At 36.4% G+C, this 144179-nt stretch overlaps 1 long non-coding RNA gene across 1 annotated transcript; it reads left to right on the forward strand.

Annotated features, from left to right (window-relative positions):
- The first annotated feature begins 397 nt into the window (after positions 1-397).
- Positions 398-2014, forward strand: LOC140693940 (uncharacterized). Its single transcript, XR_012069659.1, has 2 exons — positions 398-665; positions 1736-2014. It is a non-coding gene; the product is annotated as an uncharacterized lncRNA (long non-coding RNA).
- Positions 2015-144179: the final 142165 nt, after the last annotated feature.

Here is a 144179-nt window from a genome sequence, read left to right on the forward strand (position 1 = left end):
TTTGTGGGGACAATATTTACTGAACACTATAAAAGTAACCATCATATATGTTTCATTTTAAGTAAATGAATGAGAAGTAAACAGTGGCTGAATGTTTCACTTGATTTGCTAGGAGACCAGTCGTTTTGTGATGTCACATCTACTCAGGGTGAGAACCATTATGATGGCCTAGCAGTTTATCTGTGCAGGCCTGCTGCAGCATCATTTGAATCTGCAGTGCTCAAAATCCCACAGATTAGAAATGTAGCTGTAGAAAAAGTTATTTAAGATGGCAAAAGTTTCATCAGAATTTGAAGATGTGTCCCATAAATATGGACCAACTGGTTCAGTAAACTCCGGTAGATCTCTATTGTGTGAACAAATATTCTCTGATGACTTGGACTTGAAGTCTATGACTGAAGAAAATGCTTTTCAGACTTTGTCTGAAGAATTCTTGATATAAAGAACATTTTACAAATATTGTGTCTCTAAACCAGATGAAGATAATGATTTTTGTTTTCTGGCATTTCCAAGAAAACTCTGGAAAATGCCTGGGAGTGACCAATTTAAATCCATCTTGTGGGATGATAATGGAACTTCCATAGTGATTGATGAAGATGTCTTTAAGAAGGAAGTTTTGGAAAGAAACGCCTCTTTCAGAATATTTGAAACTGGAAGTATGAAAAGTTAAGTTACACAGCTTAAACTTTATGGGTTTAGTAAAGAGTGGCAGAATTTTCAAAGATCTGCTTGTCTAGATGTCTTTCTGGCAGAAGAAAAAGTAGTTTCTGTTTTAAGCAAGGTACACCGATATTTTAGTTACCGCTTGGTAACTTATATATAAAATTTTATTTTGTACATCAATCTATGGTAATGTAAATGTAAAGCTAGATTTTGAAAATTTTATAAAACTACTAAGGCTAAAATACTTTATTTTTTCTAAAAAATAGGTCAGTGTCTTAAGTAGTCAAGATTATGAGAAACTTTTCTTGCAACCATGAATCATATCAGAAATCTAAATAAAGTTATTAAAGCTGCTTTTTAAAGGTGGCATTCACAGTTACTGCAAATGCTAACCCTTAAATTTGAAGACTATACTATTTAAATGTGTATTTTCCAAATAAGGAACTTCAAAATATTGTCAGCAATGTTCATATTTTGATAATATTATCTTTGCATTGTAAACTTGAAATCTGAGATTTTATAGGTTAGGCTTATTGTAGTCTTGTATTTTGGTTTAAATTTTACTAAAATCTTTCTCCTTTGGTTCTAGCTGCAGTTCTATCATTATCCAAATTTTAAACTAGTTTGTCCCAAGCTTTTAGTGAGAATTAAAAGAAGAGTTGGGATTAAAAATGCCCCTCTGATATCTTCATTGGCTGAAGAATTCAAGAAGAAGCACATTTAAGCAGGGGATAATGTGGATAATCATAACTCTGGTTTTGTGACTGACACTAGTGCAGAAAATGCATTTTTGCCTTCTGAAAATTTAAACATGCCTCTAATAAGAAAGCCCTCTACTAGCCACATAATTGGTGATACAACTACCCGGATCAGAGGTAATTTTTCTCCTCCATCATCAATGTCAGTTAGACCACCAGAACAAATTGCTGTGGATCAACGTGCTATTTTAAATCAGTTGACCACTGTCCACGGGCACTCCCAAAGCAGCTACACTGAAGCAAATGGCCATGTTGTGAACTTCATTACAGCTACAACTTCTACTTCTCAGTACAGCATCTTGTCTCCCACACAGAGCAATTATTTTGGACAGATGTTGGAGCCTTCTACTTTTCCAAATAGATATCACAACATATCTGCCAATGAAGGTCGATTTTCTCAGCTTCAACCAGGGAGCAACACACGGTTTCCAGTGCCAGTGATAGCTGATATATCAGCTAACTCTCCTTCAAGGCCAACTCATCAGCCATCTTCAGCTTATGGACGTCAATCAAATTACAACTGATCTACCAGAGGACTACCAGATTATGCAGGATAACAAAGATTAAAATTGATGTTGGCAAATGTCGACAAATATCTGCAATTTTCTTATTTGAACAATAAACATAGATGTGTATCTGTATTTTCCTTATTTATTTTAAATAGAGTTAAGAGTTAAATGGGAGACTAAGTTACCATTTAAACACAAAAATAGATATTTGATATGATCGTTTGATGGAAAAATATGGGAGTAAATTTAAATAATTTCTTGTAAGGAAGAAGAAGAAATGGAAGAATTTGGAAAAAGACTAAAACATGGAGAGAGGGAAAATAACTAAGTGGTTTCTGGTTCATCCTGGAAAGAATTAAAAGTGTTAAGTTAGGATAGGTTGGAACTGGAAATAAATGCAGGAACCGGCCCAGGGATCATGGTCTCTCTTATGTCATCCCTGGAATCATAAAGCTCACATGATGTAGTCTCAGATGGCACATTCAGCATGTGGTACAATTTAAGAAGTAATTTTATCTATGGTCTTCTTTGTGCTGTTCTCAAAGCATTCCAGTTGGTGCTTTAATTTCCTGCCCTCAAGATTCTACACTATATTTTCTAGTCAATACTTTATTTTGCTTTTATGTTCCAGCCAAATACATTCTTACGTCCTCAGGGTGGCACTCAATTCCTTAAAAACTCTTAGCCCACAAACTTAACTCTGTTTAGTCACTTATTTATAAATCTGGCAACTGACTACCTTGGCATATCCTTACATTTCACTGTATCTAGAGATACATCCAGGCAAATGCTTGTCAAAAATTTAAGTTGCAAACTCAACACTTTGGCTCCAGCTCATCCTTGGAATTTCGGTGTCCTCCATTTACCTACTTACACTTTAACAGTGTCAGCACAGAAACCACCTCCTCCAGATATTTTCTGTCTATTCCCCATTCCTTGTCTAACTTGGATACCAGCACAGTAAGCAAAGCACATGCCACCTGATGCATTTTAGTATTTAGTGAATGAAAAATACATGTTGACTTTAAGCAAAATCTACTTTCCTGAAACAACAAAACTCTCATGGTTTTCAAAATAATTCGTTATGGTCTTTACTCTTCACCACAAAGTAGCTCGTTTCATAGCCCAAGTACTAGTCATTCAAGACAGTAATTGGAGGCAGGTCCAGGAGACAAAGTATGAGTTTCTTCTTAATTCATGCCTCCAGAGGACTAAAGCATTCCTTTCTCATTTGTTGGGTATTTTCCTGTCTCTTCATCACCCACCCACCCCAAAATAGCTGAATTTCTTCCCCATACCAATTACTATCCTGACTTCTATTTAATTTACTTCTTAGAATCAGAGCTTTGTACAGAAGAGACAGTGCCATTGCAAACCTTTAATGAACGTTTGTACAACCCACAAAACCTTCCCCCTTCTAACCTTTACCAAGGGAGTATCTAATAGGTACTAGACCCTTGTATGTGGTGGTCATATTCAGTAACAAAATTGCAATCTTATATGTGAGGACTAGAAGGAGGTGAGGGTTGTGGAATTAAAAATTTGTTCAACTGCAAGAATACCAAATTTCTGCAGATATTAGGAAATATGAAATATTCATGGAAGATTTGACAATTTCCCATTAATTTAAAATAAAATGTGAAGCATTTTCAGAATGTGAAATGCACTGAAATGCTGGAAAAATTGTAGGCAATGTCAGGGAGCCTTAGGCTTCTGCTCACAATCATGCTGCCAGTGCCAGCTGATAATAATTGAATGGCACTTTGAGTCCTGAAAAATGTGTCATCAGTTGTGAAGAAAGCCTTTGATAATATGGAGAATGGGCAAATGGGCCAGGGTAATCTCTAGCAATATCCCAGCAATATGACCTTTACCAAGAGAAGAAAAGAGCCCACTTGCAGCAGGAGAACTGTGTCTGGACAGCAGTGGTTGTTCCTACAACAGAAACATCAAACTTTTATATTTGTCAGCTCAAATCTGATGGTGGCTATGTTGTTGCTTACATTAGCATTCTGGGGCTCAGATGGATTGGTTCAATAGTTAGTTTCCAGCTCTCTTATCAGTCAATGGGTCTTACCATGATCATCTTAACAGGGTTCTATACTGATAAGTCAAAAGCTACAGTTTACTTTCAAAATTAGAAATTCTAAAGAAGAATTTTGTTTGTTTGTCCATCTGTGGTTTTCTACCAGGGAAATCTAGACTATTGGCAAAATTACAAAAGTGGGGTTGTGCTTTGAAAATTATTATGAGCTCTGCCGACTGAACTCTTCCCACTAAATACTACAAATCTGTCTACCACTGTGTGTGTGTGAAGATGGATTGTTAAGCAGTAACTTTTTCTTAGCTGAGTAATCAGTGAATTATTCCTCTGCATCTGGCAGAATCTCTGTGAATTAAGAGTTCAATTGAGCCACCAGAATTTCTTCTGATCAGGGAGAGGTAGATTATATTTCTCCCAGTATACAATTTGTTACCTGTTCGTTGAATCCCGAGCTGATGCTAGGGCCAGGCCACTGAACCCTTGAATTGGACGGAAGCATATACATAATCCAGTCCCCAGAGCCCAGCACAGGACTGTGTCTCTTATTAATTTAAGTATATATCCAAGTTTTTTCTTTTAATTCTCATTGTTGGCACAACTTATTTTGTCTTTGAACACCCGTTGACTAATTTATAGAGACTGAACCACTGACTTATTCCTGTTCAACTACAAATTGCAATAACCTTTCTTTCCTTGGACTACCTGGAATAGAGTGAGTGTAGTCATCATTTTGAAAGCAGTCCTCAGTCCTAATAATGCAGAATCTTTACACATCTTTGCCCAGCACTTGAGCAAGAATGTTTGTTTTGGATCTCTGGCATTATTCACACATCCCCTAATTAAACCATGAGAAAACACCACATTTTTATCCAAAATCAAGTCTTTGTCAATATTGCATTCCCATTGCAAAACAGTTAAGAATTGTAGGATTTCTGAGATTTTACCTTGCTGAGATTTTTAGCAACCTAGCATGATCATTTTTTACAGATGCTGTCAGGGAGATGAGACCATCATTCAGAGACAGTGAACTTTATCACTCACAGCAAGAGCAGCCATTATTAAATTTGTATCTATTCCCTAATCTCAGATGAATACACAGAGTGAAATTTTGATGCCTTCAGAAACAGTGGGCTGTTAACATGAAGAAAATTTAAGGCATGGTAAAACACTAATTTTAATATTATCTTTATGAATAATTTATTAGAATCACTTATTTTTTAGTATCTTTACCTAGGATAAGTAGATCATGACTCAAGTTTACTTGCTGCATAAACAATCATGAGAAATGACATGGGAAATAATTACCATTGACTTTCCATTTTTCCTTCCGCTTTTATTGATATATAACTGGCATAAAACATTGTGAAAGTTTAGGTGCACAGGATAGTGATTTGATTTACAAGTATCATGAAATAAATATCATAGCAATTTTAGGGAGTATTCATTATCTCATTTAGATACAATTTTAAAGAAATACAATTTGTCTTTTGGTTGTGATGAGAAAACATATGGTCTAATCTCTTAGCAACATTCATATAGAACATAAAGCAGTATTAATTTTAATTTTCATGTTACTATGGGGCATCCCCATAACAGGTTTATTTTACTACTGGATGTTTTTAGTTTTTGAGTGTATTAATTAAATTCTCCTTTCCCAACCCCTGCCTCTGTTAACTACAAATGTAATCTTTTTTCTATAAGTATGTTTCTTTGTTTTTGAACTGTACATTAATGTGTAACACTGTGTTAGTTTCTCTTACACAACATACTCTTTTCTATATTTAATATGTTTCAAACTGATCAGAAGAATAAATCTAGTTATGATATGTTGCTATCTAAAGATATTTCATAGTTATTGACTATTCCTCATAGAGTACATTTTTTTCACTGACTCATTTAGTTTGCAAATTGAAAATTTTCTCTCTTAATTTTCCTCAACTATTTCTTTTTCTTCACCACATTTCCTTCCTTTTTTTGAACGAACTCTTTTTTTCTTTATGTGTAACTCCTTTTCTGTTTCGTTGTGTTCATTTGTTTTAAATTCCAATTATGAGTAAAACAATTCAGCATTTGTCATTCTCTACCTGAATTATTTCACTTTGCATATAACCCTCTTAGTCTACCAATTTGTTGCAAATGACAAGAAATTATTCATTTTAGAGCTGAGTGATACCCCATTGTATTTTTATGTGTGTTTGTACATAATAATAAATATACATATATATATATTTAGTGTGTGTGTATATATATATAGATAAATCTTTAGTTAATAGATGGGTCGATATATATACTATAAACACATTTCTTCTTTATCCATCATCTATTGATGAGCAATTAATTTGCTTCCATATCCTGGCTATTTTAAATAATGCCACAGTGAATATAGGACTGACTATATCTTCTCTGATTAGTGTTTTTATTTTCTTGGAATAAGTATCCAAATATAGAAATGTTGGATCATATTTCATTTTTAATTTTTAGATAAAACTCCATACTTTTTTCCACAGTGGCAGCACGAATTTACATTCATTCAATCAGTGCATCAGGGTTCTTTTTCTTACATTCTCACCAACACATATTTGTTATCTTTTTGATAATAATCATTATGACAGGACTGACATAAAATCTCATTGTGTTTTGGAGTTGCATTTTTCTGATGGTTAGTGATGTTGACCGATTTCATGTGACTGTTGGTTCCCATTCCCCCACTGTATATTCATTTCAGTAATGGGCTAAATGACCATAACTGTCTGATTTCATTTTTTGGCATTCCGTTGTGTTCCATTATTCTATTTGTTCTGTGCCACTACCATATACATTACTGTAGCTTTGTATTATAGTTTAAAATCAGGGACAGTGATGCATCCTCTTTGTTTTTGTCAAAGTTGTTTGGGTTTATAGTTTGTTTTCTTTTCTTTTATTTTTTTTAGTGATTTCAACTCTTTTGTGTTTACATGTAAATTTAATAATTATTTTTTGTAAGTGTCTGAAAATACACTAGGTATTTTAATAGGGACTGAATTTAATTTGTGTATTTTGTTGTCTACTACTGTCATTTAAACAATATTGTTTTCCTACTCTATGAACAGAGTATATCCATTCATCTGTTTTCATTATCTTCAATATCTGTTATAAATATTTTATAGTGTTCTGAGTACAGGTCTTTTACCTCCTCGGTTGGATATATTTTTGATTTTATTTTTTTTTTGGAATGCAACAGTAAATGAGACAGTTCCCTCAATTTTTCTATCTGTTAACTTGTTGTTAGTAAGTAGGAATGCAAGATTTCTGTATGTTAATTTTACATTCTGAAATTTTGCCAAATGCATTGATAATCCCTAGTAGTTCTGTGGCATCATTTTTAGGATTTCAATTTAAATTATTTCATTTGCATACAGATACGTCTACTCCTTTTCTTAATTCACTGTATTATATTTATATTTATTTTGGATAGCTATGGCTAGAATTTCCAATACAATACTGAATAAAAGTAGTAAGAGAGAACATTCTTGCCTTCTTCCTGCTCCAAAAGGAGATTCTTTCAGCTTTTAATCAGTGAGAGTCATGTTAGATGAACTCTTGTCATATATGACCTTAAGTGTGTTGAGGTATGTTTCCTTATGCCCACTTTGAGGAGAAATATAATCATAAATAGATACTGAATTGGCCTAAATATAATATGATTCTTTGAGGTGACCATATAATTTTTATTCTTCAATTTGTTAGGTGTATATCATATTAATTAATTTGTTCATAATGAATCACATTTACATCCCTGGAATAAATGGAATTATTCATAATTTATAATTCTTTTTATGTATTGTTTGCTTTGCTAACATTTTAGTGATGATTTTTGTATCTGTGCTTATCAATAGTATTTAACCTGCATTTTTATGAGGTATTTGTTCCAGTTTTAGTAGTAGTGTGATACAGAATATTGGGGTAGGAAGCCTTCCTTCCTCTGCAAATTTTTGGAATTCTCTGAGAAGTATAGGTGATAGCTCTTCTCTAAATGTTTGGCAGAAGTCACCTGTGAAGCTGTCTAGGCCTGGAATTTTGTTTCTTGGGAGATTTTATTTAATTACATGTTCAATTTCATTAGTGATAATCTGTTCATATTTTCTGTTTCTCATTCCATCCGGGAGATTATGTCTTTCTAACAAATAGTCCATTTCTTCTAGGGTTTGCATATTAATTGCCATGTATTTTTTTATCTCATTATGATGCTTTGTGTTACTTTGATATAAGCTGTAACTTCTTATTCATTTTTTTAGCTTATTAATCTGTACTGTTTATTTTGCTGATGAGTCTGGTAAAAGTTTATCAATTTTATTTTTCTTTCAAAAGCCATTATTTAGTTTGATTAGATGTTTCTAATTTAATGTTTATTTTATTTATTTATGTTCTGACCTTTCAGATGTCTTTCCGTCTACTAATAAGTTTGTTTATTATTTTGCTACATCTTTTGTTTGTAAGATTATGTTAAAAGAGAGAGATGTTTCTTATTTGTATAAGTGGGATTATTTTGCTATAAGCATCCCTATTAATACTGCTTTTGCTATACCCCATGGAATTTTTTTGTAGTTATATTTTCATATATAATTTTTGATTTATACAGCAATCCATTTGTTGTTTAATATTGTATAATTTATCCTCCACACTTTATTATTTTTCCCAGGTTTTATCTTTAAGTAAATTTCTATTCTCACAGAAGCCATAAGTTACTTCACAAAACAAGGAGAAATATGCTAAAACCTATTCAAAAATATGAAAGAGCCAAATTTTCTAAAATTTTCTTTGAAAAATGAACAAAGCTGTGGTTATTATCCTCCCTGACTTTAGAACATACAACAAAACTATACTAATGAAAACATCAAAATATGGCACTAAAAGACACACAGATCAATGGAACAAATAAAGAGTCCTAAAATAAACCCACACACATATGGTCAATTAGTCTACAATGAAGGGGGCAAGAGTATACAATGGAAAAAAGGCAGTCTCTTCAACAAGTAGTTCTGGGAAAACTGGACAGTACATGTAAATGGAAGATGTAAGAGCACTTCCTTCCATAATATAAAAATAAGATAAAAATTGATTAATTTCCTAAATGTAAAACCTGGAACTATATAATTTCTGACCAAGAACAGGAGCAGAACTGACTTTGAGATAAATAATAGCAATATTTATTTTTCTTCTAACTCCTAAGTGAAAAAAAAGGAAAACTGACAATAACAGTTTTTAGATTACTGTGGAAAAAATAGATATAGTATGTGATACAGGGATTCCACTTCTTGTAAAAGGGTGAAGTGCAAAATCTTTTGCAGAGCAAAGGAAACCTTCAGCAAGACTTATTACAAAACACAGAATACCAAGAAGAATTTCAGACAATGAAACCAACATTTTGTTAATATCAATAATATATATATAGTATATAAGGCACATTATTTAAAAATCAAAGACCCCAACTTAAAAACAGTTGAAGGATCTTCTTGGAAACTTTCAAAAACAGACATGTAGATGATTTTCATGCACATAAAAAGAAACATAACGTTGCTATTCATTAGGAAGATGTAAATAAAAACCAGAATGAAATATAATCTCACAGCAACCAAAATGGCTAATAAAAAGTCTTCAAATGACAAACATTTATAAGAATGTTGATAAAAGGGAACTCAGGTACACATTTGGTGGAAATATAAATTGATGCTTCCACTATTATAAAAGTGTGGACAGTGCCCATAAAAGGTAGAAATAGAAGCATTATATGTTGCAGCAATTCCAGGTTTTGGTATAAATCTGAAAAAAATGAAAACATTAATTTTAAAGTATATATTACCCCAAATGTTCTTAACATCATCATTTATAATAGTCAAGGATAGATGCACAACTCAACTGCCCATCAACAGATGATTGTCTGAAGTAGACATGAGATATAGACAACATAATAAATACTTAGTCATTTTCGTATCAAAAAATAAAATTCTGCCATTCTGAGTAATGTGACTGGACCCAGAGTGTGTTGCACATAGGAAAATAAGTCATACAGAGAAAAACACTCTATGTTATCACTTACATGAGGAAACTAAAGATATAAGAGAAATAATCATCAAAAACAGAGACAGAATCACATATATATGTGTAGTGTACCAAGTAGTGGTTTCCTCTGGGAACAGGGAATTTGGATATAGAAGACAGAAATGTGCAAGCTACTAGATATAAATTAGAGAAGCAACAGGTCTATATTTACAGCAGAGAGAAATATTTTAATAATTTAAATGATTTTAAGGAGATTATAGGCATATATTATAATAAAATGTGCATGTATGTGGGAAAAACATTGAAGAAAAGAACCCAGGAAAAACAAAATATTTTGTAGTACTCTGAAATTAAGGGAGGTGATATGTTCAATTTCTTTACTGTTCTTATAATGTCCTTAGTAGAATTTAAGCTTTTTAATGAAAATGCATACAGTTTTAAAAAAGTGACATAAGTTTAAGCTATTTCTGCCTCTCCACTTAAATCTACAGTCAGTGAAATGATCACATTTCAACAAAAATAAGTACAACACAAAACAATACTCCAGAACGCATGTGTACAGCTGAAGTTTGATGGGGTAAAATAAATAAAGGAGGCTGAACTGAGGGAAGAGCAGTGTTGGTGCCTGCATCCAAGGCCCACTGACTAGGGTATCTGAGCCCACAGGTTCAGAGTACCCAGTAGAAACAGGGTCTCAGTGGCTCACACAACTTCAGTCTCCAACTGCACCAGTACTCATGGTCACAGGTAACTAAGAGGGAGCCACAATGGAGACAGAAATTCCATCCTTCAAACACTCAGACATTCATGACACTTTCCCTACTCCCCATTCACAGTGGTGGAGACAAGGTACCTTGCAACACTGGACATGGCTAAGACACTTGTTTGATTCCAACTACCCACCTGTCTTTACACCTTTCCTCAATGTGTACACTGAGTCTCAAGGAATAACAGATAAAAGGAATGGTTCACCTTCCCAGTGACTACAGTGGTATTAGCTACCAGAGATGTCCAAGAATTGACAATATAAGCAATCATTTATCCAGACAGTAACGACTGGAAAGTGCCATTTTCAATTATTATCAGAGGTAGCTCAGGTAAATAAAACCAAATATTGTGCAGTATTTTAAACTACCAGATCAAAAAAGCAAGGACTCCAACTCCCTATATGTTATTTAGTGTCATCAGAGCAATAATTTACCAAGACCATGACCAATCACAGTAACATTCTAGGGCACACACTCACACAGATACAAACACATGGACACCAACACAGATGCAGACACACACGCACACACACACTCACACAATGTCAACCTTGCAGTAAACAAAGATAAAGTCATGGAATGTTGCCATATAACTAATAGAGAATCCAAATAGGTGTCATACAGAAACTCAATATAAAAACAAAACTCAGAAAGCAGTTTAGTGAGCTCAGAATTAAAATAAATGATGGTAAGTAAAACATTACCTAATAGACTGAAACTGTAAAATAACCAAACATTGTTTGAGGACCAGATGAACTTAGTAAATGAGATGAAGAATGCAACAGAAAGCATTGGAAGAAGACTGTCTTTGTGGAAGAGAGATTAGCAAAGTCACCAAAACAAAACTAGAAATGATAGGAGAGGGCAAAGATACAAGATAGTAAAAAGTGAGGAAATTCTACAATAGCCATCAGACTTCTTCAGGAAGTGTACAATTGAGTGAAATCCTGGATGGAGAAGAAAATTAGATGGCAGCTGATGGTTTATTTAAAGAAGTAATAGTTGATTACTTCCCGAGCCTGGGTAAGGAACTGATATACAAGTCTGTGAGCCGACAAAACACCAATAACTTTAAGACAAAGAGACCTCCTTCAAGATATGTCATATGCTAATTGGCAAGTGAATGACAGAGTAAAATTTTAAAGGCAGTGAAAGAAAGTTATGATAATCTAGAAAGGAACCCCGATTAGGCTATCAGCAGATTTCTGAGCAGAAAACATATGCCAAGGGTAAATAAAATGACATTTTCAAACTACTGATATAAAAAATCTCTCAACTAAGAATACTCTACCTTGCTCAGTTATCGCTTAGATATAAAGTGAAAATAAAGACTTTAGCAGACAAACAAAACCTGAAAGGTTTAAAAAAGCAAAACAGACACATCTTACAAAAGGTGCAGAAAAGAGCTATTCTAAGAAAAATAAAGTGGCAAAAATACACAAAACATTGAACAAAATGCTAAGCAGAGACCACAAGAAATTTGCAACTGTTTCTTTGGGTATGTTTTTAAATGCTACTATTCTATATGGATTAAAGAGAGAAAAATAGGAAATCAGTTGCAAAAAATATAGATACATCAATCTGGTAAGTTGTTCACAACAGTATAAGAAACAATTTTAATCTGTAGTCATAAAATGTAAAGAGTAAAAATAAAACAATATTAAAGGAAGATGCTATCAGCACAAAAATGACTAAATTATACATGAGATGTTTTAATTTTAATTGAAGTACAGTAGATGTACTATATTGTGTAGTTTCAGATGTACAGCTTAGTGATTCCAACATCTTTGTAGATTATATTGCATTATAAATGATTACAATAATTGTAACATGCAATTATTTTATGTTATTGTGAATAACTCAGTGATCTATACAGATTATCCTTGTTGTTTATCTCCTTTATGTATATTACATTGTATTTGTCAATGTCCTACCATTAAATTGCCTTTCCCTTCATCTTTGGTAAACATAAATGTTTACTGGTTTCTTTCAGTCTGCTTCAGTCTTGTCTATCAAATCTCTCTATCCTTCTACCATGTTTCTATCAATCTATCTATTTATCTATCTATCTACCTATCTATCTATCATGTGCCTATGTATATATACTTCTATCTAATTATTTATCTATCATCTATCAATAGATAGCTTCAGATAGATGTAAACAGATAAGTGTTATTCTTTAGATTCCACATATAAATTAAATTATATACTTTTGTCTTTGTCTAAATTACCTCACTAAACAAAGTATTTACTAGGTCCATTCATGATGCTGAAATAGCAATGTGTTATAATTTTTCATGGCTGAGTATTATTCCATTGCATATTTATAGAACCATCATATATTCTTAAGTCCATAGTCTACTGTGGACTCTTAGATTGCTTCCCTGTCTTGCATATTATAAACTGTGCTGTTGTGAACATTAGTTCCTCTCAATTTAGTGTTTCTCCCCAGATTTATCCTTGGAGAGTTATTACTGTGTAATATTGTAGTTCTCTTTTCTCTTTTTAAAGAAATCTGAATAGTGTTTTAAATAGAATTTGTACCAATTTACATTCCTACCAAAGTATACAAGTGATTTGTTTCCTCCATATTGTCTCCAACACTTACTATTAGTAGACTTTTTGATGATAGCCATTTGACCAGTGTGAAGTGATAACACATTGTGGTTTTGATTTGCAATTACCTAGTAATTAGTAATGTTGAGCATTTTTATCACCTGCCTGTTACTCATCTATATGTTTTCTTTGGAAAAATATTAACTCAGGTACTCTGCTCTTGTTTTTGATTGGACTTTTGTTTTTCACCTTGAGTTGGGTAACCTAAATCCATGTTACATCTATTAACCTACATCTATTAACCCCTGGTCACTTGCATTGTTTGCATATATGTTCTCCAATTACACAGGCAATGTTTTCATTTCATTGATAGTGTACTTATCTGTGCAGAAGTTTTTAAGTTTGTTTAGGTCCCACTTGCTTAGTTTTGCTTTTATTTCTTTTACCATAAGAGACTGATATAAGAAAATATTCCTATGATATATATCCAATAGGGTATCACCTATATTCCTTTCTAGCAGAATTAAGGTATCAGGTCTTACATTTAGGTCCTTAATGCACTTGGAGTTTATTTTTGTATATGATGTCAGGGAATGCTCTAATTTCACTGTTTTACATGAAGATGTCCAGCTTTCCCAACACCATCCTTTGACGAGACTGTCTTTTCTCCATTGTGTACTCTTGCCTCATTTATCATTCATCCATTACTCATAGGTGTGTGGAAATATTTCTAGGCTCTCTATATGTTTTTATGGATTATATCTCTGTGCCAATGCCATGCTGTTTTTATTACTGTAGGTTTGTATTATAGTAAGGTAACTGGGAGATTTATACCTCCAGATTTGTTGTTTTACCTGAAGATTATTTTGGCAATTTTTAATAGTTTCATGTAAAACTTAGAGTTATATTTTTCTGGTTCTGTGGGAAATACTAAAGCTTCATAACACGAGTTGCACTAAATCTATAGGTTTCTTTGTTTAGTAAGGCCATGTTAACAATGTTAACTCCTTCAATCCAGAGCACATCTTTCCAACTCTTTGAATCTTTTTTAATTTCTTTGTCAATGCTTTTTAATTTTCCGTGTGTAGATATTTCATATATGTGGTTACATTTATTCCAAGATATTCGGTGGGATGGGATTTTAAATAGTATTGCATTCAACGTACATGTTAGGGTATCTCATGATTAATGTGTAGCAATGCAAGAGAATTCTTTACATTAATTTTATACCCTGCTCCCTTGCTGAAATTTTTTATTGTTCATAATAGTCTGTGTAGAGCCCTTAGGACTCTATGTAGATTGTTATGTCATTATTAATGGTGTCCATTTTGTCTCTTTCTTTCCATTTTGCCTTTCTTTACTTCTTCTTCTTTCCTTTTCCTTTCTTCTTTTACCACGGAACAGAAGTGTTGAGAGTAGGAATCCTTCTGTTTTTCCCGAAATTACCCAGAAGTCTTTAGTCTTTCCCCTGAGTATTAAAATTTATTATATATGGCCTTTAGTAAGTTGAGAGATTTTCCTAATTTAATCACTTTCATGAGACTTCTGATCATGAATGTATGTTGAATTTTGTCTAATGGTTTTTCTGTGTGTATTGACATGGCCCTGTGAATTTTGTCCTTCCTTTATTAAAAATGAGTCATGCTGATTGACTCGTGTATTTTGAACCATCCTTGTGACTCTGGAAGGAATCCAACTGATCATCGTGTATAATACTTTCTATGAACTGCTGGATTAATTTGTTGATGATTTTTGAGGAATTTTGAGAGTATATTCATCAAGGATATTGACTTTACATTTTCGTTACTTTTTTTTTGTAGTGTCTGTGACTGGTTTTGTTATCATGGAATTGGTGGCCTCAAAGGATAACTTTGGGAATTTTCCTTCCTCCTTCATTTTTTGAAATAGTTGGGAGGAAAGAGATTTTAGTGAGGGCATCCAGGCATTTTGTTCAAGGGGTGTTTTTAAAGTTATAGATTTTATTTAACTTATACTGATTGCTCTTTTCAAGTTTTCTGTTTTCTCTTTATTCAGTTTTGGCAGGTTGTATGATTCAAGAAATTTTCTATTTCTTTAAGGTCATCGAGTTGTTTGTCACGTAACTGCTCAGAGTGCTTACATAATCTGTGTTTGTATTTCTGTAATATCAGATGTTATTTCTACTGTTTCATTTATTATTTTGTATAGGTCCACTCTCTGTATTTCTTGATAAGCCTGATTAAGTGCTTATCAATTTGTTAATATATTTAAGAAAAAATAAAGCTGTTGATTTTATGATTTTTAATTTATTTTTTTAATTTTTATTATATTTATTTTCAACCTAATCATTAAAGATTACTCATTCTACTGCCTTTTGGTTTTGTTGGTTCTTATTTCTAGTTATTTTGGGTGGTATGCTTGGTCCTATGTGTGAGGTTTTTCTTTCTCCTTGTAGAACTCTTGTGTTGTTCTAAACGTCCCTCTTAGATTTGCCTTTACTACATCTCATACATTTACTGAAACTGTGTTTTCATTGTACTTTGTTTCGAGGTATGATTTTATTACCACTTTGAATTCATCTTTGACATTGTTTTATTTTATTTTTTTAAATGATGTGGTTAAATCTCATGTTGGTGCTTTTCTTGTTCTTCTTTCTAGAGTTGATGCATAGTTTCATAATTTTGTGTATGGAAAAATACTTGCTGTAAACTGTATTTGCTTAAAGATCCTGAGGCTCATTTCATGACATAATTTGTGGTTAATTCCTTAGAAAACATTCTGTGCACACTTGAGAAGCTTATGAGTTCTCCTTTTCTGATACAGTTTCCAATAGCTCATTAAGGTTCAAACGATCTAATATGACATTAAGATCTCTGTTTCCTTACAGATATTCTTTCTGAATGATATGGTCATCAGAATATTGAGGTGTTAAACTCATCTAATAATATTGTTTTATAATGAATTAATTCCTTCATGTCTACTAATATTTCTTTATATACTTAGGATCTACAGTGTTGGTTCAATATATAATTTAATGAGTGTAATACTCTATTTTTATATTGATCTCTTTAACTTTATGTAATCTCATATTTCTCTTTCATTCTGACCCTTATTTTAAAATGTATTTTGCATAATTTGAGCATTGAAATCTGCACTTTCTTGTCATTTCCATGAAATATCTTTCCCATCTATTTCCAGGCTGTGTTTATCTTCCACCATATAGTGAAAGTTTTTGGGGGTGGAGGGCAAGATGGTGTAGTAGAAGGATGCTTGTAGCTCACCCTTTCCCACAAATGAAACAAGACTCATCCACAGAACCACTCAGCTAACCAGAGAACCTGCAGAACTCTGATAGAACATTGTCCCCTTCAAAAGATAAAGATGCAAAAAATCTGGTATGAGAAAAGGAAGAAAGAAAGAAGAAAAGGCAAAGCAGATTGGGACAGGTCCCACAGGGAGGAAGCAGCTAAGAAGGACTGGTTCTCATTCACTGGTTCACCCCTCTCCAACTGAGAGTTCGGCATGATGGAAGGGGAGCCTCCAAGGATTGGATCTCTACAGAGTATAAGTTGACTGACAGAACTAAGATAAAAAGGTACAGAGGTTCCGTGTGAAATCCAGCCCAAGATGCATCCAGGCAGCTGAGGGCAGTGCCATGCTGCACAAGCTGGGTTGAAAATGGGGATGGATGCACTGAGACAGCTCGGGGAATGGAGGGGGCTGTGTGCCATTGTTGTGGGTGCACAGGGCAGAACAACCTGGGCCCTCCACAAAACAAGAGGGCAGAAGTGCTCTGGGAGGGTAAAGGTGTATTCCCCATCTCTGAAAATCCACAAAACTTTCTAGGTTTAGAGAGCTGGGGCTCAGACACAGCCACTGTAGTCTCTGGTGCTTTGCATCCAGGTGGCAGTGGGGGCAAAACCTGCATCCACTCCTAAGGACTTAGCAGCCTCAAGCGCAAGATGGGGACTTGTCTACAGCCTGAGGCATGTAGGATAATTCCGTCTTATTTCCTCAGAGAACTTGCTCTGCCAAGACAAACAAGAATCTGAGTTTTGTCACAAAACAGGGACAAGGATGTTCCTCAGTCTACCCTGAGCCCAATTCCTGTTTGCCAACCTGAGGCAGACAGTACAGTGGCACAGAGCAGAGGAGAGATTGGCACTCTGAGGGGACTGATGACCCCCACATTTTGGGCTGGAGTGGAGCCACTGACCATGTGGATGGGAGAGGGCATAATGCCCACTCCTGCCTGGTCAGTCTGAAACATCTGACTGCAGCATCGGGCAGGGCAGTGACAAGCCAGCCCACAGTAAAGAGAGCTGCTCCGGAACATGTGTTGGAAGTAGGAGCAATCTGCTTGCTGACAGGCCCTGGGAGCAGCACAAATAAGGGCATCAATGGAGGGCCTCTGGAAAAAGGAGGCTCAGCTTCCAAACAGGATGAATACAGCAAGAGTTCACATTATAAGTACACAGTCTCCAGGAGGACACAGACCACCCCCTTGTTTTAATCTGTTTTTACCTCTTCCATTTTCTATTACACTCTTAATTTTTACTTCTTAGGCAATTATACATACCCCCATTTTAATCCCGTTTACATTTTAAAAAATATTTTTATTATTATTATCTTTCAAAACTCTGCTTCAACTTGCTTTTCTATTATTCATTATACATTGTCTTCAAACCTTTATTTCTCCCTTCTGTAAAATTTATTATCTCTCTCTCTCTTTTTTCTTTTTTCTCAGTTGTATTACTATATAGGCATTAGGTAGATAAACTCCTTTAGGACCAAAGTAGATAACTGATGCTCCATAAACCACAGTGCCAGAGAGGTAGGAGCAAGATGAAGCAGAGAAACCATTCCCAATTAAAAGAATAAGAGAAATCCCCTGAAAGAACAATCAGTGAAATAGATATCGATTGCCTGTTAGATCAAGATTTCAAAAAAGTAGTGATCTACTTATTGATGGAAATAAAAGATAGTGTTTAGAGATATAAAATATTTTAAAAATGAAATGGAAGGTATAAAGAAGAGCCGAGTAGAATAGGTAAACACGTTCACCGAGATGAGAAATGATCAAATGGTTTCGCAAAGCTGACTGGACAACACAGAGTTATGAATTAGTGACTTAGAATACAGGAAAAGAGAAAGCTTTCAATCAGAAGAGCTACAAGAGAAACAATGAGAAACAAATGAAAAAAGCATAAGAGACCTATGGGCTAATATAAAGCATGCCAATCTGGCATGTTACAAGTCCCAGAAGAGGAGGAAAGATCAAAGGGGATAGCAAAGGTGTTTGAAGAAATCATGACTGAGAACTTCCCAAACTTAAAGAAGGAATCGGATATCCACGTACAGTAAGCTCAGAGTGTCCCTAACAGGAAGAAAACAAATAGGCCCACACCAAGACATATAATTAATATGGCCAGAGTCAAGGATAAAGAAATGATCCTAAAGGCAGCAAAAGAATAACAAAGTGTGAGTTACAAATTAATTCCCATAAGGCTCCCAGCTGATTTCACTGAACTAATACTAAAGGCCAGAATGGAGTGGAAAGATATTCAAATTCCTGAATGAAAAAGTGATATACCCTAGAATACTTTAAACAGCAAGCCTATCCTTTATAGTAGAAGGAGACATAAAGTATTTCACAGACAAGAAAACGCTATAAGAGTTTAGCAACAATAGACCCATGCTAGAAGTAATATTGAAAAGTCTACTCTAAATAGAAAAGCAGCAGGATCCTTCAGAAATGTGAAACTCACAGCTGGAAACGTGATAACTCATGAATAACAAATAAAATACACACAATATTTTAAAACAACATATACAAATCATTGAGAGTGGGAGAGGGAGGAAGGAAATAGAGAATTTATTTTTTTGGTCATTCCTTTTAAAATTTTTATTCTCGGTATGATGGGTTTGAGATCATGTTACTATGTGTTTAATAAAAACAGTTTCAATAATGGTCTAAAAGACATAAAAAAGGGTAACAACAAGACAAATACTTATCAGGTAGTCACTGAAACAAAATAAAATTCATGATAATACAGAGGAAAATGACCAAACCATAAAAGGAAGATGAAAGGAACAAAGAGGAAATATCAAATCAACTGCAAATAAAAGGTCAAAATGGCAATAAACACAAACATATCATCGATTATTGTAAATGTTAATGGACTAAATGCTCCAGTCGAAAGTCATAGAGTGGCATGCTGGATAATAAAGCAAGAACATTCAATATGATGCATACAAGAGACAAATTTTAAGGGGAAGGACACATAAAGATTGAGAGTGAAAGGAAGGAAAAGGGTTTTCAATTCAAATGGAAAAGCCAAAAAAGCAGGTGTTGCGGTACAGATTTCAGACAAAATGGTCTTAAAAACAAAGTACATAAAGAAAGATAAAGAAGGACATTCTATAATGATTGAAGGAGTGATACAAGATGAGGATAGCACATTCGTTAATACATATGCAACAAATAGAGGGGCAGCTAAATACATAAAATAATTATTAACAGATATAAAGGGGGATAGTGACAGAAATCTAATCATAGTTGGAGATTTCAACACTATATTAACATCACTGGACAGATCACTGAGACAGAAAATAAATTAGGCAACAGTGAATTTAAATAATACAATAGAAGTATTACACTTGGTGGATATTTCCAGAGCATTGTACCCCCCACAAAATAGTATATACATTCTTTTCAAGTGCACATGGGACATTTTCCAGGTTTCAGGATATACTTGGGCACAAAAGAATCCTCAGCAATTTTAAGAAGATAGAAATAAACTCAAGCACCTTTACTGACCACAATGCCATGAAGCTAGAAATGAACAACAGAGAAACAAGAAAACAAAGGAAAACATGGAGATTAAGTAATATGTTATTAAAAAAAACCAATGGGTCAATGACGAAATCAAAGCTGCAATGAAAAAGTACCTTGAAAAGAAAATGAAAGCAAAACAATACAAAATTTATGGGACACAGCAAAAGCAGTGCTGAGAGGGGAGTTTATAGCAATGCAGGCCTTCCTCATAAATGAAGAACAATCACAAATAAACAATTTAGCCCACTAGCAGAATGAACTAGAAAAAGAAGAAGAAAAAACCCCAAATGCAGCAGAAGGAAGGAAATCATAAATATTGGGGAGGAAATAAATAAAATAGAGATTAAAAAGACCATGGGAAAAAATTCCACCAATCCAAAATCTGGTTTTTGGAAAAACTATCTAAAATCGAAAAACCTCTTCCCAAACTCAAATAGTAGAATAGACAGAGAGCACAAATAAGCAAAATAAGAGAGGAGAATGGAGAAATTACAACAAATAAAAAAGAAATACAGAATAACATATGAAAATATTATAAAAATTATATGGAAACAAACTGGATAACCTAGAGGCGACGGACAATATTCTGGAAACATACTGTCCACCAAGAATGAATCTAGAAGAAACTGACCCCTTGAACAAGCAGAGCACTAGAAATGAAATCAAAATAGCAATATAAAACCTCCCTACAAATGAAAGTCCAGGACCGGACGGCTTCACTGCGGAATTCTACCAAACATACAAAGAAAAGCTCATACCAGTACTTCTCAAAATCCTCCAGAAGAGTAAATAGGAAGGAATACTCCCAAAGTGATTCTATGAAACCAAAATCACCCTCATACCACAACCAGGCAAAGACACTACCAAACAAGAGAATTATAGGCCACTATCTCTGATGAACACAGACATCAAATCCTTAACAACATAGTAGCAAATAGAATCCAACAACACAGAAAAAAGATTATACATCATGGAAAATTGGGGATCATGGGACACAGGGGTGGTTCAACATATGCAAATCAATAATTGTAATACAGCATATAAACAAGGGAAAGGACCAAAGCCACATGATTATCTCAATAAATGCAGGAAAAGCATTTGATAAAATTCAACACCCACCGATGATGAAAACTATCACCAAAGTGGGCATAGAAGGAACATATCTAGCATCATGAAAGCTATAGAAAACAAACATACAGCCAGCAAAGTAATCAATTGTGAGAAAGTTAATATCTTCCCACTAAAATCTGGGACAAGACAAGGATACACAAAATCACTACTCCAACTCAATCTAATCTTGGAAATCCTATCCACAGCAATCAAACAAGAGAGAGAAGTAAATGGATGCAAATTGGAAAGGAAGAGGTAAAAGTCACCACATACAGATAATATGTTAATATACATAGAAAACCCTTCAAGATCCAGACAAAAATTACTAGAGTTGATAGAAGAATTCAGCAATGCAGCACGTTACAAGATTAAGGTTCAAAAATCAGTGGCATTTCTTTGCGCTAACGAAACAGATAATAGTAAAGAGCTGCAGTCAACATGACAGCACTATATTTGTAGGAAAACAGACATATAGGCCAATGGAACAGAATAGACAGCCCAGAAATGAACCCGCAAACATTTAGTCAATTAAACTTAGACAAAGTAGTCAAGAAAATACAATGGAATTGAGACAGTCCATTCAGCAAATGGTGTTGGTAAAACTGGACAGCAGCACGTAAATGAAACTAGAACACTCCCAATGAAGCTAGAACACCATAAACAAAAATAAACTCAGAATGGATCAAAGGCTTAAACATAAGACAATATAAAATAAAGTTCTTAGAGGAAAATATAGGCAAAATATTATGTGACATACGTCTCTAAAATTTTCTCATAGAAGAAATAAAAGCAAGAGTAAATAAATGAGACAAAATGAAACTTGCAAGGTTCTGCAAAATAAGAAACAGGAAGTGAAATAAAAAGACAACCTACGGAATGGGAAATAAATTTGCATATGAAAAAGACAAAGGCTTGATCTCCAGAGTATATAAGCAGCTCATTCACCTGAATAAGAAAAAATAAACAATGCAATTCAAAAATGGGCAGAAAACCTAAACAAGCAATTCTCCAAGGAAGACATACACATGATCAAAATGCACATAAGAAAATGCTCAATATCACTGATTATCAGAGAAATGCAAATCAAAACTGCAATGATGTATCATCTCACACCAGTCACAACGGCCATTACTCAAAAATCCACAAATGACAAATGCTGGAGAGGCTGTGGGAAACAGGGAACCGCCCTTAACTGCTAGTGGCAATAGAGTTTGGTGCAGCCACTGTGGAAAACAGGATGGGATTTCTCAAAAGCCTAGGAATAGACTTACAATATGACCCAGAAATAACGCTCCTGGGAATAAATCCAGAAGGAACCCCACTTCAGGATTACACCTGCCCCCCAATTTTCATATCCAGCACTATTTACAATAGCCAAGATATGGAAACAGCCTAAATGTCCATCGACAGTTGACTGGATAAAGAACAGGTGGTATATTTATACAATAGAATACTAGTCAGCCATATAAATTGACAACATATCACCATTTTCAGCAACATGGATGCCCCTGAAGAAAATCAGTCTAAGTGAAGTAAGCCAGAAAGAGAAAGAAAAATACCATATGAGATGGATTATCAGTGGAATCTAAAAACAAACAAAACAAAACAAAAAAAGCACAAATACAAAAGAGAAAAAGACTCGCAGAAATAGAAAACAAAATTTTGGTTGCCAACGTGGTGAGGGGCGCGAAGAGATAGACTGGGAGGTCAAAATTATAGAATAGATAAACAGGTTTGAACTATATAGCACAGGAAAATATATAAAAGATCTAACAGCAGCTCACAGAAGAAAAAAATGGGATAACAAATGTATATATGTTCATTGGAACTGCAAAATTGTGCTCTATGCTGGAATTTGAGACAACTTTGTAAAATGACTCTAAACAAATAAAAAAAGTTAAAAAAAGAAAAAAACATGATCCTAAATATTACAGATGTAAATATAAATTAGAGAGAAAAAATATGCAAAAGTGTAGTAAAACCAAAGATTTTGTTTTATGTTTTCTTTTAAGATAAGCAAAATCAAATAACCTATATCCAGGTGCATCATGAAGAAAGAGAGATGCTCCAAAGAAATAAAGTAAGAAATAAAAAAAGAGAAATAACAATTATTACCTCAGATATACAAAAAAAGGATCATTTTGTCAACACTTACATGCCAATAAACTGGACAACTTAGAAGAAATAGACAAATGTCTAGAAAAACTAAGAGATAAGGAGAAAAAATAATTTGAACAAACTGATTACTAGAAGACAGATAGAATCTGCATTTAAAAAAATTTTTAAACATTAGTGCAGATTTAAACAGCTCCATTGGATAACTGTTCAAAAATACAAAGCAGGACTTATACTCTCCACACTATTCAAAAATAGTGAAGATGTGGGAAACCCCCAAATTAATACTATGAAAATTTCATCACCCTAATAGCAAAACCAATATTGTACGGGTAAAGAGAACTTCAAGCCAATATATTTGATTAATTTAGATTCAAATATTCTACAAAATATTATTAGCAAACTAAATCCAGCAATACCTAAAATGTATCATACACCATAATCAAATTGGATTCATTGCAGGGTCACAAGAGAAGTTCAACATACACAAATCAATCAGTTTGATACAACACATTATAAAAGAAAAAGAGAAAACTGGTGGTCATCCCAAAAAACCCATAAAAACAATTTCACAATATTCAGCATTTATTCATTACAAAAGCACAACAGCAACAACAACAACAACAGGAACAACAACAACAACAACAGAAAGCTCTTACCAAAGTAGGATTCAGGAAATATATCTCAACATAACTAAAGTCATTAATTACAGAACCACAGACAACATAATATGCAAAAGTGAATAACTGAAAGCCAAATTAAGGAATAAGACAAGGATGCCCACACTCACCATTTCTATTAAACACACTATGGGATGTCCCAACAACAGCAATCGTACTAGAAAAAAACATATTCAAGTTGTATTGAATGAAGTAAAACTGTTTTTAATTTAGATGACATAATAATCTATATAGAGAACCCTAAATATTCTCCACACCACAACAACTAAAACTAATAAAGACATTTAGCAAAGTACCATGATTCATGATTAATATACAATAACTGTCACATTTATTTACACTAACAATGAAATATAACATAATTTTAAAACATACATTTGAAATCAGATCAAAAAATGAAAAACCTATGAAAAATCCAAGATAATAAAATCAATAGGACACTGAAAAAGAAATTTGAAGATGATGCAAAGAAATGGAATGAAATCTCAAGGTCTTACTTTAGAGGAATTAATATTGTTAAAATATACATACTACAAATAATGTCTACAGATATAAAGTGATTCAGATCGAACTACATGATATTTTCCACAGAAATAAAAACAGTCCTAAGATTTGTAAGGAACTGCAAAAGAAACAGAACTGTAAAAGAAACAATGAGCAAAAAGAACAAAGTTGGAGGCATAAACCATAACCCTCCCAGAAACCAGACTTTATTACAAAAATACAGTAATCAAAACAGCACAATATTGGAAAATGAACAAACAGAGATATAAATGGAACAGAACACAGAGGCAGAAATATAACATCACACTTATGGTCAACTAAACTATGACAAAGTAAACAAAAATATACAATGCCTAAAACACAGTCTTCAGCAAGTGATGTTGAGAAAACTAGACAGCAACATGTAAATCAATGAAATAAGAACACTCCCTCGCACTTTTTACAAAAATAAACTCAAAATGTATTAAATATCTGAATCAAATAAATGACACAAGATAACTCCTGGAAACTAACATCGGCAAAACAAGAGATAAATTTTAGTAAAGTTTTCTTATGTCACTCTCCAAATCTGAAAACATTAAAAGCAAGAAAATCAAATAGATCCTAATTAAACTTAAAAGCTTCAACATATCAAAATAAACACAATGAAAATATGAACTTCCAAATGGGAGAAAACATTAGGAAACAATGCAATCAACAAGAGGCTAATTTCTAAAATACACAAATCGTTCATATAACTCCAATTCAAATATCTACAAACAACTCAGCCAGAAAATGAGCAGAAGACAATTCTCCAAAGAAGACACACAGATGACAAACAGGAACATAAAGATATGCTCACATTGCTAATCAATATACAAAGGCAAGACAAAAATTAAACAATGTTTTACATCACACTATTGAGAAGGGCTGTCATCCAAATATCTACAAATATTAAAGACTTTGGAGGTTGTAGAGAAAAAGGGATTCTCCAACGCTGTTGTTGGGAATGAAAATTGGTGCAACCACTTTGGAAACAGTATGGAAGTGCCTTTAAATAATAAATATAGGCCTATCATATCACCCAGCAATTCCACTCCTGGATATATAAAACTTAAAACCTGAGAACAAAGAATCCTAGGGTAAAATATAAGAAGTACACTTGACTTAATTTGATTTTTCATATGTCTCCTCTGCCAAGGGAAGCAGAAGCAAAACTAAGAAATGATTATTGTATCAGTCTAAACACATCTACACTGCAGAAGAAATGATCAATAAAATTAAAATTCAACCAGCAAAATGGGAGAATATATTTGAAAGAGATATTTTCCATTCATGTTAATATCCAAAATAAATGGCAAACTCATACACCACAACAACAAAAAAGACCAACAATCCAATTAAAAAAAATGTCCATAGAAACTGAATAGATAGATCTGAATCAATTTTCTGTAGAAAACATAAAGTTGGCTAAATGACACATGAAAATATGTTTACAGATTTAATTACTAGGAAAGTCATAAGCCAAAACTGAGACAAGACCTCACACTTGTCAGAAGGCTCTCTTCAAAAAGAGAAGTTATCGATGTTGGTGAGATTGTGGAGAAAAAGGAACACCGTGGACACTGTTGATAGGAATGCAAAGTATTGATTCCATTGCATATATACATCAAATTTTCTTCATCCATTTTTCTGTCAAGGGATGTTGTGTTTGTAGGCCCATGTCAGAAGGCTCTAGAGAATAAGCCCATGGGCTGAACTGGTAAACAAGCTGTGAGGAATGTCACATATCCAGGCTGGAGAAGAAATGGCCTACTAAATGTATCCAGTATGGATGGCTGGATAGCCTATGCTGGGTAAGATCCTCAGAGGAAGACAACCTAAGACAGGCACAGCCTGCTGGATAAGAGATGGCCTACTTAATGAAATTCCGTGATGAACTTTAAAAGAATCCTTTATCATATAACATCCTGTGCTTACTGCAGGAGCATGGGGACATAAATAGTTTAATTTTATTAACATTGTTATAACTTAGATGATATGTGAGTTATTGTGCATGTCCTGTATAAATGCTTCTTCTAAGAATAAATAAACAGGGAACTTCTTCGCTTCTCTCCACACAGTGTTTGTGTGTATATGATATCTTGCCACTGACAGGGTTAGTTTAATTTGTTGGGAGTATCTTAAAAGGGTGTTGTATTATATACAATGCTCTTTTTGCACCTATTGAGATGATTATGTGAGTTTTACTTCTCATTCTATTAGTGTGGCATGTCACCTTTATTGATTTGAATATTTTGAAGTATCCTTAAACCCAGGGATAAATCTCTTTTCTCATGTATGTGTATGATATATTGAATGTGTTGTTGAATTCATTTTGCTTGTGTTTTGTTGAGAATTTTGGCACAAACGTACATCAGGGCTAATATTCTATATTTTGCGTATAGTGTCCTTTCTAAAATTGTTATGCAAATAAAGCTGGCATCATAAAACAAGTTTGGAAACTTTCACCCCGTTCAAATTCTTGGAAGATTTGGGGAAGAATTGGTGAAAAATTGTCTTCAAATGTATGACAAAATACACCAGTAAAGTCTTCTTGTAAATAATTTTTGGTTTGTGAGGTTTGGATTACTGATTTACTCATACACACTTTTGCACAATTTTACTTGCTAATTTCTTCTTGATTTAGTATTGGAAGACATATGTTTCTGGGAATTTGTCTTCTGTTCTAGGTCATTCAATTTGTTGGCTAGTGGTAATTTCTTATGATGCTCTGCATCTCTACAACATCATTGGTAATATGCTTCCTTTTATTTCTAATTTTATTTCAGTCTTTATTTTCTTAGTGAACCTAAACATTTGTCCACTTTATGTTTAAAAGAAACAGACTTAGGTATTTTTTTTATTTTTTCAATTGTTTCTCTTGTTATTTGCCTTACTCTCATTCATTCAATTTTCTTCTTTATTTTTTGTTTACTCTTAGATTCTTGAAGTGAATGTTAAGTAGTGTGAATCTTTGTATTTCTTTTATTATTAAATGTTGTCTATCTATTTATTTATTTACTTATTTATTTATTTACTTATTTATTCATTTATTTATCATTGAAATACTGCCATTTACAATGTGTCAATCTGTGGTGTATAGCACAGTGTTCCACTTCATGTATATATTTGTGTTCCTATTAAATTTATCTTCACGATATTTAACATACTACCTTGTGTCATACAAATGACGTCTTGAAACAATCTAGTTTTATATATAATGGATAACATTTATAAATCTTCAGCTCCCAAATATATTCTGTCCTATCCCCTTTCTGTAGAAACCATAAGATTATTAAGTAGATCTGCAAGGGTGTTTCCGTTTTGTAGATCAAATCATAGTGTTCTCATCCAAATTTATTTTTAAGGTTCTACATATATCATGTCATGTGTTATTTTTCTTTCTCTTTCTGGCATAATTCAATCAGAATGGCACTTTTTAGGGACATCCATTTTGCTGCAAATGTGATTCCTGTATCATTTTTTATGCCAGAATATTATTCCATTGTGTAAATATGGCATGAATTCTGCATACTGCCATCTGTTGATGGACAATTAGGGTGCTTCCATTTCGTGGCTGTTGTATATATCACTGTTAAGAACACTGGGGTGCAGGTGACTTTTGAATTAGTGTTCTCTTTGATATATACCCAGAAGTGAGATTTCTGGATTTTATGTTAAGTCTATTTTTATTCTTTGGAAGAATCCCCATCCTGTTTTCCACAATGACAGCACCAAACTACACTTGTACCAACAGTGTAGGAGGGTTCACTTTCTCCACAGCTTCCCCAGAATTTATTGTCTGTGGACTTTGAATGATGGCCATTGTGACTATCGTGAGGTGATACTTCATTATAGGTTTAAATTGCACTTCTCTGATAATGACAGTGAGCAATTTTTTTTCATATTTCTATGTGACATTTATATGTCTCTAATGGAGAATTGCTTGTTTAGGGCTTCTGCCCATTTTCAGATAGGGTTTCTTGATTTTTATTATTATTATTAGGTTGTATGAAGTCTTTATATTTTGGAAATTAAGACTTTGTCAGTTTCATCACTTCTAAATATTTTTTTAATCCTGTAGGTTGTCATTTTCGTTTGTTTATGGTTCCCTTTGCTGTGCAAAAGCTTATAAGTTTAATTAGGTCCCATTTATTAATTTTGCTGTTACATCCATTACCTGGATACTCTGTTCTACGAGATCATTGCTGAGATTTATCTCAGAGTGTTTTGTGTATGTTTTCTTCTAGGAGATTTACAGTGTCTTGCCTTATATTTAACTCTTCAGGCCATTTTGTGTTTATTCTTGTGTATGGAGTGATGGAGTGTTCTAACTCCATTGCTCTGATGCCTCTATCCAGTTTTCCCAACAACAGTTGGTGAAGAGATGGTCTTTTCTCTGTCATATTCTTGATTACTCTGTAAAATATTAATTGTACATTGGACTGTAGATCTATTCCTAGGCTCTTTATTCTGTTCCATTGGTAAATATGCCTGTTTCTGTACCAATAACATGTCATTTTGATTATTGTAGCTCTGCAATAGTGTATGGAGACCAGGTGGGTTATTGCTGCAGCCTCTTTATTTGTCTTCAGTATTGTTTTGGAAATTATGGATCTTTTTTGTTTCTATATAAATCTTAGGATCATTTGTTTCAGTCCTAAAAAGAAATGTTTTGCATAATTTGATAGGAAATCACATTAAGTCTGTGGAATGCCTTGGGCAGTATTGCCATTTTAACAATATTATTTCTTCCATTATGAGACCATTGGGTATCTTTTCAATTCTTCAAATGTTTTTTGATTTCCTCAATCAATGTTTTCTTGTTCTCCATGTATAAGTCATTCACCTACTTGGTCAGAGGTATTCTTAATATTTTATAGTTTTTGGTGCAGTTATAAAAGTGGTTGTTTCTATAATTTGTTTTCCTGTTGATTCAACGTTAGTGTAAAGAAATACAATTGGTTTTTATACATTACTCTGGGTACCTTGCCCAGTTCCTTTTTTACCCTAAGTAATTTTTTTGTGAAGCTTTTACACTTTTCTGTATATAGTGTCATGTCTGCATATCGTGACAATTTTACCTCTTCTTTTCCAGTCTGAAACTTTTATTTCTTTTTCTTGCCTGAACGTTGTGGCTAGGACTTCCAAGACTATATTGAATTGAAATTGTGAGAATGGGCACCCTGTCTTGTCTCAGGTTTTTTGGGAAGGGATTCAGATTTTCACCATTGAGTATTTTGCTAGCTATATTTTTTTCATAAATAGCTTTCATTATGTTGAGATATGGTCCTTCTATGCCCACTGTGATAAGAAATTTTATTGCAAATAGGTGTTAAATTTTATCAAATCCTTTTTCTACATCTAATGAGATGATCATATCATTTTTGTCTTCTCTTTTGTTGATATGGTGTATCACAATTGATTGATTGATTTGCATATGTTAAACCATCCTTGTGTTCATGGGATGAACCAAACTTGACCATGGTTCATGATTTTTTTTACGTGATGTTGGATTCTGTTTGTTAATAATTTCTTAAGCACATTTACATCTATGTTTATCAATGATATTGGCCTATAGTTTTCTTTTTGGGGTAGTGTCTTTGTCTGGTTTCATTATCAGGTTAATTTTGGCCTTATGGTGTGAGTCTGGGAGTACTCTCTCCATATAAATCTTTTGGAAGAGTTTGAGGAGGACTGGTATGGATTTTTCTTTGCATGTTTGGTCAAATTCCCCAGTGAATCTATTTGGGTCTGAATTTTGTTTACAGAGATTTTTTATTTTATTGATAATTCTATTCCATTTCTGGTGATCTGTCTTTTCAAATGGTTACTTTTTCCTAGATGCAATATTGGTGGGCTGAATATTTCCAAAAACTTATCCATTACTTCCTGGTTATCCAGTTTGTTTCCATGCAGTTGCTCATGTAATTCCCCTATGATATTTTGTAAATTTGTTGTACACTTTGTAGTTTCTCCATTTTCATTTCTTATATTATTTGTGTTCTCTCTCTTTTCTTGTTGGTGAGTCTGTCCAGAGATTTGTCAATTTTGTTTACTATTTCAAAAATAGTTTGATTGATTTTTTTCTATTTTTTAATCTCTATTTCAATTCTTTCTTCTTTCTTCTTTAAATTTTCCCTCTATCTTCTGACTTTTGGTTCTGTTTGCTCTTCTTTTCTTGATTAGTTTACATAGAACATTAGATTATTTACTTGCAATTGTTCTTCTACTTTGAGGAGGGCCTTGTCACTATGAACTTCCCTCTAAAGTCTGCTTTAACTGTATTCCTTAGACTTTGTGTAGTGTTTTGTCATATTTCTTAAGATATTTTATATTTTCTTCTTTTACTTGATCACCCCCCCACTTGTTTTAGTACCATGTTTTTTAATCTGGATGCTGACATTTTTCTCCCTGTTTTTCTGTGATTGATTTCTTTTTTCATGGTATTATACACAGAAAAGTTGCTTGAAATAATTTTTTTCTTCTTAAATTTGTTGAGACTTCTTCAGTGCCTGAGCTCATAATCTTTCCTAGAAAATGCACCATACGCACTGGAAAAGAATGTATATTCTGTTTTGGGTAGAAGTAATGCTTTGAATATATCAACCAACTCCAATTATTTAATCATGTCTATTAGTATCTTTGTTCCCTTATTAATTTTCTGTGTGAAAGACCATTCCAGTGATGGTAATGTGGTGTTATAGTCTCCTACTGTGATTGTGTTCCCAGTGATTTCTCTCTTATTATCTATTAGTATTTCCTTTATGTATTTAGGTGCTCCTATATTGAGTGCATATATCTTAATGAGTATAATACCCTCATTTAGTATTGCTCCTTTAATCATTATATCATGTCCTTGTTTATCTTTGTCTATGTCCTTTCTTGTAAAGTCTCTTTTGTGTGAAGTCAGTACTACTAGTCCTGCTTTCTTGCTATGTGCATTTGCATGGAATATATTCTTCCATCTTCTGACTTTCAATTGATATCTGTTCCTCTTTCTAAAGTAGGTCTCTTGTATGCTTCATAATGTAGGGTCTTGTTATATTATCCCACCTGACAATATATATCTTTTGATTGAACCACAATGTCCATTAACCATTGTGATAATTATTGATAGACTGGTGTTTATTTCCATTTTGAACTTCATTTTCCAGTTGATTTGGTATTTCCTTTTTGTTCATTTCTTTTTCTTTTTGTGGCTTGATAAGTTTTCTTTTATCTTGATTTCCTTTTGGCTTTGTGACTTCATTGTAAGATTTTGACTTATGGTTACATTGTTTTGTATTTATATTGACCCGTACAATATCTGTTTAATTTAACTGATAAGAATACAAACTCTTACCCATTTTACAGAAAACAGAAAGAAGGAGAAAATACTCTGTATTGTCCTGTTTCACTCTCTGGCCCTTAAAAATTTTGATGTCCTGTTTTACAGCATCATATTTATTCTGTTGTAAGTCATTTTAGTTATTGCCTTTCTAATTATACTTTTCTCTTTTCTATGGCATCCTGCTTCCTTTTAAATTAGAGTAGATCTTTCATTATTTCTTTTTCTCCTTCTAAATTCTTTTAGTATTTCCTTTTGTGGAAGTTATTTATCTCTCCTTCTATTCTAAAAGATCGCCTTGCTTGATAAAGTATCTTAGATTACAATTTTCTTTCATTCAGGACTTTGAATATGTCTTGCCACTGCATTCTGCCTGCTGTATTTGTGTAGGAAACGAGTTTAAAAATATTATGTATATAATTATATATATATGTTAAGAACATCTAGAAATGAAGGTAACAAGTAAGGTGAAAACCTATACGTTAAAAAACAGAAAATATTGGTGAAGGAAATTAAAACTGATCCAAAGGAATGAAAAGATCTCTTATGTTAATGTTGTGAAACAATGTGGTTGAAACAAACATACTAACCAAAGGAATCTATATTTAGTGTAATTCATGTCAAAATACCTATCAGATTTTTCCATTAAGTAGAATAAATAATTTCAAAATTTATATGTAACCACTAAGAACATGAGTTGCCAAAATAATCTTGAAAAAGAGTATTAAAACTAATGGTGTAAAGATCTCTGATGTTAAACAGTCCTACAAAGCTTTAGTAATTAAAACAACATGATACAGCTCAGAAACAGACACCAATCTATAGAAGAGTATAGAGCAACCAGATATAATCCTTCACACCTATGATCAATTAACCCATGAAAATGGAAGCAAGAGTATAAAATGAAGTAAAGACATTGTCCTCAATAATAGGTGCTGGGGAGATTGAACATGTAAAAACTTGATTAGAATATTTCCTCACATTGTACACAGTCCATGAGCACAGAATATCTTTCTATTTAGTTTGTTTACATATATTTCTTGCCCCTGTAATTTATAGATCTATGTTTAGTTCTTTTATTTCACTTAACAAATTTATTCCTATTTTATTCTTGTTGGTATAAATTCACACACAATTGTTTTCCTAATTTATCTTTCTGATAATTTGTTGTTACTATATAAAAATGCAACATATATATGTATATTGATTTTGTATTCTGCAAGTTTACTATGTTTGTTCATTGGTTCTAACAGTCACTGGAGGAGCCTATGGAGTTTTCTATCTATGCAGAATTATGTCATCTGTAAAAACTTTACTGCTTTTTTACAAGTTGGATGCCTTTTATATTTTTCTTGACTAGTTTTTCTGACTAAGACTTCTAGTAGTGTAATTTAGGACTTGTCAAAATGAGCTACTTTTTCTTATCACTAGACCAGAGGAAAAGTTTCCTGTATGTTAACATTGAACTTGAAGTTAGTCATGGGTTTTTCCTATAAGGCTTTTATTATGTTTAGTTACATTCTATCTAGAGCAAATTTGTAAAGAATATTTTTATAAAAAATTAAGATCTGATCTGTCAATAATTCTCCTACATTTATTGAGATTGTTATTTTTTAATTCTTTCTTTTTTAATGGTGGTGTAACATATATTCATTTTTGTATGTTAAATAATATTTATGAATGAGCACTAAGTCCAACTTAACTATACTTAATAATACTTATAATATGCCATGAAGTCTGGTTGCTATTATTTATTTAGAATGGAATTTACAGATAGTGAAAGAAAATTTTACACTGTAGTTTGAGTGTACATTTATTTATTTAAAATTTTATCACTCATTTGAATTTGGCTTATAATTAATGGAATTTATTTCTAAATAAAGAATATAAATTTTGGAAGAACTGGATTTACTACAGTTTACTGATACAGAACATAGCTGTTATTTACAATTAGTACACAAAGCACTTCCCTTAAATTGCTGTATTATACTTACAATGCCAACTGTTTAAGGACTGGGAAACATATTGCTTCCTAAAATGCATTACCTGATCTTTCCACGTCAACCAACATATACTGTTATTTCTTTGTTTTTTGATTCTTTGCCCTTTAATGGATTCACTGCTGATAGAACACAGGACCTTGTCCATAACTGTATTTATCAACATCATTTTGAAACACTTAACAGAATCCACAAGAAAATGGATTATAAAGATGACAAGAAAATTTTTTCCTTCTAGGGACTGAGAAACCTCTGAGTGAAAGAATGGCAAAAAATAAACATTTGTAAATATACAATAAGGTTGGCTCTTCTGTAATTTAGAGTAGAATATTAAATTACATTTATTACTAATAGCACTGAATTACAATTTAAAACAAAAATTGACCCGTTTGGTATTTCTTACATTTGATTTATTATTTTAATCTAATTTTATTTCATAAATATTTAACATTTATTTATAAACATACCAAATAAACTGATATTTATTCTTCTCATGTTTTGAATATAGTTACTTATTGTAATCAACACAGATAAATACCTACTTCCATTTCCAAATCAAATTATATTTCAGTTTAATTACAAATGATGATGAAATAGTTTTACATTTTCTGTACAGGTTTTGCACAAATTTCACTTTAAATTCCATAACTTTAAAATTATTTTATATATTTTGTGCATTATTTATACTCTGTTCACGGATCTGATATAAATTTGTGTACAAAAGTATGGAGATTGGATTTATTTCATAGACCCCAAAATTAAATTATTTAAAAAGATATTGTGTGGATAATATTTGCATATCACACTATAAAAATAAGCATCCTATATGTTTCATATTAACTGGATGAATGAGAAGTAAACACTAGCTGAATGTTACACTTGAGTTGCTAGGAGACAACTCGTTTTGAGATGTCACATCTACTAAGGTTGAGAACCATTGTTATAGACTAGCAGTTTATCTGTGCAGGCCTGCCAAAGCAGCATTTGAAGCTGCAGTGCTCAAAATCATGCAGATTAGGAAAGAAGCTGTAGAAAAAGTTATTTGAGATGGCACATATTTCTTCAGAAATTCAGGATGTGTCTAGTAAATTTAGACCAACAGGTTCAGAAAACTCTGGTAAATCTCTATTGTGTGATCAATCATTCTCTGGGGACTTGGACTTGAGATCTATGTTTGAAGAAAATGCTTTTCAGACTTTGTCTGAAGAATCCTTGATAAAAACACCATGTTAGGCACTTTGTGTCTCTGAACCAGATGAAGATAATGATTTTCGTTCACTGAGATTTACAAAAAAACACTGGAAAATGGCTGGGAATGACCAATTTAAATCCATCTGGTGGGATGATAATGGAACTTCCATAGTGATTGATGAAGATGTCTTTAAGAAGGAAGTTTTGGAAATAAAGCCCCCTTTCAGAATATTTGGAACTGGAAGTATGAAAAGTTTAGTTAGACAGCTTAATCTTTATGGGTTTAGTAAAGTGCAGCAGAATTTTCAAAGGTCTGCTTGTCTAGCTGACTTTCTGGCAGAAGCAAAAGAAGTCTCTGTTTTAAGCAAAGTATTTGGAAATTTTTGTTACCAATTGGTAACATATATAAAATTTTATTTTATACATCAATCTTCGGTAATATGAATGTAAAGCTGGATTTTGAAAATTGTATAAAACTTAGTGTTTAAATCCATTATTTTTTCTGAAAAATGAGGACAGTGCCTTAAGTAGTCAAGATTATGAGAAACTTTGCTTGCAACTATGAATCTTACCAGAAATCTAAATATAGGTAGAAAAGCTGCTTTTAAAAAGTGGCATTCACCATTACTGCAAATGCTAACTCCTAAAATTTCATGAGTATAATATTTAAATATGCATTTTCCAAACAAGGAACTTCAAAATATCGTCAGCAATGTTCATATTCTGATGATATTATCTTTGCATAGTAAACGTGAAATCTGAGGTTTTATAGGTTAGGCTTATTGTAGCCTTCTATTTTGGATAAAAATTGCTAAAATCTTTCTCCTTTGGTTGTAGCTGCACTTCTATCATAATCCAAATTTTAAACGAGCCTGTCCCCAGCTTTTAGTGAGAATAAAAAGAAGAGTTGAGATTAAAAATGCCTCTCTGTTATCTTCATTGGCTGTAGTTTCCAAAAAGAAGCACTTTAAAGCAGGGTGTAATGTGGATAATAATAATTCTATTTTTCTGGCTGACACTAGTGGAGAATGTGCATTTTTACTTTCTACAAATTTAAACATGCCTCTAATAAGAAAGCCCTAACTAGCCACATAATATGCGATATAAATAACCCAATCAGAGGTGATTTTTCTCCTCCATCATCAATGTCAGTAAGACCACCAGAACAAATTGTAGAGGATCAACGTGCTACTTTAAATCAGTTGACCACTGTCAACGGTCACTCTCAAAGCAGCTACACGGAAGCAAATGGCCGTGTTTTGAACTTCATTACAACTACAACTTCTACTTCTCAGTACAGGATCTTGTCTCCCATACTGAGCAATTATAATGGACTGATGGTGGAGCCTTCAAATTTTCCAAATAGATATCACAACATATCTGCAGATGAAGGTCATTTTTCGAAAGTTCACCAAGGGAGCAACCCACGGTTTACAGTGCCAGTGATATCTGATACATCAGCTACCTTTCTTTCAACGACAATTCATCAGCCATCTTCAGTTTATGAACGTCATCCCAATTACAACTGATCTACCAGATGACTACCAGTTTATGCAGGATAACAAAGATTAAAACTGATGTTGGCAAATATCAACAAATATCTGCAAATTTCTTATTTGAACAATAAACATAGTTGTGTACCACTATTTTCTTTACTTTATTTTTAAATAGAATTAAGAGTTAAAAGGGAGACTAAGTTACCATTTAAAGAAAAAAGAGATATTTTATTGATATGATCATTTGATGGAAAAATATAGTAAATTTAAATAATTTCTTGTAAGGAAGATGAGAAAATGGAAGAATTTGTAAAAAGACTGAAACATGGAGAGAGGGAAAAGTACTAAGTGGTTCTGGTTCATCCGGGAAAGTGTTAAAAGTGTTAAGTTAGGATAGGTTGGAACAGGAGATAAATGCAGGAACCTGCCCAGGGATCATGGTCTCTATAATGTCATCCCTGGAATCATAAATGTCACATGATGTAGTCTCAGATGGCACATTCAGCATGTGGTAGAATATAAGAAGTAATTTTATCTATGGTCTTCTTTGTGCTGTTCTCAAAGCATTCCAATTGGTGCTTTAAATTCCTGCCCTCAAGTGCCTACACTATATTTTCTAGTCAATACTTTCTGTTGCTTTTATGTTCCAGCCAAAGACAAGCTTACATCCTCAGGGTGTCTCTTAATGCCTTTCCAAATCTAAGACCACAACTCAACTTAGTTTAGTCATTTCTTTATAAATCTGGCATCTGACTACCTTGGCATGTCTTTATGTTTCACTGTATCTGGAGATCCATGCAGGCAAATGCTTGTCAGCTATTTTAGCTGCAACCTCACCACATTTCAACAACTCATCCTTCGACTTTGGGTGTCCTCCTTTTACCTACTTAGAATTTTTCTGTCTATTCCCCTTTCCCTGTCTAACATGGATACCAGGAAACTAAGCACAGTACATGCCACGGGATGCATTTTAGTATTTAGTGAATGAAAAACACATGTTGACTTAGAGCAAAATCTTCTTTCCTGAAACAACAAAACTCTCATGGATTTCAAACTATTTTGTTATGTTCTTTACTCTTTGCCGCAAACTAGCTGTTTTCATAGCCCAAGGACTAGTCACTCAAGATAGTAAATAGAAGTAGGTAAGGAGACAAAGTATTATTTCTTCTTAATTCCTGCCTCCAGAGGCCTAAAGCATTCCATTCTCATTTGCTGGAATTTTTCCTGTCTCTTCATCACCCATCCACCCCAAATTATCTGATTCTCTTCCACATACCAATAAATCTACTGCCTTCTAATTAATTTACTTCTTAGAATCAGAGATTTGTCCAGAAGAGACATTGCCATTGCAAACATTTAATTTAGGTTTATACACCCCACATAACTTGTGCCGATTCTAACGTTCACACAGTCAGTATCTAAGAGGTATTAGCCCCTTGGATGAGGTGGTCATATTCAGTAACCAGATTGCAGTCTAAAATGTGTGGACAACTAGGAGGCAAGGATGGTAGAATTAAAAATTTGTCCAACTTCAAGAATACCAAATTTCTGCAGATACTAGGAAATATAAAATATCCATGGAAGACTTTGACTATTTCCCATTGATTTAAAATAAAAGGTGAAGCATTTTCAGAATGTGAAATGCCAAGATATGCTGGAAAATTGTAGGCATGGTCTGAGAGCATAAGGCTTCTTCTCACAATGATGCAGCCAGTGTCATCTGAGAAGACTGAAATGGCAACATTGAGTCCTGAAACTGTGTCATCAATTGTGAAGAAAGCCTTTGATAATCTGGAGAACTTGAAAATACGCCAGGGTAATCTCTAGCAACATCCCACCAATATGACCTTTACCAAGAGAAGAAAAGAGCCCACTTGCAGCTGGAGAACTCTGGACAGCAGTGGCTGTTACTACAACAGGAACATCAAGCTTCTTTATTTGTCAACACAACCCTAATGGTGGAAATTTTGTTGCTTACATTAGCAGTCAAGGGTTCAAATGGGCTGGTTCAGTAGCTAGTTTCCATCTCTCTTATCAGAAAGTGTGTCTTAATGTGATCATCTTAACAAGGTTCTATACTGATAAGTCAAAAGCTGCAGTTTAATTTCAAAATTAGAAATTCTAAGGAAGAATATTATTTGTCCATCTGTAATTTTCTACCAGGGTAAAGCTAGACTATTTGCAAAAGTACAAAAGTTGGCTGGTGTTTGAAAACTATACTCTGACATCTGTCCACTGAATTCTTCCCACTAAATACTACAAATCTGTCTACCACTGTGTGTGTATGAAGATGGATTGTTAAGCAGTAACTAAGTTTGTCTTAGTTTAGTCATCCGCGAATTATTCCTCTGCATCTGGCAGAATCTCTGTGAAATAAGAGATTCATTGAACCACCAGGTTTTCTTCAGATCAGGGAGAGAGAGATTATATTTTTTCCAGTATTCTAATTGTTATCTGTTCATTGAATCCCGAGTTGATACTAGGGCCAAGCCACTGAACCCTTGAATTGGACTGAGGCATATACATTTTCCAGTCCCCAGAACAGAGCACAGGGCTGTGTCTCCTTTTTAATTTAAGCTTATGTCTAATTTTTTTCTCTTATTTTCATTGTTGACACAACTTATTTTGGCTTTGAACACCCGTTGACTAATTTATAGAGACTGAACCACTGACTTATTCCTGTTCACTTAGAAATTGCAATAACCTATCTTTCCTATGACTACCTGGAATAGAGTGAGCATAGTCATAATTTTGAAAGCAGTTCTCTGTCCTAATAATGCAGAAACTTTACACTTCTTTGCCCAGCACTTGAGCAAGAATTATTGTTTTGGATCTCAGGGATTATCCTCACATCCCCTAATGCAACCATGAGAAAACACCACATTGTTTTCCAAAATGTAGTCTTTGTCAGTATTGCATTCCCATTGCAAAACCGTTAAGAATTGTAGGAGTTCTGAGATTTTTCCATGCTGAGATTTTTAGCAACCTTGCATATTCATTTCCTACAGATGATATCAGGGAGATGAGACCATCGGTCACAGACAGTGAACTTTGTCACTCAGAGCGAGAGCAGCCAGGGTTAAATTTGAATCCATTCCCTAATCTCAGATGAATACACAGAGTGAAATTTTGATGCCTGCAAAAAGAGTGGGCTGTTAACATGAAGAAAATTTAAGGCATGGTAAAGCACTAATTTTATTATTATCTTTATGCATAATTTATTAGAATCACTTACTTATTATTATCTTTACCTACGATAAGTATATCATGACTCAAGTTTACTTACTGCAAAAACAATCATGAGAAATGACATGGGAAAAAATGACCATTGAATTTCCATTTTTCCTTCCGCTTTTATTGAGATATAATTAGCATAAAACATTGTGTAAGTTTAGGTGCACAGGATAGTGATTTGATTTATAAGTATCATGAAATAAATATCATAGCTTCTTTAGGGAGAATTCATTATCTCATTTAGATACAAATTCAAAGAAATACATTTTGTATTTTTGTTGTGATGAGAAAACATATGGTCTAATCTCTTAACAACTTTCATATAGAACATAAAGCAGTATTAATTGTAATTTTCATGTTACTATGATTCATCCCTAGAACACGTTTATTTTTCGGCTGGTGGTGTGTAGCATTTGAGTGCCTGAATCAATTTCTCCTTTCTCAACCCCGACTCTGTTAACTACAAATCAAATTTTTTTTCTATAAGTATGTTTGTTTGTTTTTGAAGTGTACTTTAATGTATAAAACTGTTTGTTTCTCTTACATAACATACTGTTTGCTTTTTTTAATACATTTAAAACATCACAATATTAAATCTATTTATTATATTTTGCTATTTAAAATATTTCATAGTTATTGACTATTCCCCATACTGTATATTTCTCTTCCCTGACTCGTTTAATTTGCAACTGGAAAATTTTCTCTCTTAATTATCCTCAACTATTTCTTTTTCTTCACCACATTTCCCTCCTTCTTGTGATCAACCTGTTTTTTCTATATCTATATCTCCATTTCTGTTTTGTTATGTTCATTTGTTTTAATTTCCAAATATGTGTAAAACCATTCAGCATTTGTCATTCTCTCTCTGACTTATTTAACTTAGCGTATTACCCTCTTAGTCTACCCATTTGTTGCAAATGACAAGAACTTATTCTTTTTAGAGCTAAGTAATAACCCACTGAATTATATAGATATATTAATATATATATATATTTAGTGTGTTTATATATTATATATATATATAAATCTCTAGTTAATTGATGGGTTGATATATATACTATAAGCACACATCTTCTTTACCCATCATCTATTGATGAGCAATTAATTTTCTTCTATATCCTGGCTATTGTAAATAATGCCACAGTGAATATAGGTTTGAATTTTTCTTTCCTGATTAGTGTTTTTATTTTCTTGCAATAAGTATCCAGATATGGAAATGTTGGATCATATTTCATTTTTAATTTTTAGATAAAATTCCATACTGTTTTCCACAGTGGCAGCACAAATTTACATTCACTCAAGTAGTGAATTAGGGTGCTTTTACTTACATCCTCACCAAAACTTATATTTTTATCTTTTTGATAATAGTCATTCTGACAGGACTGACATAAAATCTCATTGTGTTATGGACTTGCATTTTTCAGATGGTTAGTTATATTTACTGATTTCATGTGCCTGTTTGTTACTTTCCCCCACTGAATATTCATTTTTAAAATGGTCTAAATGACCATAACTCTCTGATTTCATTTTTAGGCATTGCGTTGTGTTCCATTATTCTGTTTCTTCCGTGCCACTACCATATTCTTTTTAGTACTGTTGCTTTGTATTATAGATTAAAAATAGGGACAGTGATACATCCTCTTTGTACTATGTCAAAGTTGTTTGTGTTTTTAGTTTGGTTGTTTTCTTTCCTTTTCTTTTTTCTGTGATTTCAACTCTTTTGTGTTTACATGTAAATTTAAGAATTAATTATTTTAAGTGTCTGAAAATGCCCTTGGTATTTTCAAAGGCTCTTAATTTAATTTGTGTAATTTCTTGTCTAGTACTGTCACTTAAACAATATTTTTCCTAATCTATTAACAGAGTATATCCTTTCATCTGTTTGCATTATGTTCAATTTGTGTTATAAATATTTTATAGCTTTTTGAGACTAGTCCTTTACCTCCTTGGATGGATACATTTCTTGATTTTTTTTGTAATGTAACTCTAAATGATACAGTTCCCTTACTTTCTCTGTCTGTTAGCTTGTTGTTAGTGTGTAGAAATGCAAGATTTCTGTATGTTAATTTTACATTCTGAAATTTTACCAAATGCATTGATAAGCCCTCGTAGTATAGTGGCATCTTATTTAGGATTTCTTTTTAAAGTATTTCATCTGCAAACACATTCTTTTACTCCTTTTCTGAAATAGCTAATTTTATTTACTTTTATTTTGGATAGCTATGGCTAGAATTTCCAATACGATACTTAATAAAAGTGGTAAGAGTGAGCATTCTTGACTTCCTCCTGCTCTTAAAGGAGATGCCTTCAGCTTTTAATCAGTGAGTGTCATGTTAGATGAGTTCTTATCATATATGACCTTAACTGTGTTGAAGTATGTTTCCTTATGCCCACTTTGAGGAGAAATATAATCTTAAATAGATACTGAATATGTCACAATATTTTATGACTCTTTCTAGGTGACCATGTAATATTTATTCTTCAAATTGTTAGTGTGATGTATCATATTAATTAATTTCTGGGTAATGAATTACTTTTGCATGCCTGGAAGGAAATGGACTTAATCATAATGTATAAACCTTTTAATGTATTGTTTGCTTTGCTAACATTTTAGTGATAATAGTGTGATACAGATAGGTGGTGTAGGAATCCTTCCTTCCTCTTCAAAATTTTGGAATTCTCAGAGACGTATTTTTGATTGCTCTTCTCTAAATTTTTGGCAGGAGTCACCTGTGAAGCTGAGTAGGGCTGGAATTTTGTTTCATGGGAGATTTTATTTAATTACTTATTGAATTTCATTAGTGATAATCTGTTCATATTTTCTATTTCTCATTCCATCCTGGAGATTAAGTGTTTCTAAGACATTGTCCATTTCTTCTAGGTTATCCATTTTTATTGGCATATAATTTGTTCTGTCTTCTTTGTGATGCTTTGTGTTACTTTGATATAAGCTGAAACTTCTCATTTATTTTGGAGCTTATTAATCTGTACTCTCTAATTTGCTCATGAGTCTATTTACAGTTTATCAATTTTATTTTTCTTTCAAAAGGCATTATTTAGTTTGATTAGATGTTTCTATTTTTAATCTTTATTTTATTAATTTATGTTCTGACCTTTCAGCTGTCTTTCCTTCTAATTACTAGTTTGTTTATTATTTTGCTACATCTTTTGTTTGTAAGATTATGTTATTTAAGAGAGATGTTTCTTCTTTGTATAAGTGGGATTATTTTGCTATAAGCATCCCTATTAATACTCCTTTGGCTATACCCCATGGACTTTGTTTTTGTAGTCATATTTCTTTATATATTTTTTCTTTGATTTATACAGCAATCCATTTGTTGTTTAATATTGTATGATTTATCCTCCACACTTTACTATTTTTCCCAGGTTTCTATTTTTAGTAAATTTCTATTCTCACAGAATCCATAAGTTTCTTCACAAAACAAGGAGAAAAATACTAAAATTTATACAAAAATATGAAATGCACAAGTTTTCTAAAATTATCTTTCAAAAATGAACAAAGTTGTGGGTATTATCCTCCCTGACTTTAGAACATACTACAAGGCTACAGTAATGAAAACATCAAAATATTGCTCTAAAAGAAACACATACATCAATGGAACAAAATAAAGAGTCCTAAAATAAACACACACACATATGGTCAATTAGTCTACAATGAAGGAGGCAAGAGTATACAATGGAAAAAAGGCAGTCTCTTCAACAAGTAGTTATGGGAAAACTGGACAGTACATGTAAAATGAAGGTGCAAGAGCACTTCCTTCCATAATATATAAAATAAGATAAAAATGGATTAATTTCCTAAATGGAAAGACTGAAACTATACAATTTCTGACCAAAAACAGGAGCAGAACTGACTTTGAGATAAATCAAGGCAATATTTGTTTTTGATCTACCTCCTAAGTAGAAAAAAAGGAAAACTAAAAATAACAATTTTTAGTTTACTGAGGAAGCAATAGATGTACTATGTGTTATTGAGATTCCACTTCTTGTATAAGTGTGAAGTGCAAAACCTTTTGCAGAGCAAATGAAAGCTTCAATATGTAGCATATCAGACTCAATATTTAAAAACAAAGGCCACAAGTTAAAAATAGTTTAAGGATCTTCATGGAAAATTTTCAAAAACACACATGTGGATGATTTTCATGCACATAAATAGAAACGTAACGTTGTTACTCATTAGGAAATTGTAAATCAAAACCAGGATGAAATATAATCTCACAGCAACCAAAATGGTTATTAAAAAAATTCTTCAAATGACAAACATTAATAAGAAAGTCGATAAGAGGGAACCCAGGTACAATTTTGGTGGAAATATAAATTGATACATCCACTTTAAAAAATGTATGGAGAGTGCCCAGAAAATTTGTAATAGAAACATTATTTCTTGCAACTATTCAAGTTTTGGTACAAATCTGAAAAAAATGAAAACATTAAATTTAAAGGATATATTAACCTCAATATTCTTAACAACATCATTTATAATAGCCGAGGATAGATGCACAACTCAAATGCCATTCAACGGATGATTGGCTGAAGTAGATGTGAAATATAGATAACATAATAAATACTTAGTCATTGTCATATCAAAAAATAAAATTCTGCCTTTCAGAGCAATGAGACTGGACCCAGACAGTGTTACACATAGGAAAATAAGTCATACGGAGAAAAACACTCTACGTTATCATTTACATGAGGAAACTAAAGATATAAGAGAAATAATCATAAAAAATAGAAACAGAATCACATATATATGTGTAGTGTACCAAGTAGTGGTATCATGTGGGGACAGGGAAGAAGGATGGAGAAGACAGAAATGTGCAAGCTACTAGTTATAAATTAGAGAAGCAACAGGGCTGTATTTACAGCATAGAAATATATTTTAATATATTAAATGACTTTAAAGAGATTATAGTCATATACTATAGTAAAATGTGCATGTATGTGGGAAAAGCATTGAAGAAAAGACCCCAGGAAAAACAAAATATTGTGTAGAACTCTGATATTAAGGGAGGTGATTTGTTCACTTTCTTTACTGTTCTTAAAATTTCCATAGTAGAATTTAAGCTTTTAAATGAAGAAGCATATACTTTTGAAAAAGTGATATAAATTAAATTTATTTCTGTCTCTCCCCTTAAATCAACAATCAGTGAAACGATCACATCTCAACAAAAATAACTACAACACAAAACAATACTCCAGAACGCATGTGTACAGCTGAAGTTTGGTGGGCTAAAACACATAAAGGTGGCTGAACTGAGGGAAGAGCAGGGTTGTTGCCTGCGTCCAAAGCCCACTGACTAGGGTATCTGAGCCCACAGATTCAGAGTACCCAGTAGATACAGGGTCTCAGTGATTCACACAGTTTTAGCCTCCAAGTTCACCAGTACACATGGTCACAGGTAACTAGGAGGGAGCCACAATGGAGACAGAAATTCCATCCTTCAGACACTCAGACATTCATGACACTGTCCCTACTCCCCATTCAAAGTGGTGGAGAAAAGGTACCTTGCAACACTGGATATGGCAAAGGCACTTGCCTGAATCCAACTACCCACCTGTGTTTACACCTTTCTTCATTGTGTACACTGAGTCTCAAGGGATATCAAATAAAAGGAAGGGTTTGCTGTCCCAGGGACAACAGTTGCATTAACCTCCATAGAATTCTAAGAAGTTACAATGAAAGCACATGTTTTATCCAAAAAGTAGCGACTGAAAAGTGCCATTTTGAAATATTATCAGAGGTAGATCAGGTAAGTAAAACCAAAAATTGTGCAATATTACAAACTACCAGATAACAACAGGAAAGAATCCAACTCCCAATCTGTTATTTAGTGTCATCAGAGCAAAAATTTACTAAAACCATGACCAATCACAGTAACATTATAACGCACACACACACACAGATACACACGCACAGAAATCGAAACAGACGCACACACACAATTTCAACACTGCAACAAACTTAAAGTTATGGAATATTGCCATATAACTAATAGGGGATCCAGAGACATATCATACAGAAACTCAATACAAAAAACAAAACCCAGAAAGCAGTTTACTCAGCTCTGGATTAAAATAAATGATGATAAGGTATATATTACCTAAGAGATTGAAACTATAAAATAACCAAACATTATTGGAGGACCAGATGAACTTAGTAAATGAGATGAAGAATGCAACAGAAAGCATTGGAAGAAGACTGTCTTTGTGAAAGAGAGATTAGCAAACTCCCCAATACAAAACTGGAAATGAAAGGAGATGGCAGAGATACAAGATATTGAAAAGTGAGGAAATTCTATAATAGCCATCAGATTTCTTCAAGAAGTGCACATTAGAGTGAAATTCTGGATGGAGAAGAAACTTAGATGGCAGCTGATGGTTTATTTTAAGAAGTAATAGTTGATAAATTCGCAAACCTGGGTAAGGAACTGATATACAAGTGTGTGAGCCAAGAAAACACCAATAACTTTAAGACAAAGAGACCTCCTTCAATATATGTGATATGCAAATTGGCAAGTCAATGACAGAGTAAAATTTTAAATGCAGCCAAAAAAGGTTATGATAATCTACAAAGGAACCCCCATTAGGCTATCAGCAGTTTTCTGAGCAGAAAACATATGCCAAGTGTAAATAAAATGACATTTTCAAAATACTGAAATAAGAAATCTCTCACCGAGCGGCCCCCCGCCTTTCGGGCAGGAACACAACCCCTGACCGAGGTGCTGGGAGAGGGCACGACCCGCCCTCCTGACTGGCCAGTCTGCAACATCTGACTGCGGCATCCGGAGGGGCAGTGACCCGCCCGCCCGCAGCAGAGGAGAGCTGCATCTGACCCCGTGTTAGGAGTAGGCGAAATCTGCTTGCCCACAGGTGCTGGGAGCAGCACAGAAGAGGGCGCCAACGGAGGGCCTATGAAAACAAACTGAGCTTCCAAAACAGGACGAAGACAGAAGGACTTCACATTAAAAGCACACAGACTCCAGGAGAACACCGACAACCCCCTTTTTTTTTGTTTTGTTTTGTTTTTTAAATCTGCTTTTACCTGTTATATTTTCAATTACTCTCTTAATTTTTACTTCTTAATTCATTTCTATTTCTCTTGGGTTTTGATGTCCTGTTATTGACTAGAAACAGGTTTCAAATACATCTATTCATCTCCCCGCCCCCCCTTTTTTTAAAGGTTTAAAAAAGGACGTCTCAACCTGATTAATACTCTGCTTCAACTCGCTCTTCTATTATTCATTATACACTGTTTTCAAACCCTCTTTCTCCCTTCTTTTAAAAATCTTTCTCTCTCTCTCTTTTTTTCTTTGTGTTTTTTTCTACGTTCTATTCCTAAATAGGCATTAGATAGATAAAATCCTTAAGATCCAAAATAGACAACTGATACTCCATAAACCACAGTGCCAAAGAGGTATGAGCAAGATGAAGAAGCAGAGAATCCTTTCCCAATTAAAAGAACAAGAGGAATCCCCTGAAAGAAAGATCAATGAAATAGACATCGATAGCCTACTAGATCAAGATTTCAAAAAAGGAGTGATCAAATTGCTGAAGGAATTAAAAGAGATAGTGTTTAGAGATATAAAATATGTCAAAAATGAAATTGAAGCTATAAAGAAGAGCCAAGTAGAATGGGTAAACTCATTGACAGAGATGAGGAATGATCTAATAGCTGTACAAAGCCGACTAGTTAATGCAGAGGAACGAATTAGTGATCTAGAAGACAGGGCAACAGAAAGCACCCATTCAGAAGAACTACAAGATAAGCAAATAAAAAATAATGATAATAGCATAAGGGACCTATGGGATAATATAAAGTGCCCCAATCTTTGCATAATAGGGGTCCCAGAAGGGGAAGAAGGATCAAAGGGGATTGAAAAGGTTTTTGAAGAAATCATGACTGAAAACTTACCAAACTTAAAGAAGGAATCAGATATACAAGTACAGGAAGCTCAGAGGGTCCCAAACAGGAAGAACCCAAATAGACCCATACCAAGACATATCATAATGAAGATGGCCAGAGTCAAGGATAAAGAAATGATTCTAAAGGCAGCAAGAGAAAAGAAAAGAGTGAATTACAAGGGAACCCCCATAAGGCTCTCAGCTGATTTCTCTACACAAACACTACAGGCCAGAAGGGAGTGGCAAGATATATACAAAGCCCTGAATGAAAAAAAGATGCAGCCTACGATACTTTATCCAGCAAGGCTATCCTTTAGGAGAGAAGGAGAAATAAAGAGTTTCAAAGACAAAAAAAAGCTGCAGGAGTTTAGCAACACTAAACCCATGCTAAAAGAAATATTGAAAGGGCTATTCTAAATAGAAAAGCAGCAGGATGCTACAGAAATGAGAAACGTACAACTGGAAAGGTGATAACTCATGAATTCCAAATAAAGAAAACACGAAATTATAAAAGAAGACATACAAATCACTGAAAGTGGGAGAGGGAGGCAGGGAAATATACAATTTTTTTCTTTCTTTTTTAAATTTTTTTAACAGTAGGATGGGTTTGAGATCATGTTATTATCAGTTTAATAAAAACGGGTATAGGTTAATAGATTTACAAAAAAGTGTAACCACAAGTCAAAAATTTACAAGGGAGTCACAAAAATTAAATAAATCCATGATAATACAAAGGAAAATTACCAAACCACAAAAGGAAGAAGAAAGGAACAAAGAGGATATACCAATTCAACTGCAAAGATAAGTTCAAAATGGCAATAAACACATATCTATCATTAATTACTGTAAATGTCAATGGACTAAATGCTCCCATCAAAAGACATAGAGTGGCAGAGTGGATAATAAAGCAAGAACCTTCAATATGCTGTATAAAAGAGACCCACTTTAGGGTGAAGGACACATATAGATTGAGAGTGAAAGGATGGAAAAGGATATTCCATGCAAATGGAAAAGCCAAAAAAGCAGGTGTTGCAGTACTGATTTCAGACAAAATAGACTTTAAAACAAAGGCCATAAAGAAAGATAAAGAAGGACATTTTATAATGATTAAAGGAGTGATACAAGATGAAGATATTACACTCATTAATATATATGCATTCAATATAGGAGCACCTAAGTACATACAAGAATTACTAACAGAGATAAAGGGGGATATTGATGGGAATACAATCATAGTTGGAGATTTTAACACTGCATTAACCTCACTAGACAGCTCTTCCAGACAGAAAATAAACAAGGCAACAGAGAAATTAAACACTACAATAGAAAAACTACATTTGGTGGATATTTTCAGAGATTTACACCCCCCAAAAATAGAATATACATTCTTTTCAAGTGCACATGGAACATTTTCCAGGATCGCTCTTGTACTTAGACACAAAAGAAATCTCAACAAATTTAAGAAGATAGAAATTATCTCAAGCATCTTTACTGACCACAATGCCATGAAACTGGAAATCAACAACAGAGAAACAAAGGAGAAAAAAAGAAAAGCATGGAGATTAAACAATATGTTATTGAAAAAACAATTGATCAATGAGGAAATCAAAGCTGAAATTAAAAAATACGTTGAGACAAATGATAATGAAAGCAAAACCACTCAAAACCTATGGGACACAGCAAAGGCAGTGCTAAGGGGGAAGTTTATAGCGATACAGGCCTTCCTCAAAAAAGAAGAACAATTCAAATAAACAAGTTAACACACCTCTTGAATCAATTAGAAAAAGAACAAAAAGCCCCAAAAAGCAGCAGAAGGAAGGAAATAATAAAGATCAGAGAGGAATTAAATACAATAGAGATTAACAAGACCATAGAAAAAATCAACCAAACCAAAAGCTGGTTTTTTGAAAAAGTAAATAAAATCAACAAACCTCTGGCCAAACTCACAAAGAAGAAAAAAGAGAGAGCACAAATTAGCAAACTAAGAAAGGAAAATGGAGAAATTGCAACAAACAAAATAGGAATACAGAATATCATACGAGAATATTATGAAAAACTATATGGAACCAAACTGGATAACCTAGAGGAGATGGACAAGTTTCTGGAAATATACTGTCCACCAAAACTGAATCAAGAAGAAACTGAACACTTGAAAAATCCGATCACTAGAAAGGAAATAGAAATAGCAATTAAAAACCTCCCTATAAATAAAAGTTCAGGACCGGATGGCTTCACCGGGGAATTCTACAAAACATACAAAGAAGAACTCATATCAGTCCTTCTCAAACTCTTCCAGACGATTGAAAAGGAGGGAATACTCCCAAACTCATTCTATGAAGCCACCATCACCCTGATACCAAAACCAGGCAAAGACACTACAAAAAAAGAGAATTATAGGCCAATATCACTGATGAATATAGAGGCCAAAATCCTCACCAAAATTTTAGCAAATAGAATCCAACAACACATAAAAAAGATTATTCATCATGATCAAGTGGGGTTCATCACTGGGACACAAGGCTGGTTCAACATACGGAAATCAATCAATGTAATACGTCACATCAACAAGAGAAAGGACAAAAACCACATGATCATCTCAATCGATGCAGAAAAAGCATTTTATAAAATTCAACACCCATTTATGATAAAAACTCTCGCCAAAGTGGGTATAGAGGGAACATATCTCAACATAATAAAAGCTATATATGACAAATCTATAGCCAGCATAGTTCTCAACGGTGAAAAACTCAAAAGCTTCCCACTAAAATCTAGGACAAGACAAGAATGCCCACTATCACCACTCGTATTCAATATAATCCTGGAAGTCCTAGCCACAGCAATCAGTCAAGAGAAAGAAATAAAAGGGATCCAAATTGGAAGAGAAGAGGTAAAAGTGTCATTATATGCTGACAACATGTTACTATATATAGAAAATCCTAAAAGGTCCACAAAAAAGCTACTAGAGCTGATCGAAGAATTCAGCAAGGTAGCAGGTTACAAAATTAATGTTCAAAAATCAGTTGCCTTTCTTTACACTAACGATAAATCAACAGAAAAAGAAAGTAAAGAAACAATCCCCTTTAAAATAGCACCCAAAGTAATAAAATATCTGGGAATAAATCTAACCAAGGAGGCGAAATTATTATACACAGAAAACTATAAACCATTGATGAAGGAAATTAAAGAAGACTTTAAAAAATGGAAAGATATTCCATGCTCCTGGATTGGAAGAATCAATATTGTTAAAATGGTCACACTGCCCAAGGCAATCTACATATTTAATGCAATCCCTATCCAATTACCCAGGACATATTTCACAGAACTAGAACAAATCGTAATAAAATTTATATGGAACCATCAAAGACCTAGAATTGCTAAAGCATTATTGAAGAGAAAGAAAGAGGCTGGAGGAATAACTCTCCCAGTCTTCAGACAATTCTACAGAGCTACAGTCATCAAGACAGCATGGTATTGGTACCAAAACAGACATATAGACCAATGGAACAGAATAGAGAGCCCAGAAATGAACCCACAAACTTTTGGTCAACTCATCTTTGACAAAGTAGGCAAGAATATACAATGGAATAAAGACAATCTCTTCAGCAAATGGTGTTGGGAAAACTGGACAGCAGCATGTAAAACAATGAAGCTAGAACACACCATTACACCATATAAAAAAATCAACTTAAAATGGATTAAAGACTTAAACATAAGACAAGATACAATAAACCTCCTAGAGGAAAACATAGGCAAAACATTATCTGACATACATTTCAAAAATTTTCTCCTAGAAAAATAAAAGCAAGAATAAACAAATGGGACCTAATGAAACTTACAAGCTTCTGCAGAGCAAAGGAAACCAGAAATAAAACAAGAAGAAAACTTACGGAATGGGAGAAAATTTTTGCAAGTGAAACTGACAAAGGCTTGATCTCCAAAATATATAAGCAGCACATATGACTCAATAAAAAAAAAATAAACAACCCAATCGAAAAATGGGCAGAAGACCTAAACAAGCAACTCTCCTAGGAAGACATACAAATGATCAAAAAGCACATAAAAAATGTTCAATATCACTAATTATCAGAGAAATGCAAATCAAAACTACAATGAGGTATCACCTCACACCAGTCAGAATGGCCATCATTCAAAAATCCAAAAGTGACAAATGCTGGAGAGGCTGTGGAGAAAGGGGAACACTCCTACACTGCTGGTGGGAATGCAGTTTGGTGCAGCCACTATGGGAAACAGTGTGGAGATTCCTCAAAAGACTAGGAATAGACTTACCATATGACCCAGGAATCCCACTCCTGGGCTTGTACCCAGAAAGAATTCTATTTCAGGATGACACCTGCACCCCAATGTTCATAGCAGCACTATTTACAATAGCCAAAACATGGAAACACCTAAATGTCCATCAACAGGTGACTGGAAAAAGAAGATGTGGTATAATTATACAATGGAATACTACTCAGCCATAAAAACCGACAACATAATGCCATTTGCAGCAACATGGATGCTCCTAGAGAATGTCATTCTAAGTGAAGTAAGCCAGAAAGAGAAAGAAAAATACCATATGAGATCGCTCATATGTGGAATCAAAAAACAAAAACAAACAAACAAACAAAAACAAAGCATAAATACAGGACAGAAATAGACTCATGGACGGAGAATACAGACTTGTGGTTACCGGGGGGAGGTAGAGGGTGGGAAGGGATAGACTTGGATTTCAAAATTGTAGAATAGATAAACAAGATTACACTGTATAGCACAGGGAAATATACACAAAATGTTATGATAAATCACAGAGAAAAAAAAGAAATCTCTACTTTGCACAGTTATCACTTAGGTGTAAAGTGAAAATAAAAACTTTACCAGACAAACAAAACCTGAATGAGATATAAAACAAAACCGAGACACCTTACAAGAGGTGCAGAAAAGAGCTCTCCTAAAAAGAATAAAATGGCAAAAATACGCAAAACATTGAACAAAATACTAAGTAGAGACCACAAGAAAGTTGCAACTGTTTCTTTGGGTATGTTTTTAAACGCTACTATTCTATATGGATTAAAGAGAGGAAAATAGGAAATCATTTGCAATAAATGTAGATACATCAATCTGGTATGATGTTCACAAAAGTTAAAGAAATAATTTGAGTCAGTATTCATAAAAGGAAAAGAGTGAAAATAAAACAATATTAAAGGAAGATGCTATCAGTGGAAAAAGGACTAAATTATACACGAGATGTTTTATTTTTAATTGACATATGGTAGATGTACTATATTGTCTTGTTTCATATGTATGGCATAGTGATTCCAACCACATTGTAGATTATATTGCATTATAATTTATTACAATAATTGTAACATACAATTATTATATGTTATTGTGTATAATTCCCTGATCTATAGAGATTATTCTTGTTGCTTATCTCCTTAATGTATACTTCTTTAAATCTGTCAATGCCTACCATTAAATACTGTTTCCCTTCCCCTTTGGTAAACATAAATTTTTTCCATATCTTTCAGTCTGCTTCAGTCTTGTCTATCTAATCTCTCTATCTCTATACCATATCTCAATCAATCTATCTATCGATCTGTCATCTATTATCTATCTATCTATCTATCTATCTATCTATCTATCTATCTATCTATCTATCTATCATGTATCTATGTATCTTTCTATGTATCTATTGATCTGTCATCTATCAATAGATATCTATAAATAGATGTACCCAGATATTTGTTATTATATAGATTCCACATATAAATTATATTATTTACTTTTGTCTTTGTCTAAGTTACTTCACTAAGCACAATATTTACTAAGCCCATTTATGATGCTGAAATAGCAATGTGTTATACTTTTTCATGGCTGAGTAATATTCCATTGCATATTTATAGAAACATCACATATTCTTAAGTCCATATTCAACAGTGGACTCTTGGATTGCTTCCGTGCCTTGCATATTATAAACAGTGCTGTTGTGAACATTGGTTCTTCTCAATTTAATGTTTTTCCCGAGATTTCTCCTAGGAGAGGTATTACTGTTTCATATGGTAGTTCTATTTTAACTTTTTAAAAAATCTGAATACTGTTTTCCATAGAAGTTGTACCAATTTATATTCCTACCAAAGTATACAAGAGATTTGTTTCCTCCACATCGTCTCCAACACTTTCTATTTGAAGACTTTTTGATAATAGCCATTTGACCAGTGTGAAATGATACCTCATTGTGGTTTTGAACTGCAATTACCAATAATTATTATTGTTGTGCATTTTTATCACTTGCCTATTACTCATCTGTATGTTTTCTTTGGAAAAATATTAACTAAGGTACTCTGCTCATTTTTTGATTGGGTTTTTTTTTCACATTGATTTGGGTAACTTAAATCCATATTACATCTATTAACCTACATCTATTAACCCCTGGTCACTTGCATTGTTTGCAAATATGTTCTCCAATTACACAGGCAATGAATTCATTTCATTGATAGTGCCCTTAGCTGTGCAGAAGTTTTCAAGTTTGTTTATGTCTCACTTGCTTATTTTTGCTTTTATTTCTTTTGCCTTAGGAGACTGATATAAGAAAGTGTTCCTATGATATATATCGAATTGAGTATCACCTATATAACATTCTGGCAGTTTTATAGTATCAGGTCTTACATTTAGGTCCTTAATAAACTTGGAGTTTATTTTTGTATATGATGTCTGGGAATGCTCTAATATCACTGTTTTACATGTAGATGTCCAGCTTTCCCAACACCATTCATTGACGAGACTGTCTTTTCTCCATTGTGTACTCTTGCCTCTTTTATCATTGGTTCATTACTCATAGGTGTGTGGAATTATTTCTAGGCTCTCTATCTGTTTTTATTGATTATATCTCTGTGCCAATGCCATGCTGTTTTTATTACTGTAGGCTTATAATATACTAAGGAATCCGGCAGGTTTATACCTCCAGAGTTGTTGTTTTTTCTAAAGACAACTTTGGCAATTTTTAATGGTTTCATGTAAATCGTAGAGTTATTTATTTTCTGGTTCTGTGTGAAATACTACAGCTTTGTAACAGGAGTTGCCATAAATCTATAGGTTTCTTTGTGTAGTACGGCCATGTTAGCAATATTAACTCCTTCAATCCAAGAGCACAAGGCATCTTTTCATTTCTTTGAGTCATTTTTAATTTCTTTGTCAATTTTTTTTTAATTTTCAGTGTGTAGGTCTTTCATATATGTGGTTACATTTATTCCAAGATGTTTGGTGGGATGGGATTTTAAATAGTATTGCTTTCAATGGCCATTTTATGGTATCTCATGATTAATGTGTAGAAATGCAAGAGACTACTTTACATTAATCTTGTACCCTGCTTTGTTGCTGAAATTATTGTTCATAATAGTCTCTGTGGAGCACTTAGGACTCTGTGTAGATTGTTATGTCATCAGTACTGGTGACAATTTTGCCTCTTTCTTTCCATTTGGCATTTCTTTTACTTCTTTTTCTTTCCTTTCCTTTCTTCTTTTACTCTGGAACAGAAGTCCTGAGAGTAGAAATACTTGTGTTGTTCCTGAATTTACCCAGAAGACATTCAGCCTTTCCCCTGGGTATTATAAATTGTTAAGAAATGGCCTTTAGTATGTTGAGAGATATTCCCAATGTAATCACATTCAGGAGAGTTCTGATCATGAATGTATGTCAAATTTTGTCTAATGATTTTTCTGTGTGTATTGACATGTTCCTGTGAATTTTGTCCTTCCATATTAAATTTTTGTCATGCTGATTGACTTATGTATGTTGAACCATCTTTGTGACCCTGGAAGGAATCGAACTGATCCTTGTGTATAATCCTTTCTATGTATTCCTGGATTAATTTGTTGATGTTCTGTTGAGGATTTTTTAATATATATTCATCAAGGATATTTGCTTTACATTTTCATTTTTTTTGTAGTGTCTGTGACTGGTTTTGTTTTCATGGTATTGGTGGCTTCATAGAATAACTGAAGGAATTTTCCTTCCTCCATCATTTTTTGAAATAGTTGGGAGGAAAGAGGTTTTAGTGAATGCATCCAGGCATTTTTTTCAAGGGGTGTTTTTAAAATTATAGATATTATTTAACTTATACTGATTGCTCTTTCAAGTTTATTATTTTCTCTTTATTCAGTGTTGGCAAGCTGTACGTTTCAAGAAATTTGTCCATTTCTTTAAGGTCCAGTTGTTTGTCACGTAACTGCTCAGAGTGCTTTCATAATCTTTGTTTGCATTTCTGTAATATCAGATGTTATTTCAACTGTTTCATTTCTTATTTTGTTTGTGTCCACTCTGTATTTCTTGATAAGCCTGGCTAAATGCTTATCAGTTTGTTAATATTTTTAAGAAAAATTAAAGCTGTTGATTTTATGACATTTAATTTATTTTTTAATTTTTTATTTATTTTGAACCTAATCATTAAAGATTTCTCATTCTACTGCCTTTGGGTTTTGTTTGTTCTTATTTGTAGTTATTTTTGGAGGTAAGCTTGGTCCTTTGTGTCAGGTTTTTCTTTTTCCTTGTAGAAGGCCTGAATTGTTCTAAACTTCCCACTTAGATTTGCTTTTGCTGCATCCTATACCTTTTATGAAGCTGTGTTTTCACTGTAATTTGTTCCGAGGTATGACTTTATTACCTCTTTGATTTCATCATTGACCTTGTTTTATTTTATTTTTTTAAAGGATGTGGTTTAATCTCATGTTGGTGCTTTTCATGTTCTTCTTTCTAGAGTTGATGCATAGTTTCATACTTTTTTTGTATGGAAAAATACTTGCTGTAAACTATATTTGCTTAAAGTTCCTGAGGCTCTTTTCATGACATAGTATGTGGTTAATTCCTTAGAAAACATCCTGTGCACACTTGAGAAGCTTATGTGTTCTTCTTTTCTGATGCAGTGTCCAATAACTCATTTAGGCTCAAATGATCTAATATGTTATTAAGACCTCTGTTTCCTTAAAGATATTCTTTCTGGGTGATCTGGCCATCAGAATAGTGAGGTGTTAAATTCATCTACTATTATTGTTTTATACTGAATTAATTACTTCATGTTTACTAATATATCTTTTTATACATATGATCTACACTTTTGGATCCATATATAATTTAATGAGTGTAATACTCTTTTTTAATGTTGATCTCTTATTTCTTTATGTATTCTTATATTTACCTTTCATTGTGACCCTTATTTTAAAATGTATTTTGTATGATTTGAGCATTGCAATCTGCACTTTCTTGTCATTTCCATGAAATATCTTTTGTATCTATTTCCTGGCTGTGTTTATCTTCCACCATAAAGTGAGAAATTTTGGGGTGGGATGCCAAGATCGTGGAGGAGAAGGATGCTTGTAGCTCACCCTTTCTCACAAATGCACCAAGACTCATCCACAGACCCACTCAATTAACCAGAGAACTTGCAGAACTCTAATGGAACATTTTCGTCTTCAAAAGATAAAGATGCAAAATATCTGGTAAGAGAAAAGGAAGAAAGAAAGAAGAAAAGGCAAAACAGATTGGGACAGTTCCCACAGGGAGGGAGCAGCTAAGAAGGACTGATGCTTATTCACTGGGTCTCCCTTCTCCAACTGGGGGTTCGGCAGGACGGAGAGGAAGCCTCCAAGGATTGGATCTCTACAGAGTATAAGTTGATTGACAGAACCAAGTTAAACAGGCACAGAGGATCCTTGTGACACCCAGACCAATATGCATCCTATCAGCTGAGGGCAGGGCCATGCTTCACGAGCAAGGTGGAAGATGGGGATGGCTGCACTGAGGCAGCCCAGGGGAATGGAGGGGTCTGTGTGCCATTGCTATGGGCCCACAGGGCAGAAAAACCTAGGCCTTCCATAAAACAACAGGGCAGACATGCCCTGGGAGGGGAAAGGTGCATTCCCCATCTCTGAAAACCCACAGAATTTTCTAGGTGAAGAGAGCTGGGGCTCAGACACAGCCACCATACCCTCTGGAGCTTTGCACACAGGTGGCAGTGGGGGTAAAACCTGCATCCACTCCTAAGGACTTAGTAGCCTCAAGAGCATGACGGGGACTTGTCTACAGCATAAGGCAGATAGGATACTTCCGTCCTATTTCCACAGAGAATGTGCTCTACCAAGATAAACAAGAAGCTGGGTTCTGGTGCAAACAGTGACAGGGATGTTCCTTAGTCTACCCTGAGCCCAATCCGGTGTGCAAACCTGAGGCGGAGCATAGAGTGGTAAAGAGCAGTGGAGAGACTGGCAACCTGAGGGGCTGTTGGACCCCCACCTTTTGGGATGGAATGCAGCCCCTGACCACGTGGCTGTGAGAGGTCTTGATGCCTAATCCTGCCTGGTCAGTCTGAAACATCTGACTGTAACATCGGGTAGGGCAGTGACAAGCCAGTCCACAGTAAAGAGAGCTGCTTGGGAACAAGTGTTGGGAGTAGGAGAGATCTGCTTGCTGACAGGCCCTGGGAGCAGCACAGAGGCGGGCTCCAATGGAGGGCCAATGGAAAAAGCAAGTTGAGCTTCCAAAACAGGATGAATAGAGAAAGAGTTCACATTAAAAGTACACAATATCCAGGAGGACACTGAACACCCCCTTGTTTTAATCTGTTTTCACCTGTTCCATTTTCTATTACCCTCTTAATTTTTAATTTTTCTGCAGATATAAATACCCCCATTTTAATCCCTTTGAAATTTATAAAAATATTTTTATTATTATTATTTTTCAAAATTGTGCTTCAACTTGCTTTCATATTATTTATTATACAATGTCTTCAAATCTTTATTTCTCCCTTCTTTAAAATTCTTTATCTCTCTCTCTCAATTTTGTCTTTTCTTAGTTGTATTACTACATAGGAATTAGGTTGATAAACACTTTTAGGACCACAGTAGATAACTGATACTCCATAAACCACAGTGCCAGAGAGGTAGGAGCAAGATGAATAAGCAGAGAAACAAGTTGCAATTAAAAGAACAAGAGAAATCCCCTGAAAGAATGAACAGTGAAATAGGATTGATAGCCTACAACATCATGATTTCAAAAAAGGAGAGATCAAATTATTGAAGTAAATAAAAGATAGGGTTTAGAGATATAAAATATGTTAAAAATGAAATGGAAGCTATAAAGAAGAGTCGAGTAAAATAGGTAAACCCTTTGACTGAGATGAGGAATTAACTAAAGGCGTCACAAAGCTGACAAGACAATGCAGAGGAACTACTTAGTGACTTAGAAGACAGGACAGTACAAAACATCCAATCAGAAGAGCTAGAAGAGAAACAATGGGAAACAAATGAAAAAATCATAAGAGACCTATGGGATAATATAAAGCATGTCAATCTTGGCATGATAGAAGTCCCAGAAGGGGAGGATAGATCAAAGGGAATTGCAAAGTTGTTTGAAGAAATGATGACTGAGAACTTCCCAAACATAAAAAAGGAATCAGATATCCAACTACAGGAAGCTCAGAGTGTTTCAAACAGGAAGAATCCAAATACAGCCACACCAAGACATATAATTAAGATGGTCATAGTCAAGTATAAAGAAATAATCCAAAAGGAAGCAAGAGAAAGTATACATTGAGTTACAAAGGAATTCCCTTAAGGTTCACACCTGATTTCACTACAACAATACTACAGGCCTGAAGGGACTGGAAAGATATATACAAAGTCCTGAATGAAAAAACTGATATACACTAGGATACTTTAACCAGCAGGGCTGCCCTTTTTGGTAGAAGGAGACATAAAGATTTTCACAGACAAAAAAAAATACAAGAGTTTAGCAACACTAGACCCATGCTAGAAGAAATATTGAAAGGTCTACTCTAAATAAAAAAGCAGCAAAATGCTTCAGAAATGTGAAACTCATAGCTGGAAACGTGGTAACTCATGAATTACAAATAAAACACACACAAAATTTTAAAATAAGACATCCAAATCATTGAGAATGTTAGGGGGAGGCAGGAAAAGGGAGAATTTTTTTTTGGTCTTTCGTTTTAAAATTTTTTGTTCTCGGCAGGATGGGTTTGAGACCATGTTACTATCAGTTTAATAAAAGCAGTTATAGTAGTTCTCTAAAAGACTTATAAAAAGGGTAACAAGAAGAAAAAAACTTATCAGGGTGTCACTAAAACTAAATAAAATTCATGATAATACAGAGGAAAATGACCAAACCATAAAAGGAAGATGAAAGGAACAAAGAGGAAATACCAAATCAACTGCAAAATAAGGTCAAATTGGCAATAAACACAAGCATATCATCAATTATTTTAAATGTTAGAGGGCTAAATGCTCCAGTCAAAGTCATAGAGTGGCAGGTTGGATAATAAAGCAAGAACCTTAAATATGCTGCATACAAGAGACCCACTTCAGAGATAAGGACACATATAAATTGAGAGTGAAAGGATGGAAAAGTGTATTCCATTCAAACGGAAAAGCCAAAAAAGCAGGGGTTGCAGTACTGATTTCAGAGAAAATATTCTTTAAAACAAACACCATAAAGAAATATAAAGAAGGACATTTTGTAATGATTGAAAGAGTGATACAAGATGAGGATAGCACACTCATTAATACATATGCACCAAATAGATGAGCACCTAAGCACATAAAATAATTACTAACAGATATAAAGGGGGATAGCAATGGGATTCTAATCACATCTGGAGATTTCAACACTGCATTAACATCACTGTACAGATCACCGAAACAGAAAATATATTAGGCAAAAGAGAACTGAAATAATACAATAGAAATATTAAACTTGGTGGATATTTTCAGAGCATTGCAGCCCCCACAAAATAGTACATACATTCTTCTCAAGTGCACATGGGATATTTTCCAGGATTCATGATATAGTTGGGCACAAAGGAAACCTCAGCAATTTTAAGAATATAGAAACTACCTCAAGCATCTTTACTGACCACAATGACATGAAGCTAGAAATCAACAACAGAGAAACAAAGGAGAACAAAGGAAGACATGGAGATTAAACAATATGTTATTAAAAAACAAATGGGTCAATGAAGAAATCAAAGCTGCAATGAAAAAGTACCTTGAGACAAAAGAAAATGAAAGCAAAACCACAGAAAATTTATGGGACAGAGCAAAAGCAGTGCTGAGATGGGTGTTTAGAGTGATATAGGCCTTATTCAAAAAAGAAGAAGAATCACAAATAAACAATTTAACCCACCAGCAGAATGAACTAGAAAAAGAAGGAAAAAAAAAACCTGAAGGGCAGCAGAAGGAAGGAAATCACAAATATTGGTGAGGAAATAAATAAAATAGAGATTTAAAAGACTATAGGAAAAAATTCAACCAATCCAAAAGCTGGTTTTCTGAAAAAGTAAGTAAAATCGACAAACCTCTGGCAAAACTCAAAAAGAAGAAAAGAGAGAGAGCACAAATTAGCAAAATAAAAAGGAGAATGGAGAAATTACAACAAATAAAGAAGAAACACAGAATATCATACGAAAATATTATGAAAAGTATGTGGAAACAAACTGGATAACCTACAGGAGATGAGCAAGTTTCTGGAAAAATACTGTCCACCAAGAATGAATGAAGAAGAAACTGACCCCTTGAACAAGCAGAGCACTAGAAATGAAATCAAAATAGCAATATAAAACCTCCCTACAAATAATAGTCGAGGACCGGACGGCTTCATTGTGGAATTCTACCAAACATACAAAGAAGAGCTCATACCATTCCTTTTCAAACTCCTCCAGAAGATTGAAAAGGAAGGAATACTCCCAAAGCCATTCTATGAAGTCAAAATCACCCTGAGACCACAATCAGAAGGCACTACTAAAAAAGAGGATTATAGGCCAATATCACTGATGAACACAGACGCCAAAATCCTCATCAAAACAGTAGCAAAGAGAATCCAACAACACAGAAAAAAGATTATGCATCATGACCAAGTGGGGATTATGACAGGGACACAGGGATGGTTCAACATATGCAAATCAATCCATGTAATACAGCACATCAACAAGAGGAAGGACCAAAACCACATAATCTTCTCAGGAAAAGCATTTTATAATATTCAACACCAACGTATGATAAAAACTCACCAAAGTGGGCATAGAGGGAACATATCTCAGCATCATGAAAGCTATAGATAACAAACCTACAGCTAGCATAGTACTCAATGGTGAGAAAGTTAAAATCTTCCCACTAAAATCTGGGACAAGACAAGGATGCACACTATCACCATTCCAACTCTATATAAACTTGGAAGTCCTAGCCACAGCAACCAAACAAGAGAGAGAAATAAAAGGGATGAAAATTGGAAAGGAAGAGGAAAAAGTCTCACTATATGCAGATAGTATGTCACTATATATAGGAAACCCTGCGAGATCCAGACAAAAACTTCTACAGCTGATAGAAGAATTCAGCAAGGTAGCAGGTTACAAGACTAAGGTTCAAAAATCAGTGGCATTATTTATGCTAATGATTCAGATAATACTATAGAGCTACAGTCAAAATGACAGCAATGTATTGGAAGGAAAACAGACATATAGGCCAATGGAACAGAATAGAGAACCCAGAAAATAACCCACAAACTTTTGGTAAATTAATCTTCGAACAAAGAGGCAAGAAAATACAATGGAATAGAGACAGTCCCTTCAGCAACTGGTGTTGGGAAAACTGGAGAGCAGCATGAAAATCAATGAAACTAGAACAATCCCAATGAAGCTAGAACACCATACCCAAAAATAAACTCAGAATGGTACAAAGGCTTAACCATAAGTCAAGATAAAATAAACCTCCTAGAGGAAAATATAGGCAAAATATTATCTGACATAAGTCTCAAAAATTTTCTCATAGAAGAAATAAAATCAAGAAAAAACAAATGAGACCTAATGAAACTTACAAGCTTCTGTACAGTAAAGAAACCAGAAGTGAAACAAAAAAACAACCTACGGAATGGGAAAAAATTTGAATATGAAACCAAAAAATGCTTGATCTCCAGAGTATATAAGCAGCTCATCCAACTGAACAAGAAAAAATAAACCACCCAATGGAAAAATGGGCAGGAGACCTAAATAAGCAATTCTCCAAGGAAGACATAAAAATGATCAAAAGGCACATCAGAAAATGCTCAATATCACTGATTTTCAGAGAAATGCAAATCAAAACTACAGTGGGTATCACCTCATAACAGTCAGAATGGTCATCATTCAAAAATACACAAATGACAAATTCTGGAAAGTCTTTGGAGAAAAGGGTACAGTCCTTCACTGCTGGTGGCAATGCAGTTTGGTGTAGCCACTGTGGAAAACAGGATGGAGATTCCTCAAAAGCCTAGGAATATACTGACCGTATGACTCAGGAATCCCGCCCCAGGGCATAAATACAGAAGGAACCCTAATTCAGGATGACACCTGCACCCCAATGTTCATAGCCATCACTATTTACAATAGCCAGGACATGGAAAAAACCTAAATGTCCATCGACTGTTGACTGGATAAAGAAGAGGCGGTATATTTATACAATGGAACACTAGATAACCATATAAACCTATTACATAATGCCATTTTCAGCAACCTGGATGCTCCTGGAGAAAATCAGTCTAAGTGAAGTAAGCCAGATAGAGAAAGAAAAATACCATATGAGATGGCTCTTCAGTGGAATCTAAAAACAAAACAAAACAAAACAAAACAAAACAGAAATACAAAACTAAATAAACTCGCAGACATAGAATACAAAGTTTGGTTGCCATGGGGCTGGGGGTGGAAAGAGATAGACTGGGAGGTCAAAATTGTAGAATAGTTAACAGGATTGTACTTTATAGCACAGGGAAATATATAAAAGATCTTACGGCAGCCCACAGAGGAAAAATGGGACTACAAGTGTATATATGTTCATTGTAACTGCAAAATTGTGCTCAACGCTGGAATTTGAGACAACTTTGTAAAATGACTCTAAATCAATAAAAAAGTTAAAAAACATAATCTTAAATATTACAGGTGTAAATATAAATTAGAGAGAAAAAAAATACAAAAGAGTAATAAAACCAAAGATTTTGTTTTAAGGTTTCTTTTTAAAATAAACAAAATCAAAAAACCTCTAGCCATGTGCATCATGAAGAAAAGAGAGATGCTCCAAAGAAATAAAGTAAGAAATAAAAGAAGAGAAATAACAATTGTTACCTCAGATATACAAAAAAGGGAACATTTTGTCAACAATTACAAGCCGAAAAACTGGACAACTTAGAAGAAATAGACAAATGTCTAGAAAGAGACAGAGATAAGGAGAAACAAACAATTTGAACAAACTGATTACTAGATGAAAGATAGAATCTGCAATTAAAAAAAATTGTTAAACACTAGTGCAGATTTAAACAGCTCCCGTGGAGAACTGTTCAAAAATACAAAGCAGAACTTATACTCTTCAAAGTATTGAAAAATATTAAAGATGTGGGAAACTCCCAAATTAATTTTATGAAGATTTCATCATCCTGATAGAAAAGCCAACAAAGTACATGCAAAGAGAACTTCAAGCTAATATATTTGATTGATTTAGATGCAAAAATTCTACAAAATATTATTAGTAAACTAAATCCAGCAATACATAAAATGAATCATACACCATGATCAACTTGGATTCATTGCAGAATCAAAAGAGAGGTTCAACATACACAAATCAATCAGTTTGATACACCATATTAAGAGAAGAAAAAGAAAATGACTTGATCATCCCAATAAATCCATAAAAATTATTTCACAAAATTCAATATTTATTAATTAATACAGCACAATAGCAACAACAACAACAACAACAACAGAAACCTCTTACCAAAGTAGTATACAGGAAATAACTCTCAACATAACTGAAGTCATTAATTGCAGACCCACAGACAACATAATATGCAAAAGTGAAAAACTGAAAGCCAAATTAAGGAATAAAACAAGGATGCCCATTCTCACCATTTCTATTAAACACAGTATGGGATGTCCGAGAAACAGCAATCGTAGTAGAAGAAAATTTATTCAAGTTGGATTGAATGAAGTAAAACTGTTATTATTTTAGATGACACAATAGTCTATATAGAGAACGCTAAAAATTCTCCACACCAGAACAACTAAAACTATAAAGACATTTAGCAAACTTCCATGATTCATGATTAATGTACAAAAACTATCACATTTCTTTAAACTAAAAATGAAATATTTCATAATTTTAAAAAATCCATATGAAATCAAATCAAAAAATGAAAAACATATGGAAAAACCAAGATAATAAATTCAATAGGAAACTGAAAAACAAATTTGAAGATGATGCAAAGAAATGGAAAGAAATCTCAAGGTCTTAGTTTAGAGGAATTATATTGTTAAAATATATATACTACAAAAGATGTCTACAAATATAAAGTGATTCATATCAAAATACATGATATTTTCCACAGAAACAAAAAAAGTCCAAAGATTTATAATGAACTGCAAAAGAACCAGAACTGCAAAAGGAACAATGAGGAAAAAGATCAAAGATGGATGCATAACCCACACCCCTCCCAGATCCCAGATTTTATTACAAAAATACAGTAATTAAAACAGCACAATACTGGAAAAAAACAATGTATATCACTGGAATATAACACAGATGCAGAAATAAAACATCACACCTATGGTCAACTAAACTATGACAAAGGAAACAAAAACATACAATGCCTAAAACACAGTCTTCAGCAAGTTATGTTGAGAAAACTAGACAGCTACATGTAAATCAATGGAATTAGAACACTCCCTCACACTGTACAAAAATAAAATCAAAATATTTTAAATATCTGAATCTAATACATGAGACAATGAAACTCCTGGAAATTAACATAGGCAAAAAAAGAGATAAAATGTCATGAAAGTTTCTTATGTCACTCTCCAAAGCTGAAAACAGTAAAAGCAAAATAATCAAATAGGTCCTAATTAAATTTAAAAGCTTGTACACAGCAAAATATACTGAATGAAAAGATGAACTTCCAAATGGGAGAAAACATTAGGAAACAATTCAATCAATAAGAGGCTAATTTCTAAAATACACATATCATTCATTCAACTCCATTTCAAAAATCTACAAACAACTCAGCCAGAAAACGAGCAGAAAACAATTCCCAAAAGAAGACACACCGATGACAAACAGGAATATAAAAACATGCACACATTGCTAATCATTATACAAAGACTAGACAAAAATTAAATAATGTTTTTCTTCACACTAGTGAGAAGGGCTGTCACCCAAATGTCTACAAATAATAAAGACTGTCGAGGTTGCATAGAAAAAGGGACTCTCCAACGCTGTTGGTGGGAATGAAAATTTGTGCAAACACTTTGGAAACAGTACGGAAGTTCTTTAAATAATTAAAATAGATCTATCATATCACCCGGCAATCCCACTCCTGGGCATATAAAACATAAAACCTGAAAACAAAGAATCCAAGGGTAAAACATAAGAAGTACACTTGACTTAATTTGATTTTTCATATCTCTCATCTGTCAAGGGAAGCAGAAGAAATTAACAAAAGATGATTACATCAGTTTAAACAGATTTACACTGCAGAAGAAATGATCAATAAAATGAAAAGTCAGCCAACACAATGGGAGAATATATTTGCAAGTGATATTTTCCAATCAAGTGTTAATATCCAATATATATGGTAAACTCATACGCCACAACAATAAAAAACCCCAAGCAATCCAATTGAAAAAATTGTCCATAGGAACTGAATAGATAGATCTGAATCAATTTTCTGTGGAATACATGCAGTTGGCTTAATGACACATGAAAATATATTCAGAGTTATAAATTATTAGGAAAGTCATAACCCAAAAATGAGGCAAAACCTCACATTTGTCAGAAGGCTCATTAAAAAGAAAAGAAATAGATGTTGGTGAGATTGTGGAGAAAAAGGAACACCGTGGACACTGCTGATAGGAATGCAAAGTATTGATTCCATTGCATATATACATCAAATTTTCTTCATCCATTTGTCTGTCAAGGGATGTTAGGTTTGCAGGCCTCTGTCTAAAGGCTCTAGAGTATAAGCCCATGGGCTGAACTGATAAACAAGCTGTGAGGAATGTCACATATCCAGGCTGGAGAAGAAATGGCCTACTCAATGTTTCCACTATGGATGGATGGATAGCCTATTCTCGGTAAGATCCTTAGAGGAGGACAACATAAGACAGGCACAGCCGGCTGGAGAAGAGATGGCCTACTTAATGAAGTTCCGTGATGACCTTTAAAACCTTCCTTTATCATTTAACATCCTGTGCTTACTGCAGAAGCATGGGGACGTAAAGAGCTTAAGATTATTAACATTGTTATAACTTAGATGATATGTGAGGCATTGTGCATGTCTTATATAAACCCTTTTTCTATGAATCAATAGACAGATAACTACTTCGCTTCTCTCCACACAGTGTTTGTGTGTATATGATATCGTGCCACTGACAGGGTTAATTTAATTTGTTGGGAGTATCTTAAAAGGATGTTGCATTATATACAATGTCCTTTCTGCACCTATTGAGATGATTATGTGAGTTTTATTTCTCATTCTATTAGTGTGGCATGTCACCTTTATTGATTTGAATATTTTGAAGTATCCTTAAACCCAGGGATAAATCCCTTTACTCATGTAAGTGTATGATACATCAAATGTGTTTTTTAATTCATTTTGCTTGTGTTTTGTTGAGTATTTTGGCACATATATTCATCAGGGATAATATGCTATATTTTGTATATAATGTCTTTTCTAGCATTGTTATGCAAATAATGCTGGCATCATAAAACAAGTTTGGAGTCTTTCACCCCCTTCAAGTTCTTGGAAGATTTGGGGAAGAATTGGTGAAAAATTGTCTACAAATATATGACAGAATTCACCAGTAAAGTCATCTTGTAAATTTTTTCTGATTTGGGATGTTTGGATTACTGATTTAATCATACACACTTTTGTTCTATTTCACTTTATAATTTCTTCTTCATTCTGTATTGGATGACACATGTTTCTGGGAACTTGTCATTAGTTCTTGGTCATTAAAATCATTGGCTAGTGGTAATTTCTTATGATGCTATGCATCTCTACAACATCAGTGGTAATATTTTCTCTTTTATTTCTAATTTTATTTGAGTCTTAATTTTCTTAGCAAACCTAAACCTTTGTCCACTTTTTGTTAAAAAGAAACAGACTTAGGTATAAAATTTTCATCTTTTCAATTGTTTCTCTTATTATTTGCCTTAATCTCATTCATTCAATTTTCTTGTTTATTCTTTCTGTTTTATCCTAAATTCTTCATGTGTAAAGTTAAGTAGTGTGAATCTTTTTATTTCTTTTATTATTAAATTTTATTTATTCATTTAGTATTAATTTATTTATTTGTTTATTTATTTGTTTACATAATAATTTATTTATCTTTGAAGGACTGCCATTTACAATGTGTCAATCTGTAGTGTAGAGCACAGTGTCCCCGTAAACGCATATATTTTTGTGCCTATTAAAGATTACTTCACGATACTTAACTTACTGCCCTGTGTCATAGAAGAGAAATTTTGAAAAAATCTATTTTTATATATAATGGATAACATTTATAAATCTACAGCTCCCAAATATATCCTCTCACAGCCCCTTTCCGCAGTAATCATGAAATTGTTTAGCTTATCTGCGAGTGTGTTTCAGTTTTGAAGATGAAATCCAAAATTTTTTTAAGGCTCCACATATGTCTTGTCATGTATTATTTTTCTTTCTCTTTCTGGCTAACTTCAATTAGAATGACACTTTATGGGGACATCAATTTGCTGCAAATGTCATTGTTTTATCATTTTTTATTGCAAAATATTATTCCACTGTGTAAATACGACATAACTTCTGAATACTCTCATCTGTTTTTGGAAAATTACCTTGCTTCCATGTCATGGCTGTTGTATACAGCAGTGCTAAGAACATCAGGGTGCAGGTGTCTTTTTGAATTACTGTTCCCTTTGATATATACCCAGAAGTGGGATTGCTGGAATGTATATTGTCAATTTTTATTCTTTTGAGGAATACCCATCCTGTATTCCACAATGACTGCACCAAACTACATTCCTTCCCACAGTGTAGGAGGGTTCCCTTTCTCCACAGCTTCCCCAGCATTTATTGTCTGTAGACTTTGAATGATGGCCATTGAGACTATTGTGAGGTGATACTTCATTATAATTTTGAATTGCCCTTCTCTGATAATGATAGTGAGAAATTATTTTTTTTCATATTGCTATGTGGCATTTCTATGTCTCTATTTGAGAATTGCTTGTTTAGGGCTTCTGCCCATTTTCAGATTGGGTTTCTTTTTTTTTAGGTTTTATGAAGTATTTATATTTTAGAAATTAAGACTTTGTTAGTTGCATCACTTCTAAATATTTTCTTTAATCATGTAGTTTGTCATTTTGCTTTGTTTATGGTTCCCTTTCTCTGCAAAAGCTTTTAAGTTTAATTAGGTCCCATTTATTAATTTTGCTCTTACATCCATTACCTGGGTAGTCAGTTCTAGGGGATCATTGATGAGATTTACCTCAAAGAGTTTTGTGTATGTTTTCTTCTAGGAGATTTATTTTGTCTTGCCTTACATTTAAATCTTCAAGCCATTTTCAGTTTATTCTTGTGTATGGAGTGAATGAGAGTTCTACTCCATTGCTCTGCATGCTGCTATCTAGTTTTCCCAACACCAGTTGGTGAAGAGATCCTCTTTTCTCTGTCATATTCCTGGCTACTCTGTCAAAGATTAATAGAACATAGGCCTGTAGATTTATTCCTAGGCCCTCTATTCTGTTCCATTGGTCAACATGCCTGTATCTGTACCAATATCATGTCATTTTGATTATTCTAACCATGCAATAGTTTATGGAGTCATGGTGGTTTATTCCTCCAGACTCTTTCTTTTTCTTTAATATTGCTTTGGGAATTATGTATCTTTTATGAATCTATGTATATCTTGGGATCATTTGTTTCAGTCCTAAAAAGAAATATTTTGCATAATTTGATAGGAAATCACATTTAGTCTGTGGATTGCCTTGGGCAGTATGGCCATTTTATCAATATTGTTTCTTCCATTACAAGATCATTGGATATCTTTCCAATTCTTCAAATCTTTTTTGATTTCCTCAATGTTTTCTTGTTCTCCATGTATAAGCCATTCACCTCTTTGATCAGATTTATTCTTAAGCATTTTATAGTTTTGGGTGCAGTTATAGAAGCGGTTGCTTCTATACTTTGTTTTCCTGTTGATTCAATGTTAGTGTAAAGAAATGCAATTGGTTTTTGTACATTACTATGGGTACCTTGCCCAGTTCCCTTTTCAGCCTAAGCAAATTTTTGTGAAGATTTTACACTTTTCTATATATAGTGTCATGTCTGCATATCGTGACAATTTTACCTCTTCTTTTACAGTCTGAAATTTTACTTCTTTTTCTTGCCTGATCATTGTGGCTAGGACTTCCAAGACTATATTGAATTGAAATTGTGAGAATGGGCAACCTTGACTTGTCTCAGGTTTTTGTGGGAAGGGTTTCAGTTTTTCACCACTGAGTATTTTGCTGGCTATATGTTTGTCATTAATAGCTTTCATAATGTTGAGATATGCTCCCTCTATTCCCACTGTGATAAGAACTTTTATTGCAAAAAGGGGTTAAATTTTATCAAATACTTTCTCTGCATCTACTGAGATGATCATGTAGTTTTTTGTCCTCTCTGTTGTTGATATGGTGTATAACAGTTGATTGATTGATTTGTATATGTTAAACCATCCTTGTATTCCTGGGGTGAACGTAACTTGACCATGGTGCATGATCTTTTTTTACATGCTGTTGGATTCTGTTTGTTAATAGTTTCTTAAGGACATTTACATCTAGGTTTATCAATGATATTGGCCTAAAATTTTCTCTTGGGGAAGTGTCTTTGTCTGGTTTTGATACCATGTTGATGGCCTTATGGTGTGAGTTTGGGAGTACTCTCCGTATCAATCTTTTGGGAAAGATTGAGGAAGACTGGTATGGATTTTTCTTTGTATGTTTGGTCAAATTCCACAGTGAAGTTACTTGGGTCTGAATTTTGTTTTCAGAGATTTTTTTTTTTTATTTATAATGCCATTCCATTTCTGGTGATCTGTCTGTTCAAATGGTCAATTTCTTCTCGATGCAATAATGGTTGGCTAATGTTCCCAGAAACTTCTCCATGTCTCCTTGGATATTCAGTTTGTTTCCATGCAGTTTTTCATGGTATTCCCTTATGATATTATGCAAATTTATTGTACTCTTTGTAGTTTCTCCATTTTCATTTCTTATGTTATTTGTGTTCTTTCTCTTTTCTTATTGGTGAGCCTGTCCAGAGTTTTGTCAATTTTGTTTACTATTTCAAAAAAGAGTTTTAATGATTTTTTCTATTTTTTAATTTGCATTTCAATTCTTCCTTGATCTTTCTCATTTCCCTCTTTCTGCTGACTTTTGGTTTTGTTTGCTCTTCTTTTCATGATTAGTTTACATAGAATGTTAGATTATTTATTTGAAATTGCTCTTCTACTTTGAGGAGGAACTTGTCACTCTGAACTTCCCTCTTAAGCCTGCTTTAACTGTATTCCATAGACTTTGATTAGTGTTTTGTCATATTTCTCGAGATTTTTTTTCATTTCTTCTTTTACTTCTTCACCTCCCCCCTTATTTTAGTACCATGTTGTTTAATCTACACACTGTCATTTTTCTCCCTGTTTTTCTGTGATTGATTTCTAGGTTCATGGTATTGTACTCAGAAAAGATGCTTGAAATTATTTTTATCTTCTTAATATTGTTGAGGCTTCTTCTGTGCCTGAGTACATAAACTATCCTAGGAAATGTTCCATGTGCACTGGAAAAGAAAGTATATTCTGTTTTGGGAAGAAGTACTGTTTTGAAAATATCAACCATCATCAATTTTTTTTTGTAACATTTAGTATCTTTGTTCCCTTGTTAACTTTCTTTCTGTAAGCCCAGTCTAGTAATGGTAATGGGGAGTCATAGTCTACTTCTGTGAGTGTGTTCCCATCGATTTCTCCATTTTTATCTATTAGTATTTGCTTTATGTATTAAGGTGCTCCTATATTGAGTGCATATATCTTAATGAGTATAATACCTTCATTTTGTATTGCTTCTTTAATCATTATATCATGTCCCTGTTTATCTTTCTCTATGGTCTTTGGTGTAAAGTCTATTTTGTGTGAAGTCAGTACTGCTAGTCCTGCTTTCTTGTCATGTCCATTTGCATGGAATATATTTTTCCATCTTCTGAATTTCAATTGATGTGTGTTCCTCTTTCTAAAGTGGGTCTCTAGAATGCTTCATAATGTAGGGTCTTGTTATATTATCCCACATGACAATATATATCTTTTGATTGAACCACTTAGTGTATTAACTTTTGCAACAATTATTCGGAGACTGGTGTTTATTTCCATTTTGAACTTCTTTTTCCAGTTGACTTGGTATTTCCTTTTTTTCATTTCTTTTTCTTTTTGTGGCTTTATAAGTTTTCTTTAATTATCTTGGTTTCTTTTTGGCTTTGTGACTTCATTTTAAGCTGTTGACTTATGGTTACCATGTTTTGCATGTATATTGACCTGTTACTACATTTGTTTATTTTAACTGATAGGAATACAAACTCTATCCCATTCTACAGAGAACAGAAACAAGAAGAAAATACTCTGTATTGACTTGTTTCACTTTCTGACCCTTAAACATTTTCATGTCCTGTTTTACAACATCATGTTTAATCTGTTGCAAATCATTGCAGCTATTGCCTTTCTAATTATGCCTTTCTCCCTTCTGTAGTATCCTGCTTCTTTTTTTTTTTTTTAGGGTAAACCTTTCATTATTTCTTTTTCTGTTGCAAAATTCTTTTAGTATTTGCTTTTGTGGAAGTTATTTATCTCTCCTTCTATTCTAAAGGATAGCCTTGCTAGATAAATTATCTTAGATTACAGCTTTCTTTCATTCAGGACTTTGAATATGTCTTGTCACTGCCTTCTGCCACTTGTATTTGCGTAGGAAACGTGTTTACAAATAAATATATATAATTATATATATATATGTAAAGAATACCTAGAAATGAAGTTAACAAATAAGGAGAAAACTTTTACATTAAAAAATAAAAAACATCTATGAAGGAAATTAAAATTGATCCAAAGAAATGAAAAGATCTCTTATGTTAATGATGTGAAACAATGTGGTTGAAACAACCATACTACACAAAGCAATCTACATTTCGTGTGATTCATGTCAAAACACCCATGAGATTTTCCATTTAATAGAACAGATAATTTCAAAATTTATATGTATTCACAAAGACCATGTGTTGTGAAAATAATCTTGAAAATAGTGTATTAAATCTAATGGTGTAAGTTTCTATGATGTCAAACAGCCCTACAAACTTTAGTAATTTAAACAACATGATACTGGCTCAAAAACAGACGCCAATCAATAGAAGAGAGTAGAGCAACCAGATATAATCCCTCACACGTCTGATCAATTAACCCATGAAAAATGAAGCAAGTGTATAAAGAAAGTGTATAAAAGAAAAGACATTCTCCTCAATAAGTAGTGCTGGGGTGATTGAACATGTAAAAGATAGATTAAAATAGCTCCACAAATTGTATACAATCCATAAGCACAGAATATCTTTCTAATTATTTTGTTTACTTATATTTCTTGCCCCTGCAATTTATTGATCTATGTTTATTTATTTTATATCAATTATCAAATGTATTCCTATTTTATTCTTTTTTGTATAAATATATACACAATTGTTTTCCTAATTTCCCTTTCTGACAATATGTTGTTACTATATAAAAATGTAACGGATATTTGTATATTGATTTTGTATTCTGCAAGTTTACTAAGTTTGTTCATTATTTCTAACAGTCACTGGAGGAGTATATGGACTTTTCCATCTATGTATAATTATGTCAACTGTAAAAATTTTACTGCTTTTTTGCAAGTTGGATACCTTTTATATTTTGTATTGACTAGTTGTTCTGGCTAGGACTTCTTGTAGTGTAATTTAGGACAAGTGAGAATGAGCTACTTTTTCTTATTCCTGGACCAGAGGAAAACCTACCTGAAAGTTTACATTGAACTTAATGATAGACATGGGTTTTTCATAAATTGTTTTTATTATGTTTAGTTACATTCTGTCTAAAGTGAATTTGTTAAGAATATTTTTATAAAAAATTAAGATCAGATCTGTCAATAATTTTCCTACATATTTTGAGATTTTTATTTTTGAATTCTCTGTGTTTTAAGGGATGGTATGACATATATTGATTTGCATACATTAAATAATATTTATGAATCAGGACTAAATGCAACTTAACTATAGTTTCTAATACTTATATTATGCATGATTTCATGTTGCTAATGCTGATTTAGAATGGAATATACACATACTGAAGGAAAAATTTACATTGTGGCTTGAGTTTATATTTATTTATTTAAAATTTTATCTCTCATTTTGAATTTGGCTTATCCTTAATGGAATTTATTTATAAATACAGAATATAACTTTTGGTAGAACTTGATTTACTACAGTTAACTGATACAAAATATAGCTATTGTTTAAAATAAGTGAACAAATCACTTGCCTCAAAATGTCATATTTTGCTAACAATGCCAACTGTTTCAGGTCTGAGAAACATAATGCTTCCTAGAATGCATAACGTGGTCTTTTCCACCCCAACCTACATATACTGTTATTTCTCTGTTTTTTGATTGTTTGTTTGCCCCTTAATGGCATCAATGCTTATAGAACCCAGGATCTTGTGCATAAGTGTATTTATCAACATCATTTTGGAAAACATAACAGAAGCCACAAGAGTATGGATTATAAAGATGACAAGAAAATTTATTCTTCTAAGGACTTAAAACCTCTGAGTGAAAGAATGGCAAAAATAAACATTTGTAAATATACAATAAGGTTGGCTCTTTTGTAATTTTAAAGTAGAATATTAAATTACAATTGTTTTAAATATAGCACTGAATTAGAATTTAAAACAAAAATTCCCCCCTTTGGGATTTCTTAAATTTGATTGATTATATTAATCTCATTTTATTTCAGAAATATTTACCATTTATTTATAAACATACCAGATAAACTGATATTTATTCTGCCCATGTTTTGAATATAGAGCTACTTATTGTAAAGTACACAGATAAATAACTACTTCCATTTCCAAATCAAATTATGTTTCACTTTAATTACAAATTATAATAAAATAGTTATACATTCTCTGAACAGGTTTTACACAAATTTCACTTTAAATTCCAAAACTTAAAATTTATTTTATATATTTTTGGCATTATTTATACTCTGTTCACAAATCAGGTATAAATTTCTGTATAAAAGAATGGAGATTTGTTTTATTTCACAGACACTAAAATTAAATTATTTAAAAAGATTTTGTGGGGATAATATTTGCAGATAACACTATGAAAATAAGCATCCTATATATTTCAATTTAACTGGATGAATGAGAAGTAAACACTGGCTGAATGTTACACTTGAGTTTCTAGGAGACCAGGCATTTTGTGATGTCACAGCTTCTCAGGGTGAGAAACATTGTGACGGCCTAGCAGTTTATCTGTGCAGGCCTGCCAAAGCAGCATTTGAAGCTGCAGTGCTCAAAATTATGCAGATTAGAAAAGTGGCTGTAGAAAAAGTTATTTGAAATGGCACATATTTCTTCAGAAATTCAAGATGTTTCTCGTAAAGATGGACCAACTGGTTCAGGAAACTCCGGTAGATCTCTATTGTGTGATCAAACATTCTCTGGGGACTTGGATTTGAGGTCTATGATTGAAGAAATTGCTTTTCAGACTTTGTCTGAAGAATCCTTGATAAAAAGACCATGTTACACACTTTGTGCCTCTGAACCAGATGAAGATAATGATTTTTGTTCTCTGACATTTCTAATAAAACACTCGAAAATGGCTGGGAGTGACCAATTTAAATCCATCTGGTGGGATGATAATGGAACTTCCATAGTGATTGATGAAGATGTCTTTAAGAAGGAAGTTTTGGAAAAAAATACCCTTTTTATAATATTTGAAACTGGAAGTATGAAAAGTTTACTTAGACTGCTTAACCTTTATGGGTTTAGTAAAGTGCAGCAGAATTTTCAAAGATCTGCCTTTCTAGCTGACTTTCTGGCAAAAGAAAAGATGTCTCTGTTTTAAGCAACATATTCAGTAATTTTAGTTACCACGTGTTAACTTATATATAAAATTTTATTTTATATATCAATCTATGGTAATATAAATGTAAAGCTAGATTTTGAAAATTGTATAAAACTCCAAAATTAAATCCTTTATTTTTTCTAAAAAAAGAGGACAGTGCCATAAGTATTCAAGATTATAAGAAACTTTGCTTGGAACTACGAATCTTAACAGAAATCTAAATAAATGTATTAAAGCTGCTTTTGAAAATTGGCATTCACCATTACTGCAAATGCTAACTTCTTAAATTTGATGTCTATACTTTTAAAGTGTGTATTTTCCAAATAAGGAATATCAAAATATCGTCAGCTGTGCATAGTAAACATGAAATAAGAGGTTTTATACATTACACTTATTGTATTTTGGTTTAAAATATTACTAAAATATTTCTCCTTTGGTTTTAGCTGCAGTTCTATCAAAATCCAAATTTTAAATGAGGCTTTCTCCCACTTTTTGTGAGAATAAAAAGAAGGGTTGCGATTACAAATGCCTCTCTGGTATCTTCATTGGTTGAAGATTTCAAAAAGAATCACTTTAAAGGAGGGGGTAATGTGGATAATTATAATTCTGTTTTTGTGGCTGACACTAGTGGTGAAAGTGCATTTTTACATTCTGCAAATTTAAACATGCCTCTAATAAGAAAGCCCTCAACTAGCCACATAATTGGAGATACCACTACCCTGATCAGAGGTGATATTTCTCCTCCATCATCAATGTCATTTAGACCACCAGAACAAATTGCAGTGTATCAAAGTGCTCTTTTAAATTGGTTGACCACTGTCCACGGGCACTCTCAAAGCAGCTACACTGAAGCAAATGGTCGTGTTGTGAACTTCATTACAACTACAACTTCTATTTCCAGGACAGCATCTTGTCTCCCATACAGAGCAATTATTTTGGACTGATGGTGGAACCTTGTAACTTTCCAAATAGATATCACAACATATCTGCCAATGAAGGTCGTTTTTCTAAACTTCAACTAGGGAGCAACGCACGGTTTCCCATGCCAGTGAGAGCTGATACATCAGCCACCTCTCTTTCAAGGCCAACTCATCAGCCATCTTCAGTTTATAAACGTCATTCTAGTTACAACTTATCTGCCAGAGGACTACCATATTATGTAGAATAAAAAAGATTAAAATTGATGTTGGCAAATGTCGACAAATATCTGCAATTTTGTTATTTGAAAAATTAACATAGTTGTGTACCTTCATTTTATTTATTTTCTTTTTAAATAGAGTTAAGAGTTAAACGGGAGACAAAGATACCATTTAAAAAAAGATATTTGATTGATATGATCATTTGATGGAAAATAATGGGAGTAAATTTTAGTGCTTTCTTGTAAGAAAGAAGAGAAAATGGAAGAATTTGGAAAAACACTAAAACATGGAGAGAGGGAAAAGTACTAAATGGTTTCTAGTTCATCGTGGAAAGTATTAAAAGAGTTAAGTTAAGATAGGTTGCAACAGGAGATTAATGCAGGAACCAGCCCAGGGATCATTTCTCTATTATGTCATCCCTGGAGTCATAAAGGTCACATGATGTAGTCTCAGATGGCACATTCAGCATGTGGTAGAATTTAAGAAGTAATTTTATCTATGGTCTTCTTTGTGCTGTTATCAAAGCATTCTAATTGGTGCTTTCATTTCCTGCCCTCAAGAGTCTACACTATATTTTCTAGTCAATAGTTTATGTTGCATTTATCTTCCAGCGAAAGAAAAGCTTAAGTCTTCAGGGTGGCATTTAATATCTTTCTAAATCTAAGCACACAAGCTCAAATTAGTTTAGTCATTTCTTTATAAATCTGGCATCTGATTACCTTGGCATATCTTTAAGTTTCACTGTATCTGGAGATATATCCAGGCAAATGATTGTCAACTATTTCAGCTGCAAACTCACCACTTTTGCTCCAGCTCATCCTTGGACTTTGGGTGTCCTCCTTTTACCTACTTAGACTTTCCGAGTCTCAGCACAGAAACCACCTCTTCCAGATGTTTCCTGTCTATCCCCCTTTCCTTGTCTAACTTGGATACCAGCACAGTAAGCACAGCACATGCCACAGGATGCATTTTAATATTTAGTCAATGAGAAATACATGTTGACTTTAAGCAAAATCTACTTTCCAGAAACAACAAAACTTTCGTGGTTTTCAAACTATTTCATTACGGTCTTTACTCTTCACCACAAACTAGCTCTTTTCATAGACCAAGGACTAGTCACTCAAGACAGTAAGTGGAGGTAGGTACAAGATACAGGTATTATTTTCTCCTTAATTCATGCCTCCAGAGGCCTAAAGCATTCCATTCTCATTTGCTGGATTTTTTCCTGTCTCTTCATCACCCACCCACCCCAAAATAGCTGATTCTCTTCCCCATACCAATAACTATACTGCCTTTAATTAATTTACTTCTTAGAATTAGAGCTTTCTCCAGAAGAGAAATTGTCATTGCAAACATTTAATATAGGTTTATACACACCACATAATTTGTGCCCCTTCTAACCTTCACAATGGAAGTATCTAAGTGGTACTAGCCCCTTGGTTATGGTGGTGGTATCCAGTAACCAAATTGCAATCTATAATGTGTGGACTAGAAGGAGGTGTGGGTGGTAGAATAAAAAAATATGTCCGAATGCAAGAATACCAAATTTCTGCAGATATTATGAAATATAAAATATTCATGGAAGGCTTTGACAATTTCCCATTAATCTAAAATAATAGGTATAGCATTTTCAGAGTGTGAAATGCTCTGAAATGCTGGAAAATTTGTAGTCAATGTCAGGGAACCTAAGACTTCTGCTCACAATCTTGCAGCCAGTGTCATCTGATAAGACTGGAATGGCAAATATGAGTCCTTAATATGTGTCACCAATTGTGAAGAAAGCCTTTTATAATCTGGAGAATGGGCAAATTGGCCAGGGTAAACTCTAGCAACATCCCACCAATATGACCTTTACCAAGAGAAGAAATGAGCCCACTTGCAGCAGGAGAACTCTTTCTGGAGAGCAGTGGTTGTTCCTACAACAGAAACGTCAAGATTTTAAGTTTGTCAGCTCATCTCTGATGGTGGCTATGTTGTTGCTTACATTAGCAGTCTGGGGTTCAGATGGGCTGGTTCAGCAGCAAGTTTCCAGCTCTCTTATCAGAGAATGGGTCTTACCGTGAACATCTTAACAAGGTTCTATACTGATAAGTCACAAGCTACAGTTTACTTTCAAAATTAAAAATCCTAAAGGAGAATATTGTTTGTCCATTTGTAGTTTTCTACCTGGGAGAAGTAGACTATTGACTAAAGTACAAAAGTTGGCTGTTGCATTGAAAACTATTCTCTGAGCTCTGCCCACTGAATTCTTTCCACTAAATACTACAAATCTGTCTACCACTGTGTGTTTGTGTGAAGATGGATTGTTAGGCAGTAACTAAGTTTGTCTTATGTGAATTATTCCCCTGCATCTGGCAGATTCTCTGTGAATTAAGAGATTTTTTGAGCCACCAGATTTTCTTCAGATCAGGGAGAGGTAGATTATATTTCTCCTACAATACTAATTGTTAACTTTACATTGAATCTCAAGCTGATGCTAGGGACAAGCCACTGAACCCTGGAATTGGACTGAGGCATATACATTCCCCATTCCCCAGAGCCCAGTGCAGGACTGTGTCACCTTTTTAATTTAAGCTTATGTCTAAGTATTTTTGCTTTAAATTCTGATTGTTGGCACAACTTATTTTGGCTTTGAACACCCGTTGACTAATTTATAGAGACTGAAACTCTGACTTATTCCCGTTCATCTAGAAATTGCAATAACCTTCCTTTCCTTGGACTACCTGTAATAGAGTGAGCATAGTCATCATTTTGAAAGCAGTCCTCAGTCCTAATAATGCAGAACCTTTACACTTCTTTGCCCAGGACTTGAGCAAGAATGTTTGTTGTGGATCTCAGGGATTATCCTCACATCCCCTAATGCAAACATGAGAAAACTTCAAATCTTTATCCAAAATCAAGCTTTTGTCAGTATTGCATTCCCATTGCAAAACAGTTAACAATTGTAGGAGTTCTGAGATTTTACCATGCTGAGATTTTTAGCAACCTAGCATGTTCATTTCCTACAGATGCTGTCGGGGAGATGAGACCACGGTTCAGAGACAGTGAACTTTATCACTCACAGCAAGAGCAGCCAGTTTTAAATTTGTATCCATTCCCTAATCTCAGATGAATACACACAGGGAAATTTTGATGCCTATAGAAGCAGTGGGCTGTTTACATGAAGAAAGTTTAAGGCATGGTAACACACTAATTTTATTTTTATCTTTATGTATAATTTATTAGAATCACTTATTTATTAGTATCTTTACCTAGGATAAGTATACCATGACTCAAGTTTACTTGCTACAAAAACAATCATGAGAAATGACATGGGAAAAAATGACCATTGAATTTTCATTTTTCCTTTTGCATTTATTGATGTTTAATTGGCATAAAACATTGTGTAAGTTTTGGTGCACAGGATAGTGATTTGATTTACACGTATCATGAAATAACTATCATGGCAACTTTAGGGAGAATTCATTATTTCTTTTAGATACAATTTTAAAGAAATACAATTTGTCTTTTTGTTGCGATGTGAAAACTTATGGTCTGCACTCTTATCAACATTCATATAGAACATAAAGCAGTATTAATTATAATTTTCATGTTACTATGGGGCATCCCTAGAACACGTTTATTTTACGGCTGGAGATTTGGAGCTTTCAAGTGTATTAATCAAATTCTCATTTACCAACCCCTGCCTCTGTTAACTACAAATCTATTTTTTCTATAAGTATGTTTCTTTGTTTTTGAAGTGTACTTTAATCTATAACACTGTCTTAGTTTCTCTTACACAACATACTGTTTGCTATTTTTATTACATTTCCAACTGATCACCAGAATATATCTAGTATGGATATGTTGCTATTTAAAGTTATTTCATTCTTATTGACTACTCCCCATACAGTAAATTTCTTGTCCCTGACTCATTTTATTTGCAACTGGAAATTTTTCTCTCTTCATTATCCTCAACTTTTTCTTTTCCTCACCCCATTTCCCTCTTTCTTGTGAAAAACCTGTTTCTTTCTATATCTATATTTGCTTCTCAGTGTTGTTATGTCCATTTGTTTTAAATTCTAATTATAAGTAAAATCATTCAAGAATTGTCATTCAATTTCTGAGATATTTCACTTAGCCTATTACCTTCTTGGTCTACCCATTTGCTGCAAATGACAAGAACTTATTCTTTTTAGAGCTGAGTAATAACCCATTGTATTTTATGTGTGTGTGTGCATATATATATATTTATAAAATGCCTATGTATAGTGTGTGTATATATATACATAAATATAGATAAATCTGTAATTAAGCTGTGTAGATATATATAGTATAAACACACATCTTCTTTATTCATCATCTATTGATGTGCAATTAATTTGCTTCTATATCCTGTCTATTGTGAATAATGCTGCAATGAATATATGGTTGAATATATCTTTTCTAATTAGTGTTTTTATTTTCTTGGAATAAGTATCCAGTTATGGAAATGTTGGATAATATTTCATTTTTAATTTTTAGATAAAGCTCCATGTTGTCTTCCACAGTGGCAGCACATATATACATTCACTCCAGCAGTGCATCAGGGTCGTTTTTCTTACATCCTCACCAATAGTTAAGTTTGTTTTCTTTTTGATAATAGTCGTTCTGACAGGAGTGACATAAAATCTCACTGTGTTATGGACTTGCATTTTTCTGATGTTTAGTGATGTTGATGGGGTTCATATGCTTGTTGGTTACATTTACCCCACTGTAAATTCATGTTTTGTAATGGGCTAAGTGACCATAACTGTCTGATTTCATTTTCAGGCTTTCTTTGTTTTTCATTATTCTGTTTGTTCTGTGCCACTACCATATTCTTTTCATTACTGTTTCTTGTATTATAGTTTAAAATCAGGGACAGTGATACATCCTCTTCGTTCTTTGTCAAAGTTGTTAGTGTTTTTAGTTTGTTTTCCTTTCTTTCTTATTTTTTTAGTGATTTCAACTCTTTTGTGTTTACATGTAAATCTTAGAATTATTTTTTGTAAGTGTCTGAAAATGCCCTTGCTAGTTTGATAGGCACTGATTTTAATTGATGTATTTTCTTGGCTTGTTCTGTCATTTAAACAATATTTTTTCCTAATCTATGAACACAGTATATCCTTTCATGTGTTTGCATTATCTTCAATTTCTTTTGTAAATACATTATAGTTTCCTGAGTACAGGTATTTTACCTCCTTGGTTGGATACATTTCTTGATTTTTTTTGTAATGCAACTGTAAATTAGACAGTTCCCCCAATTTCTCTATCTGTTAGCTTCTTGTTAGTGTGTAGAAATGCAAGATTTCTGTATGTTAATTTTACATTCTGAAATTTTACCAAATGCATTGATAAACCCCAGTAGTTTTGTGGTGTCTTCTTTAGGATTTCTGTTTAAAGTATTTCATCTACAAACAGATTCTTTTACTGCTTTTCTGAAATAGCTATATTGTATTTACTTTTATTTTGGAAAGCTATGTGTAGAATTTCCAATACTATACTGAATAACAGTGGTAAGGGTGAGCATTCTTGTCTTCTTCCTGCTCTTATTGGAGATGCTTTCAGTTTTTAATCAGTGAGTGTCATATTAACTGAGTTCTTGTCATGTATGACCTTGACTGTGTTGAGGTATGTTTCCTCATGCCCACTTTGAGGAGAAATATAAGCATAAATAGATGCTGAATTTGTCAATATATTTTATGACTCTTTTGAGGTGACCATACAGTATTTATTTTCAATTTGTTAGTTGGGTGTATCATATTGATTAATTTGTGGGTAATGTATCACTTTTGCATCCCTGGAATAAAAGAGACTTAAACATACTGTATAATCCTCTTAATCTATTGTTTGCTTTGCTAACATTTTAGTGATGATTTTTGCATCTATGCTTATCAGTAGTATTTAACCTGTACTTTTATTAGGTATTTGTTCCAGTTTTAGTAGTAGTGTGATACAGTAATTTGGGGTAGGAAGCCTTCCTTCCTCTGCAAATTTTTGGAATTCTCTGAGAAGCATAGGTGATAGCTCTTCTCTAAATGTTTGGAAGAAGTCACCTGAGAAGCTGTCTAGTCTTGGAATTTTGTTTCTTTGGAGATTCTGTATAATTACTTATTCAATTTCATTAGTGAAAATCTGTTAATATTTTCTATTTCTCATTCCATCCTGGAATTTTGGTCTTTCTAATATATTGTCCATTTCTTCAAGGGATTCCAATTTTATGTCATATAATTTGTTGTATCATCTTATGATGCTTTGTGTTACTTTGATATAAGCTGTAACTTCTCATTTATTTTGGATCTTTTTTATCTGTACTCTCTTTTTTGCTCATGAGTCTTGTTAAATTTTATCAGTTATATTTATCTTTCAAAAGCCATTATGTAGTTTGTTTAGATGTTTCTATTTTTAACCTTTATTTTATTTATTTATGTTTCTACCTTTCTGCTGTCTTTCCTTCTACTAACAAGTTCATTTATTATTTTGCTACATCGTTGTTTGTAAGATTATGTTATAAGAGAGAGATGTTTCTTATTTGTATAAGTGGGATTATTTTGCTATAAGCATCCCTATTAATACTGCTTTTGCTATACTCCATGGACTTTGTTTTTGTTGTCATATTTCTTTATGTATTTTATCTTTGATTTATGCAGCAATCCATTTGTTGTTTTATATTGTATGATTTATCCTCCACATTTTAAAATTTTTCTCAGGTTTTTCCTTTTAGTAAACTTCAGTTCTCATAGAAGCCGTATGTTTCTTCACAAAGCAAGGAGAAAAATAATAAAATTTATACAAAATTCTGAATGACCAAAATTTTCTAGTTATCTTTGAAAAATGAAGAAAACTGTGTGTATTATCCTCCCTGACTTTAGAACTTACTACAAAGCTACAGTATTCAAAACATCAAAATATATCACTAAAGAGTCACATAGATCAATGGAACAAAATAAATAGTCCTAAAATAAACCCATACACATATGGTCAATTAGTCTACAATGAAGCATGCAAGAGTATACAATGGAAAAAGGCAGTCTCTTCAACAATTAGTTCTGGGAAAAATGGACAGTACATGTAAAATGAAGATGTAAGAGCACTTTCTTCCATAGTATACAAAATAAGAGAGAAATTGATTAATTTCCTAAAGGTAAAACCTGAAAGTTTAAAATTTCTGACCAAGAACAGGAGCAGAACTGCCTTTGAGATAAATCATAGCAATATTTATTTTTGATCTATTTCCTAAGTAAAAAAAAAGAGGAAAACTAACCATAACAGTTTTTAATTTTACTGAGGAAATAATAGGTGTATTATGTGATACAGGGATTCCACTTCTTGTATAAGTGTGAAGTGCAAAATCTTTTGCAGAGCAAAGGAAACATTCAGCAAGACTTATGACAATACACAGAATTGAAGGAAGAATTTCAGACAATGAAAACAACAAGGTGTTAATATCCATCTTGTATATATAGCACATTAGAGTAAATATTTAAAAACAAAGACCCCACTTAAAAACAGTTGAAGGATCTTCATGGAAACTTTTCAAAAACAGACATGTGTATGATTTTCATGCACATAAAAAGAAACATAACGTTGCTATTCATTAGGAAAACATAAATAAAAACCAGAATGAAATATAATCTCACAGCAACCAAAATTGCTATTAAAAAAAGTCTTCAAATGACAAACATTAATAAGAATGTTGATAAAAGGGAACTCAGGTACACTGTTGGTGGAAATATAAATTGATGCATCCACTATTATAAAAGAGTGGACTGTGTGAAGAAAACTAGAAATAGAAGCATTATATTTTACAGCAATTCCATTTTTTGATATAATTCCGAATAAAATGAAAACATAAACATTAAAGGATATATTACCCCAAATGTTCTTAACATTATCATTTATAATAGCCAAGGAGAGAAGCACAACTCAACTGCCCATCAACAGATGATTGGCTGAAGTAGATGTGAGATATAGATAACATAATAAATACTTAGCAATTGTCATATCAAAAAATAAAATTCTGCTATTTGAAACAATGTGACTGGACCCAGAATGTGTTGCACATAGGAAAATAAGTCATACAGAGAAAAACTCTCTACATTACCACTTACATGAGGAAACTAAAGATATAAGAGAAATAATCATAAAAAAACCAGAAACAGAATCACATATATATGTGTAGTGTACCAATTAGTGGTTTCCATTGGGGACAGGGAAGAAGGATCAGGAAGACAGAAATATGCAAGCTACTAGTTATATATTAGTGAAGCAACAGGGCTATATTTACCGCACAGAGAAATATTTTAATAATTTAAAAGATTTTAAAGAGACTATAGGCATATATTATACTAAAATGTGCATGCATGTGGGAAAAACATTGAAGAAAAGAACCCAGGAAAAACAAAATATTTTGTAGTACTCTGATATAAAGGGAAGTGATTTATTCACTTTCTTTACTGTTTTATAATGTCCTTATTAGAATTTAAGCTTTTAAATGAAAAATTACAGACTGAATAAAGTGACATAAGTTTAAACTATTTGTCTCTCTCTTTAAATCTACAGTCAGTGAAATGATCACATCTCAACAAAAATTACTACAACACAAAACAATACTCCAGAACATATATGTACATCTGAAGTTTGGTGGGCTAAAACACATAAATTAGGCTGAAATGAGGGAAGAGCAGAGTTGGTGACTGCCACCAAGGTCCACTTACTATGGTATCTGAGCCCACAGTTTCAGAGTAACATGTGGAAACAGGGTCTCAGTGGTTCACACAGATTCAGCCTCCAACTGCACCAGTATTCATGGTCAAAATTAACTTGGAGGGAGCCGCAATGCAGACAGAATTTCCATCCTTTAGACACTCAGACATTCATGATACTCTCCTTAATCCCCATTCACAGTGGTAGAGACAATGTACCTTGCAACATTGGACATGGCAAAGGCAATTGCCTGATTCCAACTACCCACCTGTTTTATACCATTCCTCAATGTGTGCACTGAATCTTAAGGGATATAAGATAAAAGGAAGGGTTCACAGGCCCAGTGACAACAGTGGCATTAACTACCAGAGTTTTCTAAGAAGTGATAATGTAAGCAATCTTTTATCCAGACAATTGCGACTTGAATGTGCCATTTTGAAATATTATCAGAGGTAGCTCAGGTAAGTAAAACCAAAAATTGTGTAATATTACAAACTACCAAAAACAAAAGCAAGGACTCCAAGTTCCAATCTGATTTTGCTGTCAGCAGAGCAATAATTCACCAGGATCATGACCAATCACAGTAACATTATAGGGCATGCACACACACAGATACAAACACACAGACACCGACACAGACACAGACACACTCGCACAGGCACATACACACACACACGCTCACGCACACACCGAATGTCAACCCTGCAGGGAACAAACTTAAAGTCATGGAATATTGACATATAACTAATACAGAATCCAAAGAGCTGTCATAAAGAAACTCAATATAAAAAACAAAACTCAGAAAGCAGTTTAGTGAGATCAGGAATAAAATAAATCTTGATAAGGTATACATTACCTAAGAGACTGAATCTATAAAACAAATAAACATTATTGGAAGACCAGATGAACTTAATAAATGAGATGAACAATGCAACAGAAAGCACTGTAAGAAGACTGTCTTTGTGGAAGAGAGATTAGCAAACTCACCAATACAATACCAGGAATGATAGGAGAGGGCAAAGATACAAGATAATAAAAAGTGAGGAAATTCTACAATAGCCATCAGACTTCTTCAGGAAGTGCACATTAGAGTGAAATTCTGGAGGGAGAAGAAAGTTAGAAGGCAGCTGATAGTTTATTTAAAGAAGTAATAGTTGATTACTTCCCGAACCTGGGTAAGGAACTGATATACAAGTCCGTGAACCAACAAAACACCAACCACTTTAAGACAAAGACACCTCCTTCAAGATATGTCATATGACAATTGGCAAGTCAATGACAGAGTAAAATTTAAAACGCAGCCAAAGAAAGTTATGATAATCTACAAAGAAGCCCCCATTAGGCTATCAGCATATTGCTGAGAAGAAAACAGATGCCAAGGGTAATTAAAATGACATTTTCAAACTACTGAAATAAGAAATATCTCACCCAAGAATACTCTACTTTACACAGTTATCACTTAGATATAAAGTGAAAATAAAGTCTTTACCAGAAAATCTAACCTGAGTGAGATGTAAAAAACAAAACCGAGGCACCTTAAAAGAGGTGCAGAAAAGAGGTATTCTAAGAAAAATAAAATGGCAAATATACGCAAAACATTGAGCAAAATACTAAGCAGAGACCACCAGGAATTTGAAACTGTTTATTTGGGTATGTTTTTAAATGCTACTCTTCTATATGAATTAAAGAGAGAAATATAGGAAATCAGTTGCAATAAATATAGATACATCTATCTGGTAACATGTTCACAAAAGAAACAGAAATAATTTGAGTCAGTAATAATAAAAGGAAAAGAGTAAAAAAAAAAACAAAATTAAAGGAAGTTGCTATCAGCAGAGAAAGGTCTAAATTATACAAGCGATGTTTTATTTTTAATTAAAGTAGATTTGATGAACTATAATATGTAGATTCAGATGTACAACATAGTGATTCCAACCACTTTGTTGATTGTATTTCATTATAATTTATTACAATAATTGTAACATACAATGATTACAAGTTATTGTGTGTAATTCCCTGATCTATACAGATCATCTTTGTTGCTTATCTCCTTTACGTATACTAATTTTTGTCTGTCAGTGTCCTACCATTTAATTGTCTATCCCTTCCACTTTGGTAAACACAAATGTTTTCCCGTATTTTTCAGTCTGCTTCAGTCTTGCCTATCTAAACTCTATATCTCTCTACCATGTCTCTATCAATCAATCAATCAATCTATCTATCTATCAATCAATCTATCTATTTATCTATCTATCATCTATCTATGTATCTATATATCTATCTATTTGTCTGTCTGTCTACCTATCTATCTATCATGTATCTATGTATCTTTCCTTCTATGTATCTATTTATCACTCATCTATCAATAGATAGCTATAGATAGATGTACACAGATATTTGTTATTCTTTAGATTCCACTTATAGATTATATTATATATTTTTGTATTTGTCTAAGTTACTTCACTAAGAACAATATTTACTAGGTCCATTCATGATGCTGAAATAGCAATGTGTTATACTTTTTCATGGCTGAGAAATATTCCATTGCATATTTATAGAAACATCATATCTTCGTAAGTCCATAGTCTACTGTGGACTCTTGGAATGCTTCCCTGTCTTGCATATTATAAACAGTGCTGTTGTGAACATTGGTTCTTCTCAATTTAGGGTTTTTTCCCCAGATTTTTCCTAGGAGAGTTATTACTGCTTCATTTGGTAATTCTGTTTTAGGATTTGAACAAATCTGAATACTCTTTTCCATAGAAGTTGTACCAATTTACATTCCTACCAAGAGTATACAAGAGATTTGTTTCCTCAACATCATCTCCAATACTTTCTATTTGTAGAACTTTTGATAATAGCCATGTGGCCAGTGTGAAGTGATACCTCATTGTGGTTTTGAACTGAAATTAACTAAAAATTAGTAATGATCATTTTTATCACTTGCATGTTACTCATCTGCATATTTCCATTGGAAAAATATTAACTCAGATACTCTGCTCATTTTTTGATTGGGTTTTTGTTTTTCATGTTGAGTTGTGTAACCTAAATCCATGTTACATCTATTAACCTACATCTATTAACCCCTGGTCACTTGCATTGTTTGCAAATATGTTTTTCAATTACACAGGCAGTGTTTTCATTTCATTCAAAGTGTCGTTAGCTGTGCAGAAGTTTTCAAGTTTATTTAGGTCCCACTTGCTTATTTTTGCTTTTATTTCTTTTACCTTAGGAGACTGATATAATAAAATATTCCTATGATATATATCCAATAGGGTATCACTATATCCCTTTCTAGCAGTGTTATAGTATCAGGTCTTACATTTAGGTCCTTAATACACTTGGAGTTTATTTTTGTATATGATGTCAGGGAATGCTCTCATTTCACTGTTTTACATGTAGATATCCAGCTTTCTCAACAACATCCATTGACGAGACTGTCTTTTCTCCATTGTGTACTCTTGCCTTTTTTATCATTGATTCATTGCTCATAGGTGTGTGGAATTATTTCCAGGCTGTCTATCTGATTTTATTGATTATATCTCTGTGCAAATGCCATGCTGTATTTATCACTGTAGCTTTGTTGTATAGTAAGGAATCTGGGAATTTTATACCTCCAGATTTGTTGTTTATTCTCAAGATCATTTGGAGAATTTTTAATGGTTTCATGTAAAACTTAGAGTTATTTATTTTCTGGTACTGTGGGAAATACTACATCTTTGTAACAGGAATTTCACTAAATATGTAGTTTTCTATGTGTAGTACGGCAATGTTAACAATGTTAACACCTTCAATCCAAGAGCACAAGACCTCTTTCTAATTTTTTGAATCATTTTTAATTTCTTTGTCAATGTTTTTTAATTTTCAGTGTGTAGATCTTTCATATATATGGTTACATTTATTCCAAGGTATTTGGGGGGAAGGGATTTTAAATAATATTGTTTTCAACGTCCATTTAAGGGTATCTCATGATTAATGTGTAGAAATGCAAGAGACTACTTTACATTAATCTTGCACCCTGCTCCCTTGTTGAAATTATTTATTGTTCATATTAATCTGTGTGGAGCCCTTAGGACTCTATGTAGATTGTTATGTCATCAGTACTGGTGACAATTTTGCCTTTTTCTCTCCATTTTGCATTTCTTTTACTTCTTTTTCTTTCCTTTTCCTTTCTTCTTTTATTATGGAACAGAAGTTCTGAGAGTAGGAATCCTTGTCATGTTCCCAAATTTACCCAGAAGTCTTTCTGCTTTTCCCCAAAGTATTATAAATCTTTATAAATGTCCTTTAGTATGTTGAGAGATGTTCCCATTGTATTCTCTTTCATGAGAGTTCTGATCATTAATGTATGTTGAATTTTGTGTAATGCTTTTTCTGTGTGTATTGATATGGTCCTGTTAATTTAGTCCTTCCATTATTAAAAATGTGTCTTGCTGATTGACTTGTGTATGTTGAGCCATCCCTGTGACTCTGGAAGGAATCAAATTGATCATTGTGTATAATCCTTTCTATGAATTGCTGGATTAATTTGTTGATGTATTTTGGATTTTTAATGTATATTCGTCAAGGATATTGGCTTTACATTTTCTTTTGTTTTTTTTGGTAGTGTCTTTGACAGGTTATGTTATCATGGTATTGGTGGCCTCATAGAATAACTTTGGGAATGTTCCTTCTTCCTACATTCTTTGAAATAGATGAGAGGAAAGAGTTTTTAGTGAAGACATCCAGGCATTTTGTTCAAGTGGTGTTTTTAACATTATAGATTATATTTAACTTATACTGATTGCTCTTTTCAAGTTTTCAGTTTGCTCTTTATTCAGTGTTGACAGGCTGTACATTTCAAGAAATTTGCCCATTTATTTAAGGTCATCCAGTTTTTGTCACATAACTGCTCAAAGTGCTTTCAAAATCTTTGTTTGCATTTCTGTGCTATCAGATATTATTTCTTCTGTTTCATTTCTTATTTTGCATGGTTCCACTCTGTATTTCTTGATAAGCCTGGCTAAATGATTATCAATTTGTTAATATTTTTAAGAAACAAAAGCTGTTGATTTTATGAATTTTAATTTATATGTTAATTTTTATTTTATTTATTCTCAACCTAATCATTAAAGATTTCTCATTCTACTCACTTTGGGTTTTGTTTGTTCATATGTCTAGTTATTTTTGGTGGCATGTTTGTCCTTTGTGTGAGGGTTTCCTTTTTCCATCTAGAAGGCCAGAATTGTTCTAAACTTCCCTCTTAGATTTGCATTTGCTGCATCCCATACATTTTTTGAAGCTGTGTTTTCATTGTAATTTGTCTCCAGGTATGATTTTATTACTTCTTTGATTTAATCATTGACCTTATTTTATGTTATATTTTAAAGGATGTGGTTTAATCTCATGTTTGTGCTTTTCCTGTTCTTCTTTCTACAGTTGATGCATAGTTTCATAATATTGTGTATTGAAAAATACATGCTGTAATATATATTTGCTTAAAATTCCTAAGGCTCATTTCATGACATAATATGTGGTTAATTCCTAAGATAACATCCTGTGCACACTTGAGAAATTATGTGTTCCCCTTTTCTGATGCAGTGTACAATATCTCAGGTTCAAATGATATAATTTGCCAATAAGACCTCTGTTTCCTTACAGATACTCTTTCTGGATGATATGTCTATCAGAATAGTGAGGTGTTAAACTCATCTACTATTATTATTTTATAATGAATTAATTCCTTCATGTCTACTAATATATCTTTTTATACTTAGGATCTACATTGTTGGGTTCATATATAATTCAATGAGTGTAAAGCTCTATTTTTATATTGATCTCTTCTTCTGTATATAATCTCATATTTATATTTCATTGTGGCCCTTATTTTAAAATGTATTTTCTATGAGTTGAGCATTGCAATCTGCACTTTCTTGTCATTTCCATGGAATATCTTTTCCATCTTTTTACTGGTTGCTTTTATTTTCCACCATAAAGTGAGACTTTTTGTGGGGGAATGCAAGATGGTGGAGCCAAAGGATCCTCATAGCTAACCCTTTCCCACAAATGCACCAAGACTCATCCAGAGACCCACTCGGCTAACCAGAGAACCTGCAAGACTCTGATACAGCATTGTCCTCTTCAAAAGATAAAGATGCAAAAAATATGGTAGGAGAAAATGAAGAAAGAAAGAAGAAAAGGCAAAACAGATTGGGACAAGTCCCACAGTGAGGGAGCAGCAAAGAAGGACTGGTGCTCATTCACTGGGTCTCCCCTCTCCAACTGATAGGTCGGTATGATGGAGGGGGAGCCTCCAAGGTTTAGACCTCTACAGACTATAAGTTGACTGACAGTACTAAGTTAAACAGGCACAGAGAATCCTTGTGACACCCACCCCAATATGAATCTAGGCAGCTGGTGGCAGGGCCATGCTGCCCAAGCTGGGTGGAAAATGGGGATGGCTGTTCTGGGGCACCCTGGGTGAATGGACGGGACTGTGTGCCATTCCTGTGGGTGCACAGGGCAGGACATCTTGGGCCCTCCATTTAGCAACAGGGCTGACGTTCCCTGGGAGGGGAAGGGTACATTCCCCATCTCTGAAAATCCATAAAAGTTTCTAGGACAAGAGAGCTTGGGCTCAGACACAGCCACCATGCTCTCTGGTGTTTTGTACCCAGGCAGCAGCGAGAGCAAAACCTGCATTTACTCCTAAGGACTTAGACTCAAGTGCCAGATGGGTACTTGTCTACAGCCTGAGGCAGATAAGATCATTCCGTCCTATTTCCTCAGAGAACTTGCTCCACCAGGACAAACAAGGAGATGGGTTTTGGCCCAGATCAGTGACAGGGCATAGGGCAGTATAGAGACCGGCACCCTCAGGGTGCTATTGGCCCCCCACCTTTTGGGATGGAACGCAGCCCCTGACCATGTGGCTGGGAGATGGTGTGATGCCCAATCCTGCCTTGTCATTCTGAAACATCTGACTGAGGCATTAGTCAGGTCAGTGACAAGCCAGTACTTAATAAAGAGAGCTTCACTGGAACAAGTGTTGGGAGAAGGAGTGATCTGCTTGCCGACAGGCCCTGGGAGCAGCACAGATAAGGGCTCCAATGGAGGGCCTCTGGAAAAAGCAAGCTGAGCTTCCAAAACAGGATGAATTCAGAAAGACTTCACTTTAAAATTACACAGTCTCCGGGAGGACACTGACCACCCCCTAGGTTTAATCTGATTTTTCCTTTTCCATTTTCTATTACTCTCTTAATTTTTACTTCTTAAGCAAATATTTATACCCCCATTTAAATCCCATTTCAATTTTTAAAAATATTTTTATTATTATTATTTTTCTAAATTCTGCTTCAACTTGCTCTTCTATTATGTATTATAGAATGTCTTCAAACATTTATTTCCCCTTCTTTAAAATTCTTTGTCTCCCTCACTCTTTTTTCTCTTTTTTAGTTGTATTAATAATTAGGCATTAGGTAGATAAACTCATTTAGTACCACAGTAGGTAACTGATACTCCATAAATCACAGTCCCAGAGAGGTAGGAACAAGAAGAAAAAGCAGAGAAACCATTCCCAATAAAAAGAACAGGAGAAATCCCCTGAAAGAACGATCAGAAAAATAGATATCGATAGCCTTCTAGATCAAGATTTCAAAAGAGGATTGATCAAATTACTGAAGGAAATAAAAGATAGTGTTTAGAGATATAAAATGTGATAAAAATGAAATGGAAGCTATAAAGAAGATCCGAGTAGAATAGGTAAAACCGTTGAATGAGATGAGAAATGATCTAAAGGTGTCACAAACCTGGCTACGTAACGCAGAGGAATGAATTAGTGACCTAGAAGACAGGACAATAGAAAGCACCCAATCAGAAGAGTTACAAGAGAAACAATGAGAGACAAAAGAAAAAAGCATAAGAGACATATGAGATAACAGAAAGCATTCCAAATTTTGCAGGATAGAATTCCCAGAAGGGGAGGAATGATCAAAGGCGATTGCAAAGGTTTTTGTAGAAATCATGACTGAGAACTTCCCAAACTTAAAGAAGGAATCAGATATCCAAGTACAGGAAGCTCAGAGTGTCCCAAACAGGAAGAATCCAAATAAACCCTCACCTAGACATAATTAAGACGACCAGAGTCAAGGATAAAGAAATGATCCTAAAGGCAGCAAGAGATTAACAAAGAGTGAGTTACAAGGGAATTACAATAGGCTCACAGCTGATTTCACAACACAAATATTAAAAGCCAGAAGGGAGTGGAAAGATATATTCAAAGTCCTGAATGAAAAAATGATATAAACTAGGATACTTTAACCAGCTAGGCTATCCTGTATGGTAGAAGGGTACATAAAGAATTTCACAGACAAAAAAATCTACAAGAGTCTAGCAACACTAGACCCATGCTAAAAGTAATATTGAAAGATCTACTCTAAAAACTAAAGCAGCAGGATGCTACAAATATGTGAAATTCATAGCTGGAAAGGTGAAAACTCATGAACTACAATTAAAATAAACACAAAATTTTAAACAACACATACAAATCATTGAGAGTGAGAAAGGTAGGCAGGAAAATAGAGAAAAAATTTTTTTGGTCTTTCCTTTTAAAATATTTTGTTCTCAGTAGGATGGTATTGAGATCATATTATTATCAGTTTAATAAAATCAGTTATAGTAATGGTCTAATAGACTTATATAAAAGGGTAAAAACAAGGCAAAAATTTATTCCTGGAGTCACTGAAACTAAATAAATTTCATGATAATAAAAAGGAAAATGACCAAACCAAAATAGGAAGATGAAACGAACAAAGTGGAAATACAAAATCAGCAGCAAAGATAAGGTCAAAATGGCAATAAACACAAACATATCATCGATTATTTTAAAAGTTAATGGACTAAATGCTCCTGTCAAATCATTGAGTGATAGGCTGGATAATAAAACAAGAATCTTCAATATGCTGAATACAAGAGACCCACTTCAGAGAGAAGGAAACACATAGATTGAGAGTGACAGGATGGAAATGGTTATTCCATACAAATGGAAAAGCCAGAAAAGCAGGTGTTGCAGTACTGACTTCAGAGAAAACAGTCTTTAAAGCAAAGGCCATAAAGAATGATAAAGAAGGACATTTTATAATGATTGAAGGAGTGATACAAGATGAGGATAGCACACTCATTAATACATATGCACCAAATAGAGGACTACCAAAGTACATAAAATAATTACTAACAGATATAAGGGGGATAGTGATGGGGAACTAATAATTGTTGGAGATTTCAACACTGCATTTAAATCACTGGACTTATCATCGATACAGAAAATAAATTAGGCAATAGAGAATTTAAATAATACAATAGAAATATTACACTTGGTGGATATATTCACAGCATTGCACCCCCCACAAAATAGTATATATATTCCTTTCAAGTGCACATGGGACATTTTCCAGGATTCATGATATACTTGGTACAAAAGAAACCTCAGCAATTTTAAGAAGACAGAAATTACCTCAAGCATATTTACTGACCACAATGCCATGAAGCTAGAAATCAACAACAGAGAAACAAAGGAGAACAAAAGGAAAACATGGAGATTAAACAAAATGTTATAAAAAAACAAATGGGTCAAAGAAGAAATCAAACCTGAAATGAAAAAGTACTTTGAGACAAAAGAATATTAAAGAAAAACCACACTAGCCTTATGGGACACAGCAAAAGCAGTATTGAGAAGGGAGTTAATAGTGATACAGGCCTTCCTTAAATAAGAAGAAAAATCACAAATAAACAATTTAACCCATCAGGAGAATGAACTAGAAAAAGAAGGACAAAAAACCCCAAAAGGCGTCAGAAGGAAGGAAATCATAAATATTGGGGAGGAAATGGGTAAAATAGAGTTTAAAAAGACCATAGGAAAAATTCAACCAATCCAAAGGCTGGTTTTTCAAAAAAGCAAGTAAAATCGACAAACCTTTGGCCAAACTCAAAAAGAAGAATACAGAGACAGCACAAATTAGCAAAATAACGTAGGAGAATTGAGAAATTACAACTAATAAAATAGAAATACAGAATATCATATGAGAATATTATGAAATTTATGTGGAAACAAACTGGATAACCTAGAGTAGATGGACAAGTTTCTGGAAACATACTGTCCACCAAGACTGAATTAAGAAGAAACTGACCCCTTGAACAAACAGAGCATGAGAAATGAAATCAAAATAGCAATATAAAACCTCCCTACAAATAACAGTCTAGGACCGGACGGCTTCACTGTGGATTTCTACCAAACATGCAGAGAAGAACTCATACCAGTCCTTCTCAAACTCTTCCAGAAGATTGAAAAGGGAGGAATACTCCCAAAGTCATTCTTTGGATCCACAATCACCCTGATACCACAACCAGGAAAAGACACTACCAAATAAGAGAATTAGAAGCCAATATCACTGATGAACACAGATGCCAAAATTCTCACCTAAATATTAACAAATATAATCCAACAACACAGAAAAAAGATTATACATCATGACCAAGTGGGGATCATGCCAGGGACAAAGGGGTAGTTCAACATATGCAAATCAATCAATGTAATGCAGCACATCAACAAGAGAAAGGAACAAAACCCCATGATCATCTCAAAAGATGCAGGAAAAGCATTTGATAAAATTCAACACACACTTACAATAGATAGTCTCACCAAAGTGGGAATAGAGGCAACATATCTCAGCATCATGAATGCTATAGATTACAAACCTACAGCCAGCATAGTACTCAATGGTGAGAAAGTTAAAATCTTCCCAATAAAATCTGGGACAAGACAAGGATGCACACTATCACCACTCCTACTCAACATAGACTTGGAAGTCCTAGCCACAGCAATCAAACAAGAGAAAGAAGTAAAAGGAATGCAAATTGGAAAGGAAGAGGTAAAAATCTCATGATATGCAGATAATGTTACTATATATAGAAAACCCTACAAGATCCAGACAAACACTCCCACAGCTGATCAAAGAATTCATCAATGCAGCTGGTTACAAGATTAAGGTTCAAAAATCAGTGGCATTTTTTACACTAAAGATTCAGATAAAACTATAGAGCTTAAGTCAACATGACAGCACTGTATTGGTAGGAAAAGATACATATATTCCAATGGAACAGAATAGAGAGCCCAGAAATGAACCCACAAACTTTTGGTCAATTAATCTTCAACAAAGGAGGCAAGGAAATACAATGGAATAGAGACAGGCCCTTCAGGATCTGGTGTTGGGAAAACTGGACAGCATCATGTAAATCAAAGAAGCTAGAGCACTCCCAATGAAGCTAGAACACCATACACAAAAATAAACTCAGAATGGATCAAAGACTTATACATAAGAGAAGATACAATAAACCTCCTAGAGGAAAACATAGGCAAAACAATATCTGACATATGTCTCGTAAATTTTCTCGTAGAAAAAATAAAAGCAAGAATAAACAAATGAGACCTAATGAAACTTAAAGCTTCTGCACAGTAAAGAAACCAGAACTAAAACAAAAAGACAACCTACGGAATGGGAAAAAATTTGAATATCAAACCGACGAAGGCTTGATCTCCAGAGTATATAAGCAGCTCATCCAACTGAATAAGAAAAAATGAGCTACACAATGCAAAAATGGGCAGAAGACCTAAACAAGCAATTCTCCAAGGAAGACATACAAATGATCAAAAGGCACATCAGAAAGTACTCAATATCACTGATTATCAGAGAAATGCAAATCAAAACTGCAATGAGGTATCAACTCACACCAGACAGAAAGGCCATCATCCAAAAATCCACAAATGACAAATGCTGGAGAGGCTGTGGAGAAATGGGAACCGTCCTTCACTGCTGGGGGCAATGCAGTTTGGTGCAGCCACTGTGGAAAACAGGATGGAGATTCCTCAAAAGTCTTGGAATAGACGTACAATATGACCGAGGAATCCCGCTCCTGACCATAAATCATGAAGGAACCCTACTTTAGGATGACACCTGCACCCCAATTTTCATAGCCAGCACTATTTACAATAGCCAAGACATGGAAACAGCCTAAATGGCCATCGAAAGTTAACTGGATAAAGAAGAGTTCATATATTTTTACAATGGAGTACTGGTCAGCCATATAAACCAACAACATAATGCCATTTTCAGCAACATGGATGCTCCTGGAGAAAATCAGTCTAAGTGAAGTAAGCCAGAAAGAGAAAGAAAAATACCATATGAGATTGCTCATATATTGAATCCAAAACAAAACAAAACAAAACAAGAAAACTCAAATACAAAACAGAAATAGACACACAGACATATAATAAAAAGTTTTGGTGGCCAAGGTGGCGGGGGGTGGGAATAGATAGACTGGGAGTTCTATGTTGTAGAATAGATAAACAGGATTGAATTATATAGCACAGGGAAATATATAAAAGATCTTACGGCCACCCACAGAGGAAAAAAATGGGACAATAAATTTATATATGTTCATTGCAACTGGAAAATTGTGCTGTACGCTGGAATTGGAGACAACTTTGTAAAATGACTGTAAATCAATAAAAAAACTTAGAAACAGAAAAAAACATGATCCTAAATATTACAGGTGTAAATATAAAATAGAGAGAAAAATAAAACTATGCAAAAGAGCAGTAAAATCAAAGATTTTTTATTTTTTTTAAGATAAGCAAAATCAAAAAACCTCTAGCCAGGTGCATCATGAAGAAAAGAGAGATGCTCCAAAGAAATAAAGGAATAAATAAAAGAAAAGAAATAACAACTATTCCCACAGGTATACAAAAAAGGGATAATTTGTCAACACTTACATGCCAATAAACTGGACAACTTAGAAGAAATAGACAAGTGTCTAGAAAGAGACAGAGATAAGGAGAAACAAGTAATTTGAACAAACTGTTTACTAGAAGAAAGATAGAATCTGCATTTTAAAAAATCGTTAAATAGAAGTGCAGATTTAAGAAACTCCCATGGAGAACTGTACAAAAATACAAAGCAGAACTTATACTCTTCAAACTATTAAAAAATACTGAAGATGTGGGAAACTACAAAATTCTATGTAACTTTCATCACCCTGATAGCAAAGTCAGCAAACAAAGTAGAGGCAAAGGGAACTTCAAGCCAGTAAATTTGATAGATTTAGAAGCAAAAATTCTACAAAATATTATTAGCAAACTATATTCAGCAATACCTAAAATGAATCATACACCATGGTCAACTTGGATTCATTGAAGGGTCACAAGAGATTTTCAAATACACAAATCAATCTGTTTGATACATCACATTAACAAAAGGAAAAGAGAAAATGACGTGGTCATCCCAATAAATCCATAAAAAGTATTTCACAAAATTCAACATTTGTTCATTAAAACAGTAATAACAGCAACAACAACAAAAACAGCAACAACAGAAACCTCTTACATGAGTAGAATTCAGGAAATATATCTCAACATAACTAAAGTCATTAATTACAATCCCACAGACAACATAATATGCCAGAATGAAAAAGTGAAAGCCAAATTGAGGAATAAGACAAGGTTGCCCAATCTCACCAATTCTATTAAACACAGTATGGGAAGTCCTAGCAACAGCAGTCGGACAAGAAAAAAATGTATTCAAGTTGGAATGAATGAAGTAAAACTGTTATTATTTTAGATGACATGATAATATATATAGAGATCCCTAAAGATTCTCCAAACCAAAACAACTAAATCTAATAAAGAGATTTAGCAAAGTTGCATGATTCATGATTAATATACAAAAACTGTCACATTTCTTTACACTAACAATGAAATATTCCAATTTTAAAAAATCCATATGAAATCAGATCATAAAATGAAAACTCTATGGAAAATCCAAGATAATAAAATCTATAGGGCACTGATAAAAAATTTGAAGATGATGCAAAGAAATGGAAAGAAATCTCAAAGTCTTAGATTAGAGGAATTAATAATGTTAACATATACACACTACAGTATGTCTACAGATATAATGTGGTTCAGATCGAACTACATGATATTTTCCACAGAAGTAAAAACAGTCCTATGATTTGTATGGAACTGCAAAAGAAACAGAACTGCCAAGGAAAGAATGAGGAAAAAGAACAAATTTGGAGGCATAACCCATAACCCTCCCAGATCTCAGACTATATTACAAAAATACAGTAATCAAAACAGCACAATACTGGATAACAAACAAACATCTATATCAATGGAACAGAACACAGAGGCAGAAAAATAACATCACACCTATGGTCAACTAAACTATGAGAAAGGAAACAAAAATAAACAATGCCTTAAAGACAGTCTTCAGCAAGTGATGTTGAGAAAGCTAGACAGCTACATGTAAATCAAAGAAATAAGAACACTCCATCACACTGTATAAAGATAAACTCAAAATGTTTTAAATATATGAATCTAATACATAACAGAATAAAACTCCTGGAAACTAACATAGGCAAAAGAAGACAAAAATCGTAGCAAAATTTTCTCATGTCACAATCCCAAGCTGAAAACAATAAAGGCAAACTAAACAAATAGGTCCTAATTAAACTTAAAAGCTTCTACACAGCAAAATAAATAGAATGAAAGTTGAAGTTCCAAATGGCAGAAAACATTAGGAAAGAATGCAATCAAAAATTGGCTAATTTCTAAAATACTCAAATCGTTCATTCAACTCCATTTCAAAAATCTACAAACATCTCAGCCAGAAAATGAGCAGAAGACAATTCCCTAAAAAAGACACACAGATGACAAACAGGAACATAAAAATGTGCACACATTGCTAATCATTATACAAAGGCAAGACAAAAATAAAATAATGTTATACCTCACTCTAGTGAGAAGGGCTGTCATTCAAATATCTACAAATAATAAAGACTGGGGAGGTTGTGGAGAAAAGGGACTCTCCAATGCTGCTGGTGGGAATGAAAATTTGTGCAACCACTTTGGAAACAGTATGGAAGTTCCTTTAAATAATAAAAATAGACCTATCCTATGACCCAGCAATCCCACTCCTGGACATATAAAATATAAACCTGAAAACAAAGAATCCTAGGGTAAAACATAAGAAGTACACTTGACTTAATTTGATTCTTTATATGTCTCCTCTGGCAAGGGAAGCAGAAGCAAAACTAACAAAATATGATTAGATCACTCTAAACAGATTTACACTGAAGAAGAAATGATCAATGAAATGAAAAGTCAACCAACACAATGGGAGAATATATTTTCAAGTGATATTTTCCAATCAAGTGTTAATATCCAAAATATATGGCAAACTCTTACCCCAAACAAAAACGAACAGACCAAAGAATCCAAATAAAAGAAAATGTCCATAAGGAACTGAATAGATAGATCTGAATCAATTATCTGTAGAAAACATACAGTTGGCTAAATGACACATGAAAATATGTTCAGAGTTATAAATTATTAGGAAAGTCATAAACCAAAAATGAGACAAGACCTCACAATTGTCAGAAAGCTCTCAACAAAAAGAAAATATATATATGTTGGTGAGATTGTGGAGAAAAAGGAACACCGTGCACACTGTTGATAGGAATGCAAAATATTGATTCCATTGCATATATACATCAAATTTTCATCATCCATTTTTCTGTCAAGGGATGTCGAGTTTGTAGGCCCCTGTCTGAATGCTCTAGGGAATAAGCCCATGGGCTGAACTGATAAATAAGCTGTGAGGAATTCACATATCCAGGCTGGATGAGAAATGGCCTACTCAATGTATCCAGTATGGATGACTGGATAGCCAATGCTGGGTAAGATCCTCAGAGGAGGACAACCTAAGTCAGGCAAAGCCGGCTGGATAAGAGGTGGCCTACTTAATGAAGTTCCATGATGAACTTTAAAACAATCCTTGATCATTTAACATCCTGCACTTACTGCAGGAGCATGGGGACATAAATAGCTTAAGATTATTATCATTGTTATAACTTAGATGATATGTGAGTCATTGTGCAAGTCCTATATAAACCCTTCTTCTAAGAATCAATAAACAGAGAACTGCTTCGCTTCTCTCCACACAGTGTTTGTGTGTAAATGATATCGTGCCAGTGACAGGATTAATTTAATTTGTTGGGAGTATCATAAAAGGATGTTGCATTGTATACAATACACTTTCTGCACCTTTTGAGACGATTGTGAGTTTTATTTCTCATTCTATTAGTGTGGCATGTCACCTTTATTGATTTGAATATTTTGAAGTATTGTTAAACCAAGGGATAATTCCCTTTACTTATGTATGTGTATGATACATTAAATGTGTTGTTGAATTCATTTTGCTTGTTTTTTGTTGAGAATTTTGGCACATATGTTCATCAGGGATAATATTGTATATATTACATCTAATGTCCTTTCTAGCATTTTAGTGCAAATAAAGCTCACATCATAAAACATGTTTGGAATCTTTCACACCCTTCAAATTCTGGGATGATTTGGGGAAGAATTGGTGATATTTGATTTCAAATATATGACAGAATTCACCAGTAAATTAGTCTTGTAAATTTTTTCTGGTTTGGGAAGTTGGGATTATTGATTTACTCAAACACTCTTTTGCTCTATTTTACTTTCTAATTTCTTCTTGATTCAGGATTGGAAGACATGTTTCTGGGAATTTGTCTTTTGTTCTAAGTCATTCAAATCGTTGACTAGTGGTAATTTCTTTTGATGCTTTGCATCTCTACAACATCAGTGGTAATATCTTCTCTTTAATTTCTAATTTTATTTGAGTCTTTATTTTCTTAGCCAACCTAAAATTTGTCCAGTTTATGTTGAAAAGAAACAGACTTAGGTATTTTCTTTTTTATCTTTTCAATTGTTTCTGTTGTTATTTGTCTTACTCCCATTCATTCAATTTTCTTCTTTATTCTTTCTGTTGTTTCCTAGATTCTTGAGATGTAAAGTTAAGTATTGTGTATCTTTGTATATCATTTATTATTATATATTTTTATTTATTTATTATTAATTTATTTATTTATTTACATATTTTTTCATTTATTTATCATTGAATTACTGCCATTTACAATGTGTCAATCTGTGGTGTATAACACAGTGTCCCATACATGCATATAATTGAGTGCCTATTAAACATTACCTCACGATATTTAAATTATTGCCCTGTGTCTTACAGGAGAAATTTTGAAAAAAATCTATTTTTATATATAGTGGATAACATTTTTAAATCTACAGCTCCCAAATATATCCTCTCACAGCCCCTTTTCACAGTAATCATAAAATTGTTTAGTAGATCTGCAAGTGTGTTTCAGTTTTGTAGATGAAATCATAGTGTTCTCACCCAAATATTTTCTAAGGTTCCACATATGTCATGTCTTGTATTATTTTTCTTTCTCTTTCTGTCTAACTTCAATTAGGATGACACTTTTTGGGAACATCCATTTTGCTGGAAAAGTCATTGTTTTATCATTTTTCATTGCAGAATATTATTCCATTGTATAAATATGACATAATTTCTGAATACTGTCATCTGTTTTTGGGAATTATGTTGCTTCCATGTCGTGGCTGTTGTTTATAGCACTGTGAAGAACATTGCGGCGCAGGTATCTTTTTGAATTAGGGTTCCCTTTGATATATACCCAGAAGTGGAATTGCTGGATCGTATCTTAAGTCTATTTTCAGTCTTTTGAGGAATCCCCATCCTGGTTTCCACAATGACTGCACCAAACTACATTCCTTCCAAAAGTGTAGGAGGGTTCACTTTCTCCACAGCTACCCCAGCATTTAAAGTTTGTGGACTTTTGAATGATGGCCATTGTGACTATTGTGAGGTGATACTTCATTATAGTTTTGAATAACCCTTCTCTGATTATGATAGTGAGCAATTTTCTTTTTCATATTTGTATGTGGCATTTGTGTGTCTCTATTGGAGAATGGCTTGTTTAGGGCTTCTGCCCATTTTCAGATTGGGTTTCTTGTTTTTATTTTTTTATTACTATTAGGATGTATGAAGTCTTTATATTTTAGAAATTAAGACTTTGTCAGTTTCATCATTTCTAAATATTTTCTTTAATCCTGTTGTTTGTCATTTTGCATTTTTTATGGTTCCCTTTGCTGTGCAAAAGCTTATAAGTTTAATTAGGTCCCATTTATTAATTTTGCTCTTACATCAATTACATAGGTAGGTTCTTCTAGGAGATCATTGCTGAGATTTATCTCAGAGTGTATTGCCTATGTTTTCTTCTAGGAGTTTAACTGTGTCTTGCCTTTCATTTAAGTCTTCAAGCCATTTTGAGTTTATTCTTGTGTATGGAGTGGTGGAGTGTTCTAACTCCATTGCTCTGCATGCTGCTATCCAGTTTTCCCAATGCCAGTTGGTGAAGGGATCGTCATTCTTTGTCATTTTCCTTTCTACTCTGTCAAAGATTAATTGAACATAGGCCTGTAGATTTCTTCCTAGGCCCTCTATTCTGTTCCATTGGTCCATATGCCTATTTCTATATCAATGTCATGTCATTTTGATTATTATAACTCTGCAATACTCTATGGAGACCTGGTGGTTAATTCTTCCAGCCTCTTTCTTTTTCTTTAATATTGCTTTGGAAATTATGGATCTTTTATGACTCTATGTAAATCTTAGCATCATTTGTTTCAGTCCTTAAAAGAAATGTTTTGCATAATTTGATAGGAAATCACATTAAGTCTGTGGACTGCCTTGGGCATTGTGACCATTTTAACCATAATGTTTATTCCATTACAAGACCATTGGGTATCTTTTCAATACTTCAAATGTTTTTTGATTTCTTCAATCAATCTTTTCTAGTTCTCCATGTATAATTCATTCACCTCTCTGGTCATATTTATTCTTAAGCATTTTATTATTTTCAGTGCAGTTATTAAAGCGGTTGTTTCTACACTTTGTTTTCCTGTTGATTCAATGGTAGTGTAAAGAAATCAAATTGGTATTTGACCTTACTCTGGGTACATTGCCCTGTTCCTTTTTTAGCCTTAGTAAATTTTTGTGAAGCTTTTATATTTTTCTATATATAGTGTCATGTGTGCATATTGTGAAAATTTACCTCTTCTTTTCCAGTCTGAACATTTAATTTCTTTTTCTTGCCTGATCGTTGTGGCTAGGAATTCCAAGACTATATTGAATTGAAATTGTGAGAATGGGAAACTTTGTCTTGTCTCAGGATTTTGTGGGAAGGTTTCAGTTTTTCACAATTGAGTATTTTGCTGGCTATATATTTGTCATAATTAGCTTTTATTATGTTGAGATATGGTCCCTCTATTCCCACTGTGATAAGAACTTTTATTGCAAATAGGTGTTAAATTTTATCAAATGCTTTCTCTGCATCTACTGAGATGCTCATGTGGTTTTTTGTCCTCTCTGTTGTTGATATGGTGTATCACAATTGATTGATTGATTTACGTATGATAAACCATCATTTTTTTCCTGGGATGAACCTAAGTTGACTACGGTGTATAATCTTTTTTTACATGCTGTTGGATTCAGTATGTAATAATTTCTTAAGGACATTTACATTTATGTTTATCAATGATATTTGCCTATAGATTTCTCTTGGGGCAGTGTCTTTGTCTGGTTTTGGTATCAGATTGAAGTTGGCCTTACAGTGTGAGTTTGGGAATACTCTCTCTATATCAATCTTTTGGAAGAGTTTGAGGAGGACTGATATGTATTATTCTTTGTATGTTTGTTCCAATTCCGAAGTGAAGCTATTTGGGTCTGAATTTGTTTGCAGAGATTTTTTATTTTATTGATAATTTTTTTCGATTTCTGGTGATCGGACTGTTCAAATGGTTAATTTCTTCTTGATGCAATATAGGTGGGCTGAATATTTCCAAAAACTTCTCCATTATTTCCTGGTTATCCAGTTTGTTTCCATACATTTGCTCATGGTATTCACTTATGATATTATGCAAATTTGTTGTACACGTTTTAGTTTCTCCATTTTCATTTATTATGTTAATTGTGTTCTCTCTCTTTTTTTGTTGGTGGGTCTGTCCAGAGTTTTGTCAATTTTGTTTGCTATTTCAAAAAATAGTTTGATTGATTTTTTCTATTTTCTAATCTGTAATTCAATTTTTCTTCCTTGATCTTTCTTATTTTCCACTTTGTGCTGACCTTTGGCTTTTTTTAATCTTCTTTTCATGATTAGTTTACATAGAACGTAAGATTATTTATTTGTAATTGCTGTTCTACATTGAAGAGGGCTGTGTCACTTTCAACTTCCCTCTTAAGCCAGCTTTAACTGTTTTCCATAGACTTTGTGTAGTGTTTTGTCATAATTGTCAAGATATTTTTTAATTACTTCTTTTCCTTCATCACCTCCCAGCCTTGGAATAGAATCACATTTTTTAATGTACATGTTTTCATATTTTCTCACAATTTTTCAGTGATAGAATTCTAGTTTCATGGTATTATACTCAGAAAAGTTGCCTAAAATAATTTTTATCTTCTTAAATTTGTTGACGCTTTTTCTTTGCCTGAGTCAATCCTAGAAAATGTACCATCTGCACTGGAAAAGAATGTATATACTGTTTTGGGAAGTAGTACTTCTACATTCATAACCTGGGTTGGGATGGTTTGGTTTGAGGCACAGGATGCACAACAGCTCTGTGGTTGTCTTCATGCATCCGGGCCACAAGGATGAGAGGACAAGGAAGAGTGGTCAAAGTCCACAGCATGAGAAGATGAAGCATTCCTCTCAGCATTATCTCCCAAAAGCAGATGCTACATTTTGGATGGCACAGAAATGGTACGGCACAAAGGACACCAAGGTCGGTCTGCGGGATCATTCCAGCAGGCACTGATATATGACATCCATAGGTATGTTTCCACTGGTGTTTCTGTAGACAGACAAGCTCTGGGAAGAACTAGTTTCATTGGGACATTCCCATGGAACTAGAGAGCACAAGCACACTCTCAGTTTGCTGTTTTGGTAACACTCCAAAATGAAATAGAGCCGAATGCAGAGCTGAGAAGCTTTAGAAGCTTTAATTCCACAAGAGGCAGTGTCCTGTGCACTTTCAGAATTGAGAGATCAGCATAATAAATGTGTGGTTATGCTAATCGAAATAGTATGGGGTGTTAATCACAAACAAAGGAAACAACAGCAATTGGAAATATGCCAGACAACACACACAGGAACAGGACATGGCATCAATGTCTAGGAGAAATTGTCCTCACAGAAATCCCATGGAATTGCGTAGTGCCAAGAGTCTAAAATTTTCACTTAACAAAACATAGAATTCTGCATTAGATACCTGATATTACCTGACCAGTAGAGATGAAGAAGTACAGTAAAAGAAACAGGAAGTACCATTTTCAGTTCCAAAGAGAATGAAGGCACAAAAGATAAGTTTTCAAACAACTAGACTGCAAAACGCTACCAGAGCAAGTATTGAAAACAGAGGTGAGGGAAACCCTGAAGAACAACAGGGTCTCAGAATCACAAAAGGCAGAATACCAGAAAAGGGGAAGAGAAAGTCTCAAGACGAGCCAAAAACTATCAGAAAACTCAGTGGATGAGATAATATCAGGGCTAAAATTCAGTCCTAAGCAGACTAGATAATGCAAAGGGATGCGTGAATGTCTGTGAAGACAGGGGAACAGAAATCCCTCGGTCACAAGCACACATAGAAAAGCAAGTGCAAACCAGTGAACACATTGCTGTCGAATCCTGGGTAAGAAAAGGCATGAAAGACAAGGAGTCATAAGAGTCCCAGATGGAAAAGCAAGAGATAAAGAGAAAAAAATATCTGAAAAGATATCTGAAAAAAAAATTTGACTGAAACTTGCTTAAAGCCAAGAAAGAATCATTTATTCAGATTCAGGAAGTACACAGTGTCCAAAGGAGGTGGAATCCCAATAGAACTACCAGCAGCGGTATGATTCAAATCAACAGAGTTCACGAGCACCCCAGTGATTAAAATTGCACCTGGAGGAAAACAACATAGTCACCAGAGTACATCCAGAGGGGTTTCAGCTGATATATTGGCAGCAATATTGTAGGACATTGAGGAGTGCCAGGACATAGACCATATCCTGAATGGCAAAATGCTGCCATCTCTGGTAGCCTATGACACATGACCCCCATTTCTAATAATGGCAGAGATAGAGAATTCCACAGACCGGCAAATCTTAAAAGAATTCAGCAGTTCGAAACTTTTCCTAAAAGAAAGGTTGAGAATATTCCCCTGAATAGAAAAGCAGCAAGATGAAATGGAAAAGAAGCAAACCATTATTGGAAATGCAAGAAGAGCTTGAGTGGCAAAGAAGAAACAATAAGGCAAGGAGGACATCAAAACCCTAATGATGGGAGAGGGAAGCAGGAAATCCTAGGTGATTGGAAGCACTTTCTTAAGTGAATCAGCTTATATGACTCTCTCTTTGAAGCGAACGGAGAGATGAATGGCATGACATTTTGCTAAACAAACGAGAAGCAGGCCAACAAAGAATCAAACAGACAAACAAGTAACAAAAGGGTACGGTTGACTGACATATACCAAGGGAACCATGATTATTCAAAAGAAAATACTCAAGGTGATGTGAAGGATCATTTAGCACGCATCGACCTAGTATCGCGGCTTGCATATATTTAACACACTTGTTTTTGTAAATCGAAGGCGTGCATTTCTATTCATAAATATTGATTCATAAGAGCATATTGTGACCTAAACCAAATGCCGATTTGGTATCAGATGGATTCCTAGTCAGTGATATATACTTGCAAGTCTTCCAACAGGATGAATGAATGCCATATTATACCCTACATAGAGAAGAAATGGCATAAGCCTATAACAAAGACAAGTAGCTCTGCAAAAGTGTACCAAGAGCAAAAGGGATAGACATTAAAGTGCACATTGTTGTTGGTTTCATCTCTTGGAGTTTCAGCCCCAATGAAACCAATGGATCCATGTCCTGAGATTGTGGGGGTTTCAGCAGAAATCAACCAACGTATATGTATCCCGGATGTACGGGTATTACAGGAACATAAGATTCTTTATTGGGTCTCTGTGTACTGTGAAGTGTAAGAAAGTTAAAAGACGTGTGGAACCATCAACTGAAAATGGACACACTTCCCTCCTTTGGTACTGTGCACACAAATCAGAACAAAAGGATACAGGGGAGAACAAAGGCCCATGGGACGCTAGAGGGTAGAATCACATTTGCCTTAGGAACCTCTCGTCGGATGCAGCCACTCCCCTAACACTGACAAGAGGCAGCAGGCTTTGGGGGTGGCAGTTAGCGGTTGGATTCCAGGTGGAATGTTGGTGTGTACCGCGAGGCTTGTTGTGGCTGGTGGATCCTAGGTAACCGGGCAGAGTTCTGTGGGTGGATCAGTGTGATGGAGGGGCTGCCGCCCTCTGTGGAGCATGGCTTAGTTCTTTCGTCTGGGAAGCTGTGTAAGTTCGAGATTCTGCTGCTCTTCCCCTAAGACCTGAGTTCACGGGTAAGTTTCCAGAACCTGAAAGGCAGACAGTGGAAGATCAGCCTATCATCAGCTTACTGGTAAGGCTCCAAAGTACTTTCAGACTTGCCCAGTCATGTTGAAGTTGACTTTATGGGAGAAACGAAGAGAAGCTGGCCAAAAAGCTGGCTGCACGGACTGAGGAGAGATGCGAACACACTGATTAGAAATATTCTGCTACAATGGAGAATACTGGCCTGGAGACAGCTGTAGACGATACCAGGATCGAAAGACATTCATGAGACATATTGAACCTTGCTGATACTGGCAGAAACATACAGAGTGTCAACGTGGACTTGAGGAAGTTTCTCAATTCTCTGCTCCAAGAACGGGTCCAAGATGCCTGACGTCTAAAAGAGAAGAGATGGCAGAGATGATCAAAACGCTCATGTTCTTGGAAGAGGTCGTGAGAATCCACACTTCCCAAGGGGCATTTCCAAGCCATTCAGACCAAAATGAACCAAGCCCAGGTAAGCCTTATTCCAGGTTTGGGCCTAGCTAGCAAACACTTTCTCTTCCCTCCCCTCCACTCAGGCATCCATTTTGAAGGATCAGTACCTGACCTGCAATGAGCCAGTAAGAGAAATGCAAGCCCCTCCTAGAATCAGAGTTCCTCCTGCTTCACACTCTGTGAACAACAGTGAACTCCTTAAAGGTCAAATAGTCTCGACTGAAATAGATAGGAATTGAATACTTAGCTCACACAAAGAAACGATGTCCTTCCTCTAGATTCAGCAAATGCTGGGTTTATGTCTACTCTGGGGTGAAGGGAATGTGGTAAGTGAGGGGAATCTTTGACTGAACTTGAATATGTATTAGGCCTCATATTTTCAAGACAGTATAGGTAAATATTATAAGTCTGATAGTGAGCTGAAATGTAAAATTCGCCAAAGACATTAAAGATTCAGCTTATGTGGACCGTCCTTCACTTGATTCAAGCCCCCGGGGCACTATATCATGGGGGAGCAGACTTGGTTGCGTTAAATGACTTTAACCAACATGATCGGAAGATTAAGCGTTCTCATCACGGATAGAAAAACACCTGGTTCTCAATAGCCTAACATAGCTGCAACAGGGTTCTCAAAACTATAATGCTTCTAGGTGGTTTTGGATTCAAACCTAAATGTATATATTTGGGTTGATTTCTTTTGTATTTTCCTAGAGTGGGATGTTACACCTAGAAATGCCAACACTGGCCAGTAGGAGTCATTGGGAGTAAAGGGCACAACATGCACAAGTGAATCCAATGTTGGGGGTTATTGCTATTTTCCAATAGGTATTTCATGTTTCCTGTTGGTTTCGGTGGCTTCAACAGGAAAGAGTTGACATGACTGCTTCAACAGTTTGGACTGCTAGTTTAGATTCTATCTGTCTATGTTTTCCTTGGAGCTGACAAAATGTTACCAAAAATGACAAGTCTCACTTCTAGGTCAATTTAGAAAGTTTCAAAAACTAACTTCATTTCCGTATAACTTCCAAAACATGTAAATCAATTCTATTAAGATTTTTAAAGCCTGCAAATGAGATATCAACACAATGTCAAAACTGGAGTCTTTGGACAATCCCTCCCAACACGGCTATATGGAAACAAAGAACAAAACAAAACACATTTCTATGAACTGTATCTGGAAAGTGTCGATTCATCGATGCCCAGTTGACAGAGAAGCTGTTCAACCTGCGCTCACTCGTTCCCATGTACACAGAAATGGAAACATCCACTCACACAGCCCTTGGCACAGGACACTTGCAGAAGAGAGGTCTGTTAGTTCCAAAGACAGGATGAGACCACAGAACACCTGAAAGTTGTAGAAGGCAAAGCAGGGAATGGAAGCAAGTGCAGGGTCTGATCCCTGGTGATGGAGCAGCAAAGGTGAAACTCTGTTTATCTTGGACCCACAAATTCAAGCGGACAGGAGACTTGGGATTGAATGTGATGTGCTGAGTGTTAGAAGAGTGCAGAGCAGATGCTTGGATGACAGAATTCAAAGAAACCAGTGCAAAATATACCCACATTTGAATCTGAGACCAAGATCCGAGCTGCCAAATTTGAGGTAGCAGAGGAAACGGTCAGTGAGGGATAGGGCTACAGATGACGGCACACGCTGAGTCTCAGGGATCTGGAGTGCATTGTGGGATGTGGTGGGACCTATCAAGAGAGCAAACCGACCTGTGACCCTATGAGAAAGCAACCTCAATATCACGTGCCTTTGATTTTTTGCATATGTCCGATGGCCATACCCAGTGCATCTGCAGGACCAGGGACCAATTGGGCATTTTGCCAATAGAGCACGTGTGGGGCTGAATCAGAGCTATCGTGCATCTGGTCTGAGGGATACAGGGGGCCTTGGGTTTGAAATCAGAATAAAAAGCCTTAGGATCTGCTACAATCATAACCTGGGCTGGGATTATGGTTTGGTTTGAGGCACAGGGTTTGCAACAGCTCTGTGTATTCCTTCGTGCACAGGTGCCACAAGGATGAGAGAACAAAGAAGAGTGGTCCAAGTGCACAGCGTGAGAAGAGGAAGCATTTCCTTCAGCATTATCTCCCAAAAGCCGATGCTACATTTTCGATGGCACCGGAACGGTACGGCACCGAGGACACCAAGGTAAGTCTGCGGGATCATTCCAGCAGGCCCTGATGTGTGACATCCATAGATCAGCTTCCAATGGTGTTTCTGTAAACAGAGAATCTGTGGGAAGAACTGGTTTAATTGGGACATTCCCGTGGCACTACAAAGCACAAACGCACTCTCAGTTGGCTGTTTTGGAAACACTCCAAAATGACACAGAACAGAATGCAGAGCTGAGAACCTTTAGAAGTTTCATTTCCACAAGAGGAAGTGTCCTGTGCACTTTCAGAAATTTAAGATAAGCATAAGCAAAATGAGGGTATGCTAATTGAAACAGTATGGGGTGTTCATCACAACAAAGGAAACATCAGCAATTGGAGGTGTACCAGACAACACACACAGGAACAGGACATGGCATCAATGTCTAGGAGAAATAGTCCTCACAGGAATCCCATGGAATTGCGTAGAGGCAAGAGTCTAAAGTTTTCACATAACAAAGCCATAGAAGTCTACATTAGATACCTGATATTACCAGAGCAGTAGAGACGAAGAAGTACAGTAAAAGAAGAAGGAAGTACCATTTTCAGTTCCACAGAGATTGAAGGCCAAAAAGATAAACTTTCAAACAACTAGACTGCAAAATGCAATCCAGAGCAATTATTGAAAACGGAGGTGAGGGAAACCCTGAAGAACAACAGTGTCTCAGAATCACAAAAGGCAGAATACCAGAAAAGGGGAAGAGAAAGTCGAAAGACGAGCCAAATAATATCAGCAAACTCAATGGATGAGATAATATCAGGGGTAAAATTCAGTCCTAAGCACAATAGATAATGCAGAGGGACGCGTGAATGACTGTGAAGACAGGGGAACAGAAATCTCTCGTTCACAAGCACACATAGGAAAGCAAGTGCAAACCAATGAACACAATGCTGTTGAATCCTGGGGTAAGATAAGGCATGAAAGACTAGAATTCGTAAGAGTCTCAGATGGAAAAGCAAGAGAGAAAGAAACACAAAATGTCTGAAAAGTGATCTGTAGAATAATCAGACTGAAACTTGTTGAAAGCCAAGAGAGAATCATTTATGCGATTTCAGGAAGTACACAGCGTTCAAAAGAGGTGGAATCCCAATAGACCTACCAGCAGCTGTAGGAGTCAAATCAACAAAGTTCATGAGCATCCCAGTGATTTAAAATGTGCCTGGAGGAAAACAACATAGTCACAAGGGAACCTCCTCAGGGGTTTCAGCTGATATCTCGGCAGAAATATTGCAGGACAGGGAGGAGTGCCAGGACACAGACCATATCCTGAATGGCCAAATGCTGACATCTAGGGTAGCCTAGGCCACATGACCGCCATTTCTAATAACGGCAGAGCTAGAGAATTCCACAGACCGGCCAATCTTAAAAGAATTCAGCAGTTCGAACCTTATCCTAAAAGAAAGGTTGAGAATTCTCCCCTGAATAGAAAAGCAGAAAGATGAAATGGAAAGAAGAAAACCATTATTGGAAATGCAAGAAGAGCATGAGTGGCAAAAAGAAACAAGAAGAAGGCAAGGAGGACATCAAAACCCTAAAGACGGGAGAGGGAAGCAGGAAATCCTAGGTGATTGGAAGCACTGTCTTAAGTGAATCAGCTTATATGACTCTCTGTTGGAAGCGAACAGAGAGATGCATGGCCTGACGTGATTGCAAAACAAACGAGAAGCAGACCAACAAAGAATCAAACCAACAAACAAGCACCCAAAGGGTACGGTTGGCTGACAGATACCAAGGGAACCATGATTATTCAAAAGAAAATACTCAAGGTGATGTCAAGGATCATTCAGCCCGCATCGACCCAGTATCGCGGCTTGAATGTACTCAGCACACTTGTATTCGGAAATCAGAGGCGTGCATTCATATTCGTAAATATTGATTCATAAGAGCATATCGTGACCTACCCAAATGCCGATTTGGAGTCAAATGGATTCCTAGTCCGTGATATAGACTTGCAAGTCTTCCAACAGGACGAATGAACGCCATATTCTACCCTACGTCGAGAAGAAATGGCATAAGCCTATCACAAAGACAAGTAGCTCTGAAAAAGTGTACTAAGTGCAAAAGAGACAGACAGTAAAGTGCACATTGGGGTTGGTTTCATTTCTAGGAAATTCAGCCCCCATGAAACCAATGGATCCATGTCCTGAGGATGCGGGGGTTTCAGCACAAATCAACCGACGGATATGTATTCCGGGTGTTCGGATATTAAAGAAACAATAGTTTACTGTAGTGGGTCTCTGTGTACTGTGAACTGTTAGACAGTTTAAAGACGTGTGAAAACATCAACTGAAAATGGACACACTTCCCTCCGTTGGTACTGTGCATAGAGATCTGAACAAAAGAGAAGAGGGAAGAACAAAGGCCCATGGGACGCTAGTGGGTAGAATCACATTTACCTTAGGAACCTCTCGTCGGATGCAGCCCCTCCCCCAACACTGACAAGATGCAGCAGCCATTGGGGATGGCAGTTAGCGGTTGGATTCCAGGTGGAATGTTGGTGTGTACCGCGAGGCTTGTTGTGGCTGGTGGATCCTAGGTAACCGGGCAGAGTTCTGTGGGTGGATCAGTGTGATGGAGGGGCTGCCGCCCTCTGTGGAGCTTGGCTTAGGTCTTTGGTCCGGGAAGCTGTGTCAGTTCGAGATATTGCTGCTGCCCAAAGACCTGAGTTCACGGGTTAGTTTCCAGAACCTGAAAGGGCAGACAGTGGAAGATCTGCCTGTCATCAGCTTACTGGTGAGGCTCCGAGGTACTGTCAGAATTGCCCAGTCCTGTTGAAGTCGACTTTAGGGGAGACACGAAGAGAAGCTGGCCGAAAAGCTGGCTGCACGGATTGAGGAGAGATGCGAACACATTGATGAGAGATGTTGTGCTACAGTGGAGAATACTGGCCTGGAGACAGCTGTAGAGGATACCAGGCTCGAAAGATATTCATGAGACATATTGAACCTCGCTGATCCTGGCAGAAACCTACGGAGTGCCAACGTGGACTTGAGGAAGTTCCTAGATTCTCTGCTCCAAGAACGGGTCCAAGATCCCTGACGTCTGCAAAAGAAGAGATGGCAGAGATGATCAAAACGCTCATGTTCTTGGAAGAGGTCGTGAGAATCCACACGTCCCAAGGGTCATTTCCAAGCCCTTGAGACCAAAATGCACCAAGCCCAGGTAAGCCTTTTCCCAGGTTGGGGCCTAGCTATCAAGCACTTGCCCTTCCCTCCCCTCTACTCAGGCATCCATTTGAAGGATCAGAACCTGAGCTGCAATGAAGCCAGTACGAGAATGGCAAGCCCCTCCTAGAACCAGAGTTCCTCCAGCTTCACACTCTGTGAACAACCGTGATCTCCTTAAAGGTTAAATAGTCTCGACTGAAATATATAGGGATTGAATACTTACCTCCCACAAAGAAACGATGGCCTTCCACTAGATTCCGCAAATGCTGGGTTTATGTCTTCTCTGGGGTGAAGGGAGTGTGGTAAGTGAGGGGAATCTTTGACTGAACTTGAATATGTATTAGGCCTCAGTTTATCAAGACAGTCTAGGTAAATATTAGAATCAGATAGTGAACTGAACTGTAAAAGTCGCCAATGACATGAAAGACACAGCTATGTGGACATTCTTTCACTTGAGTCAAGCCCCCGGGGGCACTATATCATGTGGTGCAGACTTGGTTGCGTTCAATTGCTTTAGCCAACATGATCGGATGATTAAAGTATCTCATCACTGATAGGAGAACACCTGGTTCTCAATAGCCTAGCATAGCTGCAGCAGGGTTCCCTGAGCTACAATGCCTCTAGGTGCTTTTGGATTCAAACCTAAATGTATTTATTTGGTTTGTTTTCCCTTGTATTTTCCTAGAGAGGGATGTTACCCCTTGAAATGCCAACATTGGCCAGTAGGTGTCATTGGGAGTAAAGTGCACCACATGCACAAGTGTATCCAAGGTTGGGGTTATTTCATATTTCCAATAGTTATTTCATGGTTCCTGTTGGGTTCAGAGGCTTCAACCGTAAAGTGCTGACATGACCCCTTTAATAGTTTGGACTGCTAGTTTGCATTCTATCTGTCTAAGTTTTCCGTAGAGCTGACAAAATGTTAGAAAATTGACAAGTCTGGCTTCTAGGTCGATTGAGTGTGTTTCAAAAAGTAACTTCATTTTCGTATAACTCCTAAAACATGTAAATGAATTCTGCTAAACTTCTTAAAGACTGCAAATGAGATATGAACACAATGTCAAAACAGGTGTCTTCGGACAATCCCTCCCACCACGGCTGTATAGAAACAAAGAGCTAAGCAAATATCACATTTCTGTGAAATGTATCTGGATAGTGTAGATTCATCAATGCCTAGGTGGCAGAGAAGAAGTGCAACCTGCACTCACTCGCTCCCATGTACAGAGGAACGGAAGCACCAACTCACCCAGCATTTGGCACAGGATACTGGCCGAAGAGAGGTCTGTTATTTCCAAAGACAGGATGAGGCCTCAGGACACCTGGAAGCAGGAGAAGGCAAAGCAGGGAATGGAAACCAGTGCAGGGTCTGACCCCTGGTGATGGAGCAGCAAGGATGAACTGTGTTTAATTTGGACGCACACTCTCAAGCGGACAGGAGACATGGGATTGAAGGTGATGTGCTGAGATTTACAAGAGTGCACAGCAGATGTTTGGCTGAGAGAACTCAAAGAAACCAGCGCAAAATATCCCCACAGTTGATTCTGAGACCAAGATCCCAGCTGCAAAATTTGAGGTAGCAGAGGAAACGGTCAGTGAGGGATAGGGCTACGGATGATGGCACACGCTGAGTCTCAGGGATCTGGAGTGCGTTGTGGGATGTGGTGGGTCGAATCAAGAGAGCAAACCGAACTGTGTACCAATGATAAAGCAACCACACTGGTCGCGTGGTTGAGATTACCGATATGTCCCATGGCCACACCCAGTGCATCTGCAGGACCAGGGACCAATTGGGCATTTTGCCAATAGAGCACGTGTGGGGCTGAATCAGAGCTATCGTGCATCTGGTCTGAGGGGTCCAGGGGGCCATGGGTTTGAAATCAGAATGAAAAGCCTTAGGATCTGCTTCATTCATAACCTGGGCTGGGATGATGGTTTGGTTTGAGGCACAGGATGCGCAAAAGCTCTGTGATTGCCTTCGTGCACCCGTGCCACAAGGATGAGAGGACAAGGAAGAGTGGTCCAAGACCACAGCATGAGAAGAGGAAGCATTTCCTTCAGCACTATCTCCCAAAAGCTGATGCTACATTTTGGATGGCACCGGCACGGTACGGCACCGAGGACACCAAGGTAGGTCTGCGGGATCATTCCAGCAGGCCCTGATGTGTGACAACCATAGATATGCTTCCACTGTTGTTTCTGTAGACAGAGAAGCTCTGAGAAAAACTGCTTACATTGGGACATTCCAGTGGCACTACAAAGCACAAGCGCACTCTCAGTTTGCTGTTTTGGAAACACTCCAAAATGACATAGAGCAGAATGCAGAGCTGAGAACCTTTAGAAGCTTCATTTCCACAAGAGGAAGTGTCCTGCACACTTTCAGAATTGTGAGATAAGCGTAATCAAAATGAAGTTATGCTAATCGAAATAGTATGGGTTGTTCATCAAATCTAATGCAACACCAGCAATTGGAGATATACCAGACAACACACACAGGAACAGAATATGGCATCAATGTCTAGGAGAAATTGTCCTCACAGAAATTCCATGGAATTCCGTAGAACCAAGAGCCTAAAATTTTCACTTAACAAAGCCCTAGAAGTCTACACTAGATACCTGATATTACCTGACCAGTAGAGTTGAAGAAGTAAAGTAGAAGAAACAGGAAGTACCATTTTCAGTTCCAAAGATATTGAAGGACCAAAAGATAAGCTTTCAAACAACTAGACTGCAAAACGCTATCCAGACCAATTGTTGAAAATGTAGGTCAGGAAAACACTAAAAACAACAGTGTCTCAAAATCACAAAAGGCAGAATACCAGAAAAGGGGAAGACAAAGTCTAAAGACGAACCAAAAAATATCAGGAATCTCAATGGATGTGATAAAATCAGGGCAAAAATTCAGTCGTAAGCAGACTAGATAATGCAGAGGGACGCGTGAATGACTGTGAAGACAGGGGAACAGAAACCCCTCGGTCAGAAGTGGACAAAGGAAATCAAGTGCAAACCAATGAAAACATTGCTGTTGAATCCTGGGTTAAGACAGGGCATGAAAAACTAGAATTCATAAGAGTCCCAGATGGAAAAGCAAGAGATAAAGAAACAAAAATATCTGAAAATATATCTGTAGAAAAATCAGACTGAAACTTGCTGAAAGCCAAGAAAGAATCATCTAAGCGAGTTCAGGAATTACACAGCATCCAAAAGAGGTGGAATCACAATAGACCTACCAGCAGCTGTATGATTCAAATCAACAAAGTTCACGAATATCCCAGTGATGTAAAATGCACCTGGAGGAAACAACATAGTCACAAGGGATCCTCCAGAGGGGTTTCAGCTGATATCTCGGCAGCAATATTGCAGGACAGGGAGGAGTGCCAGGACACAGACCATATCCTGAATGGCCAAATGCTGACATCTAGGGTAGCCTAGGCCACATGACCGCCATTTCTAATAACGGCAGAGCTAGAGAATTCCACAGACCGGCCAATCTTAAAAGAATTCAGCAGTTCGAACCTTATCCTAAAAGAAAGGTTGAGAATTCTCCCCTGAATAGAAAAGCAGAAAGATGAAATGGAAAGAAGAAAACCATTATTGGAAATGCAAGAAGAGCATGAGTGGCAAAAAGAAACAAGAAGAAGGCAAGGAGGACATCAAAACCCTAAAGACGGGAGAGGGAAGCAGGAAATCCTAGGTGATTGGAAGCACTGTCTTAAGTGAATCAGCTTATATGACTCTCTGTTGGAAGCGAACAGAGAGATGCATGGCCTGACGTGATTGCAAAACAAACGAGAAGCAGACCAACAAAGAATCAAACCAACAAACAAGCACCCAAAGGGTACGGTTGGCTGACAGATACCAAGGGAACCATGATTATTCAAAAGAAAATACTCAAGGTGATGTCAAGGATCATTCAGCCCGCATCGACCCAGTATCGCGGCTTGAATGTACTCAGCACACTTGTATTCGGAAATCAGAGGCGTGCATTCATATTCGTAAATATTGATTCATAAGAGCATATCGTGACCTACCCAAATGCCGATTTGGAGTCAAATGGATTCCTAGTCCGTGATATAGACTTGCAAGTCTTCCAACAGGACGAATGAACGCCATATTCTACCCTACGTCGAGAAGAAATGGCATAAGCCTATCACAAAGACAAGTAGCTCTGAAAAAGTGTACTAAGTGCAAAAGAGACAGACAGTAAAGTGCACATTGGGGTTGGTTTCATTTCTAGGAAATTCAGCCCCCATGAAACCAATGGATCCATGTCCTGAGGATGCGGGGGTTTCAGCACAAATCAACCGACGGATATGTATTCCGGGTGTTCGGATATTAAAGAAACAATAGTTTACTGTAGTGGGTCTCTGTGTACTGTGAACTGTTAGACAGTTTAAAGACGTGTGAAAACATCAACTGAAAATGGACACACTTCCCTCCGTTGGTACTGTGCATAGAGATCTGAACAAAAGAGAAGAGGGAAGAACAAAGGCCCATGGGACGCTAGTGGGTAGAATCACATTTACCTTAGGAACCTCTCGTCGGATGCAGCCCCTCCCCCAACACTGACAAGATGCAGCAGCCATTGGGGATGGCAGTTAGCGGTTGGATTCCAGGTGGAATGTTGGTGTGTACCGCGAGGCTTGTTGTGGCTGGTGGATCCTAGGTAACCGGGCAGAGTTCTGTGGGTGGATCAGTGTGATGGAGGGGCTGCCGCCCTCTGTGGAGCTTGGCTTAGGTCTTTGGTCCGGGAAGCTGTGTCAGTTCGAGATATTGCTGCTGCCCAAAGACCTGAGTTCACGGGTTAGTTTCCAGAACCTGAAAGGGCAGACAGTGGAAGATCTGCCTGTCATCAGCTTACTGGTGAGGCTCCGAGGTACTGTCAGATTTGCCCAGTCCTGTTGAAGTCGACTTTAGGGGAGACACGAAGAGAAGCTGGCCGAAAAGCTGGCTGCACGGATTGAGGAGAGATGCGAACACATTGATGAGAGATGTTGTGCTACAGTGGAGAATACTGGCCTGGAGACAGCTGTAGAGGATACCAGGCTCGAAAGATATTCATGAGACATATTGAACCTCGCTGATCCTGGCAGAAACCTACGGAGTGCCAACGTGGACTTGAGGAAGTTCCTAGATTCTCTGCTCCAAGAACGGGTCCAAGATCCCTGACGTCTGCAAAAGAAGAGATGGCAGAGATGATCAAAACGCTCATGTTCTTGGAAGAGGTCGTGAGAATCCACACGTCCCAAGGGTCATTTCCAAGCCCTTGAGACCAAAATGCACCAAGCCCAGGTAAGCCTTTTCCCAGGTTGGGGCCTAGCTATCAAGCACTTGCCCTTCCCTCCCCTCTACTCAGGCATCCATTTGAAGGATCAGAACCTGAGCTGCAATGAAGCCAGTACGAGAATGGCAAGCCCCTCCTAGAACCAGAGTTCCTCCAGCTTCACACTCTGTGAACAACAGTGATCTCCTTAAAGTTTAAATAGTCTCGACTGAAATATATAGGGATTGAATACTTACCTCCCACAAAGAAACGATGGCCTTCCACTAGATTCCGCAAATGCTGGGTTTATGTCTTCTCTGGGGTGAAGGGAGTGTGGTAAGTGAGGGGAATCTTTGACTGAACTTGAATATGTATTAGGCCTCAGTTTATCAAGACAGTCTAGGTAAATATTAGAATCAGATAGTGAACTGAACTGTAAAAGTCGCCAATGACATGAAAGACACAGCTATGTGGACATTCTTTCACTTGAGTCAAGCCCCCGGGGGCACTATATCATGTGGTGCAGACTTGGTTGCGTTCAATTGCTTTACCCAACATGATCGGATGATTAAAGTATCTCATCACTGATAGGAGAACACCTGGTTCTCAATAGCCTAGCATAGCTGCAGCAGGGTTCCCTGAGCTACAATGCCTCTAGGTGCTTTTGGATTCAAACCTAAATGTATTTATTTGGTTTGTTTTCCCTTGTATTTTCCTAGAGAGGGATGTTACCCCTTGAAATGCCAACATTGGCCAGTAGGTGTCATTGGGAGTAAAGTGCACCACATGCACAAGTGTATCCAAGGTTGGGGTTATTTCATATTTCCAATAGTTATTTCATGGTTCCTGTTGGGTTCAGAGGCTTCAACCGTAAAGTGCTGACATGACCCCTTTAATAGTTTGGACTGCTAGTTTGCATTCTATCTGTCTAAGTTTTCCGTAGAGCTGACAAAATGTTAGAAAATTGACAAGTCTGGCTTCTAGGTCGATTGAGTGTGTTTCAAAAAGTAACTTCATTTTCGTATAACTCCTAAAACATGTAAATGAATTCTGCTAAACTTCTTAAAGACTGCAAATGAGATATGAACACAATGTCAAAACAGGTGTCTTCGGACAATCCCTCCCACCACGGCTGTATAGAAACAAAGAGCTAAGCAAATATCACATTTCTGTGAAATGTATCTGGATAGTGTAGATTCATCAATGCCTAGGTGGCAGAGAAGAAGTGCAACCTGCACTCACTCGCTCCCATGTACAGAGGAACGGAAGCACCAACTCACCCAGCATTTGGCACAGGATACTGGCCGAAGAGAGGTCTGTTATTTCCAAAGACAGGATGAGGCCTCAGGACACCTGGAAGCAGGAGAAGGCAAAGCAGGGAATGGAAACCAGTGCAGGGTCTGACCCCTGGTGATGGAGCAGCAAGGATGAACTGTGTTTAATTTGGACGCACACTCTCAAGCGGACAGGAGACATGGGATTGAAGGTGATGTGCTGAGATTTACAAGAGTGCACAGCAGATGTTTGGCTGAGAGAACTCAAAGAAACCAGCGCAAAATATCCCCACAGTTGATTCTGAGACCAAGATCCCAGCTGCAAAATTTGAGGTAGCAGAGGAAACGGTCAGTGAGGGATAGGGCTACGGATGATGGCACACGCTGAGTCTCAGGGATCTGGAGTGCGTTGTGGGATGTGGTGGGTCGAATCAAGAGAGCAAACCGAACTGTGTACCAATGATAAAGCAACCACACTGGTCGCGTGGTTGAGATTACCGATATGTCCCATGGCCACACCCAGTGCATCTGCAGGACCAGGGACCAATTGGGCATTTTGCCAATAGAGCACGTGTGGGGCTGAATCAGAGCTATCGTGCATCTGGTCTGAGGGGTCCAGGGGGCCATGGGTTTGAAATCAGAATGAAAAGCCTTAGGATCTGCTTCATTCATAACCTGGGCTGGGATGATGGTTTGGTTTGAGGCACAGGATGCGCAAAAGCTCTGTGATTGCCTTCGTGCACCCGTGCCACAAGGATGAGAGGACAAGGAAGAGTGGTCCAAGACCACAGCATGAGAAGAGGAAGCATTTCCTTCAGCACTATCTCCCAAAAGCTGATGCTACATTTTGGATGGCACCGGCACGGTACGGCACCGAGGACACCAAGGTAGGTCTGCGGGATCATTCCAGCAGGCCCTGATGTGTGACAACCATAGATATGCTTCCACTGTTGTTTCTGTAGACAGAGAAGCTCTGAGAAAAACTGCTTACATTGGGACATTCCAGTGGCACTACAAAGCACAAGCGCACTCTCAGTTTGCTGTTTTGGAAACACTCCAAAATGACATAGAGCAGAATGCAGAGCTGAGAACCTTTAGAAGCTTCATTTCCACAAGAGGAAGTGTCCTGCACACTTTCAGAATTGTGAGATAAGCGTAATCAAAATGAAGTTATGCTAATCGAAATAGTATGGGTTGTTCATCAAATCTAATGCAACACCAGCAATTGGAGATATACCAGACAACACACACAGGAACAGAATATGGCATCAATGTCTAGGAGAAATTGTCCTCACAGAAATTCCATGGAATTCCGTAGAACCAAGAGCCTAAAATTTTCACTTAACAAAGCCCTAGAAGTCTACACTAGATACCTGATATTACCTGACCAGTAGAGTTGAAGAAGTAAAGTAGAAGAAACAGGAAGTACCATTTTCAGTTCCAAAGATATTGAAGGACCAAAAGATAAGCTTTCAAACAACTAGACTGCAAAACGCTATCCAGACCAATTGTTGAAAATGTAGGTCAGGAAAACACTAAAAACAACAGTGTCTCAAAATCACAAAAGGCAGAATACCAGAAAAGGGGAAGACAAAGTCTAAAGACGAACCAAAAAATATCAGGAATCTCAATGGATGTGATAAAATCAGGGCAAAAATTCAGTCGTAAGCAGACTAGATAATGCAGAGGGACGCGTGAATGACTGTGAAGACAGGGGAACAGAAACCCCTCGGTCAGAAGTGGACAAAGGAAATCAAGTGCAAACCAATGAAAACATTGCTGTTGAATCCTGGGTTAAGACAGGGCATGAAAAACTAGAATTCATAAGAGTCCCAGATGGAAAAGCAAGAGATAAAGAAACAAAAATATCTGAAAATATATCTGTAGAAAAATCAGACTGAAACTTGCTGAAAGCCAAGAAAGAATCATCTAAGCGAGTTCAGGAATTACACAGCATCCAAAAGAGGTGGAATCACAATAGACCTACCAGCAGCTGTATGATTCAAATCAACAAAGTTCACGAATATCCCAGTGATGTAAAATGCACCTGGAGGAAACAACATAGTCACAAGGGATCCTCCAGAGGGGTTTCAGCTGATATCTCGGCAGCAATATTGCAGGACAGGGAGGAGTGCCAGGACACAGACCATATCCTGAATGGCCAAATGCTGACATCTAGGGTAGCCTAGGCCACATGACCGCCATTTCTAATAACGGCAGAGCTAGAGAATTCCACAGACCGGCCAATCTTAAAAGAATTCAGCAGTTCGAACCTTATCCTAAAAGAAAGGTTGAGAATTCTCCCCTGAATAGAAAAGCAGAAAGATGAAATGGAAAGAAGAAAACCATTATTGGAAATGCAAGAAGAGCATGAGTGGCAAAAAGAAACAAGAAGAAGGCAAGGAGGACATCAAAACCCTAAAGACGGGAGAGGGAAGCAGGAAATCCTAGGTGATTGGAAGCACTGTCTTAAGTGAATCAGCTTATATGACTCTCTGTTGGAAGCGAACAGAGAGATGCATGGCCTGACGTGATTGCAAAACAAACGAGAAGCAGACCAACAAAGAATCAAACCAACAAACAAGCACCCAAAGGGTACGGTTGGCTGACAGATACCAAGGGAACCATGATTATTCAAAAGAAAATACTCAAGGTGATGTCAAGGATCATTCAGCCCGCATCGACCCAGTATCGCGGCTTGAATGTACTCAGCACACTTGTATTCGGAAATCAGAGGCGTGCATTCATATTCGTAAATATTGATTCATAAGAGCATATCGTGACCTACCCAAATGCCGATTTGGAGTCAAATGGATTCCTAGTCCGTGATATAGACTTGCAAGTCTTCCAACAGGACGAATGAACGCCATATTCTACCCTACGTCGAGAAGAAATGGCATAAGCCTATCACAAAGACAAGTAGCTCTGAAAAAGTGTACTAAGTGCAAAAGAGACAGACAGTAAAGTGCACATTGGGGTTGGTTTCATTTCTAGGAAATTCAGCCCCCATGAAACCAATGGATCCATGTCCTGAGGATGCGGGGGTTTCAGCACAAATCAACCGACGGATATGTATTCCGGGTGTTCGGATATTAAAGAAACAATAGTTTACTGTAGTGGGTCTCTGTGTACTGTGAACTGTTAGACAGTTTAAAGACGTGTGAAAACATCAACTGAAAATGGACACACTTCCCTCCGTTGGTACTGTGCATAGAGATCTGAACAAAAGAGAAGAGGGAAGAACAAAGGCCCATGGGACGCTAGTGGGTAGAATCACATTTACCTTAGGAACCTCTCGTCGGATGCAGCCCCTCCCCCAACACTGACAAGATGCAGCAGCCATTGGGGATGGCAGTTAGCGGTTGGATTCCAGGTGGAATGTTGGTGTGTACCGCGAGGCTTGTTGTGGCTGGTGGATCCTAGGTAACCGGGCAGAGTTCTGTGGGTGGATCAGTGTGATGGAGGGGCTGCCGCCCTCTGTGGAGCTTGGCTTAGGTCTTTGGTCCGGGAAGCTGTGTCAGTTCGAGATATTGCTGCTGCCCAAAGACCTGAGTTCACGGGTTAGTTTCCAGAACCTGAAAGGGCAGACAGTGGAAGATCTGCCTGTCATCAGCTTACTGGTGAGGCTCCGAGGTACTGTCAGATTTGCCCAGTCCTGTTGAAGTCGACTTTAGGGGAGACACGAAGAGAAGCTGGCCGAAAAGCTGGCTGCACGGATTGAGGAGAGATGCGAACACATTGATGAGAGATGTTGTGCTACAGTGGAGAATACTGGCCTGGAGACAGCTGTAGAGGATACCAGGCTCGAAAGATATTCATGAGACATATTGAACCTCGCTGATCCTGGCAGAAACCTACGGAGTGCCAACGTGGACTTGAGGAAGTTCCTAGATTCTCTGCTCCAAGAACGGGTCCAAGATCCCTGACGTCTGCAAAAGAAGAGATGGCAGAGATGATCAAAACGCTCATGTTCTTGGAAGAGGTCGTGAGAATCCACACGTCCCAAGGGTCATTTCCAAGCCCTTGAGACCAAAATGCACCAAGCCCAGGTAAGCCTTTTCCCAGGTTGGGGCCTAGCTATCAAGCACTTGCCCTTCCCTCCCCTCTACTCAGGCATCCATTTGAAGGATCAGAACCTGAGCTGCAATGAAGCCAGTACGAGAATGGCAAGCCCCTCCTAGAACCAGAGTTCCTCCAGCTTCACACTCTGTGAACAACAGTGATCTCCTTAAAGTTTAAATAGTCTCGACTGAAATATATAGGGATTGAATACTTACCTCCCACAAAGAAACGATGGCCTTCCACTAGATTCCGCAAATGCTGGGTTTATGTCTTCTCTGGGGTGAAGGGAGTGTGGTAAGTGAGGGGAATCTTTGACTGAACTTGAATATGTATTAGGCCTCAGTTTATCAAGACAGTCTAGGTAAATATTAGAATCAGATAGTGAACTGAACTGTAAAAGTCGCCAATGACATGAAAGACACAGCTATGTGGACATTCTTTCACTTGAGTCAAGCCCCCGGGGGCACTATATCATGTGGTGCAGACTTGGTTGCGTTCAATTGCTTTACCCAACATGATCGGATGATTAAAGTATCTCATCACTGATAGGAGAACACCTGGTTCTCAATAGCCTAGCATAGCTGCAGCAGGGTTCCCTGAGCTACAATGCCTCTAGGTGCTTTTGGATTCAAACCTAAATGTATTTATTTGGTTTGTTTTCCCTTGTATTTTCCTAGAGAGGGATGTTACCCCTTGAAATGCCAACATTGGCCAGTAGGTGTCATTGGGAGTAAAGTGCACCACATGCACAAGTGTATCCAAGGTTGGGGTTATTTCATATTTCCAATAGTTATTTCATGGTTCCTGTTGGGTTCAGAGGCTTCAACCGTAAAGTGCTGACATGACCCCTTTAATAGTTTGGACTGCTAGTTTGCATTCTATCTGTCTAAGTTTTCCGTAGAGCTGACAAAATGTTAGAAAATTGACAAGTCTGGCTTCTAGGTCGATTGAGTGTGTTTCAAAAAGTAACTTCATTTTCGTATAACTCCTAAAACATGTAAATGAATTCTGCTAAACTTCTTAAAGACTGCAAATGAGATATGAACACAATGTCAAAACAGGTGTCTTCGGACAATCCCTCCCACCACGGCTGTATAGAAACAAAGAGCTAAGCAAATATCACATTTCTGTGAAATGTATCTGGATAGTGTAGATTCATCAATGCCTAGGTGGCAGAGAAGAAGTGCAACCTGCACTCACTCGCTCCCATGTACAGAGGAACGGAAGCACCAACTCACCCAGCATTTGGCACAGGATACTGGCCGAAGAGAGGTCTGTTATTTCCAAAGACAGGATGAGGCCTCAGGACACCTGGAAGCAGGAGAAGGCAAAGCAGGGAATGGAAACCAGTGCAGGGTCTGACCCCTGGTGATGGAGCAGCAAGGATGAACTGTGTTTAATTTGGACGCACACTCTCAAGCGGACAGGAGACATGGGATTGAAGGTGATGTGCTGAGATTTACAAGAGTGCACAGCAGATGTTTGGCTGAGAGAACTCAAAGAAACCAGCGCAAAATATCCCCACAGTTGATTCTGAGACCAAGATCCCAGCTGCAAAATTTGAGGTAGCAGAGGAAACGGTCAGTGAGGGATAGGGCTACGGATGATGGCACACGCTGAGTCTCAGGGATCTGGAGTGCGTTGTGGGATGTGGTGGGTCGAATCAAGAGAGCAAACCGAACTGTGTACCAATGATAAAGCAACCACACTGGTCGCGTGGTTGAGATTACCGATATGTCCCATGGCCACACCCAGTGCATCTGCAGGACCAGGGACCAATTGGGCATTTTGCCAATAGAGCACGTGTGGGGCTGAATCAGAGCTATCGTGCATCTGGTCTGAGGGGTCCAGGGGGCCATGGGTTTGAAATCAGAATGAAAAGCCTTAGGATCTGCTTCATTCATAACCTGGGCTGGGATGATGGTTTGGTTTGAGGCACAGGATGCGCAAAAGCTCTGTGATTGCCTTCGTGCACCCGTGCCACAAGGATGAGAGGACAAGGAAGAGTGGTCCAAGACCACAGCATGAGAAGAGGAAGCATTTCCTTCAGCACTATCTCCCAAAAGCTGATGCTACATTTTGGATGGCACCGGCACGGTACGGCACCGAGGACACCAAGGTAGGTCTGCGGGATCATTCCAGCAGGCCCTGATGTGTGACAACCATAGATATGCTTCCACTGTTGTTTCTGTAGACAGAGAAGCTCTGAGAAAAACTGCTTACATTGGGACATTCCAGTGGCACTACAAAGCACAAGCGCACTCTCAGTTTGCTGTTTTGGAAACACTCCAAAATGACATAGAGCAGAATGCAGAGCTGAGAACCTTTAGAAGCTTCATTTCCACAAGAGGAAGTGTCCTGCACACTTTCAGAATTGTGAGATAAGCGTAATCAAAATGAAGTTATGCTAATCGAAATAGTATGGGTTGTTCATCAAATCTAATGCAACACCAGCAATTGGAGATATACCAGACAACACACACAGGAACAGAATATGGCATCAATGTCTAGGAGAAATTGTCCTCACAGAAATTCCATGGAATTCCGTAGAACCAAGAGCCTAAAATTTTCACTTAACAAAGCCCTAGAAGTCTACACTAGATACCTGATATTACCTGACCAGTAGAGTTGAAGAAGTAAAGTAGAAGAAACAGGAAGTACCATTTTCAGTTCCAAAGATATTGAAGGACCAAAAGATAAGCTTTCAAACAACTAGACTGCAAAACGCTATCCAGACCAATTGTTGAAAATGTAGGTCAGGAAAACACTAAAAACAACAGTGTCTCAAAATCACAAAAGGCAGAATACCAGAAAAGGGGAAGACAAAGTCTAAAGACGAACCAAAAAATATCAGGAATCTCAATGGATGTGATAAAATCAGGGCAAAAATTCAGTCGTAAGCAGACTAGATAATGCAGAGGGACGCGTGAATGACTGTGAAGACAGGGGAACAGAAACCCCTCGGTCAGAAGCGGACAAAGGAAATCAAGTGCAAACCAATGAAAACATTGCTGTTGAATCCTGGGTTAAGACAGGGCATGAAAAACTAGAATTCATAAGAGTCCCAGATGGAAAAGCAAGAGATAAAGAAACAAAAATATCTGAAAATATATCTGTAGAAAAATCAGACTGAAACTTGCTGAAAGCCAAGAAAGAATCATCTAAGCGAGTTCAGGAATTACACAGCATCCAAAAGAGGTGGAATCACAATAGACCTACCAGCAGCTGTATGATTCAAATCAACAAAGTTCACGAATATCCCAGTGATGTAAAATGCACCTGGAGGAAACAACATAGTCACAAGGGATCCTCCAGAGGGGTTTCAGCTGATATCTCGGCAGCAATATTGCAGGACAGGGAGGAGTGCCAGGACACAGAACATATCCTGAATGGCCAAATGCTGCCACCAATGGTAGCCTATGCCAAATGAACAACATTTCTAATAACAGCTGAACTAGAGAATTCCACAAACCGGCAAATCTTAAAAGAATACAGCAGTTCAAAACTTATCCTACAAGAATGTTTGAGAAAACTACCCTGAATAGAAAACCAGCAAGATGAAATGGAAAGAAGAAACCATTATTGGAAATGTAAGAAGAGCATGAGTGGCAAAGAAGAAAAAAGAAGAAGGTAAGGAGGACATCAAAACCATAAAAATGGGAGAGGGAAGCAGGAAATCATAGGTGATTGGAAGCACTCTCTTAAGTGAATCAGCTTATTTTACTCTCGGTTTGAAGTGAAAGGAGGGATGCATGGCCTGACGTGTTTGCAAAACAAGCAAGAAGCAGACCAACAGAAATCAAACCAACAAACAAGCACCAAAAGGGTACGGTTGGCTGACATATAACAAGGGAACCATGATTATTCAAAAGAAAATACTCAAGGTGATGTCAAGGATCATTCAGCACGCATCGACCCAGTATCGCGGCTTGCATGTATTCAGCACACTTGTATTCGGAAATCAGAGGCGTGCATTCATATTCGTAAATTTTGATTCATAAGAGCATATCGTGACCTAACCCAAATGCCGATTTGGAGTCAAATGGATTCCTAGTCCGTGATGTAGACTTGCATGTCTTCCAACAGAATGAAGGAATCCCATATTCTACGCTACGTAGAGAAGAAATGTAAGAAGCCTATAACAAAGGCAAGTAGCTCTGCCAAAGTGTACTAAGAGCAAAAGAGACCGACAGCAAAGTGCACATTGGTGTTGGTTACATTTCTTGGAATTTCAGCCCCCATGAAACAAATGGATCCATGTCCTGAGAGTGCGGGTGTTTCAGCAGAAATCAGGTGACGCATATGTATTCCGGGTGTACGGATATTATAGGAACATAAGTCTCCTTTAGTGGGTCTCTGTGTACTGTGAACTGTTAGAAAGTTTAAAGAAGTGTGAAACCATCAACTGAAAAGGGACACACTTCCTTCCATTGGTTCTGTGCATACAGATCTGAACAAAAGGAAAGAGAGAAGAAGAAAGGCGCATGGGACTCTAGTGGGTAGAATCACATTTGCCTTAGGAAACATTCGTCAGATGCAGCCACTCCCCCAACACTGACAAGATGCAGCAGCCATTGGGGATGTCAGTTACCGGTTGGATTCCAGGTGGAATGTTGGTGTGTACCGCGAGGCTTGTTGTGGCTGTTGGATCCAAGGTAACCGGGCAGAGTTCTGTGGGTGGATCAGTGTGATGGAGGGGCTGCCGCCCTCTGTGGAGCTTGGCTTAGGTGTTTGATCAGGGAAGCTGTGTATGTTCGAGATACTGCTGCTGCCCAAAGACCTGAGGTCACAGGTCAGTTTCCAGAACCTGAAAGGGCAGACAGTGGAAGATCTGCCTGTCTTCAGCTTACTGGTCAGACTCCGAGGTACTGTCAGACTTCCCCGGTCTTATTGAAGTCGACTTTATGGGAGACACGAAGAGAAGCTGGCCGAAAAGCTGGCTGCACGGATTGAGGAGAGATGCGAACACATGGATGAGAGATGTTCTGCTACAATGGAGAATACTGGCGTGGAGACAGCTGTAGAGGATACCAGGCTCAAAGACATTCATGAGACATATTGAACCTCGCTGATACTGGCAGAAACATACGGAGTGCCAACGTGGACTTGAGGAAGTTCCCCAATTCTCTTCTCCAAGAACGGGTCCAAGGTCCCTGACGTCTGCAAGAGAAGAGATGGCAGAGATGATCAAAACGCTCCTGTTCTTGGAAGAGGTCATGGGAATCCACACTTCCCAAGGGGCCTTCCCAAGCCAGACCAGAATTCACCAAGCCCAGGTAAGCCTTTTCCCAGGTTTGGGCCTAGCTAGCAAGCACTTGCCTTCCCTCCCCTCCACACAGGCATCCATTTTGAAGGATCAGTAGCTGAGCTGCAATGAAGCCATTACGAGTAAAACAAGCCCCTCCTAGAATCAGAGTTCCTCCAGGTTCACACTCTATGAACAACAGTGAACTCCTTAAAGGTCCAATAAACTTGGCTGAAATAGATAGGAATTGAATATTTAGCTCACACCTAGAAACGATGGCCTTCCGCTAGATTCAGCAAATGTTGTTTTTATGTCTTCCCTGGGGTGAAGGGAGTGTGGTAAGTGAGGGGAATCTTTGACTGAACTTGAATCTGTATTAGGCCTCAGTTTTTCAAGACAGTATAGGTAAATAGTACAAGTCAGAAAGAGAACTGTACTGTAAAAGTCGCCAATGATATTAAAGACACAGCTTATGTGGATCGTCTTTCACTTGAGTCAAGCCCCCGGGGGCAATATATCATGCGGGTGCAGACTTGGTTGCGTTAAATGGCTTTACCCAACATGATCGGATGATTAAGCGTTCTCATCACTGATAGAAGAACACCTGGTTCTCAATAGACTACCATAGCTGAGGCAGGGTTCTCATAGCTCTAATGCCACAAGGTGCTTTTGGATTCAAACCTAAATGTATATATTTGGTTTCTTTCCTCTTGTATTTTCCTAGAGAGGGATGTTACCCCTTGAAATGCCAATATTGGCCAGTAGGTGTCATTGGGAGTAAAGGGCACGAATGCACAAGTGTATCCAAGTTTGGGGGTTATTTCAAGTTTCCAATAGTTATTTCATGGTTCCTGTTGGTTTCGGAGGCTTCAACCGTAAAGAGCCGACATGAACCCTTTAACAGTTTGGACTGCCAATTTGCATTCTATCTGTCTAGGTTTTCCGTCGAGCTGACAAAATGCTAGAAAATTGACAAGTCTGGCTTCTAGGTCGATTGAGTGTGTTTCAAAAAATAACTTCATTTTCGTATAACTCCCAAAACATGTAAATGAATTCTTTTAAACTTCTTAAAGACTGCAAATGAGATATCAACACAATGTCAAAACAGGTGTGTTCGGACCATCCCTCCCACCACGGCTGTATAGAAACAAAGAGCTAAGCAAATATCACATTTCTGTGAAATGTATCTGGATAGTGTTGATTCATCGATGCCCAGTTGGCAGAGAAGAAGTGCAACCTGCACTCACTCGCTCCCATGAACAGAGCAATGGAAACATCCACTCACCCAGCCCTTGGCACAGGACACTTGCCGAAGAGAGGTCTGTTACTTCCAAAGACAGGATGAGGCCTCAGGACACCTGGAAGCAGGAGAAAGCAAAGCAGGAAATGGAATCCAGTGAGGGTCTGACCCCTGGTGATGGAGCAACAAGGGTGAAACTCTGTTTAACTTGGACGCACACTCTCAAGCGGACAGGAGACATGGGATAGAAGGTGATGTGCTGAGATTTACATGAGTGCACAGCAGATGCTTTGCTGACAGAACTCAAAGAAACCAGCGCAAAATATCCCCACAGTTGATTCGGAGTCCAAGATCCCAGCTGCCAAATTTGAGGTAGCAGAGGCAACGGTCTGTGAGGGATAGGGCTTCGAATGATGGCACACGCTGAGTCTCAGGGATCTGGAGTGCATTGTGGGATGTGGTGGGTCGAATCAAGAGAGCAAACCAAAATGTGTACCAATGATAAAGCATCAAAACTGGTCACGTGTTTGAGATTACCAATATGTCCCATGGCCACACCCAGTGCATGTACAGGACCAGGGACCAATTGGGTATTTTGCCAATAGAGCACGTGTGGGGCTGAATCAGAGATATCGTGCATCTGGTCTGAGGGATCCAGGGGGCCTTGGTTTGGAAATCAGAATGAAAAGCCTTAGGATATGCTACATTCATATCCTGGGCTGGGATTATGGTTTGGTTTGAGGCACAGGATGCGCAACAGCTGTGTGGTTGCCTTCGTGCACCCGTGCCACAAGGATGAGAGGACAAGGAAGAGTGGTCCAAGTCCACAGCGTTAGAAGAGGAAGCATTAACTACAGCATTATCTCCCTAAAGCGGATGCTACATTTTGGATGGCACCAGCAAGGTACGGCACCGAGGACACCAAGGTAGGTCTGCAGGATCATTCCAGCAGGCCCTGATATGTGACAACCATAGATATGCTTCCACTGGTGTTTCTGTAGACAGAGCAGCTCTGAGAAGAACTGCTTTCATTGGGACATTTCCGTGGAACTACAAAGCACAAGCGCACTCTCAGTTTGCTGTTTTGGAAACACTCCAAAATGACATAGAGCAGAATGCAGAGCTGAGAACTTTAGAAGCTTCATTTCCACAAGAGGAAGTGTCCTGCGCACTTTCAGAATTGTGAGATAAGCATTATCAAAATGAAGTTATGCAAATCGAAATAGTATTGGTTTTTCATCAAAACTAATGCAACAACAGCAATTGGAGATATACCAGACAACACACACAGGAGCACGATATGGCATCAATGTCTAGGAGAAATTGTCCGCACAGAAATCCCATGGAATTGCGTAGAGCCAAAAGTCTAAAATTTTCAATTAACAAAGCCCTAGAAGTCCACATTACATACCTGATATTACCTGAGCAGTAGAGGTGAAGAAGTACAGTAAAAGAAACAGGAAGTACCATTTTCATTTCCAAAGATATTGAAGGCCCAAAAGATAAGCTTTCAAACAACTAGACTGCAAAACGCTATCCAGACCATGTGTTGAAAATGGAGGTCAGGAAATCACTGAAAAACAACAGTGTCTCAGAATCACATAAGGCAGAATACCGGAAAAGGGGAAGAAAAAGTCTAAAGACGAGCCAAAAAATATCAGGAAACTCAATGGATGTGATAATATCAGGGCTAAAATTTAGTCGTAAGCAGACTAGATAATGCAGAGGGACGCGTGAATGACTGTGAAGACATGGGATCAGAAAAACCTCGGTCAGAAGCAGACATAGGAAAGCAAGTGCAAAGCAATGTAAACATTGCTGTTGAACCCTGGGTTAAGACAGGGCATGAAAGACTAGAATTCATAAGGGTCCCAGATGGAAAAGCAAGAGATAAGGAAACAAAAAATGTCTGAAAATTTATCTGTAGAAAAATCAGACTGAAACTTCCTGAAAGCCAAGAAAGAATCATGTATGCGAATTCAGGAATTACACAGCATCCAAAGGAGGTGGAATCCCAATAGACCTACCAGCAGCTGTATGATTCAAATCAACAAAGCTCACGAATATCACAGTGATTTAAAATGCACCTGGAGGAAACAACATAGTCACAAGGGAACCTCAAGAGGGGATTCAGCTGATATCTCGGCAGCAATATTGCAGGAGAGGGAGGAGTACCAGGACACAGACCATATCCTGAATGGCCAAATGCTGCCACCTAGGGGACCCTATGCCACATGACCGCCATTCCTAATAACGGCAGAGCTAGAAAATTCCACAAACCGGCAAATCTTAAAAGAATTCAGCAGTTCAAAAATTATCCTACAAGAATGGTTGAGAAATCTACCCTGAATAGAAAAGCAGCAAGATGGAATGGAAAGAAGAAACCATTATTGGAAATGCAAGAAGAGCATGAGTGGCAAAGAAGAAACAGGAAGAAGGCAAGGAGGACATCAAAACCCTAAAGATGGGAGAGGGAAGCAGGAAATCATAGGTGATTGGAAGCACTCTCTTAAGTGAATCAGCTTATTTGACTCTCTGTTTCAAGCTTAAGGAGAGATGCATGGCCTGTCGTGTTTGCAATACAAGCGAGAAGCAGACCAACAAAGAATCAAACCAACAAACAAACACCAAAATGGTACGGTTGGCTGATATTTACCAAGGGAACCATGATTATTCAAAAGAAAATACTTAAGGTGATGTCAAGGATCATTCAGCATGCATCGACCCATTATCGCGGCTTGCATGTACTCAGCACACTTGTATTCGGAGGCGTGCATTCATATTCGTAAATTTTGATTCATAAGAACATATCGTGACCTAAGCCTAATGCCGATTTGGAATCAAATGGATTCCTAGTCGGTGATGTAGACTTGTATGTCTTCCAACAGGATGAAGGAATGCCATATTCTAGGCTACGTAGAGAAGAATTGTAAGAAGCCTATAACAAAGGAAAGTAGCTCTGCCAAAGTGTACTAAGAGCAAAAGAGACTGACAGCAAATTGCACATTCGGGTTGGTTTCATTTCTTGGAATTTCAGCCCCAATGAAACCAATGGATCCATGTGCTGAGAGTGCGGGTGTTTCAGCAGAAATCAGGCGACGCATATGTATTCCGGGTGTACGGATATTATAGGAACATAAGTCTCCTTTAGTGGGTCTCTGTGTACTGTGAACTGTTAGAAAGTTTAAAGACGTGTGAAACCATCAACTGAAAAGGGACACACTTCCCTCCATTGGTACTGTGCATAGAGATCTGAACAAAAGGAAAGAGGGAAGAAGAAAGGCCCATGGGACGCTAGTGGGTAGAATCACATTTAACTTAGGAACCTCTCGTCGGATGCAGCCCCTCCCCCAACACTGACAAGATGCAGCAGCCATTGGGGATGTCAGTTGCCGGTTGGATTCCAGGTGCAATGTTGGTGTGTACCGCGAGGCTTGTTGTGGCTGGTGGATCCTAGGTAACCGGGCAGAGTTCTGTGGGTGGATCAGTGTGATGGAGGGGCTGCCGCCCTCTGTGCAGCATGGCTTAGTTCTTTCGTCTGGGAAGCTGTGTAAGTTCGAGATTCTGCTGCTCTTCCCCTAAGACCTGAGTTCACGGGTAAGTTTCCAGAACCTGAAAGGCAGACAGTGGAAGATCAGCCTATCATCAGCTTACTGGTAAGGCTCCAAAGTACTTTCAGACTTGCCCAGTCATGTTGAAGTTGACTTTATGGGAGAAACGAAGAGAAGCTGGCCAAAAAGCTGGCTGCACGGACTGAGGAGAGATGCGAACACACTGATTAGAAATATTCTGCTACAATGGAGAATACTGGCCTGGAGACAGCTGTAGACGATACCAGGATCGAAAGACATTCATGAGACATATTGAACCTTGCTGATACTGGCAGAAACATACAGAGTGTCAACGTGGACTTGAGGAAGTTTCTCAATTCTCTGCTCCAAGAACGGGTCCAAGATGCCTGACGTCTAAAAGAGAAGAGATGGCAGAGATGATCAAAACGCTCATGTTCTTGGAAGAGGTCGTGAGAATCCACACTTCCCAAGGGGCATTTCCAAGCCATTCAGACCAAAATGAACCAAGCCCAGGTAAGCCTTATTCCAGGTTTGGGCCTAGCTAGCAAACACTTTCTCTTCCCTCCCCTCCACTCAGGCATCCATTTTGAAGGATCAGTACCTGACCTGCAATGAGCCAGTAAGAGAAATGCAAGCCCCTCCTAGAATCAGAGTTCCTCCTGCTTCACACTCTGTGAACAACAGTGAACTCCTTAAAGGTCAAATAGTCTCGACTGAAATAGATAGGAATTGAATACTTAGCTCACACAAAGAAACGATGTCCTTCCTCTAGATTCAGCAAATGCTGGGTTTATGTCTACTCTGGGGTGAAGGGAATGTGGTAAGTGAGGGGAATCTTTGACTGAACTTGAATATGTATTAGGCCTCATATTTTCAAGACAGTATAGGTAAATATTATAAGTCTGATAGTGAGCTGAAATGTAAAATTCGCCAAAGACATTAAAGATTCAGCTTATGTGGACCGTCCTTCACTTGATTCAAGCCCCCGGGGCACTATATCATGGGGGAGCAGACTTGATTGCGTTAAATGACTTTAACCAACATGATCGGAAGATTAAGCGTTCTCATCACGGATAGAAAAACACCTGGTTCTCAATAGCCTAACATAGCTGCAACAGGGTTCTCAAAACTATAATGCTTCTAGGTGGTTTTGGATTCAAACCTAAATGTATATATTTGGGTTGATTTCTTTTGTATTTTCCTAGAGTGGGATGTTACACCTAGAAATGCCAACACTGGCCAGTAGGAGTCATTGGGAGTAAAGGGCACAACATGCACAAGTGAATCCAATGTTGGGGGTTATTGCTATTTTCCAATAGGTATTTCATGTTTCCTGTTGGTTTCGGTGGCTTCAACAGGAAAGAGTTGACATGACTGCTTCAACAGTTTGGACTGCTAGTTTAGATTCTATCTGTCTATGTTTTCCTTGGAGCTGACAAAATGTTACCAAAAATGACAAGTCTCACTTCTAGGTCAATTTAGAAAGTTTCAAAAACTAACTTCATTTCCGTATAACTTCCAAAACATGTAAATCAATTCTATTAAGATTTTTAAAGCCTGCAAATGAGATATCAACACAATGTCAAAACTGGAGTCTTTGGACAATCCCTCCCAACACGGCTATATGGAAACAAAGAACAAAACAAAACACATTTCTATGAACTGTATCTGGAAAGTGTCGATTCATCGATGCCCAGTTGACAGAGAAGCTGTTCAACCTGCGCTCACTCGTTCCCATGTACACAGAAATGGAAACATCCACTCACACAGCCCTTGGCACAGGACACTTGCAGAAGAGAGGTCTGTTAGTTCCAAAGACAGGATGAGACCACAGAACACCTGAAAGTTGTAGAAGGCAAAGCAGGGAATGGAAGCAAGTGCAGGGTCTGATCCCTGGTGATGGAGCAGCAAAGGTGAAACTCTGTTTATCTTGGACCCACAAATTCAAGCGGACAGGAGACTTGGGATTGAATGTGATGTGCTGAGTGTTAGAAGAGTGCAGAGCAGATGCTTGGATGACAGAATTCAAAGAAACCAGTGCAAAATATACCCACATTTGAATCTGAGACCAAGATCCGAGCTGCCAAATTTGAGGTAGCAGAGGAAACGGTCAGTGAGGGATAGGGCTACAGATGACGGCACACGCTGAGTCTCAGGGATCTGGAGTGCATTGTGGGATGTGGTGGGACCTATCAAGAGAGCAAACCGACCTGTGACCCTATGAGAAAGCAACCTCAATATCACGTGCCTTTGATTTTTTGCATATGTCCGATGGCCATACCCAGTGCATCTGCAGGACCAGGGACCAATTGGGCATTTTGCCAATAGAGCACGTGTGGGGCTGAATCAGAGCTATCGTGCATCTGGTCTGAGGGATACAGGGGGCCTTGGGTTTGAAATCAGAATAAAAAGCCTTAGGATCTGCTACAATCATAACCTGGGCTGGGATTATGGTTTGGTTTGAGGCACAGGGTTTGCAACAGCTCTGTGTATTCCTTCGTGCACAGGTGCCACAAGGATGAGAGAACAAAGAAGAGTGGTCCAAGTGCACAGCGTGAGAAGAGGAAGCATTTCCTTCAGCATTATCTCCCAAAAGCCGATGCTACATTTTCGATGGCACCGGAACGGTACGGCACCGAGGACACCAAGGTAAGTCTGCGGGATCATTCCAGCAGGCCCTGATGTGTGACATCCATAGATCAGCTTCCAATGGTGTTTCTGTAAACAGAGAATCTGTGGGAAGAACTGGTTTAATTGGGACATTCCCGTGGCACTACAAAGCACAAACGCACTCTCAGTTGGCTGTTTTGGAAACACTCCAAAATGACACAGAACAGAATGCAGAGCTGAGAACCTTTAGAAGTTTCATTTCCACAAGAGGAAGTGTCCTGTGCACTTTCAGAAATTTAAGATAAGCATAAACAAAATGAGGGTATGCTAATTGAAACAGTATGGGGTGTTCATCACAACAAAGGAAACATCAGCAATTGGAGGTGTACCAGACAACACACACAGGAAAAGGACATGGCATCAATGTCTAGGAGAAATAGTCCTCACAGGAATCCCATGGAATTGCGTAGAGGCAAGAGTCTAAAGTTTTCACATAACAAAGCCATAGAAGTCTACATTAGATACCTGATATTACCAGAGCAGTAGAGACGAAGAAGTACAGTAAAAGAAGAAGGAAGTACCATTTTCAGTTCCACAGAGATTGAAGGCCAAAAAGATAAACTTTCAAACAACTAGACTGCAAAATGCAATCCAGAGCAATTATTGAAAACGGAGGTGAGGGAAACCCTGAAGAACAACAGTGTCTCAGAATCACAAAAGGCAGAATACCAGAAAAGGGGAAGAGAAAGTCGAAAGACGAGCCAAATAATATCAGCAAACTCAATGGATGAGATAATATCAGGGGTAAAATTCAGTCCTAAGCACAATAGATAATGCAGAGGGACGCGTGAATGACTGTGAAGACAGGGGAACAGAAATCTCTCGTTCACAAGCACACATAGGAAAGCAAGTGCAAACCAATGAACACAATGCTGTTGAATCCTGGGGTAAGATAAGGCATGAAAGACTAGAATTCGTAAGAGTCTCAGATGGAAAAGCAAGAGAGAAAGGAACACAAAATGTCTGAAAAGTGATCTGTAGAATAATCAGACTGAAACTTGTTGAAAGCCAAGAGAGAATCATTTATGCGATTTCAGGAAGTACACAGCGTTCAAAAGAGGTGGAATCCCAATAGACCTACCAGCAGCTGTAGGAGTCAAATCAACAAAGTTCATGAGCATCCCAGTGATTTAAAATGCGCCTGGAGGAAAACAACATAGTCACAAGGGAACCTCCTCAGGGGTTTCAGCTGATATCTCGGCAGAAATATTGCAGGACAGGGAGGAGTGCCAGGACACAGACCATATCCTGAATGGCCAAATGCTGACATCTAGGGTAGCCTAGGCCACATGACCGCCATTTCTAATAACGGCAGAGCTAGAGAATTCCACAGACCGGCCAATCTTAAAAGAATTCAGCAGTTCGAACCTTATCCTAAAAGAAAGGTTGAGAATTCTCCCCTGAATAGAAAAGCAGAAAGATGAAATGGAAAGAAGAAAACCATTATTGGAAATGCAAGAAGAGCATGAGTGGCAAAAAGAAACAAGAAGAAGGCAAGGAGGACATCAAAACCCTAAAGACGGGAGAGGGAAGCAGGAAATCCTAGGTGATTGGAAGCACTGTCTTAAGTGAATCAGCTTATATGACTCTCTGTTGGAAGCGAACAGAGAGATGCATGGACTGACGTGATTGCAAAACAAACGAGAAGCAGACCAACAAAGAATCAAACCAACAAACAAGCACCCAAAGGGTACGGTTGGCTGACAGATACCAAGGGAACCATGATTATTCAAAAGAAAATACTCAAGGTGATGTCAAGGATCATTCAGCCCGCATCGACCCAGTATCGCGGCTTGAATGTACTCAGCACACTTGTATTCGGAAATCAGAGGCGTGCATTCATATTCGTAAATATTGATTCATAAGAGCATATCGTGACCTACCCAAATGCCGATTTGGAGTCAAATGGATTCCTAGTCCGTGATATAGACTTGCAAGTCTTCCAACAGGACGAATGAACGCCATATTCTACCCTACGTCGAGAAGAAATGGCATAAGCCTATCACAAAGACAAGTAGCTCTGAAAAAGTGTACTAAGTGCAAAAGAGACAGACAGTAAAGTGCACATTGGGGTTGGTTTCATTTCTAGGAAATTCAGCCCCCATGAAACCAATGGATCCATGTCCTGAGGATGCGGGGGTTTCAGCACAAATCAACCGACGGATATGTATTCCGGGTGTTCGGATATTACAGAAACAATAGTTTACTGTAGTGGGTCTCTGTGTACTGTGAACTGTTAGACAGTTTAAAGACGTGTGAAAACATCAACTGAAAATGGACACACTTCCCTCCGTTGGTACTGTGCATAGAGATCTGAACAAAAGAGAAGAGGGAAGAACAAAGGCCCATGGGACGCTAGTGGGTAGAATCACATTTACCTTAGGAACCTCTCGTCGGATGCAGCCCCTCCCCCAACACTGACAAGATGCAGCAGCCATTGGGGATGGCAGTTAGCGGTTGGATTCCAGGTGGAATGTTGGTGTGTACCGCGAGGCTTGTTGTGGCTGGTGGATCCTAGGTAACCGGGCAGAGTTCTGTGGGTGGATCAGTGTGATGGAGGGGCTGCCGCCCTCTGTGGAGCTTGGCTTAGGTCTTTGGTCCGGGAAGCTGTGTCAGTTCGAGATATTGCTGCTGCCCAAAGACCTGAGTTCACGGGTTAGTTTCCAGAACCTGAAAGGGCAGACAGTGGAAGATCTGCCTGTCATCAGCTTACTGGTGAGGCTCCGAGGTACTGTCAGAATTGCCCAGTCCTGTTGAAGTCGACTTTAGGGGAGACACGAAGAGAAGCTGGCCGAAAAGCTGGCTGCACGGATTGAGGAGAGATGCGAACACATTGATGAGAGATGTTGTGCTACAGTGGAGAATACTGGCCTGGAGACAGCTGTAGAGGATACCAGGCTCGAAAGATATTCATGAGACATATTGAACCTCGCTGATCCTGGCAGAAACCTATGGAGTGCCAACGTGGACTTGAGGAAGTTCCTAGATTCTCTGCTCCAAGAACGGGTCCAAGATCCCTGACGTCTGCAAAAGAAGAGATGGCAGAGATGATCAAAACGCTCATGTTCTTGGAAGAGGTCGTGAGAATCCACACGTCCCAAGGGTCATTTCCAAGCCCTTGAGACCAAAATGCACCAAGCCCAGGTAAGCCTTTTCCCAGGTTGGGGCCTAGCTATCAAGCACTTGCCCTTCCCTCCCCTCTACTCAGGCATCCATTTGAAGGATCAGAACCTGAGCTGCAATGAAGCCAGTACGAGAATGGCAAGCCCCTCCTAGAACCAGAGTTCCTCCAGCTTCACACTCTGTGAACAACCGTGATCTCCTTAAAGGTTAAATAGTCTCGACTGAAATATATAGGGATTGAATACTTACCTCCCACAAAGAAACGATGGCCTTCCACTAGATTCCGCAAATGCTGGGTTTATGTCTTCTCTGGGGTGAAGGGAGTGTGGTAAGTGAGGGGAATCTTTGACTGAACTTGAATATGTATTAGGCCTCAGTTTATCAAGACAGTCTAGGTAAATATTAGAATCAGATAGTGAACTGAACTGTAAAAGTCGCCAATGACATGAAAGACACAGCTATGTGGACATTCTTTCACTTGAGTCAAGCCCCCGGGGGCACTATATCATGTGGTGCAGACTTGGTTGCGTTCAATTGCTTTAGCCAACATGATCGGATGATTAAAGTATCTCATCACTGATAGGAGAACACCTGGTTCTCAATAGCCTAGCATAGCTGCAGCAGGGTTCCCTGAGCTACAATGCCTCTAGGTGCTTTTGGATTCAAACCTAAATGTATTTATTTGGTTTGTTTTCCCTTGTATTTTCCTAGAGAGGGATGTTACCCCTTGAAATGCCAACATTGGCCAGTAGGTGTCATTGGGAGTAAAGTGCACCACATGCACAAGTGTATCCAAGGTTGGGGTTATTTCATATTTCCAATAGTTATTTCATGGTTCCTGTTGGGTTCAGAGGCTTCAACCGTAAAGTGCTGACATGACCCCTTTAATAGTTTGGACTGCTAGTTTGCATTCTATCTGTCTAAGTTTTCCGTAGAGCTGACAAAATGTTAGAAAATTGACAAGTCTGGCTTCTAGGTCGATTGAGTGTGTTTCAAAAAGTAACTTCATTTTCGTATAACTCCTAAAACATGTAAATGAATTCTGCTAAACTTCTTAAAGACTGCAAATGAGATATGAACACAATGTCAAAACAGGTGTCTTCGGACAATCCCTCCCACCACGGCTGTATAGAAACAAAGAGCTAAGCAAATATCACATTTCTGTGAAATGTATCTGGATAGTGTAGATTCATCAATGCCTAGGTGGCAGAGAAGAAGTGCAACCTGCACTCACTCGCTCCCATGTACAGAGGAACGGAAGCACCAACTCACCCAGCATTTGGCACAGGATACTGGCCGAAGAGAGGTCTGTTATTTCCAAAGACAGGATGAGGCCTCAGGACACCTGGAAGCAGGAGAAGGCAAAGCAGGGAATGGAAACCAGTGCAGGGTCTGACCCCTGGTGATGGAGCAGCAAGGATGAACTGTGTTTAATTTGGACGCACACTCTCAAGCGGACAGGAGACATGGGATTGAAGGTGATGTGCTGAGATTTACAAGAGTGCACAGCAGATGTTTGGCTGAGAGAACTCAAAGAAACCAGCGCAAAATATCCCCACAGTTGATTCTGAGACCAAGATCCCAGCTGCAAAATTTGAGGTAGCAGAGGAAACGGTCAGTGAGGGATAGGGCTACGGATGATGGCACACGCTGAGTCTCAGGGATCTGGAGTTCGTTGTGGGATGTGGTGGGTCGAATCAAGAGAGCAAACCGAACTGTGTATCAATGATAAAGCAACCACACTGGTCGCGTGGTTGAGGTTACCGATATGTCCCATGGCCACACCCAGTGCATCTGCAGGACCAGGGACCAATTGGGCATTTTGCCAATAGAGCACGTGTGGGGCTGAATCAGAGCTATCGTGCATCTGGTCTGAGGGGTCCAGGGGGCCATGGGTTTGAAATCAGAATGAAAAGCCTTAGGATCTGCTTCATTCATAACCTGGGCTGGGATGATGGTTTGGTTTGAGGCACAGGATGCGCAAAAGCTCTGTGATTGCCTTCGTGCACCCGTGCCACAAGGATGAGAGGACAAGGAAGAGTGGTCCAAGACCACAGCATGAGAAGAGGAAGCATTTCCTTCAGCACTATCTCCCAAAAGCTGATGCTACATTTTGGATGGCACCGGCACGGTACGGCACCGAGGACACCAAGGTAGGTCTGCGGCATCATTCCAGCAGGCCCTGATGTGTGACAACCATAGATATGCTTCCACTGTTGTTTCTGTAGACAGAGAAACTCTGAGATAAACTGCTTACATTGGGACATTCCAGTGGCACTACAAAGCACAAGCGCACTCTCAGTTTGCTGTTTTGGAAACACTCCAAAATGACATAGAGCAGAATGCAGAGCTGAGAACCTTTAGAAGCTTCATTTCCACAAGAGGAAGTGTCCTGCACACTTTCAGAATTGTGAGATAAGCGTAATCAAAATGAAGTTATGCTAATCGAAATAGTATGGGTTGTTCATCAAAACTAATGCAACACCAGCAATTGGAGATATACCAGACAACACACACAGGAACAGAATATGGCATCAATGTCTAGGAGAAATTGTCCTCACAGAAATTCAATGGAATTCCGTAGAACCAAGAGCCTAAAATTTTCACTTAACAAAGCCCTAGAAGTCTACACTAGATACCTGATATTACCTGACCAGTAGAGTTGAAGAAGT

The sequence above is a fragment of the Vicugna pacos genome, unplaced genomic scaffold, assembly GCF_048564905.1.
Source record: "Vicugna pacos unplaced genomic scaffold, VicPac4 scaffold_20, whole genome shotgun sequence".
Classification (NCBI taxonomy): Eukaryota; Metazoa; Chordata; class Mammalia; order Artiodactyla; family Camelidae; genus Vicugna; species Vicugna pacos.